At 37.3% G+C, this 144179-nt stretch overlaps 1 protein-coding gene across 7 annotated transcripts; it reads right to left on the reverse strand.

Annotated features, from left to right (window-relative positions):
• Positions 1-18337: 18337 nt before the first annotated feature.
• Positions 18338-117502, reverse strand: STXBP6 (syntaxin binding protein 6). 7 transcript variants are annotated; one of them, XM_005520321.3, is made up of 6 exons: positions 117385-117502; positions 78127-78312; positions 44180-44310; positions 42199-42364; positions 22774-22931; positions 18338-21627 (listed from the first exon to the last, which is right to left on the reverse strand). In XM_005520321.3, the coding sequence occupies exons 2-6, from the start codon at positions 78278-78280 to the stop codon at positions 21604-21606; spliced, it is 633 nt and encodes a 210-aa protein (XP_005520378.1). In that variant the 5' UTR covers positions 78281-78312; positions 117385-117502; the 3' UTR covers positions 18338-21603. The 7 variants fall into 7 exon arrangements, with proteins under 7 accessions (XP_005520378.1, XP_087914447.1, XP_087914444.1 ...); XM_088058321.1 differs by lacking the exon at positions 117385-117502 and adding an exon at positions 110662-110682; XM_088058318.1 differs by lacking the exon at positions 117385-117502 and adding an exon at positions 97768-97832.
• Positions 117503-144179: the final 26677 nt, after the last annotated feature.

Genomic DNA, 144179 nt, shown 5'->3' on the forward strand with positions numbered 1-144179 from the left:
GAATTGACAAACAGAAAATGCCTCAACCACAGACAGTTCACAAACAGGCCTTAATGAAAAGGCTTTCTCACTGTGGAACCTCAACAATCATTTCCTTGATAACCAGCAGTCCATGAAAGTGGAAAAATCCATGGATTTCTCAGGAATGTTGCCACAGAGCAATGGAAATCTCTCTGCTCCAGACACCATTCTTCTGTAAAAGACTGTATGGGGGGATTTTTGCAACTTCTTCTCATACAATGTCAGTGATGCAAAATTTGCACTCTTAGAAGTGTGTGCGCAAATTTTCCCTTTGAAACAGGTGGAGTTGGTAGAGATGTCTCTTTTGACATTCTCTCTTTTTTTTTTTTTTAAATGATTTCTATTTTTAAGGTGGTTTTTATAATTTTCTCATGTTTCCCCACCAAAGATATTTCAAAATCCTGCCCCACTGCTCATTTTCTTTCTGTTTGATATTTTGTGGCTATACTTATTTAATACAGGGTTACAGAGAACTAAGCAACTCCTACAGCTTCTCTCACAACTCCTTGTGTTTATTCAGTTCACAGCTCTCTAGGTGAAACTGAGAAACAAGTTTAGTGTGAGACTAAAGACAGTCAACTGTGACAATGAAAAGGAAAAATCAGATGTTTTATTGAAGCTCATTTTGTTATAACCACTATATAAAAGATTAGTGCAGTTTATAAGCATCAGCACTCATTTCCACAGGTTACTGTTATTGTGTTTTACAAAAACCATTGGGTCACCAAGAAAGATTTTGCAATGTGTCAATTTGTAAAGAATTCCATCCAGCTCCTAGTGTATATTCTGTTAGCCACATTGTCCAGCATCGGGGAGAGGAATAACTGCCTTCTGACTTTGTCTCCTAATCATGTGAGCAGCATAGGATATGCTTAGGTTACAAAGCATTTTGGTGATGGCCATGGAATGCCCATGTAAACCCGAGGTCTCTAACCTAGTTAGAAAGGTCCAATAAATTACCTGGTGATTACTGCTGTCCACACACCCTTCTCCTGAGACCAGGAAAATTCTCCCCTGTGGAAACCTGATGGGATTTATTGGGTGAGATGCCCAAACACTGGAATGAGACTGAATAAAAACACACACCTTTATTCATGATCATATATTTGTAATCAGGTACTGTTCCTGTGCTAATGTATGAGCACAGACAAATGCATTGTCATTGGAACATATTACAGAGCACAATAATTTGTTCTTTAAAAAAAAAAAAAAAAAAAAATAAAAAATCAAGTGAATGAAAGAGATAAAATGGATGGAAATTGAATATGTCCTATGATTTCATCTGGAAATGCATTGAATGAAGGAAAAAAGTGTGGCTAATGAAGAATACCAAAATTCATGTATGTTTGGTTTACCTTTTTATTATATACATATTTCAATTTTATTGCATTATTTTTTTGTTTTAAAAGCTGCAGTAATGTGCTTTCAGAAAAAAAAATAAAAGCTTCTGGATGTCCTATTGTAGGAAACAAAAGGAAAAACTGGGCAGAGGATGGCTCATGAATTTCAAAAATAGCTCATGAATTTGCAAATGTGCCTGCTTGGTGCAGATAGCAGGAACACCTCCTCAGAGGTGTTCATCATGCTCTATAATGCACTTCGACATGGTTACTTGAGAGGTAGCAAATGAACTGCAGTCCTTGTCCCCTATGTTTAATCAAAAGCAAACAGTCAAAATTGTGTCAGGCTTAATTCACAAAAAAAAAAAAAAGCATGGAGGAAATTAAAGCAAGGGCATCAAGTCTCTAAAAGGATGCCATGAACCTTTCCAGGACAGCAGCCTTTGCATAGCAAATCATCCAGAGGCTGGAAACCAATTTAAGAAAATAGAAAGCATGTATCGTTTGCAGCAGCTGGGCTGCGGTGTGGTGACACAAGAAAATTTTCAATCTGAACAGCTATTAGCAGGATGTCAAAACAGACTTTATTTCAGAATCTTCAGGGCTTGTGACTGTATTTTATAATAAAAAGTACAGTTAGAAGTTGACTCGTTCTCCACACAGAAAAAAGATTAATAGCCTTATTCAGCTAGCCTTTTGCTTTACTCGTTATATTTGGACTAGGTATTAAAATACAGAGCTTCTGAACTATAGCTCCAAAACAGAATAGAGAAATCTCGGATGTGTCTCCACCAGCTTCAGTGAGAGGCAGTATCTGCTTATCTTTTTATAATACCAGAATTTTAAGGTCACCACTTTCTTTTCTTTATTTTTTTTTTCCCTGAGATCTAATTTTTTTAAAAAAACACATTCCCTTTTTTTTTAAATAGGATAGTACAACTGCAAACTAAGAAATTCAATGTTTTCAGAGTAGAAAAACTAAAACAAAAGAAGGTAAATTAAAAAATAATTAGAACATTTTTTGATTGTTCTTTATTTAACTGGCCACTGTGAGAACTTCTAAAAGCAAAATGAAAATTATAAATAACATTTTTAATACTTATTGTCACAGAGCTTATTGTCACAGACCCAGCCTTAGTTGGTCTCCTGATGGATAACACAATAACATTACAGAATAATGTAGATATTAGTCTGTATACAAGGATGTTCTGTTAGTTCCTGCAAGCTGATCCACGTGAATGTCATGAGAGCTGCACATGTATACAAGTATTTTTCAGAATTCAGCTGTGTTGTGCAGGTCTGACAACACCAGTTGAATCTAATAGAAGTGTACTATTTTGGAAAAATAATTGCCATTAATTAATGAAATAATGTTACTGTTTTCAAAATATTTGATACACCTCTAGAAATTCCAGTTGCTAGAGACCTGTGATGAGGAAATGCTTTTGTCCTTCCTTGAGAAACATGTCTTTCACAATGTGCACGGTTGAAGGAAAGCTTGTACACATGACTTCATTGTATACTGGAAGTTCAACAGTAGTCTGAAGAAAATAAAGTGGTTACTCAGAGTGCCATCCAGCCTGGTCTTGAGCATTTCCAGGGATGGGGAGTCAGCAATCCCTCTGGGAAACGTGTGCCCACTTCACTACCCTTTTAAAAAATAATTCCTTCCTAATCCCCAATCTAAACCTACCCTTCCTCATCTTAAGCCCAACTCCCCTAGTCCTGTCACTATATGCCCTTGTGAAAAGTCCCTCTCCAACTTTCCTGTAGCCCCCTGTAGGTGCTGGAAGGCTGCTCTGAGGTCTCTCCAGGACCTCCTCTTCTCCAGGTTGTACAACCCCAGCTAGCTAAGCCTGTCTTCATAGGAAGAGGTTCTCCAGCCCTGTGACCACCTTGGTGGCCCTTATCTGGACTTATTCCCACAGGTCAATGTCTTTCTTGTGTTGGAGGCTCCAGAGCTGGATGCAGCACTCCAGGTAGGATGTCACAGGAGTGGAGGGTCAGAATCCCCTCCCCCACACTGCTGGCCACGCTGTTGGAATGCAGCCCAGGATGCTGTTGGCTTTCTGGGCCGTGAGCACACATTGCCAAATCTTCTTGAGATTTTCATCCAAAATCAGCCCCAAAGAAAAAAGAATCAACTAAATGACCTTTTTTTGCTACTAAACTTTCCAGAAATGACATATTCCTGCAAGAAGCATTTCCTTGCAGATCTGTGGTATTTTTAATAATGCACATTTACTATTTGGCATTTATTTGCATGTAAGGAAGCAACAAAGCAGCAATTTTTGGTTTTGTTTTTAACGTAATGTTTAGGCTGTCAGTCTCTATTTCATATGTGATCAATCATCCAAACACTACTCTGAGCAGTGAATGATGAGTTTGGCTACACTTTCGCTGTGGTGTTTATCCCTGAACATAGTCCAAAGCCTTCTCAAATACTATTGATTTTCAGAGTCCTTACTAGGGTGTGAAACATTATTTCCCACTTTATTGGTAGACTAAAAAACACCCTGCATTATTACTTTTAGGTTCATGAAATGGAAAATTTATGGGACCTCAGTTTTCGAGCAGCATAACATTTTGTAATAGCCACTGTGGCTGAAGCACAGCTGTATCCACGTGTGGTGGGAAAAGCACACCTTGAGGCATTAGAAAGAAATTCATTGGATGAAATAGGGACAGAGTCGCACTCGCATCAGATGAAGTAATAGGGACAGAAACCCATTCCCCAAGGAAATCATTACCTACCTGAGCCCTGCAGTCATCTTTTCTCATTCTTCAGCCACTATTTCTAAAAGGGCAAAAAGATGGATGAAAATTCCAGAGTTACATCTGCGATACCATCATGCCTGGAACTAAGCCGGAGATCTGCGGAGAAAAGTTGGTGACGTGACTGCAAATACAGAATCACAAACCTAAGAAAGTTAGTTATAAGTTGATAGTATATAAACAGCCTGGCTCTTTCTAACTCTCAAAAGCCTGGTCTTTCAAATTTAGTGCCTATGTACACATACAGATATGCACATGTACATATTGTCTGCATATTTATATCAAACTTGCATGCTCACAAAAGCATCTCAAAAATACAGACTTAAAGGCATTAACAAAATTACTGTTTCTTAACTGGTATAAGGATCTTTCATCTCTTTCAACACTGGTGATAAAGAATATCACATCCAATTAAAATTGCAATAAGAATTTGATCAGACAATGTGACTATACATTATGATCAAGTCTGTTGAAGATGAGCGTCTTGGTTTTACAAAATGAATAATGGGATCCTGTTGTGACTTGCCTCGGGGAGGCAAAGAGTTACTTTGCAGATAAGCATTGTCCCACCCCAAACCCCTTGTGAAGGACGGCCCAGGAGTTCTGATTGGGTTTGAGTCCCTGGGGGGTTTCTCCCTTGCTGTGTTTCTAATGGTCCCCGACCCTGAACTCCACCCTCAAAGGTGGAGACTGTCAAGAGTTCTGTCCCTCAAAAACCCCTGCTGCGCCTCTGTTCGGAGCTCTCTGTTCTGGGTCTGAGTTCCCATGCTGGATAAATGGTTTCATAAACCGGAAGCCTGTCTTGTTGGTGTTTCATACTGGTCCCCAGAACCCTGTGGCTTCTCTGGATGTGATCCTGAGACTGTGGACTACAACAGGATCCCAAAAAACAAAATGTGGTCAGAATCTATCTTGAATCTCCTGCTTAAGTGATACCTACATATCTCACCATTAATATCCAAGACTACAATGAAATTATTTAAGTAATTGAATGGGAAAAGCCCAAAGGAAATTGAGAGAGCAAGCAAGAAAACCTGACATATTTTTATGCCTAACGTTTGACTTGTACCTTAAAGGGATGTATTATTTCATTTCTGTCAGAATTTGCTTCTTGGTCTATACTACATCAGTTACAATTTTTTATAAGAAAGTGTAGAGTTCTCTTCTGCTTCTGCATAGTGAGCTAGGAGAACAAAGTTGTTGATCAGAATATCTTAAGCCAAATTCTCCCCTCATGTACATTAGTGCAAACACATCATTCACCAAAGATAACATGGAAGTGGTTTTAATGATGAGCAAAGTTAATTAAAATGTGTGGGCTTAGTCCTATAAATCCAAAGGTGATTTATGCTTTTGGATTTGAATTACCATCTTCTCCAAAAAGCAGGATCTGCTTTATGAAAACAGCAGGTTACCAATGACAAGTAAAAATCCAGAATCCCTGAACTCAGTGAATCACCCACCATCAGCCACAGAGCTTTATCAGGTAGAAACGTAACCCCTTAAGCATATTTCTGAAAATAGCTTTAAAGTGTTAGCCTGTTAAATTCAAACACCATTGGTAGAAAGGACAAGTTTTTTATTCTTGATTCTTTGATCAGAACAGAAACTAACAGAATCTAACAGAAAGAGGAAAAATAGATTTCAGCAAAAGCACCCACTGTTCCAATCACTTACAAAACAGTAGGAGTCATTTTAATGGATGTGATTTAAAGTAGACCTTTACCAAACATGACCTTCTATTTAAAACTTTAAAATATAATTAAATAATTCTTATGTTAAAATATAGCTTAAAAAATGCACAAAATAAGAGCATAGAGTTCAAATATTTAAACTTAAGAATAATTCTTTAATGCACTATCTTATCAGACAATTAATCTTGTTTCACTCAGAAAGTGAAAAGAAACCAATCACAGCCACTAATTTCTGAACACTTCTGTTTTTGTAAAATAAAGCTAATAGCAATTGAAGTTAATCTTTTGGCATTGACTAACTCCCCTTACTTCCATTCACAGAAGTTAAAATACAGTGCATTGAATAACAGGTCAGAACCACATGTTCCATTGCAGGGTTAATTTGCTTTAAACAGATCTATAACTAGACCTATATATTTAACCATCACCTAGTTCTAAAATTTTATATTAAACAATGTAGGAAATAAATGCACATGATGTAGAGTGATAGCTGTAGGACTTGGTGAAAATAATCAACACACTATTACTCATTAAAAATTCTATTTGTGATTTAAGCCATCTGAAGCATACTTAAAAACTGAAGAAGTAAGGCTAGTATCATTTGGAATTTTATTTCTTTTCTTTAATTTTGAATTAACAAAATTTAAATTTTTGTCTATTTAAAAATTGACTAAGGGTCATCATGCAGTATCAGATGTTCAGAAGGAAGTCAGTTTCTTTGTCTAAAGAGCAGAGACATACATAAGAAGCTGCAGCAAGGGAAGTTTTTCCTACCTGCCATGTACCTTAGCTCCTGAAGGCCTGTCAGTGCTACCAGGATCTTCACCTGATCTGTTGGCTGAGATAACACTCCATATTTAAAGGATAAAACATGGCTGGGAGTGGGACATCCTGAGATGTTCCTTATTATCAGTGGTTTCTGAAACAATTAATGTCAGAAAAGCTGGGAGATCTAAATCACTAGCTCACGGCTTTTGCCCACTAGGCAACATCAGACACTGACATGCACAAATTGCATGTGAAACATCCAATTCAAACCTGAGTTCTAAACCTGTGTAATGTATTCAACTGCATATAGGGTAAGGTAGAGGTATTTAATATAAATGTATAAGCTTCACTATTATATCTTTCTTTGCTCTTGATGTTTGGAGAAACAATCCAAAATACTAAATGTTCTCTATGTAGCGAACAAAAAAGCAGTCTAGCAATTAGTTTCTGAGATTTTTTTACATTCAGAGAAAGCTTTACAGAAGTTTTTACACTTTTGCTCACTATTATGTGTGAACAAGATAAAGAAAGTAGAGAAAAATAACATACTAATTCTGCTAGGCATGGGGTCACATCCACATTTTGTACTGTTACAACTTAGCTGTTCAGTTGCACTCACAAAGATCTTAAGTCAGTTCGGATCAAAGGCAACTGTGGACTTCAGACCCTGCTTACAGTGTTCAATGACATAGTCCAAGACTGTTCAGAAGTGTGACAAGCCAATCAATTTTACTTTTTTTCCCTCGCCCTTGATCTTCATACTTTTCATTCCTCCTAATTTCCAAGGAACCTTAGAGAGAGAGATGTATTTCAGAGTAACTTCAATAGATTTTTCTACTGTTGCATGTACTGAACTGACACTTTATAGCAGTCCTCAAGGAAAGGTCACTTACAATCTAATTTAATTCATGATGTAATGAGTACATTTGGGGAGCCAGTACAAGGATAATGATGATGTGAAATCCAGTTTGATTGAGTCTATTTAAGTGAACAGTTAATAGAAAAGAGATCAGAAGTCATGGAACCATTAATGATATGGATGAAAAGGATATTGAGGTTATCTGCCCCGAGAGAAAATAAATCAGCTCCACCATTTCTGGTTTTCAGAAATGTAATGTAGTAATGCCCATTCAACTGTATTTGCACCATTAAGAAATATTTTCTATTCTCTCACTTAAATCTGCTTTCCTCAATTGTAATACCATTGCTTCTAAAGCTATCTATTATGAAACACTTTATTGCTTTTGTTCTTCATGTTGTCTTTTCATATATTTGAAAGTCATCATGCATTCTCTGATTTTCTTTGCTATAATAAATGACTTGAATACATTCAGACTTTCCCCACTGCTTACATTTTACCGATCATTTTTGTTGCCTTGCAGTTCCAGGCTACTCTTTGCTCATGTCAGACCTCTCTTTGTGGAGGAGAGAATGAGTGCACAAGTAATATTGAAACTTCTTATTTTTACATAACAAAAGTAGCAAAAAGGTTTTGTGACTTTGTGAACAGTAAGTTGTTTGGAGTTTTTTTTACCTGGAAAACTAAAGAATTGAAAAAAATCCCCAAACCATAGGAATTTTACAGTCTGTTTTGTCATGAAAGAGAAATGATGAAGAGGAGCGTGCTGGGGATTGAATGATACCATTCCATTTTCAATTGAATTCAATACATTTTGCTTGTGTTTAGCAAAGGAGATGGATAAGGATAATAGCAGCACACTTCAGCACTGATAGTTTGAAGTTTGCATACACTTGGAGGAACTGTCCCAGAAAAACTAAATTATTGCTCATGTAATATATCAGAAAAAATAACAAGCTAAACAGGTTAAAAAATTGCCAACAGAACTACTTTGAGAGAAAATTGCATCTATTTTAACAAATTTGTTACTTTCTGCAGGAAAAAAAAATGTTCAATGTAAGTAGTACCTCAGATGCTCAGATTTTATTTCATAATTATTGTCATGGTAAGGATTTAGCTATGGTGTTTTCTAGGCATACATTCTTCTGCTGGTCAAATACATGAAGCAGCTTTTTGAAGCACAAATCTCTCCTGTGCTTTGTTAAAAAACAAACATGTATGGCAAGCTCCTTAAAAAATATTTGATGCAGACAACATGGCTGTTTGGATGAGTGTTCGAAAAATGTCATTTTGAAGAACTGATGTGCTTACCAGATCTTGAGCAAAATTCCCTGTACAGTGTCCCAGGTCCTTCAATGTGACAACAATAAAACTGCAAAAGCTGAACAGTTTCACCAGACTTTTGTTTTTTTGGCTAACCAGACAACCTGAGTGCACATGAAAGTTTATTTGGATAAAGACAACAGTTATTGCAGCAATATTCCTGCCTCCTCTTGTATGTTTACCAAGTTGCTGTAGTTCCAATTTGCTGGAATAATCTTTCCCAACCACACAGCACCAGCCAGTAATTGGCATCTAATAATAGACCAAGCCACAGAGGTTTCCTGCTGCTCAGCCTTGCATTCTCCTCCTCGTCCCACCAAGTGTGTCAGGGAAGGGGAAGTGAGCAAGTGGCTGCATGATATTTAGCTGCCAGCTGGGGTTAAACAGTAACAGCACTATATTTCTATGTTATTTCTATGAACTGAATCATTAAAAAGAATCTAAAATTCAAAGTTCCAAAATTAAGGCTAGTTTTTTGGGAGGGAATGGGGCTTGTTTTGGGTTTTTTTTGTTGTTTTTTTTGTTTGTTTGTGGTTTTTTGTTTGGTTGTTTTTTGTTGTTGTTTGGAGTTGCCTTTGCTTTGTTTTTCTTTTTGTCCAGGCATAATTACCCTTTTGTGTACCTTTGTTTAGTGTGTTTCTATAGAACAATCATAAATACCATAAATATGTATTTCTAAAGTCAGAGAAAATATCAATGCAAAGACTTGGGTAATTAAAGAACACACTTCACACAGCAGCTTGGATTGGCTTCTTGGTTGAAGGTCAGAGCTATCATCTCCTTAAACTTCATTCTGCATGTCCTGATCAATCTGTCAGAACTCCTCCTTGTGCCCTTCAGTGCTGAACAGAAGCTGAATTTAACAGAGAGCAGGTAATCAATAGCAGTTATGTACTGTAGCAAGGTGAGAAGGCACATTATTTGTGAAGGATGTTTAAGAAAAAAGAGCGAATTATCTCCAACATAGCCTGACCACCTATCTCAGTTTAAAGACCAAATAATAAAACATTGTAGTTCAGAAACACATCTGAAATACAAAATTAAATTCTGATGGGAAAATTCCTTTATTCTTTTCCTATTTTATTTTTTGATTGGTAATGCATTAATTGTATTAATGCATTACCAATAAAATTAAATGTATACTGATACTTCCTATATTATATGTAAAGACTAAGATAATTTATCCTAAAACATTTAAGAATTTTAGTTTTTAAAATAAAAATTAATAAGCAAATAAAAATGACTCAATAGGTGAGTGCATTAATAACATGGGTGACTGATAAATACTTGTTGTCACATAGACAAATACCTACTGTTTCAGAAATAATTTTCTTAGACAATCTTTAAATTTTGGAGTTTCCTGGTTCAAGTGACCTCATCATTTATCTTCCTGAGATACAAATGAAAAACTGGGATACAAGTTAAAAAACTCTGCTGGAAAATAGAAGATTTTTCTGAGTGAAAAATGAGTCACATTGTAGCCATGTTACAAATTAGACAAATTAGAGATATAATGTATTGGAGTATGGTTTTCCTTTCCATAAAAAGCCACGAAGAAGTACTAGCTGGGTGTGAATGAGACTTGTACAAGTTTGCAGTCAATTCCAAATTCCAGGGACAGTACTTGAGAGACAAATATTTACATAAAAAACTGACGTAATTTTGATTGAAAAAAGTGAATAGACAACCAGGGAGATGGAGATAAAAACCCATACAAACAAAAAAAACACTCAACATCCAAAGGGAGGTTCCCTCATGCCAGCGTTGATGCATTGCTCTGTTTGGAAATCAATAAAGCTGTAATTTATTGGAAATTGACACCAACTGCTGTGCCTGTAGAGACTGATGATCATGACAAGCTGATCCCCATGCAGGCATTGCCATGTCTAACTAACTCTATTGTGACCCAAAGCTATGTTGACCAAGACATTTAGTTTTTAATTCCTCTAATTTTAAGCTGACATTGGAATTCTCTAACAACCATAGCATCTAAGGAAGTAGATTTCTTTTTGTCTCTTGCTCAGATGCTCCAGAAAGCCTGGCAAGCCCCTTTTTATCTCTTATAATAATTTCAATTTGGAAACCCCTCCCTTTTCAAATCTTAATCCTAGACCAGAAAGACCTATTCTTTTTTTATTTTTATTTTTTTTTTACTTTTCTTTCTTTTTATTCTTTCTTGCATTCCTTGCCTATGCTTCACAAACCATCCTGTGGTGATCTCAGAAGTAATCTATTTCTCAGGTTCTACTGTTCTACTTCCTGTAACTCATACTTTTGATACATAAACAATATTAACTTTTCAACCTTTTCAAGGAAGTTCTAAATAACACAATTTATCATACTGGGCAGTGGAGTCTCAATCTCTCTGCTTTGCCAACACTGAAGAAAAATGTGCTGTGCCACTTACCCTATTTGCTCTTTTCCTTGGACATCTAAGAAGGGCTTAAAAATACGTGGCTCAGTGCCATCCTGTGTGGCCAAATTCTGTTCTTTCAAAGAGACAAAAAGGAAAAGCAAAAGAGGAGAAGGACTGTTTATTACCTAACTCAAGGATTATATCCAAGCTAAAGTTCCACTCCAAAAGTTGAAATCTCAAATCCAGAGTTGTCCAGGGACATCACTGACCACAGGTCAATTTTAACTATCAGGCTAAGAACACCTACAGCAGTAACATATTTTACCATGCAATCTGTACTGTATTTGTAGTCTGCAACATTTAAGAGGCCAAATTAATAAATTGAAAGTTATTTTCTATATAATTGAATGAACTTGCAACATTAAGTAAAAGACTATCACAAAATTCCACGTACTTCAGCAAAATAGTCCTTCAAGGCAGGCATAGTGTTAAATGGACCATATTTATGTCTTAATTACTAAGACATAGAAGATTGACAAAATATGCTTAATATACAGAGAAGAGCAGCAGCAAAACCAACCAATTAAGCACAAGCTGCAATAAATAAAAAAATTTCTGAGGATTTCTCCCTAAATGAGTGAGACTGCATAAAAAGACACTGTATTTGCACGTCTTCTTTGTTTTAGGCATATCATACAAAATCTTTGGAAGTTTTCCTGGACAGCATGCTGCTTTCTGTACATCCTATTCAGAAGTGCCTTAATGTATTGTTCTGCAACTCATAAAAATCTCTGAAGCTGGGGCATAGAAATTCAGAAATTGCATAGGGAGTTTATGACCATACAAGCCACCCTTACCTATCATCTCTCCTAGAAAGCCCCCACCCTGTGCTCTTTAGGGATTCTAGCCAACCCTTCTCTTCAATTTAAATAAATAAAAGACCTTATTACTACCATTCCCAAAGCATTTCCATCATTGCTTTACATTGATTTAGCAAGAAAAATGCTGAAGCTATTTCATTTGGAGAGATTTTTAGGTTCCCCTGACAAAAGTAGCTGCATTTGCAGTCTGACTCGGGGAATCACTGACTGTCTGGCAAAACGTTACTCTGTTGATTTACAACCCTTGAAATGTCAACAGTGTGACAGATTTTAATACAAGTTCTAGAAAGAGAGGAAATAATATTTACCAATATAAAGAATTTGATTAGAACTTGATAGTATTACATTGGTTTGACAAGACATTGCAGTTCATAGCATAAGCTGTCAGTCACTAAATCCATGATGATGTATTTCACATAGAAACTATGCTGTATACTAACAAAACTGAGACACAGACTTTGTGTAATTTTAGTAATAAGATTAAGAAAAAAAATCTCAGAACTGAAAAATTCCAGGTATAAAGACAATAGATACTAGAAGCTTTCATCTAACCCCACTACAGGACAAAGAATCTTAGCAGAGCAGGTGAAATATTAAATTGTCAACAGTGCAAAGATCTTTGATATCGAAGGGATGACCAAGTAACAGCTATTTGCATTTTCTGACCATTTAGAAGGGAAATGCAAAATGACATCTGTTTGCTTTTCAGCTGGGTTAAACTAAGCTCTATTACATGAGCATTTGATTAGGAATGGAAAAATTGCTTACTCTTTTGGGCATTCCACTTGGACAGTGTTGAGTTAAAGCCATTATTAGCATGCCTTAAAATGGAGTTACCTATGCTGATAATTAGAGACAGCTGAACTGGTGTTAAAAAACAAAATCTCCCTAATTTTCTGCTCAGAACTTCTCTTAAATTCTGTAATATCATGCATTCTACATGAATGCCTTGATCATTCCCTTCATGACAGCAAGTGACATACTTTTCATGTGCTGAAATGCTGAGTTCTGTTGCCCATTTAGGTTCAAGGTGGCCCAGACTATCCTCGTTTCCTTCGCGTGACTGGTGTTCTCCTGCCTCCAGCGTTCACCACACGACTTCCCTATGGCTCACACCCATGGGTAGCAGTAAGTCTTGTTTTTATGAGTACTCTCACCCTATTTATACCATGTTGTTCTTTTATAATATACCCTTCAACTGAGAACCACAATGCTCGATTTCTAAATTCCAAATGAAGGGACAGAAAATACTGTGAAGCATGTTTTAATTTCATTCTGTTGAGATGAGAACACTGCTCAAGTTTGGCTACCTAAAATACTTTTTGCAGTATGAATTCCTATTGCAAATACCACTGTAGAATATGAGTGTTTCTGATGCTTTATTAGGATGTATCTTCTTTTCCTTAAATTACTTTTCCCATTTAGGAGGGAGGGTTTATGTGTTTTGAAAGGGCAGTTTAATGGAAGCTGACACTGACTAAGCACTGTGTGTCTCTGACACAGAGACTCTTTTGTCCTTAGACCAAATCAAAGAATGTCAGAGAACTGTTTGAGCACAAGGCAACAGACATTTTTTCCTCACAGTTGCTGTGACAAGAGGCATGCATACACAGCATTCCCCAAAATACCTTAAACTGGGTTCTTTCATTGATACAAAGGCATTCAGCCTGAAAGCTGACTTCTCTTGAAGTGGAAAATCCAAGTAGAGCAGCAATGAGATTTTATTGCTGCTTTTCCTCAGCTTTCCTTTGGTGCCTCTCTCCAGATATGTTTTACAACACCAGATCGATCTTTGCAAACAGCAAATACTGCATGCCATAAAAGATACTCTATTGCTACAGCAGGAAGAAAAATGTCTGTGAGTGTGTTGGTTTTGCCTAGGGTAGAGTTGATTTCCTTGACAATGGTTAGTACATGGCGGTGTGTTTGGATTTGTGCTAAACACAGGGTTGATAATTTAGAGCTGGCTTTATTTTTTTTATTGCTGAGCAGGGCTTAGACAGAGCCAAGGCCTTTTCTGCTTCTCGTACTCCCAGGCTGGTGAGGAGACTGGGGGTGGGTGGGAGGTTGGGAGGAGACACAGCTGGGACAGGTGACCCCAAGTGACCACAGGGACATTCCAGACCATGTGGTATCAGACTCAGCATATAAATCCAGGGGAAGGAGGAGGAGGTGGGGACATTTGGAGCAATGGTGTATTAATTCCTTGTCTTGCTTTGCTTGTGTGTGTGGTTTTTGCTTATCTATTAAACTGTCTCTATCTCAACCCACTCTTTTCTAACTTTTACTCTTCAGATTCTCTCCCAATCTCACTGGAGGAGGATTGAGTGGCTGCATAGTGCTTGGTTGCTAAGAGGGGTTAAAGCAAGACAGTGAAGCATACTTTGTATGATTTTTTTAACAAATCAAGAAACTAGAAGTATTTCCATTATAATCCTGACATTTTTTTATTAGGACTGGAGAGACTGGGGCTTATATTCTCAGATTTCAATTCTACCCTGGTCCATTAATTTACTATAAATGATTTACTTCCAGGACTAATTTTATATCTATATGAAAGAAATTTGATACTTCTTTGAATTCTTGTAGGGTGAAACCCCCTATGTTTAAGATAATACCTTGTATTATTTACTACAGCTTCATCACAGACTTTGGAGAAAAACCCTCTAGCAAGAATAAGGAGGAAACACTTCAGTTGGTGATCTAGCACTCTGCATTTCTGACTCTGAAATCTTACCCTAAATATTTTCAGACATGCTGAAGCACCTTCACTACAAATTTGCCCTTGTGAAGTGAAATACCCTCATTTCGTGTGCAGTACATGCCTACATCTTCATCTACAAACAGCAACAATTTGCAGTTAATAAATAATGCAAGAGGAGCTATTCAAACCCCAAAGAGCAAACACTAAAGATTGTACTTCGTGTTGGCCTTAAAAAATCCTGATAGTTCAGCTGTGGAACCACCCCTTACACTGAGATGCTTTCAAGTGAGCAATATGACAAAAACAAAACACTGAAGACTACACAAAAGCAGGAACTAGGAAGGGCAGTTGAGATATTAAAGGAAACCATAGATAACCTTGTACATGTACTGTGATAGAAAGAGGAACAGATTCTATGAAGCCTACCCAGTCAATGAATATAAGTACATAAGCTTTCTTCCCAACTCCCTTTCCTCTTTCAGTGCCATGCCAGAGATTGCCACCTAGAATAGACCTGGGGAAAAAAAAAGGGATTTTAATCTAACATCTTCTAAGTTGAGGTGATTAGCAAACAGCTAACCATTAATGATGCTTTTGACAAGAATGGATGCCAAAAGTTATTAAACCTTGCCTGGTAGATAAATGATACCTTTCTCAGCCATCTGTCTTACAAATGATCCTATATATACAGCTATTATTTCACTCAGACACTGGCAGCTCTGCAATTGTTCATGGCCTCAGTGAAGAATAATACCTGTCAAGCAGTTTCATTGCTCTGACTTTTAACAGACCTATTTTCAGCTTGTCTCAAATGCTACACAACTGCACATAGGGAAGCACCAGAAAAGGTATGATAAAGACCAAGGGCACTCACATTCCTCTCTGTGTAGGTTTAAAACACCCCACCACGGTCCTGATGAAATTCTGATAGAACATGCTGCTAAAATTGTGAATGTTTCTCTATCCATTTATGAGAAAACACCAAACAGTCTGCAGCTTTTTGGCTGGTGTAATTTTCTTCATAGTAGCAAGTAAGGAGCTGTATTTTAAATCTGTGCTGGAAACAGTGCTGTTTCAGTTATTGCTGAGCAGGCCTTGCACACCATCAAGGCCTTTTCTGCTTCTTGTACCACTCTCAAAGGGGTTGAGGTCAAACAATGAACTGGGAGGGGGACACAAGCAGCACACCTGATCCCAGCTGACCAGAGGGATAATCCTGTACTGTACAACTTTGGCTCAGAATATAAAGCTGGGGGGGCAAGAAGGTAGTGGGGGGAAGACACACACTGGGAGTGATGGCAGTGTCTTCCCAAGTAATAGGTACATTTCTCCTCTTCCCTGGGACTCTCTCAGAAGGTACCCCATCACCTCCCTCTGACTTGCTTACCTGGTGATGCAGACGTCTCCAATCTGTCCCTCATCCTGCACACCCTCTCCCTGTTTCAGCCACTGTTGATCAGCAGCATGAACAGTGCTTACACTTCCTTATTCCTAAAAAGTAATAGTGTAATGCTTTTGACTAGTCTCTTACAATCCTCAAATGGATGCAGTAATCTACTGTTAAATCTAACAGCCTTCTCTTTTATATTTTTTTTATATATTTTCCTTATCCTATGTTTTCTCAGAGAAACAAATAAATGTCTCCAAATGGTGTTTTTCATAAAACCTGTGAAAATTTTGGGAAGACTCACATTAAAATCTTAATACTTCTGACAAGTAAAGGCATTCTCTGCAGAAGTCCTAGTTCCAGGATCATGCCAAAGCAAAGAAAGCTTTCCTATGTCTATTCTATCTGAAATAGGGGAAAAACCCAACTGGTTTGGCTGCAAACCAGCATGATGATTATTGTTAGTTGCACATATTGAAGAATTCCTTTTCAATATAGTATGAACCACCATCATCATTTTCTCATTTACTTTTTACTCCATTTTCTTTCTCTCCAGGAAAAAAACTACTTAACACAGATGAAAACCATTTCCCCCTTTAGCAGCAACAGGATTTCAACACAATATAGGCTTCAAGTCCTCTGTAAATTATCACCCTTTTAGCTACCAGAAACCTCTGAAACAGTTTAAAATGTCAATTAGTATTTAGTTAGATATCTATTTTCTACACTTCTAAAGTCACCTGACTTGCCTAGTTAACAAGGTTACTTTTCAACCCTGGATTCTTGGCATGAACACTGAAGATCTAACATAACACTATGCCTCCATGTAACAGACCTTCACACCCAGTTAGTTTACTTTTGTTTAGTCATTGGAAAGATAAATAGTGAAATACTTTTTGGGCCTGTAACCCCTGCCAAAGCTAGCCATCATCAATAAAAAAATGTTGCCACAATTCAGATTGCATGAGGTGACAGCAGACAAAAAGACAGTAACAGCTCAAATAGGAAAAGTATAAATGAAACAGACATTAAGTACCACCCAGCACTTCCAAATGATGCACAAAACAGGTTGTAATGACGTGCTACAAAGCAGAAGTCGGTGCTTTGGAATTACTGTGCAAGTTACTGTTTATATAAATTCATGTCATTACCCCAGTGGCAGCTGACCACTTTCATGAGGGACTAACTTTGAAATAAGAGAAAGCCATTTTTAATGTGAGACACTGCAATTCTTTGGGAGTACTGCTCACTACCTGAAGTAGTGTGTATCTGTATCTTCACAGATGCCATGACCTGCAGCTGAAGAACAGTATTTTCAGTCAAAAATTATCTTTCACTTAGCACACCTAACATACTGAATCAGCAAACATCCATGCTTGAGCTTCTTCCATGACTCAAAGGTGACAAACAAAACCCTATCATCTTTTCCTTAATTTATACACAACAACAAATAAGGTCAATGATTTATGAAAGTCATAACATCAATAAAAAGATGACATGATTAAATTGATCTAAAAGAATGTTCATTAGAAATGAACTAAACATTCTGTCCTTCTATCTTCTAGAATAAACACACATTAACAACAGAAAAGAACTGACAAATAATTATGTTCAATCTACAACAAAACACTGTCCAGATCAAATTATCGTCTGATCCACCAGAGATCTATTTCTTTTACTAAGAGGTTCATACAGGTTGAGCACTGGAGATGTATGGCATTCAGCATCCACGGATAACATGAATTCTAGCAAAACTTACCTAGTAACTACAGTAATTGAGCAGTTAATAGTATTTGCCAACATGACATTTCTGAGATTACAATCAAAGGGATCACATTCAAGCCTGAAGAGAGATGGCAGCAAAGTCAGTTCCTGTTGGATATGGTTCTTGCAACAGCACACCTCATTTGAATCTGAGGGATTGCTTCTCTCTGTGTAGAAGAATTCTACCTTTATAATTTTATTCTTACAGGATAACTAAAATTGCATGTGTTTTGATAAAAAATTATCAATAAAATTAGATAGCCAAAAAGAAGATATTAACAACTTGAGAATAAGCATTTCATAGGAATGGAAAGTAAATGATCAGAATTCTTTTTAACCTACATAGCCTTTAGGCAGGGTGCTAACTTCAACCTATGGTAATTATTTTCTGCAATCTGCTTAGACAGGAAATGGTTTAACCTAGTTTCCACTACTTCTCTTTTAATTACAGTACTCTAGAGAAAATTTTTATCACTATAGCAGAAAATATTTTTTATTCAGTTTTACTAGAATTCAATACAATTTTGCTAGAGTGAAACACAAAAACCTAACTCAAAAATAACTGATATTTTTAATAGAGAACTCAAATAATCCAAAGACAATTTTCATCACAGTAAAGTATTTAATGACAAAAATCAGGGATTCCAGTAGTGAGTCAAGAGAGCAGGTCCCACTCTTTTTTTTTTTCTCCCCAGAATGGCACAAAATAATTTCTACATCTTTGAGAACTTCCAAGGAATTGGTTACAATAGATATCGGCATGTATTACAATTCTGGCAAATCATAGCAAAACCTACCTACCTTTAAGATCAGTTTTAACAGCGCACATTTTTGTTAATATTTCACATAATACACAACTTTTGCTAGACACAAAAGTAGCCTTTTAAGACAGAGTTTGCAGTAAAGCAGTCAAGTCTAACAATACATTATTTTTATTCTGTTCAGAACTTTAAAAAGATAAAGAAACTATTAATATTGTTACAATTTACAAATACATTCTTTCATATGAAACATTAACCTGAATCATAGTATATGTTATGTACATGACTATCTAATAATACTAGGTTGTATACACTACAAGCTGTTCCAGAAGGAAAACTGCAATGCTCTAAGATTTACCTTTGGATAAACATTTATACACCTTGATTTTATTTTTTTTTTTCTAAAAACTACCCAACCTTGTAGTTTAATGAACAACAAGAACAAAGTAAACAGACAAACCACTCTTCCTTCATTCAGAAGACTTAGGTTACTTAAGAGTTCCCATAGTAAATGGCTTTTGATGGTTGGATTAAAGTCCTGAGTTATGACAAAAAACAATACACTTAACTTTGAAGATACAAAACAATCCAAAATGCTGAAAAACTCAGGTGGGATTTAAAGCAATGTAGTAGAACTCAACTCACAAGAGGTCTGGAACTTAGCAGTGCAACTGTGATCTTGTCCTGTCCAGCTGACATTTATGTAAACACTTGAAAATATAAGCCTTTTTATCTAAATTTAGACAACCAGTTCTTTTCGTGTTTATCTGACCTGGGTTTTAGACATTTCTTCTAATTATCAGCAAACTTAGAGGACTGGCTAGATGGCAGCAGTTCAGAATCTACTTCTTTCTCTTGACAGAAAGACTTGTGAGGTTAGCAGCAGAATATAGTTTTAAAAGAGTAGAAAATATGAAAAGATAGCTATGTGGTCAAAAATATACTCCTTGACTGATTTATAATCCATCTTTAAAAAAAAAAAAATAGCCTAACATTTTGTATCTAGCAGAAGTTTAATTTCTTTTTTAAAAATGGACACTGTTTTCCTGTTTAACTGCAGAAATACCCAGTCATTACAGTAGCATTCAAACATTTCCAGGGCAAGCATTAATTACACATAGCTCAACGGAGTGCTCAGAACTTGTGTTGCTAATGAACCTGTTCTGATTTATAACCGAAGTGGCCAAATTCCATTTCAGTAGGTGCTAGATTTGGTAGATTTGGAGCTGGCACTAAATAGAGCTAAATGATCATATGGTACTACACAAATGACCCATTCTCCCAATTCCCAGTGTGAAATTAAATAAAAATATTCATACAAAACTATTTAAATTAAAGGAAAAAAAACAAACCAAACCAAAAAAACCCAAAACAAAACATGTACATTTTGAATGCAATCAGCTAACTAGACAAGGTCCTTAGTTCAAATGAGAATACTTTCCCCTAAAGACAAGCATCTTTTTACGAAATGGGCATTTTCATGAGGTTTTCAGTTATTTCAGCTTGCAGTAAGTAAAATATTCTCAATTACTACAGTAGCTTTTATCTCTCTTACAAGCACTGCTCTGAGGATTTTAGACTGCTGTGTCATTAATAATGCAAACATCATATTCTACAATGAATACAGTACATTCACATAATGCCAGCTTTTCTCTGGTAAGATGAGGGCAAAAATGAAGAGCAGGCATTTTCAGAAGATGAAGGCTGTATCTCCTGCAAGGATTTCTTTTCTAGCTGACTGGTTAAAAAAAAAAAAAAAAAAAAAAAAAAAAGCAACATCTTTTTATTTTTTGGGTTTTTTTTCATTCTTGAAGCATGAGACCATCTTAAAAATGTTAACAGCTGTGAAGGAAGAAGGTAACCTACTTATTTTTGTAATAGAAATACTGTGCATAAATTGCATATAGTGAATACAAATGAAGTAGAGTCACCCTTCCAGTGATAACATATTGAAAGCTGAGACACAAGCAAGAAGTTGATTCTAGTGTACCAAGACATGCTTTTCTGAAAGCCTCTGTATTAAAAATCAGACAATTTGCAAATCAGACAACTTGCTAACACAAAAGTCATTAAAATCAGACAAATTTCTGAAGTGTTCAAAAAAACTCATACTGTCGAATTTATGAAAAGCAGATGTCTTGAAAACAGTGCACTCTCATCTCCCCAGGCCTTTGCATTCTCGTTTTCATGGGCTTTTAGCCACACAATCACAGGTAAGAAGAAATGTTATTTTATTATCAAGATTGCTAAATTGTAGATTGTGCTTGAGGGACAGCTATGTGCGTATAGATGTAAAAATGACTTTTTTCCTCATTTTGAAACCTCAAGCATACATTCTTTCTAGGTTTCAGCGTACTATTCCAATAATCAGTCTGAAAGTGAAAATAGGAACGTATAAAATGCTGATATGAATGAAATTCAGATATGCACTTCTGAATGCTGGTGCACATGCAGTGTGTCCTACATTAGTTACAAGAAACAATTTTTTCTGTTTCCCAGGACAAAGCAGTTTGTCCTTCACTATAGCCAGATGTTTAATTCTAACATTCATTCACATTCTGCTGATGCTACATTAAATGAAGAAAATTATACCCCTTTCTTTGGATCTTATTTCCACACATGTCCATAATTAGTTCAATCTTTTTTTTTTTTGTACAACCATGGAAGAATATTACTATTTTAATCCTGATCAGCTTGTCATTTGGTCCTTTTTCAATGTTTGCTTTCACTCCTGTAACAACTGAAATACAGGTAGAAAGTACCGCAGGACTGTGTAGCAATATTAAAAAAGAGAAACAAAATTAAGTCAGAAAAGTAGAAATGCAACACTTTTTCCTGCACAGAAACTGAAATAATGCATCTCCACTGAACGGGAAGGAAAAAGCACACAGAAGACTGAATCTCCTGTAAAAGTTGCTGATTGTAGCCTTTTCAGCTTCTCTTGAGAAGATTTCAACTTTGGGCAGTATCTCAGCATTTGTGCTTCATGGCAAGCTGAAAAAGAAAGAAAAAAATTAGAGATATCACTGAGAAAAACAACAGCTGTATGAACCTAATGTGGCTAGTCTGGATAAGCAGAGTTTTTAAGACAGATTGTTCAAAAGATGCCTGAAATCCATGAACTTCTTTGCATACAGATATATAGCCATTCCTTTTCCTGGGATACACAGGAAAAGCCTCTCTTTGCCATCCCAAAGAGGTGGGATTTATCTGCTTTCCCAGCTCTGTTTCCAATATTTTGCTATCTGTGAGGAAGGCTAGAGCAAGATACCAAAAACAAAGATATGCTTAGGAGAACAGTAATTTTGACCCAATGATTTTGATTGTTAACTACAATCAGAAATTCTAGACAAGTAATTTGAAACACCTGTTCAGGAGCTCTGCCACTACATAATGATGAAAAATAAAAGCCTGATTGCCTTTCCACCTCTGTGATTACCAATTATTTTCATTTCAAATAATTCAAAAATGGACTTAACTGGGAATGAGAGGGAGAAGAAGGAGATGAAGCGAGTTAAAACCTGTATAAAATGTATAGACAAACTGACTTTGCAAACCAAGCAAAGAGCTTAGGGTGAGGTTCGATATAATGAAAAATTGCTATCTGTAGGTAATAGCATGCTAACAAAGCTGAGATGAGTGAACCCTCTGGGAAATTTCCTAGAAAACGGAACTGGTACGGGCAATTAAAATTCACTCATTTGCTAGCAGTGAAATGATGACCAATAAATGACTCAAACTAAACTGACATAAACCTTTGATACTCAAGAATATGGTTACAAATATGCTTATTAATATCTGTAGTGATATACTTGAAATGCATTTCAGCAGGAAAGAACTTAAACCAACACATTTCTTTCCTCAAACAAACAATTTTTTTAAAATGTGTCTTTGGCAGGCAACTCTGAGAAGTTTTTATTATACAGAATTTATGACTTTGAAAACCTGTGCAGTCACCAACAAATGGAAGGGATTTTTTAGGGGCAAAGAAGGTGAAGGTGTCACAAGAATTTGATACATACCCTGAGCTAAGTTCAAGCCTTTATACAGCTAATTATAGATACATACTTTCATTCCACAAACTGTGACAGCCAAATGTCTGACTTTAACCTACTGAGTCTTATCCTGCTGAAATCTTACCTTATGTGCAGTTTCTGCAAACTGCTGAGCACTGTTTTTCAGCTCCTCTGTCTTTTCTTCTGCACGACCTAGCCTTTCACCACGCTCATTCAAGGCCTGGCTTGCCTTCTGTACTGCACTTGTCACACTGTCTGCTGCTGAATGGAGTATGCTGTTTCCTGCAACACCAAAAGAAGCCATTAGAGCACTCAAGCATATATATGCATTGTATTAAATACAATTAATTTATAATGCTCTAGAGCTGTTGTGCTGTCTGGACGGGCCTCACTTCACAACAACCTCTCCTGAGGTGGTTGTAGAGAGTGATGAGATCCCACCTGATCCCCCTCAAGACTACACAAACCCAACTCCCTCAGCTATTCCTCAAAAGACAAGTTCTCTAGACCTCTCATGGGCCTTGTTGCCCTCCACAGGACACACCACAGTATTTCAATGCCCTCTTTAAAGTGAGGGGCCCAAAACTGAACGTGGTTCTCGAGGTGTGGCCTCACCAGTGCTGAGAACAGAGGACTGGTCACCTCCCCAGTCCTGCTGGCCACACCACTGCTGATACAGGCCAAGATGCCACTGGCCTTCTTGGCTACCCAGGCCCAGCTCTGGCTCTCCCTGAGCCCGCTGCTGACCAGCACCCCCAGCCCCTTTCTGCTGGACAGCCACTCCTGCCCAGCCTGTAGCACTGCCTGGGATTGCTGTGACCCAAGGACCCAGCTCTTTGCCTTAGTGAACCTCATGCTGCTGTCCTTGGCCCACTGATTTGTCCAGATCCCTCTGTAGAGCCCTCCTTCCCTTGAGAGATCAACACTCCCACCCATCTTAGTGTCATCTGCAAATCTGCTGAGGGTGCCCTCAATCCTCACATCCATAAAGATGTTAAACAGGACTGACCCCAAAACTGAGTCCTGGAGAACACTGCTAGCAACAGGTTGCCAACTGGATTTAGCTCCATCCACAACCTCTCTCTGGGCCTGGACATCCAGACAGATTTTTATCCATCAAAGAGTCCACCCATCCAAGCTGCAAGCAACCAGCTGATCTAGGAGGGTGCTGTGGGAGATGGTGTCAAGCACTTTACTGAAGTCTAGATAAACGTCCACAGCCTTCCCCTCATCTACTGAACAGATCACTTTGTCATACAAGGACATCAGGGGAGTCAAGCAGCACCTTCCTCTCATAAATCCGTGCTGGCTGGGCTTGATCCCCTGGTTGTCCTGGCTGTCCTCATTTTTTGCCATAGCATTAAAACCAGATATATAATACTCTTATAAGAATTATTCTGGTAAAGGTATGAAACAAATTCAACACAGCTGAAGCAAATCTGCTGTTAAAGTCTGTTGTTCTTACTGACATACAAAGAAAGTGAAAATAGACACAAACACACTGCTTTTATCATTAACCTGAGAAGCATACCTACTTCAAAAATATTCTTGGGTTAAGTAAAATCAAACACAAACATTAATTAAAAGGGCTATTTTGCTACTAGCTTGTTGTAGTTTAGCCCCAGCCAGTTACCAAGCAGCCCCTTGCTCACTCTCCCACCAGTAGGAATGGGGAGAGAACTAGAAAGGTAAAAGTTAGAAAACCAATGGGGTGAGATACAGACAGTTTAACAGGAAAAGCAAAAGCTATGCACAAAAGTAAAGTAGAGCAAGGCATTAATTCACAGCTTCCTGTGGGCAGGCAGGGGTTCAGCCATCTCCAGGAGAGCAGGCACCCATCACACAGTAACAGCACCTCATGAAAACAAATGTCATTACACAGAATTTCCTCCCCTTCCTCCTTCTTCCTCTCACTTTATGTACTGAGCATGATGTCATATGGTCTGGAATATCCCTTTGGTCCATTGTCCAAGCTGTGTCTCCTCCTACCAACCTCCCATGCAGGCACAACTTCCTTGCCAGCATGGCCAGTATGAAAAGCAGAAAAGGCCTTGGTTCTGTGCAAGCCCAGTTCAGCAATAACAAAAAGATAAACAAATATTATCAACTCCACGTTCAGCACAGATCTATCACATTGCCCTGTACCAGCCACTGTGAAAAAAACTAACACAGCTGAAACTAGCACACAGTTTCATTAGAAAAAAAGAACAAACAACTCTTTCAGACGCAGTTTTCAAATACTAATCCTTTCCTTCGGCCAAACAATGAATAGTGAAACTAAAGGCTGCCCTGATTAGCCTGTGGAGCACAATACAAGCTGCATATGCAGGAATTCCTGAGATAAAGAAAACTGCCTCCCAATTTTATTAAACTAAAACTCAATTAGTACTAAACCATGGAAGTGAGGGAGAGACTTAAGAACCTACACACAGTGACTCACAGATAATGAGTCAATATGAGAAACAGCAGTAAAAGAACACTCTGGCATCCTATATACCAATATTGTTACATTTTGCACATCAGGAGTTAAAAAAAAGTAGATGTAGAACTGCTCTTTTTCTATTGTTGCATTTAGAAAAGGAATACAACAGCTAACATTCTTGTTGAAGAGGTTAGTATCTAACAATATCGTGAGCTGGAACTTTGCAGAGATAGAAATTAATTTTTTGAAGTGGTCCCCCTTCAGACACTGAGGGGTTCAACTGTAAAAGCAAACAATTCTACATACTGCGTACTTCCTTACTTTAAAATTTTTCAGTCAATTGCTATTTTAGTCATATTTTTTTAAAGGAGATTATTATTTTGGCTTCTGTTCAGGCAGCTTTTCCAATAAACACATGTACTGAGCAACCCTGCACTGGAAATAGTTTTCCTTTTTTGGTGGTGTCATCTAATGGCTTGGGCCTCCTGTATAGTGTTAGTTTTCTAGGATAAGTTTTAAAAGCTCCCAACACTGAATTAAATCTGTTTTTTACAAGATCACAAAGCCTCTGCTGAATTCAAGGAAAGCAGGCTACATGGATAATGTAATAAAACTAAGAATCTTCTGAAGTCTTAAAATATGTTGGGGGTCAAAATTTAATATATTGCTGACCTTCTGCCTGTCAATAGGAAACTACAGAACAAAAATATTTTTCATTTTTTATACTCCTAAAACTATTTGTAGATCTGTGGCCAAAGATAGGTATCTCTTTCTCCACATCATTTTCAGCAAAGAAGAATGAACTTGAAAGTTTGGCACAATGATTGTAACTGTTTTTCCCTCTAGCTAACAAAATATTGTGTTCTCTCCAGGTAAGATCTGCTGTATTTTCTCATGGGCAGTGACTTGCAGAGAAGCTGCTATTCTGACGACTGTTCTGAAGAACTACTTTTGGAGTATCTTTACCAATGGAATGTCAGTAAAACAATAAAAACCTGCTCCCATCTATGAGCAACTCAGAAACCCACATGTCAGTAGTCTATGGAATTTCATCAGTATATTTCTAGAGCATGTGTAGGTGGCTGCTGGTATGACTGACTATGCCTCATCCCTGTATTAGTATCACTGCAGAAACAGCAACACTTGCACTGGACATACTGGAAAATGATTCCTATGAATAAATCATCTACAACCTACAAAACTTATAAGCTGCTCTTCAGGAGGTAACTACTCTGATTCAAAATATCCTGAGAAATGTTTTCCATGTTGATGGAATCCTTAAGGACTTCAGTACAGCTTCTCATATTGTCTTCCACAGGACCCTTCTGGACAAAATGTCCAGCACAGAGTAGGATAAACACATCATGGCATGGGTGAACAACTGGCTTATGGCTCAGGGAAAAAAGGGTGACAGTGAATGGGGTGACATCAGACTGGGGACCTGTCTCTAATGGGGGTTTTGCAAGACTCAATTTTCAACACCTTCAAAAAGGACTTGGATGCAGGACTCAAATGTATACTGTGTAAATTTTCAGACAATACTAAATTGGGAGGAGCTGTTGAGTCCCTGAAAGACAGAGAGGCTCTGAAGAAAGGCCTTGACAAATTAGAGGGTCACACAATCACCTACCATATGAAGTTCAGCAAAGGAAAGTGCTGCATTCTGCACCTGGGATGGGGCAACCCTGGATTTATGTATAGACTGAGGAACAAGATGCTGGAGAGCAGTGCCATGGAAAGATCCAGGTCAATGTCAAAATGAACATGAGTCTGCAGTGCCCTGGCAGCCAGAAAGGCCAGCCCTGTCCTGGGGGGCACTGGGCATAGCATTGCCAGGCGGGCGAGGGAGGGGATTGTCCTACTCTGCTCACCTTGAGTCCTGTGTGCAGTTTTGGGCACCACAACACTCAAAGAATATAAGGCTATTTGAGTGTCCAAAGAAGGACTACAAAGATGGTAAAGGATCTAGAGGAGAAGCCATACGAGGAGTGGTTGAGAGAGATCACCTGGCTTGTTCAGCCTGAAGGAGACTGAGGGCAGACCTCACAGGAGTCTACAACTTTCTCATGAGGGGAAGAGGAGGGGCAGGCACTGATCTCTTCAGTTTATTTTGGATATTAGAAAAAGGTTTTTTAAGCAGAGGGTGGTTGGGCACTGGAATGGGCTCCCCAGGGCAGTGGTCACAGCACCAGCCTGACAGAGTACAATCAGCATTTAGAAAATGCCCTCAGGCACATGGTGTGACTCTTGGGCTGATCTGTGCAGAGCCAGGAGCTGAACTTAGATGGTCCTTGCAGGTCCCTTCCAACTCAGAATATTCTACAATTCAAGCTGTATTAGAGGCTCTTACTCCCTGTGAAGCCAACTTTAGGATTTTTATCAGGCACAATGGGAAATACATCCTTTAGCCACCATATCCAATATCTGAAAGATACAGAAACATTGCCATAATCAAGGATGTGAAGAAACTAATTGGTCTCTAGAGATACCATTATTTAGATTGCATCACTTGTTTTATCACACATTCATAGAAGGTTCATCGCATTCTCTATTAGCCATATCAAATAGATTTCTGCTCAATGCAGATTAATCTTTACATTAGTGATAACTCTACAGTGACTGATTTGCAAACACAGGCATTCAATTTCAATTGTACATGTATTAATAAAACATTTAGCAACTACCTACTTCTGAGAAGGAAATAAATGCATTTAGCTTTGATTATTTGTTATTAGTATTCTTACTGTTAATTTTCTTATGTTATTGTTGTTTTCAATAGGTTTTTCTTATCTCAACCCATAATCTTTGCCTTTTGTGCTTGCTGCTGGAGGAGGATGGGAAGCGAATGCTGATGCAGTTTTGGTTGGAGCACCAGAGAAGGGAATACCATACCTAAAACCACAACGTTGCTATAAAAGACAAAATACAACACTACATACATTTTGCACTGATCTGATTTGAATGTTCATTATGTTTCAAGAAAACGTCTGAAGACGTTAACAAAAATCAATGGACAATTATGAAAATTACAAAAATGCAAGAATCAGCAGACATTTTCAATAAAGTTTTAGAGCAAAATAAATATATCATGATACTTATCCAGTATATTTCCCAAGTCTACGCCTATTTGTGGCTCTGGGGTTTTCTTGAGCCAGAGAATATCCCTGTATGCATCCTGACTAAATTATTTACATAAACTTCTCTAAAAATTGAACTACCCCTACTTTTAGCTCAAACAGTATTCTCTCCAACACATCAAATACATCTGGACGATTTCTACTGTTTTAACTCCCGTATTTCAATATATGCAAACCAGAAACACAGAAATGAAGGAAAAATCAACATAGCCTGAAACACAGCAGACAATTAGCTGACAAAAAGCTGAAAGCAGCACATGAACAGAATGATTTCTGCAGACCAGAGGAAATAAATTTTAATTAAGTTGTGAAGATGCGGTCTTAAAGAAAACAAAAGAAAAAAAAACAACCCAAAAACATGAAAAAATAAATTACCTTAATAACCTTAAGGGTTCAACAGTTCAGTATTTTTATTCTTTAGCAAACACAGTGTATTCACATTTCTCAGTGTGGCTTGCAAAATCTTAGATCTAGGAACAGCTGTGTTACAAAAAGACCAACCCTTGTTAAGTATTGCGAGGCACTATAAAAATCTCTTCTATGGGCAGTTTAGTAGGACAAGTTTTCTTGGTACAGTCATAAGAAAAAAGTTTTATTTCTGATGCTAGTGTCCTTTTATTTTAAATAGTGATATTAAATAATATAGGGGCCATTAGAGTAAAATAAGAAAGATTATTTTCATTGATGAGGTATCTTGATAACGAAAATACTTCCTGCTCCACTGAGATTTTCTTTTATTCAGTACTGCACAGCAATGACACCATGTAAATTATTCATACTTTTGAATAGCTTAACTAATTACAGAGTCAAATTTCAAGCAGTGGAATCAGAAAAATTGCTTTAGCATATTTTTGTGTCATTCTATTATAGGAATTTGTCTCTGATCATTACTCTGGTCAAAATGTTGTTAATCTTTGGGTGGGGGTGAGGGCTGTGGATTATGCTGTTACTTTTACTGCATTTTCAGCAAATTTGTTCTTTTTAAGCAAATATCTTCTTATAGATAAATCATAACAAATTAAAATCAGAATTAAATTACATTGAGTCATGATGGTTAATATTAAATGGGGGGATTGGGCTAGATGATCTCCAAAGGTCCCTTCCAACCCTAACAATTCTGTGATTAGTGCTTATATTAATGACAAACCATTACAGTCAAGATTATTAAATTCACATAAATTTGGACCTTTGGGAAAAACTTCATCTCTGAAAATCCAAATGGGGAAAAAAAAAACTTTGTAGGCAGTAACTTCGAAAACCCTGCAGGAAGAAATCATGATTTTTTCTCTAGAAAGGGTAATTTACTTGGGGAGGATAAAACTAATAATGTCCAAAAAATCTTACTGTGCAGTGACATTTACCAATTATGACAACTTTGAGTTAAAAAGGCTTACTCTGGGAAAGTTCTGGAATTCAGCAGGATCTCAAGCAATACCACTATTACAGCCAACCTGACAAGAAGCAGAACATATAATTAAAACAAAGAACAGCAGCTATGCACCATGGCAAGCTTCTGTTTGAGAATGAGCTGACAAATTTAAATATTAATCTTAAATGCTGCTCCCCTGGGGTGACAAGTGAGAGCTGTGACACATGTGAACACTGAAAACCTTGTAAGCTTTCCTGAGTTTGACTGGCTCACAGGTAAAAAAACTGGAAATGGGATAACTCCCACATCAATTTTTATTGATATTGATGCCATCCTATAAAGAAAAAGTATGAGGTGTTTTTTGGTTAAATCCCTTCAGCCATTTCTGCCAGTAGCAAAATGCTGTCCTTATTACATTTCTTCATGACCATAAGCTGAAACATTCAAACAAAATCAGAATATTTTACCCTAGGGAATATTAAGAATAATGAAATCGATTTCATGTAGGATAAGATCTCCCAACCAGTGACTGCTATGCAGAGCTATACTTAATATTTAAATGAAAAATAATCTATTTGTAATGAAGGCCTGTGGTACAAATGATGCAAAAAGAATCAGTCACCACCCAACACTCACCACTGGCCTAATGCTTAGCTAGTCCCTGAACAACGTCTACCTTTGGAAAAGGCTGTTTTCCCTCCAGTTTTATTGCTGAGAATGCTGTTACATGGCATGGAGCATGTCCTTGGTCAGCTTTGGTCGGTTTCTCTGTGTCCCCTCAGAGGCCATTTGCTGGGGGCAGGCAGACAGAGGAGACCATGAAGGTCTTGACACTGTAAGCACACCTCACCTGGTGTGTTACCAACACAGTTTTGGTCACAAATCTAAAATACAACACTGTACTGGCTGTTATGAAGAAAAATAAGCTCCATCCCAGCCAAAACCAATACAAAGCCTAATACACTTTTGCCTGTCAAGGCATTCCAAAGTGTAAACACGTCTCCTGATGCAATTTTGTTGCTTTGTTTCAAATTAAATTCACCAAAGTACTGACATTTCTTTTATGGTGGGTGGGAGATTTAGACAGCAACATGCCCCAAAGAGGAACCACAGAAGTTTTTGAAACAAAGGTATTTCTTGCAGACATTGTGTCAATACTATTGATTGAGCTTCAGCTTAAGTAGTGTTAATTATTACTGAGAAACATAATGCATTAACCTGCTACAATGGAGGCATGGAACAAAGTGTATTTGTCAACAGATTCCTATTTCTTCACCAGGTAAATTACTTTGAAAACTCCGTGTTTGCTATTTAAGCAGCATATTCAAAATCACCAACTTCTATTACCACATAAACTGAAAATAAATTTATGGCTCACAGCTAAGAATGAACACTGAATAAGAACTGGTCAAGGTCAGGATGAAATCAGTAAAGACCAATGATTGGAAAGCATCAGATGAAAAATGCAGCATCTGACCCGAGAATGACTGGCTGTGCCAGCCCTGTCCTCAGGGTAATCCAGGAGCTATACATTTAAGGACAATATTTTAGCACCATCTCAATCACCAAAGATTGGTATGTCTGACATATGTTTATGCCTGAATAGTTTTTTCTGCTAATTATGCACCTTACTCTCATCTGCTTCAATCAGCCACTGTCAATAAGAAACTTAAATGTTGCTCTTATAGACAGCATTCTACAAAAACCCCATCCCTTCTTCCACCCTCCAAACTGTACTGAATCACTGAAAACAACATTTTAGAATGAAACAAGTGACCACAGAGAGCTCATGAAGTAGTTACAAGTTTTGCTAATCTGAAAGTTTCTCCTAGTCTGTCAAGGTTCAGGTGACTCCCACATATTAGTTATATTCACCAATCAAAATCATACATTTTGTTGGAAGAAAGAATTATGCCACAAAAAAATAAGTTAAGAGCTGCTCATTACTGCAACATGGCACTGAAGACATGACAGCAAATCTCTTTCACTGCTAAGACTGTCATGAAACTGCTCACAATAAGGAACAACTTAGTCTGGAAAGATACTTAAAGAACACCTCAAAAATTATAAAGGATTAAGTGAACTCTAGGCATCTAACTCAGGAAGCTACAGTATTGCAAAATCAACATATTTAGACTGATGAAGTTTCAGCCGATGGTGGCACTTCACACATCCATTAGCTGCCTCTCCTTGCACATTCCTTTTGTTGAAATCATCACCACCAGAGAGTTACATTTCCTAGACTAATGTTAACCCAAGGCCTTCCATCACATCTGTAACACAACAGCTCATTATAGAGGTTCACAAACATGTTCCCTCCTTCTTCATCCCTGTCATCTCCTTTCCAACTGCTACACATCCTTTCATGTATATTGGTGCTGTGCTGACAGCCTGGGTTAAGAGCTCTCTTGAAAAAGAAGAGGGAACAGCTACTAAAAATACCCAAACAAAAAAAAACACCTTGAGATAATACACAGAAGATTACAGAAACAGTACTTCTGTGATTGTAATCTTGTAAGATAACATGCTTACAACTTAATGAATTCCTGTATCACACAAATGAAATGTTCTCTAGATAATTTCAATATTTTAATTATCATCCAGAAAGGACAACTAGATGATCTGAAAGACAAAACATACATAAAAAGTTGAACCTTTACTAGATTTCCAGCTTTGAAAACATGAATCTGAACTTATATCTGAACATCAACTTCTGAATTTATCTTTCAAAGATAACTTACTTCCCAACTTACATTTGATCCATAATATCTAGAAGTCTCACAGCCTGGACAGGAGGATTGCCATGGACTTTCACCTTCTTTTTACCAATCATGCAACATTAAGTGTCATTGTATTACCAAGGGACACAATTAATGGTTCCACCTTTATAGAAGTCTTATTCTGCCCTGAAAAGTAATACAGGTTTCCGAGTAAGAAGCAATCTCAAATTTAAACTGGTTACAGTACTTTCCCCTGTTCTCAGGTGGGCTAGGCAATTTCTTCTGACACATCTGGATCTTTTAATATCCATCAATACAAAAAATGGCCAGGAACAGATGTAAATACAAAAAGGCAGGCCAATATTGCATATTATGTTGATGCAAAAAGACTTCTACTTTAAAAATTCATCTAATCTGGCATTTTGTCCAAAGCATGTAAGACAGAAAAAGGAAAATACCCCAGTATATTATAACCGCTCTCCAAACCTCAATAAAACTATTCAGATTTGACCCCATACTTTTCAGTCTTCCTAATTTGCAACACATAAGCCCATAATATCAGTCATAGTAACATAGAATATTTTATATTGTAGCATGTTCTAATATAACCCTACTTTGTCACTTCATTGCTGCTGAACATTATTTACATCTGCACACAATTTTTGTGTGACTGAAATCTTGTACTTTTAAGGCCAAAAGAGGGAAAATTTATCTCAACTCTCATATGAAGAAAAAGCGTATTTTGTTTCTTCTAGTAGTTAAATAATACCTATAAGCCTGGGAGTTAAACAGATACTTGCAAGTTATTTCAACAATAATAAAGAACACCTTGTGCATCATAACATTATACTTTAAAAAAGATCCTACCAATTACAGACGATGTAGGAGGTAAAATGATCATCCTGACTGTTCAGCATCTTCATTAGCAAGGAACAAAACAAAATAAGCAACAGAGATAAATGTCTTCCTCTGCTCTCATCAGCCATGTCAGCTCCTTAGATTTGCTAGGTACGTTGTAGGACGGGAAAAAAATAAAAATCAACCTAGTAGGTAAAACCTCAGTTCTTGTTTTAGCCTTGAGTTTAACCTATTTTCCACCAAAAAAGCTAAAAAAGAAAGGTACACTGGATTGACTGACTGAAGAATGTGAGTGTATTTCAGATCCCTGCAATGATTACAGCCTGTGTAGCCATTCCAGAGGTGCACTGCTGGTTATCCAGGGTCTTGCAAACAAGACTGTCACCGCTGCACCCCTAAGAGGCTGTGAAGTCTACCTGCAGACCTGAGTAAATTCCCTGATTTCCAGACTGTTATAACTACGTGAAGGATAGTACTCTACTCACTAGCTGATTATGCTTGACATGTTTGCATGAGCTTTACTAACCACAATTTGTGAAAATCTTCTGAGAAACTGATGGAATAGAATTTCTTCACTTTTGCATCACTATCAAATATGAACTTTGTAGAGCAATCACAGTATCCAGGTACTCAACTGCCGACTAACTGTGAGCTGAAGTTCACAGTGAATGAAGTCCTATGGTCCTGGAAGGGGGATAAGGGAATCTGAAAGACCTTAATTTGTCTAAAGTGAAGCTAATAAAAACCTGTCCAGGCCAGCAATGATTCTCCAAACTGGCAGCCCTAAGTCAACACTGTAGAGAACTTTACACTTGGTACCTTCCTGCCCAAATCTATAACCAGTTTTAAAGCTTCATATTAGCAGGAGCCTTTAGAGGAGAAGGAAGGAGGGGAGAAAGCAACAGAAAGGATAGTGTTTATATATGTGTGCAAACTGAGGGTATGTACTGATAAGCAAAAACAGCACCCGACCAAGGTAGCAATTTTGTATCTTTGCCAAATGTAAATAAAAGCAAACATAGAAAAAAACCATTTGGTATTAGTGATGTGGAAGTAGAGAGGAACAGAAAATGTTATACAGATCCATCAACTATGTATCATTTTAATGAAGAAAAATATGCAATGCAATAAAGTCTACCATGAGTGAAGCTGATGTACATTCAATCTGTTTTGCATTTTATGAGTGAGTTTAAATACTGTGAAGAGAGAGACAGAAAATCAATAAATTACCTACTTAGAAAATTGCTGTTGTGCCACAGTGGGCATTCTGAAACAATCCTTTAGTGAGTAATTCTGAAAAATCCAACACTTTGACCTAAGACATCACCAAGACTACACACCAAGACTACACAAGACTACACGTGTTCTATTTCTTAATATTTTATATTAAACAATAATGCTAACCCATGAATATCAAAATATCAAGTAATTGCAACTAAATTCTGTGAGTTATTTTTCAAATGGCTTAAGTAGCCTGGAAGACATTTTTATCTTTATCTGCTATCTAGACAGATGATCTACAGTTCTGTATTTTAAATTTACCTCTTCAATATAAGAAAACTAAAGAGCTTAGAAACCTGGGTTAGGAGCAAGCTTTCATACATGTGTTCACTTGGAGACCAAATGAAAGATCCTAGATGCCTAAAAACTAGCTTTTTGTTTGAAGTCAAAGAAGAGTAGGGACTAACATTCTATTCCAGTGTGGATGCTGAATATATGTAATTAAGCTAGGATAGAATGACTTAAAATTGAGGAATGGAAAACCAAATTAGACAGAACTGAAATGGGCTATTTTATGCATCAGCATTGCCAGCAGACTTTAAAAAAAATCATTACGTACACAGAATTGAAATGGAGGAAAGAGATTAAAATAGAGTATTTTATTGTTTAGCAATAAAATACTTAATAGTATTTCTTTGTTGTAGATTTAGTTTTGCTGGATACAAAATTAAGTTTGTGTTAACAACCAGAAAAACTAAAATTAAATCTTTATTTCTTTATTCCTTTAACCAGGCTTCTGAATCTGGAAGTTCTACTCCAGGTGACCTGGAAAGGATTACATTTTATTACAATGTGGAACAAATGGATCACCTCCCAACATCCCAGCTGTGGAGCAACACTTTTTATCCTCTTTCCCTACTATTCCCAGAAAGTCTGGAGATGAAGAATGCAGCTTAACTCATGCTATTTGCCTTGTCCTTACACAGGTTTACAGTGGACTTTTTCAAACATTTAAATATGATTTCTCTATTTAGTTTTTAGAAGCCCTGGACTTCCAAAAAAATAGTCATATCCAAAGGTAATCTGAATTGTGAGAACATGGCAGGAGGAAAACACAGCTGATTTGTTCCACTGTAGCAGTGAATTCTGAGTTGCATGTTTTGAAAGGTTTACAATAATGCAATAAACCACTCAAAAACAAATGAAAACCAACAAAAAACTACAGCCTTTATACCATACTTACTACAAATTAAAACACAGCAATCAAATATTGCATTTGAACAATCAAGAAATATGTTAGTAAATAAGACTGTCCATACAAGGTCTTCTACTTTGTTATGCCAATATGGGAACTGTGAAAGAAAGAAAATGTTAAAATGCTTCAGAAGAAAAATGACCTATGCTATCAAAGTAGAAGAGGGCCATTATAGATGCTGAACTGATCCCATCTGTGTCAACATAAGAAGTTCAGAAGACTGAAAATGTCCACACTAACGAATTCCTGCTAGTCATGGAACATACTAAGTTTAGAATGATTTTTGGAATGGAGACAGTGCTGGACAACAAGTACTATGGAGTTTGTTTTAATATATAGTAATGCCATTGCCTTATGACTTTCATGGGGACTGGTAATGAAAAACATAACATACAGGATTTTCATACAGAAGATCAAGAAGTGATTATTTAGACAGATCCTTTCTGACAGACATTGTAAAGAATTAAAATTCAAAAAGGTAACAAAAGGATATATCTGCAGCAACTATACAGCAATTTATTAAGCACCATATAGCTCTGCTTATTTCAAATGAGCTAGTGGCTGTGTGATTCACAAATAAGATGAGGTCAACTATTCAGAGCAGTGTCATTAAGAAAAAGCTATTATTTAATACTTTATTTAAGTTTTCTGGTCTCAAGTAACCTGACAATTTATGCAAAATTCTCAAGTGTCTAAGAAGTTCAGAAATATTGAGGAATGGACCTGGGTTCATTCAGTTAAGTACGATCCATAGTGGTATTTTGAATAGTTATTACTATTGATGCACCACTTGCATTCACTTTCCAGACTTGGAAAAATGCTGCATTAAATGATGTAACAGTAAAACTAACATGGAAACATAAGAAACAGCAGGTTGCAGGAACACAAAAGAAAGATTTTAATTTTTGAAGCAGCTGGGAATTCAGGTGGTGGGTTTTTCCCTTTTACCAATGTGTCTATTAAACAAGGCTGCTTTTTTTCCTTCTTTAAAAAGAAGGAAAAGCAATTCTATTTTACATTTCTAACAGTTCTGAAGTCATTATGAACATGGACAATCACCTTTCCACAAAAGAGGTCAGCTACATTACAGGAAGTTTTACATAGGATGAAGAAATGTGCCTGTGCCTGATCTCGCTTGGTTACAACACAAAGGTGACCAGAAGACAGCTTTCTCCAATCAAGTAATACTCAGCAGTGCAAAACAGAACTGGTATCCATATCATTTTAAGCAAAAAACTGATGAATTCCAAAATGCAGTAAAATATGTAGTCAAACCAAAGCCTATGTTTTAACCATACACAAATTTATCTATGTAAGTATAAATACACTGAGTATGTGTAAATCAAGACTTGTACCTTTAGAAATCTATCAAAAATACTAAACTAAAGAAGCTAGACAAAACAGTGAAAGATATCTTAGTAAAAGAAATCAGGGTAAAACTGGCAGTGAATATGCTCTGCCACTATGATCATAAATTACATTCAAGATGAATTCCACCTCTGGGTAAGAAGCACCTGAAGAAGTACTTGAGGTGGGCTGACAGGACTGACAAACTCAGTGTGTCATAACCCAGGTGTACTAAGATCAGTTTGATGAGTAAAGAAGAAAAACAATCTTCAGCTTATTTATCATCAACTTTCTATAGGAAAGCACAGCAAATACCAGCTACCTGCAGAGACCATTGGAAACATGTTGCAAACTTTTTATCAATGTCATTATTTCATGAGTCCAAGCAGTTGTATTTTATCTTAACTGCACAGCTGGAGGATGTGATCCCTAGCGTTCATTCTCTGTAATGCAACATGGGAGCCAGCCTAGTTTTCCTTGTCGTAGGTAGGATTTTCATAGGTAAGGGGTTTTTTATTTTCTTTATACTTTATTTTTTTTTTTGTCATGATCTGATCTTAGTGCCAATAAATGTTAAAATTAAAAAAAAAAAAAAGTAAAAGCATGCTGTTATTTATAGTTTTCCAAGCCAACTACATTCACACACTTTGGGATTCTTCTAGGGTTCAATATCACCATAGAATTTGATGTCTCCACCTTCCTCCATCAACACAATTCATAAGTTTAGTCAAATTACCGAAATTAGGAATTACTTTTCCCTTTTACAGATTTCATTTGCCTGTCACCTAGGGCTGCTTTTTTTTCCTTCTTTAAAAGAAAGAAAAAAGCAGTTCTGTTTTACATTTCTAACAGTTCTGGAAAATATACAGAACAAGGATTAAGAGCTGAATGGACAGGTCACAAATGCCTTACAGAAAATCTTATCTTCTCCCATTAATGTTCTTAATTACTGGCATTGATGCCAGGACAGGTTGTTACTGTATAATGTGTATTAGTTATAGATTAAGAAAATACCTAACTAGGATCAATTTCATATTAACACAACCTTTACCTGCTTTCCAAACTGAAAAATGTATTTAAACATGTAAAATTTTAAATTCTAATCTAATATATTTATAAAATTAATGCTAACTTAAGTAAGCAATATTTTCAATAAGAATAAAGATTTAATGACAGTCTAACCAACCAGAAACTTTCAGAATCAATAACTATAACAAAGCACAGAACTATAGTCTGGCTCTGTAAAAATCAAAACCTAACAATTCAGTACAAAAAAAAAAAAGAAAAGAATCCCATTTCTATGGCAAACAGCAATGTTCTGCATCTTGAAGATAACACCTCACTTAGACCTTCAATCTTCAGAAAGTCAAGCAAATACATTGCTTAATGCTTTCTACATTGCCCTGTCTCAGAGTTATACAGATCAGAAAAAGGAACCAACCTTTATAATGATAAATGTCCCTTCTCAAGCTATGTATCTCTACAGATTTTGCAAGAACATAATGTACCTTTTTTTTTTTTTTTATAAGGTTCCCCTTTTAGAAGTTAATTTAGAGCTCTGATTATATGCCAAATTTCTATGGAAAAAGATCTCAACTATTCTTATCCATTCTAATCTCACTAATCTCAATACATGGCATTTATGTTTAAGATTACTAAAATACATATAGTTAAGTGAAACTGCAAAGCAGAATTAATCTTGACATGAATAGCAGGGCATAAAAGAAAGCACCTGAAATGGTGTCTGGCAGAAGAAAATTAGTTTCTAATATTTTAATCTCTAGAATGACAATAACAGCATTTGGTATACTCTGGCAAGAAATACCTAAATAAACTGCAAAACCAAATTGTTTCTGTATGGGAACACGGCTAAATTTGGTTGGTCATTTCAAATCAGCAAAACACCACCAAAATAACAGATATTGCAGATAATTCATATTTGTTGTTGAAATTTTTGGGGATCAAATTCATTTCCATCAGAGTTAATTTACAAGCAAATGTCTGCAAGAGTAGTATATTCAAATACACACTTTTTTTCAATGTCTATCAGGTAAGAACTGAAACGAACAACCAGCTACCAGGTTTTTGACAGGAGAGAGGGCAACAATTGCTTTTTTTCCCATCCTAATTGACAGAATCATAAAATGGCCTGGGTTAGAAGGGACATAAACATGATTTATTTCCAAACCCCCACCAGGGACAGGGATGCCACCCACTAGATCAGGATGCTTGGGGCAATTCCTAACACAAATTTTTGTTCATCTCCTTTAGTCAGTCATTAATCTTGCCCAGTACGGTAAACACCGCTATGTGCTTAGCAGGTCTCAAATGTGGTAAGCCAAGATGAGTAATAGGGTATGGGAAAAGTACTCATTACTATTCTTGCACTGGCATTTTCTTCTTGGAGGAAAAAAAGTGATTTATTAATAACTCCTGCAGGGTGTCCTACAGAAAAGGTTACAAAGGTAAAGATGTCATCATTTTGCATTTCCAAGAATATTTTGATTAATTCAGCAGAACAATTGTTAAATACCAATGAATATAGGTAGGACAAAGCTTAAAACCAAATGCATTTCTAATATGCATCTAAAGGTGGCAGCAAATGTTTGTTCTTTATTGTAAGCCCAGAGTTAATCTTTGAAGAGCTTCAAATGCTATATCTCAAAGTTCTATCCAGAAATGAGGTAAATGCATCCTCAATATCAGTTTAATGGTATATCAAGAATTTAGCTGTTCTAATGAACACAACCACTAAGTGATGTAATTTCTGCACACCAGCCACTCCCAACTTTGCTTTTTATATTAACTGATGTAAAAGCAATACATCCTGACTTACATGGCCACCAAATAACAACATAACACAAAGCTACTCCAAATTAGACTCATTCCAGAATCAGAACCTGTATGTTATACAGGTACATAAGGGGAAAATATTTCCTACCTCAGTCAAAAAAAGCCCTCTAGCCCCAAAGTCTGCCTTTCTTCTCCACCATAACATCCAGAATGCATGTAAGTTATGGAGAGGGCTCACCTAAATTCTGAACACAAGACTAACTTGAAACATTTAGTATTAGACACCAGAAGGAGGAATCTTGCTACAGTCTGCCTAAACTTGAATTTGTTCTCTGAATTAGCACCCACACCTTCACAGTCAGTTCTCAGTACTGCTGCATGTACTGATGTCATTGATCAAGTTATAGAAAACAGTCAAGCCTATTTAACTCTGCAGACTATACTTTCACAAAACATAAATAAAAATAAGGCAAAAAATGATTCTGAAGAAGGAGACTCAGTGGCAGGGCTGTGGTCTTTAGGGGGAAGTGTGTGTGTCTGTGTGTGTGTGTGAGAAAGAAAGGAGGTAAAAGGAGGAAGGCCATGAAGAAGGTCTGGAGTTCCACAGGAACACCCATATTTATTTGAAGCTAAGCTCCTAAGCACTTCCTGCAGAAACACAAGCAGCATGAATTTCACTTTCTTCACTCTTATCCTTTAGGAAGGAATAAGGTTCAGTAAGATAAGTAGGCTTCTAAACAAGCCCTTCAAGTTCTTTCATCTTCAGTTTCACTTAGGATAAAGTGCTCTTTGGTGGCAATTTTTTTTACTTTTGAAAATATGAATGAGCTACAGGATATACATTACACATATGAAGGGCATATCTGTATAATGACTTAAAAAAAAATATGGACCATAGTTTGCTTTTAAAAATTTTTGTAGAGTATTGGAAGTTAAACTGGCTAACCATCCAAAAGAACAAGTATTACCTTTCACATCCCCAGAAAGCTCACAAGAACATCACTTAAAATATTATGCTACCTTGGTTGAGGGGATGAAGTAAACAAGCCCCATTCTTGAAATGTGACCACACTAAGATTTAAGTATGATTTGAATATACTGCTTTGACTAGTTAGCAAAATACTCCAACCTAACAGTAACAACAAAAAAATCCAAGTTGCAAATTATCAATTGGATATAATAAATTTCAAGCTATATTCTCAGGTGTATGTTTTTTGATTTGCTTAGTCACATCTTACTTTCTGTAGTCAGAATGAATTTGAGCTTGACAACACATTTCAACATATTTTCCAGAAAATACCTCTTGGTATTTCAGGTTTTGGACTAAATGGGTTTTGATACAAACAGCTGGCTCAGGGATGCTGACACAGCAAGTCACTTCAATTTAGGGTCAACTATTACTTGGCTTACAGTTCTTGCAGTTCCTGTCAAATCTAAACCTACCCACAGGGAGTGTATCACACAGTGTGAGGAAAAGGTTGATAGTGTGAAGAACAGCAGAAGCACTGTGTATCCATGAGGAGATTTATTAGTTCCTATACAATGTCTCTATGCAGCACTGCATGTGTACGCACAGACACAGACTGGACCTGCGCCCACTCAGAATGACATGCAAGGAATATGGAAATGGTCACCAGCTGCTATCAGAGGAGTACAGAATATTCCCACTTTATCTAGAAAGTTGTCACAAGGAGAATGTGGGTGTGCTTCATGGGACATGGTAGGGTCTAGTGCTTGTTGAAAAAGTAGAAGTTAAGCATATATTTATGAATCTCAGTGGCAATTTTATTTCCACTGTGACAACACTTATTTAGGATAAAGTAAATAACTGGGACAATTGAATCAGGAGCTCAATTTTGGACAGGTCAAGCTTAGGAGAACAATACAAGTTCAAAGGCAAAATGTATTGTGGTTTATTAATAACAACTTACTTGCAGGAAGGATTGAAGTCAGAAACATTAGCAAATAGATAACCAACACGAGACTTCACATATGAAATAGAAAAACTGTAGAGTGTATCTTTGCACATTAATGCAGCTCCCTCCTCACCAACACACCGAAAAGAAAACTAAGGAAATCTTATAAATGTGGAAAAGGAAAGAATGACAGAAGACAAGGAATTCTGCGCATTTTTTTCTTAGTTCGTGAAGACACTAAGAGAAAATGATTGATTGGCAAAGCTATCAGTTTCAGTATCTGTTATAGGTTTCAGTAGCTAAAATGAAAGGAATGAAAAGGTAACAGAAGACTGAGAAGCGGTGCTTGTTGGAGAAATGCTGAAAAGCCTAGAAGTTTACTGCTAAGTTAGCATGTTCAGACCCATGATTTCAAGATGTCGTTAGGCTGCAAGCCTATCTGACCACTGAATAAATCACATGCAAATCATTTCATGTCCAACTGCAAAGTATTAAGCTTTGATTCACTTACCTCCCATAATTTTAGATTGGCAGTTAATAAATTCTGGCTTCTTGTCTGTAAGGTATCGCTGACAAGTGTGATGTAGAACCTGAAAAAATGTGCATTTTTCTGAAGCTGTGTTTGCTACCCATTGGTCAAATGCATTTTCAAACAGTAAATCAAATTCTGGGGAATCCTAGAAGAAAAAAAAACAAAAACCAGACTGTTATTCAAGTTCTAAAAATGATTTGGAGAAAGGTATTTTTTAAAATGCATTGTGTTGCAAAAAGCAGAAAGTTTATGCAACTATTAACCATCCTGGTATTACTGCATATTTTTGAATGAAAAAGACCAAACAGGCAGGAAGGTTTTTTCCCTACTGTTATTTTTAATGAGGAATAGTCAGCTATAACAAAAATATCTGAAAACAAAAATTTATATCAAAACATTAAAAGTCAAATTCTCATAAGAAACCTTTGCTATCTTCAGATATATATTTGTCTCTTCCATATTATGCAAGCATTCATACCTCTCAACACAAAATCTATGGACACATTATGTTATAGAAGATGTGGCTCTGCTCTCCATGCTCAACCAAACAAATAAGTAAAGTCCTAAGTAAATAACAAATCCTAGTTATTGCATTTAAGGCATTTTCACAAAGTGTTGCAAAAGACGCAGGATAATGTGAACAAAAGGCCACTCCCAGAACAAATCACAGTGCAGCTTTATAACAGATTTGTCTGTCAAATTAAAAGGATTTTATGCAAGAAGTTGTGCTATATATTTAATATTTTTGAAACACTGTTTTGCACTCTAATCTGGTAAATGTTCTTTTCTAACTGATGACACTGGGAATTCACAGGGAGATGAGTTTAAAAGAAACATTTCTAAGCTTAAGAGCTTGATAGGACTTTCAATCTGTTAGGTATACATAGCTGCATAGCAGATGCTGTAAAAGGGTCTAAAACTCTTATGCCTTACCTGTTTGTCATTTTGCTTGTTTTCATAGCTCCTTTACCCACAGAAAATATAATTCCACTCCCTGCATTTCACAGGACAGTGGCCAAGGGCGTCTTTAGGTAGTAACTAGACTTGGTACTTGGCACTTGGGTACTAACCAAGACTTGGGTAGTGACAGAATTTGGTGCACCATAGTAAAGACGCTTAGGTCAGAGCACAACTTTGAAGGAACCAAAGAAGTTATTCACAAAAAATATTTTGCTATATTTATTTATATTTATATAATTTTATATATTTATTTATATTTATATTTAGCTAAATATTTTGCTAAAAAGAACAGTAAATCACTTTGTGAGCACATAGTATGAGCCACATTTTTAACTTCTAATAATGCTGTTTTAGTTCTGGAGAATTGTATTCATAAGCCTAACACATTTTAGTACAACTTAATCTTGAGATAGCACAAGGTGGGCTGTATAGTCCAAATTAAAGGAATAATTCCACTAGTATTTAATATAGGGTTGATCTGTTTTATTTTAGGTAGTTTTTTGTTTAAATCAATGTTCACTCGCGATTTGAAGATAAAGGACTATATTTTCTAGCATAAGATGAGAAATCCTGAAATATCTGAGGAGAGGACTGTCCTAGAAAAAATGCAGGATTCACAAGATTTCACAAACTTGAATCTCAGCAACCTCTTCTGTACTTGCTTCTACCTATTGCTCTATCTCACAGCACACCTGCATGCCAAAGTAGACCCCAAGAGGCTTAAAGCTGAAGCAAACAAGGCTCATACTTTGCTCTTTACAAAGAAAAGAGAAAGAAGAAAAGTATGTAAAGACAAGAAGAAAAAATCCATATGAATGAGTTTTAGCCTCCTCCCATTAAAACTTACTTCACATATTCCACTTAAGTTATTTTTTGAGAATTTGAACTTAAACCTGTATCTTAGATTTTCAGATGCCTTTTGAATAGAAGAAACGCTTGGTTCACAAATCAGTGACCTAAGAGCTCAATTTTCACCTTCTAGAAAACTGTTCAAACTCACCCGATTAGGGTCTATACCATTGACCTGGCGAAGCTGCTCGAGCATCCACTGTGTTCTCCTGACAAATGACGTGGAGCCTTCAAATTGCTTCACCTTCGTAATAGATGCTTGAGCTGGTTTCTTGTTCGTCACTGAACATACAGAGAAACATATAACTGAAATGGGCTTTGTGATTCAGGAACATGCTGTTTACTTCACTTAGCAGTAGCTGTTTTGTTGGTGTATTTTCTACAGTGTCCCACGAAGCAAATACATGTCACCGATTCTGACAGTAGAATGTATTCTCTTTCCAGGACAACCTACACTGAAAAGCATATTCCTTATTGTCAGAATGGTGGTAAGATGCCAAACAAGCTGTCCAAGTTGGATATACTTCAGCCATTATCAACTTAAGTTACCAACATCCTGTAAAAAACCCCAGAATGACAACAAACGTCTTTCCATTCCATTCTTACAATCACAGAATCACAGAACAGCCTGGGTTGGAAGGGACCTTAAAGATCATCCAAGTTCCTATCTCCCTGACATGGTCAGGGACACCTGTCACTAGACCAGGTTGCTCCATCCAGTCTGTCCTAAACACCTCCAGTGACAGGGCATCAGCCACCTCTCCAGGCAATCTGTTCCAGTGCCCCACCACCCCCCCAGTAAAGATTTTTTTTTTTCTAATATCTAATCTAAATCTACTTTCTTCCACTGTGAAGCCATTTCCCTTTGTCCTATCACTACATGCTCTTGTAAAAAGTCCCCCTCCAGATCTCTTGTAGGCTCTCAGGTACTGGAAGGTTGCAATTAGGTCATTCCAAAACATTCTCTTCTTCAGGCTGAACAAATCCAATTCTCTCAGACTTTCCTCACAGGAGAAGTGCACCATCAATTCCCTTACTGTTCTTTTTTCCCCATTTTCCCCCTAAGCAAATTTCACTAATTTGCTTATGTTTCTCATATTCAGCACTGAGTATTAATAATTTCTTTCTCATCTTCTCAATTTAGGAAACAGAAGGGAAAAAAAAACCCAAACGTATGACCATGTAAGTATATTCACCTTATTAAAAAAAACCTGTTACTTTAGACTGAATTTCATCTTGCTTATCAAAAAAAATAAAATGTTTTTCCAGTCTTTTCACAACATGGCACATCTAGGTCATGCTTGTGTAACACGACCAACATTTGCAACGTTTGGTTGCCAGTCAAGAGACACAAGTCTCATATACAGGTAGTATATGCACCTACTCCACTGTAAATCCATCAATCCATCCATCCATCCAGACAATTGTCTGTGAAAAACACAGGTATAAGAATTAAGGGAAAGAGTTTGCTTGGCACCTCCCCTTCCAAATATTAAGGTATCACAAACAACAACCATGAATAAGAATGATATTACTTATTATAAACAAAAGGTATGTTAAAAACCACAAAGAAGATGACTTCTCTGATTTTGGAAAAAATTAAAAAAGGCAATATAATGCTCAAATTAGTGTATCATTAAGTCCAAATTGGGTTTTCAAAGAGTATTTAATAAGGGTAACTTTTCAACAGCAGGAAAACTGACTTTGTGCATTAGATGTTTCCTCTAAACAAATATTCTTTTAATCAGTATAACTCCATGGAAGTTCTATAAGCATCTTTTACACTTCCTGTAGTCAAATGTGTATTTTATTTACGTTACTTATCTGTTGCTGCACGTTAAGTCACTCCCAAACACATTTCCACTTTCTGTGAAGAAATAATTTGTATAATCATTGTATTGCATAATCTACTAAAGCTGATGTGTCATCTTTTTTTTTTTCCTACTTAAACTCTTTCCAAAAATAATTTTACCCATATGGTTTGCCAAATAAGAGTATTATTGGAAAAGTCGCTTTTCTCTGCTTTTACATGCAGGCAGTTAAAGAAAGCTTCTAAAATAATCAAGACTTAAACAGCAAGCTTGCTTATTTTTGTGCACTTCATTTGCCCAAATAACTAGGAAAAGTAAGAGGCTTCCCACTCTGAAAATGCATGCTGTGTGCACTTCTGTGCCCAGGGACTCAGTTAAACTGGAAGTCAATACTGATGTAATACCTTATCATTCCATGAAGTTATAAAGTTAATATTGGTTCTCTGAATGAAAATTTAAAAATGCACAGATCAGTGTCCTGATGTTAAAGGTACTTTAGAATAGATTAACAAAAGCAGATTAACATGAAAAGCTCTTTTGAATATCTCAGATTTAGATGTTTTCAGTTCTGTGAAAGTCCAAATACCCTTATGAGAACTAAACTTAATAAACAGAAAATTAATTCCAAGGAAATTTTAGTAGGGAAAAAAAAGAAAAAAAGAGATACTAGCATTCCACAAGGCAGATAATTGTTTTCAAGAAGCTGTCTTGGAATGGAAAGCACAGATGGACTCAGTATATTGATCAGCCTATTGACAAGAATGTAGGAAACAGTTTGCCAGAAATCTCATTGACCGTGGAAGCACTGAGAGCCAAACTGGTGCAGGTGAAGTAATAATTTAGAATCTTACATCAAATGGTACAGAACACAGAAGATCAATGTAGTATCAGAAAGGTAGCAGCAAAACTAGACCTAAATGACTACTGAAATGCAAAGGCTGCTATTACTAAGAAGTGAGATTAGTATTAAAGATTTATTGCTTACTCCATGGCCTAGGCATGCAAACGTAACACTCCCAATAAGCAGGGGTGTCACAAACCCCAGCTATACCTAAAGGGTATACACAGGTTCTGTTTCTACTTCAAATCCACACAGTACTGAGTGGGAAACAAACTCAAAAGCTGTACAAGTTTATGTGCCTATCTTCTCTAAATTTAATCTTTGTATGTATTCATGTCTTTTTTGTCAACTCCAGTGATTGCTTTGAAACTCTTTACAGCATTCTACTAGACCAAGTTTCAGATCGTCTACAAAGCAGTACTAATCAAAAGCTGTTCAACAGTGGCTCAGCTTTTGTGGCCTGTGGATTATTCTCTTTCCATGCAAAATGGGCAATGATCTACTGCTAAATGAGTTATGCATTAAAAAGAAAAAAAATTGTGCACACTATATGTTAGTCACACATAAAAATAACACTAGCAGCTCTGCAAAACAAAGGGTTTGACACTAGGAAGCACTAGACAGATTATGTGATCAAACACTTGTTTTCCCCCTCAGAGTCTCATGGATAACCAATCATGAAATTTCTAGTCTTAAACTTTAAGCAAGCTTCTTATTGTTCCACACGACATACATTCAAGTGCTCCTGAAAACAGTGGACATTACATCTTTCAAGGTGAGAACACCAATTTTACAGATGATACTTACACACTAAATGTCTAATGTCAGCATCTCCATAAACTGGGTCATTTGACATAACCAAAACCTACTTCTCCAAACTTCTCCATACAGCACTTTTAATAATCAATGAACAGCAGCTTTGTCTTCATTTGGAACCATTCGTGCTCTGTACTACAGTGAAAGATTCACATTACATTTCCAAACTTCATCAACTCCTGAAAATACCTATTAGTGATGAACTATAAAAGGCATCTTGATTAGATGATTGTTCCTGTATCATCAACCACGTAATTCTGGGAGAGGCCAAGAGGGCTACTCTTCTATGAAGGAACCTACAAGGATCTTGGGTATGTCATCACCTTAGGCAGAAACTCAGTCTTAAGCTAAATGATACAATCCTCTTGGGAAAACAGCAGTTCCTCCTTTACATCACACACTCATGATTACTGTGCACAGCCAAAGAGATCTTGGTTGCATTTCACCTTTTGTGTCTTAGTATTTTAGGGAACAGCTAGCATTTCTATAGCATTCAAAAACCCAGCCACTCATGAACCCACCAAACACGCTTTAAAGCCATCACTTATCCATGACAGCTCGACAGTGATATGGCAGCCACCGCAACTCTGAGAAATCCTTTGGCAGCCCAGAAAACCATCCTCACTAGCTGCTCATTATGTTGCTTAAAAAGCTAAAGCACTTCCCCAGCCACTGAGTGGGAGTTATCTTGCAAACATGTAAAAACTATTTTCTAAAAAAATGTGGAAGTAATTGCATACATCTAGAGACACTTGCTCATTGACAAATCATTTATGTATTTTTGCTAAGATCTTACATAATCATTATCTATCTTAATAAAAACCAATGTAAGTTATACTTCAATTTTAAGTGGGTTTTTTGCTTGCTTTGCCTTTTTTTAAAACTGTAACACCATGCCTTCAAAATAAGAAGCTGTAGCAGTGTGGACAAAATACGTGAGATAAATGATGACAAAATGATTTTTAATTTAAAATGATACACGAGATAAAAGATGATCTACTTCAATTCCTCCAACATAAGAAGCTTTTCACATTTCAAAATCTTACCCTCCCTGTTTTCTTCCCAAAGCAAAAAAATGAAGACTAGGCAGGGGAAAGGACACTAAATAACACATCCCCATAACCCTTATGATAGTAGAAGTTTGTATTACTCTGTTCTACAAGGTTGAAAGGTAGTTCAAGCTACTACTGTTCAGGTGACATGGTCCAACAAGCAACTTCCAGATTTTCCTAGAGTAACTTTCCTACAACCAGAAAAATTGTAGAAGCTGAGAACTAAGATGGAACAAACAGGTGCATTCTGACTTAGTGAGGAATAAGATCCAGATACATGAAACTTAGCATATCATATGAATTTTAGGAAAACTACTTCCAGTCTGCTTTCCATGATGGTTGTGAGCTTTGCTACCTATCAATACCAGCTTTGAGTTTGGGCACCAAAACTTGTAGTGTTTCACGTTCTCAGAACAGTTTCAACTAATACTGATTTAATGTGAAGCCTGAATTAATTCTAGAACTTTGAGCCTTCCCACTGCGATTGTCCAACTATTACCTACTGCACACCTGCCACACTTCTTAGACCTCTATTTTCTATATTACAAAGGGATGCTCTGAGAAGACGGTGGTAAAACGAACTCAAGACCTATGTTGCCACTTCCAGGATTAATTTTTTTTTAGGTACAGGGAGAAGAAAGGATACGTTTGCAGAAAAAGACAGCTAGCCTCACTGAAAATAAACAAGACCAGCTAAAACTGGGGCAGGTTTAAATTCCCGCTTGCTGGTCAAGTCTTGCCAGGTGTCAAAATGCTCATAAGTCGAGGCCTGACTTCTCAGAATGACATCTCCTATTTTTTGCCCATATTTCCTCTTTCCTTCATTTGATAGTGCTGCTTTCTCACCATCTGGAATGTAAGGAGCTGAAAGCAGGGAAAAGCAGCACAGTCCCACCTTCTTCACTTGCCAAATAGGACACGAGGATGTAAGTGGCCCTAAATACACAGCAGTGTAACCAAACATTAATTCTTTCTGTTTCTTTAGGCACAGCATAATGTTTTGACATCAACTTGGAAAAAAGAGAAGCTTTCAGATACAAAAGAGGCAAACTACTCCTAAGTCTAAACACATAGTGGTTTTCCCACAGCCCTTTCCAACAGTTCAAATAACAGTATGCATCATCTGTCTGCTTAAATCAGCTGCACTCCATCACTGCCCATAACAAATTGCCAGCCTCATGCTTCAGGACAAAAATGTATAGAAATGCTGCTCTCTTAATTAACATATATTCATACAATGTTCAAAATGTAGTTTTATATAAGTAATAAATTTTCTTTCAACATGCAAGTTATCTTTATCTGTTGAATAGTAAAAGTAAAATCAAGTATTAAAAGAATTGGTTAACCTGGAAATTCAGGTTAATATATGTATTGTATCTTCCCAAGATAAAGGACTAGACAAAAAAGTGTTCTGGTGACTTTAAATGTAACAAAACAAAACAACCAAACAGAAAAACAAAAAAATTTTAGTAGTGCTTTGAGTTGCAATGAAAAAGTACTTTTTTTTTATTCATGTGTATGACACCATGAAGTGTTATGTGCCTGAAGTGAGCACCTATTTGCCTTCCAACATAACTGTATTAACAAAAAAATGCTGCTTAGAAGCAGAATATCTTGCCTTTTGTTTTTTCCCCAGAGATATTTCTTTTTCACAGAACCATGTAAATATTTATCCTCAAAACCAGATTTTGGCTATTCAAGCACCTGAAGCCCCCATCATCCACATCCGTTACAGAAGACTCATCTTTCTTTTCTATCAAAATTTTAAAGATAGAAATATATAAAATTTTCAGTTTTAAATTGACATCTTGTTTAAATTATTCTTCAAATACAACAGCCATATAGTTTAAGTTACTGATATCAAGCCAACTGCTTTTCCTAGTGGCAGTTATATAGACAAATGTAGGCAACAGTGGCAAGAATGGCAGACTTCATTTTGTCACCAGAGAGAGAGCTTCTGCTTAACTGCAAATATCTGGAAAGGAATCTTATTAAACACATTTTCACTTCCAGAATGATGACTGAACTTCCAGGTTTTGTTTGAATTGCCTTTTACTACTTTATATTGCAACGCAGCCAACTTTCAAAACTTTTCCCACCTCCTTTTTCCTGCACACAGTCACATTTGAGGACACAAGATTTTTCTACTCAAAACCAGCAGATCTATTGTGTGTATGTTTTTAGTTAAAACCTAGTTGAGAGGACAGGATGGTGCTCAGGCAGATCTACTGAGGCAGGGTTACTGTAAGGAAAGGTAACACATATTCCAGCCAGGTCCCAGGGAAGAATGACAAATTTCTCACAACCCAGACACCAAAATCTTCATTAGGGACCTCTCAATTAGAATAGAGCTCGTGCTGATCCCGACCTAGAGCATTTTATATTAGTAGTTCACCTTGTCCTGGCACAATAGAGGTTTGTCTCTTAATTGGAGAATATTTGGTGATTGAGAATTTCGGTTCACTCTATTTGTCTGGATCATTCATACCTTCAATCTTTTTTGCTCTCTTTTCCTTAAAAGGAAGGCAGCATCCTACAGAGACTTTGCTGAACACAATACTTTAAAATCACCTTGTAAGCATTTATGCTCACTGCAGAAAATCTCACTTCAATTTAGCTTAAAAATCAAGGTTCAAGATACAGACCATAGTGAATATGTGCGTGGGTTGTCCTTTTATCACATTCTGGTCATTTCAGCACCTGAAACTGTGAGGAACCAATTAAAATCAGTTCCACAAAAGTACTTGTGAAGTTAAGTGGAATTTGGCATAATTCCCATACAAGTTAACAGATGTGCATCTGCAGCAGAGAGTACACTAGGAATTACCTCACCAGCCTGAAAACAATGTTTGAACTTCACAGCAAGTGTCCTGAGAGGCAGGAAGCGGCTCTGGAAAATTAAAGCCTGAATTTGTTACTCAGTAACTCATACAAAGAACATGGTATTTAACCAATAGTGCTCCATTTCTAAGCTTGCTGAGATAACTTGAGAGGCTTCAGGTTCTGAAACAAACTGGTCAACGACTTTTAACATCCTATATTGTAAAAGAATCCTGTTGTGACAGGGTAGAGGGTTTACTGGAGCTTTTAAAGTTGCTTAGCGAACTGTGTTTTTCTTGATTTTGCACTGAATCAATGACCTAAAATACAGCAGATGAGACTGCTACTAAAAATTAGTATTTTCTATGGGCAGATGCAAGAAAGAACTATTACAGCTATTGAAGACAAAATCTCCAGAATTTACTATACACTGGCCTAAGTCTGAACAGCAGTGGGCAAATTATTCCATACACATACAACTCAGACTGCTGGAATGAGTTCTAGAGAACCCTTCATATACACATGTGGTATGAAAACATTTAAATCTCAATATAAACAACTAAAAAAGTCTGTCAAGACTCCGACCACTTAAGGCTATGTAGAAATTGAAATGCACACAAACACACAGCCCCAAGACAATAAACACCCCAGAAATATATCAGTGGGGAGGTACCTAAAGGTACAGGTGAAATGTGATATGAAGCCAAAAGAGAAAATAAATTTCAGTTTGGAACAATTTTAAGGTTTTAGTTTGGGTTCCAGGTCAATACTGAAGTGTTATTTAAAAAGTCTGTGCAGACTAAACTAATTTTGTCCATTATCTGTAAATGCCAGCAATACAGGCTACTACTACAGATGTACATTCCAATTTCACTTTACCAAGTACCAATTACCAAAAAAAAAACCAATCTGAAACAAAAAACTGCCAGAAAGCCAGAAATAAATCCATGTCTGTTTTTTTGTTTTAAAGTACACACACAATAGGATTTTATCTGCACATATTTGAAATCACAAATTATTTGAAAGTGTGTATTTTGCCTGACTGTATTGGACCAATTTCCTACCAGAAAACAGCCAGTGAAAGTATAAATGAGTTGACAGTACACAAAGGATAATGTAAAGGAAACTTACACTGAGGGAAGAATACTTTTTTTAAAGCAATATCCATAGTGTTCCTAGACATACTAGTACACTAATAACAGCCCTTCAGAGGCAAAAAACCAATTATTTTCTTTTGCAGATTTTGTGTATTAGTAATACATTTATATTTATAGCCAATTTAAAAACAGGTGGAAGGGAAAAAAAAAAGAGCTGTTCCTCAGATCCGGATTTCTCCTACATTCGAAAGGTTAAGACTAAAGATATTCTGAAGCAGATAAATGCAACGGTCTGAAAGACTGTGAAAGGAGAAAAAACCCACCCAGAGAGCAGGCATAAAATATATAGCAAGTCTGGATCAGAGAGATGTATAATCTCAAATACTTAAAGCAGTTTCACTGTCTAGGACACCCAGCAGTTTGAACCTGAAACACCAGACATGCCCCTTAGCTCCCAGCCATGATGTGAATGCTGGTACAAGATCTATAGTGGATGGAGCTGCCTGCTGTCTTGGTGGGCGGTTCGACAGGGAACATTAGTACTACTGCAGTCAAATTTAAAAAAAGCTCTTCCATATATCTGGAGAGGAAAAATACAACGTTGCAATAGTGAAAAAAAAAAAAAAAAAATCCCTAAACCATATTAGCATCTGGAGAACAGATAATCCTCCAAACTGGGAGAAATACAGCAGAATCACTTTCAAGGGGGGAGGGGTCAAATAAATAAAAAAAGGCCCTAAGAAGAGTCTGGGTACGAAGAAATGCTGAAAAATTGCCAACAATCTGAGCATAGAGAGAACTGATACTACAAGCAGCACTGTAACACCTTGAAGGTTTGTTCCTACTACTGTCACTATGTATTCATTTAAAAATGCAATCAGAGGGGTGTATTTTACACTGGATGAACTGCTTATTACATCTCCCTGTACTTAACCCTTCTAACTAATTTTCAGCTTTCTTCTAGTAGAAACTGAGGTGCAGACCAGCATACAATAAGGCAAATTCACTATCTGGCAAGACTGTTAAAATGTGAAAAAACCCACCAAAAATATCAACAGGATTTCTAAAACTATATATTTAAATTAATGAACTCTAAACACAAGCAGATCTAAAGGCATGCACAACCTGAAAAATTAAATCTGACATTGCAGCTTTTTTGTCTCATGACATTGTACTGTCTCGTGACTGACTTTTTTCAGTCCTTTGCAGTGCACTGGAGGTCACAGGGTGGATAACATATACCATGCTACATGTTTTACAAGAAATTCTGGAAACACACTTGATATGGAAAATGCATTTGATTTCTTCCAGCCAGACACTAGAAGGTTTAAACAAGACCAGATGAAAATAATTATTCTGATTTGTTTAAAATGGAAGACCTTAAACTGCTTCTTGTATCTACCTAAGGCTGCTTCTTGTATCTACCACAATCTCTTGAGAAGGCTCAGCATACTTGCTGCCTAAATCATGAGAAAAAAGAGGCAATCTGTGTTCACTTTCATAAATCTGTTGCCACTCTTAACCTAAAGCAGAACACATCAGGTCCACCCATTCTACACCAGGATACAGAAACAAGCCAAATAAAACCATGTCCATCCAACTGTTCCAGAACTAACATGTGACATCCACCACTGAAAAGCGAAGTAATATTCAAATACCAAGTTTAATAATTAAGACTTGACTGTGAGATTTCCTCTTGGAAATTACTCTGGAAAGTTAAAATCAAATGCAATTTCTCTCACAGTATAATAATGTTCCAATCTTGCTAAATTTTGGACTGCTAGATTTTGGAAAAGATAACCAACTAATTTATGATTGAGCAGAGATACTTTTGGCAATACTTATCTGGAGCAAGTATAAAACCAAGTTAGTTTTTTTGTTTGTATGTTTTTTCTGATAGAACCTTTCATCTCTCACGAGATGTCTTGCATTTTTCAGCATCCTAGCTCTTATGTATTGTACTTGTCATTCAGAGCAAAGCCAATTCAGGACTAAGAGAGATATCCAAACTCAATCTTCAGGAAAAAAATGTCCACTAGTATTTGTGACAGTCTTTGAAAGCACCCAGCTTGTTGACAGAGATTTAATCTGAATCTAATATTCTGCTCTTTCTCTAGGAAAGGTTTTGCTGCTTGTACCAATTCCATCATGAAGCTTTAAAGAAGCCTGTGCACAATACTCAGATAACCAAAACATTCCTGATTTCATGACAGACTGGAATTACTTTGTCAAAACATGCCAGAGTTCTTCCATAGCTGCCTGCTCATTTATACAATTCAGAATCACAGAAGTGAATCTGACCTCTAGAGGTCACCTAGTCAAACCCCTGCTCAAAGTGGGGCAAACATTATCATTCAGTCAGGTTGCTTAATTGCAAAAGATAGTAAACCAAATTAAGAACTTTCACTTTTCTGTGGTGATTTTTTCCCTGTCCTCTCCAGACTTGACAGGCAGCCCTCCACCCCAAGCAGTGGATTAGTCCAGCCCAGGTGCAAGATTTCGCACAGGTTGTATTGGCCAAACAACACAAAGGCCCTTCCTGTTGCCCCATTCCCACATCTAGAGCCATCTTATTAAAATCCTACATCCCTCCCCACCAATTTGGTCACCAATCACCTGCAAACCCGAGGGACACAGCACATTCTGCTATCCTAGTAATGGTAAGGGACATGAACTGGACTGGCTCCAGGATCAGCAGCCATCCCATTAAGACAATGAGCAGACACAGAATCACACCTTTGAGCCCTGTGGTCCTCTCAGCTCTTCCCCTCACCTCGTAGTCCACCTGTCCTATACAAATTACCCCATCTGCCTACAAGGACAGTGAAAGCTGTGCTACATGACTCTCTTCCCATGCAAGTGAGTGATACTAGATCTACTCAGGTATTCATAAATTCTTTTACAAACCAATTTACTGCAGTAATGCAGAATAGTGAGCTACAGACATTGTCTTTCAGTGTTTTACATAATTTTTACCCTTGCCAATATTTTACTTCAGCATTACTTAATTACTGAAAGCTCATGGTCTAACACTTAAAATCAGACCAATTATGTAATGCCAAACATAATGTTTAAGGGCCTAGCACTGAACAGATTTTCAAATTAAATTTGATTTACAATTTTCAATTTAAGTAATTTTTTTCCATAAGCTTATAGTGAGAGCTTGAATGGACTCTAAAAATACATAGAAATTACATACTACTCAGAAATAATTCTGTTACTCAACTTAACTGCACTTTTACTTGGTGTCAGCATTTACTTCTGATCAAATTCTATTTCCTTAACATTTATGTCAGTCATTTTTACTGTGCTGACCACTCTGTAAAAACTGCAAGCGCATTAAGGTATGTGAATAAAGTAAAAAAAAACCCACAGTATTTCTACCAGAATACGTGTTTTTTCTCTTCCCCCAATTCAATATTGGGGGAAACAGAAGAATCTCCAAACACTAGGACTAACACCTGGATTTTCAACATATACAAAACAATTGCTATTTTTCTTGTATGAAATTTATTACTATGCAACTTACATGCATTTTTGTATTTGCAGTTGCCTTTGTAAACAGTGGGTTTTCGTCAGCTGGTTATGACTTCTTGGGAGTATTTTTCTTATTCTCTGCTTTATATAACTCTAATACAGAAAATCCCCATTCTGAAAGAAAAGTTCCTCTGTCTCTTTTGATGTTTTATGTATAGTAGAGAATTTGCTTGATTTTTGTGTCCTTTAATACACAGTATTAATAAAATCTATTACTCTAAGCCTCCTAGCTTGTAAATTTGCTGCAAATAGCTTTCTCCCACTGCACAGTTACAGCCAAGAAAAAGACATTATTGGCATTATTGGTACCACAGCAACAAATCCATACAGCTCTGCTTAAAAAGTTCAAGCTTAGAAGCAAAACCAGAAATACTAAACCAAATAAATTAATCAAAAGGTTTGTGAAGATTGTGCTATCATCAATTTTAAAAGGAATCACTGACCATTTCAACAGAATATATTATGCAATGCTAAAAAAGAAAGAAACCTGAAACTGAGAGAAGATTAAATAATCATCATTTGACAAAGATTGACTCAACGTGGCTAAAGGAAAATGCTGAGCAGTGAAAAGAGCACTGTACAAGTCTAAAGCACAACTGGTAAGAGCAAGTGAAGTCTCATTTCAAATCAAAGGTTATTTACTTTACTGAGCTAAGCTCTATGAGGTTTCAGGAAGTGGGGCTGGGAGATCCAGGGCTGCAGCCCATCTATCACCGTTTCTCCATGCTTAGAGCCGCACATTTGTATTACACACCATGCACCGCTACTGTCCGCACCGCTCTGATGTGTAACATTTCCCTTTCCTATCACAGCACTGAGACAACGGTATGACAATCTTCTTAAGTCAAGATAAAACAAGAACAGACAAGGAGCTTTGTCACAATCTATTTTCTCCTAATAGTTCTCTTCCGCACCATTTCCCAGTCGGCCAGGCCCAGACATCCAGAGATAACTGGATCAGAGCTTCATGTCTCTGCCCAATGTTTCAGCAGAAAACAGCTGCAGGCCACTGTCTTATCCACATGGCCTAAGGCTAATATTTTTTGTTTGTATAAATTGAGGACAATTTCATCCATGCAGTATCAAGCTGTGTCCTGCTTCAGTAATAAATAGCTGCTTTGATTTGTTCAGACTGGCAGAGCTAACCATGTTGCATCAAGACCTATTTTATTATTAAGTTTTATATTTTGTGGTTGGCTCTCTCAATGCTAGGAATCAATTTTTCGTACAAATAAGCTAAAAACAACGAATCATTTAATGTTATCTTTCAGATAAGCATACATCTTAAGGAGACACAGGTAATTCAAAGCAAGCCAAATGTGGTGCTTTTATAGCTGGTTTCTCTGTTCTCTACCCACCAAGAAAATACAGTGCACTTCCAGACCTTTTCCTTCTAGAAAACACATACTATTTACTGAATTCCTTAGAAACAAAAAAATTTAAACAGAACGGTTGCTGAAGAATTTCTGTTAGAGAGGGGGAAAAGCATTTTTTCTTTTTCCATAGGAGAAAAAAAAAAAATAAAAAAAATCATAAATTAGTCCCCGCAAAGACAAACCTATTCAACAACCCTTTATTTTGCTTCCTTTTGCATCCTAGAACCTTACTGAATAAACAAATTTCAGATTAGTTATAAGCTGCGAACACAATTGAAATTTTTAATTGCTTGAAACAAAAATGCTAAAAACTGTGTGCTTAAAAAAACACACAGGGTTTGCTTCACACTCTGAAGACTTGCTTTCACAGCTTTGAAGAATTTACAATAAGAGCATATTGTCGACAGCTATAATAACTTCTGCAGGTCTAACCCTGTCTCCCAATGAAGGTCAGAAAATCAGTTGGATATTTCCAAATCCCAAGACTGTTGCAATAAAGCTATCACATCACACAAGTTGGTCTTACATGAGTGAAATTTAAGAGAAATTTCCTAGAAACACACATTTTAAAAAATTATCAATATTCATGAGCTTACTTATTTAAGTATACATTAATAACAGCAGTTAGACCTTAAAAAGGGGGGGTGGGGGAAGGGAGAAAAAAAACCCACTGCCAACCCTACAGGCTAATTCTCCTAATGAGAAACTTTCACTGTTTCAAAAATACTGATTTCCACTACCTTCTCCATCTGGTAGCTATTCCCAGTTAGTGACCCATGGCAAGTACAGCCGTTTCAGCTTACACTCACTCAGACCAGCATTCTGCTGCTAGGTAAGATGCCCTACTAAAACCAAAGTTGTTGTGCTTCACCCTGAAATACACAAATAAAAGATGAAGGATAGGACCCCTTGCTTTAAGAGGTTTAATTCTTCATTCCATCTTTTCACACAATCATTTGAGAACTCAAAAAAATTAATTAAAATTACATACTGAAATCATTACACCACCCTTCTTGAGTTCTTCCTTACTTGGCATTTTTTCTGTCACTTGTTTTTCAAGAAGCAACAACTTATCTTTCAAAACTTAAGTCCCTGTTAGGGAAACAGCAAATGGGACAAGAGAATACCTGAGAACCACTGGGACACAGTAATAAGTACCTACCATTTGATTTGTCTAACTATTGCAAGAGCTGTTCATAATGCTTCCTGCAAAATCTCCTGTGGCATCAGCAAGAGATGCTCACTGAACACTTCTGTCCACCCAAGCTTGAGAAAATTGAAATGGTTTTCTCTTACATGAACTAAAATCTTAAATCCACAAGATTACCTATGAATCTAAAAAAGGTTTCGTCTGTTAGAGACAGCTATGTACAAGCAGTACATTGCAGCATCAGCTGGTTTAACAGTTCTTAAGCAAACCCATCTGCATCCCAGTTCTTGTTTTCCACAAACTGACTCTATCACAGTTATATAGATTATGCTATTTGATACTAAAAGAAATGAGCACTACTCTAGAAAATTTAGATGCTATAGGGACAGGTATTCAAGTACTTAATAATTTGGCAGTGCTAGAAGTGAAGGGGTGTGTCCCTATTAGCATGTCAGGACAAAAAATAATGGTAATGAGGCCTTCAAAAGGCTCTTTAGAAGTCAATTTAGCCTTTTCAGAGATTTACTGAATGTGGTATAATTGCAAAGACACAAGAAGTTGAATGTGATCCAGAATATAGCTATAGAAACTACATCATGGAAAGAAAGCAAAGGCATTTGGACTAAAAGGATACAAGGAGTAAAATTACAGGGGAAGGGAGCAGAGCAGCCTTATCCATTTGAAGGTTTTCGTCTTAATGTCTTGCTCTCCCTAGTCAAACTCAGCAGCATGATGCACAAGAAATACAGTAATGATGAACACACTTTTAAAAGAACCATCTCAGTAGTTTACAAATGCTCTAAGATTACTGGACAATACCATAGGAATAGTAAGGTCTCCAGGTTTTAATTATATTTTAAAGGGATGTCTGCTTCAGATGTATTTTACGTGCCAAGTTAGGCTGGAACATTCTCTGATTAACAGGTATTGAATATGACTAGCAAATATATAATAATACAACCACATCAGATTACTTTAAAGCAAATGATTAAACCACATCCATTTATCTTAAGGAGAGCTGAAATGCATCATCAGTCTAGTGATGTTTCACAGCTACAACACTCCTACATACCAGGCATTTAAGAAAGGATCATAAAAAGAGGCAGAAACATTTCCACACATCTGTGCTGGTCAAATTATCCAGATATAAGAGTTATTAATTTCATTTTAAAAAGACCTTGCAGGAAGGTCACCCGTGCATCTTCCCACCCATGGGAACACACATATTAGTATCATACTTCATTGAAAAAGGATGCTACCTGATGCAGTACTTCTGCTTTAGGAAGAAGCAGTCCTTTACCAATATCCCACCATAAGATACTCACAAGGATTAGAATATGACAAGAAAATGATTCCGTATGTTCTCCCCAACTCACCTGATGCTGCCAATCAGAAACGACATTTCCCCTTAGAAAGACAAGCATATATTATACATCTATTTTTGCAATACGTGACATATGTTAATTGCAACGCATATAAAAATGAAGATTTGGGACTATCAACAATGTTGATACTTAGTAAGTCTTTGTTCATTGGTAAATAAAGTACAATAGTTTGAGGAAACAAATCACACATTTCACATAAATCTGGTAGAAATAAATGCCTTAAGTCAGATATCCTCTTTACAATGGGCTAGCCATCTCTGAGGCTTGGGTGACTGAACTAGAACACTTATTTGGTTTGCAAGCTGTTAATTATGCTGCTGAGAGCACTGTGCTGCTTGTGAACATATCCTTCATGTAAAGGGCTGTGATGGCACTCAGCATCCTCTGAGAGTATATCCTAGTATATGTAACTGATTCATCAAGGGGAGCCTTTGGAAATTACTATTTTGGTATAAGGGGGGAAGCACATTAGAAGCAGTAAGTTAACACCACTAGTTGCTGCTCAGGAAAGCGCTTGCACAGTACATCAGCCTCGCGAATTTCACTTGGTTCCTGTTTTGATTATTAACACACAGTATTTTCTTTTACTTTTAATAAATGCATAGTATCTTTTTTATAAAGACACCATTTGGTGTCAATAAATTTAAATACAGCTTTGCATGGAATCAATCTGTACAGGATTTGTACAAGCAGCAAACAAGAATGACAGTGCAGAGGCAGCAGAGGTCACGGTCAGAAGTTTGGTACCTCCATGGCATAAATCAGATACTGCTGTCAGGTGCCTCTTCCCATTGCCTTGGCTTTCACTCCGTCCCATGCCATGGCTTTCACAAGCAGAACCAGACTTCAGAGTGAGCAGGATGAAAATGAACACAGGAAAAGAAAAATATTTTTCAGCTGAATCAGTTCCTGACCTGGGTCAGTAATATGACTGCACAAACTGTAGTGCCATTGGAGAGGGAGAGAACGTCAATTCCCTAAAGAGCCACCGAAGAAATAAAAGTAGACTTATGCTGAAGGACTTGCTTTGCAGATTCCTTCCAAACCTGTATTTCTTGTTTTTACTTTGTGTTGCTTTTGTTTCTGCTTTGTTCTGTTTATTTTTTCATTCTGACACATTCCTCAGTACATTATTGAGCTAATTCCTTGTGTTTCATGACTTGGACTATGTCAGTCCCCACTATTCCAGGTAAGAGCTGACTAAATATCAGTTGAACATGCATTTGGTGGACAGACTTTCTTCTAATGCTTTGTAAATTCTGGTTCAATCTGTGGTCTACCTGTTGATTTAACACTTGCTTAGAACTATTCCAAGAAAGAAAAAGCTTTAAAAACAACTTTTTTCTTTTACAACCAAAGTTTTTGGTTGTAAAAACAACCAATACTTAGCAACTTGAGTGAAAAGCTAGGAACTTGTCAAAAGTTGTACCACAGTAATAAAGAAAACAGACCATACTACTTTAAAACAGTTTCTTGGCCTGTGCTTCTTGTAATACTTTTCAACATACTATATATGACTTAAACTCTATCTTCTGACATTTAATTAATTTAACTATTTTACCAAATGTCTTTTTCTGAAATTATGACAGGTTAATATATGAGATTAAAAGAAGGGGTCTGTAACTTTCAGCAAACAGTTAAATATGAAGCTATCATCAAGCAACTCAATTCCTTAATTTTCATAAATGCAATTGCAGAACAACTCTCCTTGCCTCAGGACCCTATCCACTTTCCAATTCACTAAAAAATGTAGCACAATGTGATACCATTAAAATAAACAGCATGTGAATGTTCATGTTTTACATCTAACCTATCTTTTACTGCTGGATTAGCCAGACACCTCTCCTTAACAAAACCACTGACAGTAGAGCACTAAGTATACTTTCCCATAGCAGCACTGCCAATTAGAACTTGGCTGTAACAGTTACCAAAAAAGTGCACAAAATAGATAATTGAAACCTTACAACTACTAGTACAGTAAGCACCACTGGATATATTACTAAATTCACCCAATGTACCTATATTAATGCTGAGGCAAGTTGTCTGGGTTATTGTTAGAGATACTGCTGTTCAGATAGGAATGTGAACACATGGCTTTATAAGACTAGTTAAGATACTGTATTTCACATATGCCTAAAGGGGATCCAGCAGATGCATTTAATTACAAATCAGGGTAAGAAGATAAAGCACTCTAATCTGGAAAATCATATTAAAACACAAATCCATTCACACTTAGTTAACAGAATTTTAGAATGGCTTGGATTGTAAGAGACCATAAAGATCATCTAGTTCCATCCCCCTCTGCGATGGGCAGGCTAGATCAGATTGCCCTAAGTCCCATCCAGCCTGATCTAGGAACACTTCCAGGGATGGGGCATCCACAACTTCTCGGGATACCCAAATCCTAACACACAATATATGAGTATACTTTAAAAAAATTCAACTTAAGTATCTGTGATCCATTGCAGATTAATTATTTTAACATTATCAAATAAGGCTATGATTTCAGGATTTTCTTCATAAACCAAATCAATTGCCAGAAAGATGAAAATAAAACAAATCTAAGCAACAGACCTGCCCTGTGTTCAGGTTTCCTCAGATACATCCTTCCCTTTTTCCCACCTGGATGTCTTTCCTACTCATAAGATCAAGACTTTTAACACTTGCAGGTCCCCCCACAGCATTTGTTGCACTGGTGAGACTAGGAATTTGAGCTACATAGCAGGATCCTGAGAAACACCAATGTGTGCTCTTTCATACGTATCGGTCTAGAAATTTCCATGTATAAACACACAAATTCTGTTTAAGAATGCCTGGAGTCCTCCTCAATACTACAAAAATCTCACTCAAGTACTACTTCACTGAGAAAGATAAAGAGCTATCAGAGTTGCACGTACTTCTCTCAATGAAGCAAGTAAACATGGATTCAAAAGCCCATGGCCTGGAATAAGAGCATTAGCTAGTTCAAGCACCCGAAGTAGCAACATACTGACACTTGGCTGAGTTACTCTCCATCCCTGCTTGTAGCTGTTTGAGAAAAGTCAGCCATCTCAACATCTACTTCAAGTTCCTGTAATTCCTTAACCCTCCACATACACAGTTCAGATCAACTTCTGCGTTGAACAAGTCTCAGAAGGGGTTGTATCTTGAGAAATTATAAAATGTACAGTATTTTAGGCAGTGTTTTGCAGGACGGGTAGATCTTGTATTTTTAACATCTTCCATGAACAGAAGCAAGAAATCCTTAAACCCTAAGTATTAAAGATAATTAGATTTTTTAACATATTATTTTCAAACCAGAATCGTAGACTGTATATACTACCACTCCTCTCAGATTAGTATCTCAGGGCTTTCCTTTACCAACACAGTATACTAATCAGTTAAGAATCCCAGACTTCACTCATTCTTTCATCCTATGAAGGCAGGCCATAAATTTCATTTAATAAACTATACAGCAATTTCATAGCAGATTCTTGGTGTATTAAAGATTATGAGCTTTAGAACTGAACACAAAATGAAGCACAAAACTATACAAATTGCATCTGTAATATCCCAGACTGCAGTAGATTTCTCTTACCATTGTCATTAAACCTATTTTTATTTATCATTCTGTAATGAATATATAATAAAAAGGATTCAATAACATAAGCATCTTGAAAGGTTACACAAATGCTACCCCACAGAGATCCTATAGAATATATAATATAAACAAGACACAGCCAAGACTGATTACCATATGAATGACCCTGTAGAGTTAAAAAACCACCAACAATGCATAAGCAGAAAACCATTAAACTTTATTACTGCATTATGACAATGCCAATCCATAGACTGAGGTTTTGCAAATTACACAAGTATAATAAATTGTACATCCAGCTTTTACTGGTACAACCCAAAATATGGGGAAGACAAAGTAATTTTGAAACATTCTCTGCACTTCAGAGCAACAAAACAATCCCAAAGCTGCACACATGAAAAGGGCTAACATGACATCACTCTGCATTTCCTTTCAAAGTACACACAATTCTTTAGAGATGTCCATAAGAAAAACCTTTTCCCACTCAAATATTATGACCCCTTCCACATTCTATGCCTTACCAACACATGGTTTGCATCTATTGATAAACATCAGTTTAGTAGATCAACCTCCTTTTTCACATGCCTCAGTTTGCTTGTTCAATTCATTAGTGTCAACACTGAAAGGAACGCAAGCTCATTTATTACTGCCACTATTTCTACTGTTCATTCTTTTCATACTGTATTATGCTGGTGAAGAAACTCCTGCAGATCCTCATGGCATTTGAAATATCCAGAAATAGTATCTTGACACCTTGCTTAATCACATTTTGGATGTCTGCAGTCATCATCATTTCCAGTGAATGATTTTCTTTGTGGCACATATTAATTTACGCTGGTTAGTCCCTTAATCCAGATTTCATTTCAATACAGTGACTACCAAAAGCTAAAATACCTAATCTATGAACATGTGCCCCAGAGGTTCTGAGCCTCACTCACCTGTGGCTGATGATTCTATGCTTAAAAATATGTGGCCAGAGAGGAGGTGTGAGCAGAGAGAATTACACAGCTGCCCCCTTATGATGCAGGCTGCACACTGTACTGAGCACACCTGCACAGTATGGCATCAGCTGTCCCTGACATTTCCAGACATCTGCACCTCATAAAGATCCTGCTTCTGCTTGCTTTAAAAAATAAAACTAGGCACTAGCCTACATTTAGGGTAATAAGGAAGTACCACACCTTGTGGAAGGGCAACCCCACAATCAACTACATTATGATTTGAGGCTTTTTGTAACCTATCTTTTGGTACTCACAATTCAGTAAGATAAAACTAAATTCTGTATAAATCACAGCCGCATTGGTGTCAAAGAATGAACCTGAGAAGTTAGACAAGAATTCTTAGATTTATACTGGAAACATCACAAGTGGGCAGCCTACCACCCCCCTTTTCTTTATAATACTAATTATGCCTTATGCAAGCGTATAGACACTTAGCAACTTGGTGGTAACTGCCTTTGTTTCTAGAATATTGATAACTAGATTATGAAACTACTGGTTCAGTAAAAATAACACCTTAAAATAAAGGACATGTCAGTCAAGTTATTCCTATTCTAGGAAATTCTATGTGTACTCTGAGTCAGATTGCTTTGACAGATAAAGCACATAGTCACGAAATAGCTTGATAAAGTTGCATGTGCCTATATTAAGTTCTCAGAATTTTCTGAATATCCATTCCATCCAATTCTTGAGATGTTTGTAATGTGCTCAAAATGAAACAAACCCCATGCTTTAAAAAAACATTTCTATAGTTAGGAAAACAATTTTAATATCAACCCACAAACTGATGCATTCCTATTATGATTTAAATTATATTGTCTGCTTAGGCAGCATTTTACAGCTCAAAGGATTTTCATTTCTTGTATCTATTTTCTGTATACATGAAGATGTTTGACAAACTGTGTTATTAACATGTCACACTACTCGAGCTAAAGCATCTTATGAAAAAAAAATTAAGTCACCATATTACTGAATTTTTAACTATTCTTTGGCAAGAAATGCTGTGAGAAAACTTATAGCAAATAGAGGAACTAGATCCAAAGCTAATTTCAAAACATATGAAGGTATATGTGTTGAAATCAATTGTATTCCTCCCCCTCATGTTTACTTAAGTCTCAACACATGGACAATGTAATAGACTATATGTTTTATGTGACAGTATTTGTGGAGGACAAAAAAAGCTGAAGAGGCGGCTGTAAATTCTCTTTTCATTGGGATTAATAGGCAAAAAAGAATGAAGCATGAACAGTAAAGCCAAAAAACTTTCCTAGAGGGAAGGAGTAATACACTTGAGCAGGTGGAAAGGAAGCAGAGCACAATTAGCTATCACAGGAGTTTACCAATGAACACCAAACATTTTAAAGAAGGCAACATAGTTGCTTCCAGTGTTCCATCCCTACAAATGTGTCCTAATGAACATTCATTAACAGACAAAAATACAGCTCTACAAGGCTGCTCTAGTAATCATTATTTCTTCACTATTCTGTGAGCTTCTTACTTTTTTCAAACAGTTCTAAAACCTAGTTCTGTGGCCAAAAAAAATCTAACAATTTTTTAGGAACAGTTCCTCTGCCCTTCTGTTAGATGTGGAAGCTTCCTGCACAGAGATACAAGCAACCCCTAGGACTGCTTTAATCAATTATTACACAAATCAACTGAATACCTCTTGATCTCCTATTAGACAACGACTAACAAAGCATGGAGTTCACAAAACCTGCCAGAAACATCAAACATCCAACTTATGTGCAGACAAAGTGTTCAGGGAAAAGAAGAAATAGGAATTATGTACTCCAAGTGATTCCTCCTAAACCTGGAATGAAGCCAAGTGATAGCATATCAAATTTTCACGGAAATGGCATAGCGGAAGCCTGGGTTTACAGCTGCAGCAGGATTCTAGAAACAAAAGGAAAAACAAAGAAAAACAAAAATATGGTCCGAAAGAGCAGATGAGGTATTGAAAATTAAGAGCTTGACTGCAAGATGGAAAAGCCAGAAAGTGGATTCTTTAAAAAGAGCAGGAAGATATAAGGGGATGAAATAATCATATGTGGTTAACAATCAGCAACATTACTAGTGTGTATTAGGAACAGAAGAAGTTGGCATAAGCAAAGGAGGATTAGTGTTATGTTTTGCTTCAATAAAGGATAGATTCTTGCACAGAGCTGGACAGCTGGAGATTGAGTTAAGCAGAAATAGTGCCAAGTGGACAATGGCTTGTTACTAGCGAATATTCACATTCAGGAAGGAAGTGCGCAAAATTAAAACAAGAATTAACTTGAAGTGAAGCAACTATGTTTAGTGACTGAAACTTCTCCAAGAAGCAATAGCCATGGCTAAATATTACAATTAATTAATCATAAAGAAAAGGGAATATTAGAAGTAGAAGTAACAAACAGAAACCTTGCCAAAGTAAAACTACTACAAATCAGAAGACTAAAAGAAGTTGTCCACAATTGATTTGTTTTATAATAGGAGCTACTCACAGAAAAAGGGTATTTCAAACGTCTTTCCCACTTATATAGACATTACAGATATGCAAAAAGGGGAAATACATCATAAAACCAAGCTGATTGCCCTAAATTATGCAGGTGTTTTTTAAAGAGAGAAAAAAAGCAAAAGGATAAAAAGAAATACTGTTTGATCAGGTCCATATTAAGCAGGACCTGACAACCATATGAAATCCTTTAAAGAAGTGACTGAGCTGAAACAGTGAGAAACCATGGGTTATGGATAAACTAAATAGAAAAAGCAGAGCAGTAGATTGTCACAGATATATGTAATTTTTACAAGATCTTCTACACATCATTAAATTCTGAATCCAAAGCAGTAGTACACCTCTGGTCATTCACTCCGAGACTGTGCTACCTAACAAAATGAATGGTTAAAACTATTATACTATAACTATACTTGACACCATTTCTACTTGTTTAGGCTGCTGCTCTGGATAATTCCAGCAGACTGCCTAAACAACACCAGTGCCTCATTACAGACTGGGTTTTTTTTAGTTTATTATTTAACATATAAGGCTGCACCAGATAATTATTTTAAGGCTCCTTTCAACTTGGGCTGTTCTGCCATTCTCTGATTAGTGTAACGTAAGGACTGAAAAACAATTGAACAAGGAAATATTTTTATTATATTTAAAAGGCAATTAGAGCCTTTAATGAAACGTTGTTTCTCATCACAAGGATCACAAATGCTCACAACCATTACGTATTTTAGTCCTCACAGTATCTCAGTACAGACTGAAAGCCCTAACTTGCAAAATGGCAACATCATGCTCCAATATGTCATTAGAGGCAAGAGGAGTGTATGGTTCAACCAGCTTGTGTAGTTGCACATGCTGATTCTTTGTGTTCTGCTCTTCCCGTCCTAACCCTTCTCCCTGGCCAGAACAAAAGCTATTTGACCTATGAACAAAATTATTTTAGGCTACATCAGGTTCTAGCTAGAACACAAACCTCACTTTTGGTTAAAAATGATATGAACACAGATGACAGAACATATCCCTGGAGGTGTGAAAAAATGACAGGACATGGTACTTAGTGCTACAGTTTAGCTACGAGGTGATGACTGGTCAAAGTTGGACTCAATGATCTTAGAGATCTTTTCCAGCCTAAATGATTATGTGATTCAATACTTCCAAGTACAACACAGGGGTCAGGGGAAAACAGGAGACGACAGGAAAACATATTTTTTAATTTAAATTAAAAAAAAAATTGATTTAGGAGTCAAAATGAATAAAACATTAATGGTTTTATCAGTCAATACATACAGTGGTTTATCAGTTTAGACTCTTCCTAATGCCACTGTAAAAACCCTCCCTTTTCCCAGTTCCTAAAAAATTTCAAAGCATCTCCTCAACCCATTTTATGTTCCCCACAGTAAAAGACAATTTTTGTTCTTTTGTTCCCCAACTACCTTTTATTACAGATTGAACACCAGGCAAAAAAACAGCATTCCCTCAAATGGTACAGCTGAAGGATTATGTATTTGTATGGCAAACTTATGTGTGCTAAACCTAACAAAACTATTCTTAAAAGAAATCATGATATGTCAGTACAAAAATAAAGCAGAAGAGAAATTATTCCAGAACTTAGAAGAGTTCTCTACCTGGATGTTTTCTTTTGAAGCAAATACAAGAAAATTTCAGGTGCCTAAAATCTTCCCAGATAGTATTTTAGACAACTTTAGATATTCCCAGATACTTCAACAGCCAGGTTTTCTTTAGCAATCATAGCAATTGTCATTAATGCAATTGAATAAATATAATGATTGGAGGTTGAAAGCTTTTATTTCAGCTTCCAATTTTTTGCCTCACTCAGAAAAAGCATACTTTGTGTCAATGCTTTAAATACATGTTGTAAACACTTCTCTTGCTAGAAGTCAGAGAATGTTCTTTTAACAGTTCTGTTTTCTTCCAAGTCATTGATCCACTCACAGAAAACTGTTCTTGCCATTACTACTGTGTTTCACAGTGACATGAGGCACAGATTTAAGAAAACTAACACAGCAGGGGCTGATATATTATCCACGAAAAGCATTTACTAGTTATTTCATCCAGCAAGACATTTATGTTGCAGCTTCCCTTCCAGCTGAGCCTGTCCTCTGAAGACAGGTCTAAGTAGACAATATGAAAGGAGAAGGAAATACTTAAAGTAATTTTCCAACAACTATTTAGAATTAGGGGCTAAAGATGCTTCGCTGCCTGACAAGTATGTTCCACAATGTTATAGTTTTCTCAGACTCAGCCCCTCAAAGTTTCACCCAAATGAAGTTTTCTTTAAAACAGTAACATTAGAGAATTTGTAGGGTTTTAACTTTGTCATTCCCTGAGACTACTGAGAGTTACTGTGTGCTGCTGAGCTCTAATGAACAGAAAAGCAGCTGACTGGGCGTGCCAGACTTTCTCTATGAAGTTGTTCCAGCTAAACAGTTACTAGAGATTGTTTTAACTTGGGCTAAATGGGTAGGCTCCTCCCTGATACAAGGCCAACAAAACTTTGCAGAGTTTATATTCTCTCAGCCTCCCCACCCTTCGTATGTTGTTTTTTCCTTCTTGTTAGGATATGCATAATCAGAGTACAAAAGCAAGTTACTAAAAATCTAAATGTAAGTAGGCTGGAGGAAAAACAATGCCTGCTGTAAATGCAGAGCACCTGTTCATAGTAGCACACATACATGTATACATGAGAATATGAGCTTGTTTTTATTGCAATAGCCTGAATCGTTCAGATACTGTAACGGTGATGGAAGACCAGACTGACTTAATTTATTAATTAATTCCCTCCCTGATGTGTTTTTCAGGTGTCTTGCTACTTGATTGGCATATGAGCTCCTGTGGCAGCAGTTTGCATAAACTGGGGGAAATACAGGCAAAACACACCAGAAAATCAAGCATCAGTTCTGATATGTCATTTTTCAATTTAACCTGCTTTAAAAGGATTATTTACAGATTAAAGCCCCAAACAGAAAACATTTAGAAATCAGAACTACATTATTCATCTTTTTCTTTGTCAAGGCAACAATAAAATCTACGTAATGATAGAGAAGCTTGATGTAGTATTCTAATCAGCTTAGCAGTTCCTTTGCTAAGTACTTCTTATGTGCTGCTCTGCAGTGAAAATTATTTGATAGTACAGTATTTAAAGGCCAGATATATGGTGAAAACTTACAGGATTTGACTCATACAGCTTGGAGTACTATAAAAGGATAAGATTTTAATCTGATGTTTATCTACTAAAGGAGTTTGTAATACAGTAAGCACTGGTCAGGGAGAAAGAGAACCTCTGGTTTTGTTCACAAGATGATATTACTTCTAAGAGCAGAACTATACAGCAATCAACAGAAATGCTTTCTGAAATGCAATGTCAAGGGAACATTCCAGATGTTTTCTGCCCAGTATGATTCAAGTTCAACAATGCATAATGCAGTGAGTCAGGGTATTATACATACTATGCTCCAGCACTAGAAAAACTGAGAAAACTGTTCAGAATGAATCCTGTTGCAAAGCAAGGCACAGCAGTTTTATCTGTTATGGTACCACAATAATAGCTTCTGCCAGAGCTAGAAATTAGGGGATATTCACATACATCTTATGTGTATGGTACTCCAACCTAAAGGGAGAGCTACCATGGAATTTTGTTAAGTAGAGCCTTACTTCACAGTTCTGCATTTTTATCACATACAAGACAGCAACAAACCCTGCCAAAAGCCTCACTTGGACAAAGAATGAACAAACTGTTTCCAAAGACATCATGACATTCAAACATTTTAACCTGGCACTAAACTTGATGCAAGCATCTGCCATGTTCTGGGCAAAACACGGCACTGAAATACATCATTGCCGCTGAAGTAAGGTACTGCCAGCTCTTGAGGAATACAAATCTATCCAGCACAAGTACTTACAATAAATGGATAAAGCTCTACAGAGCCCCTATTCTCTTCTGAACATGGAGGGGAGTGAGGGGGTCTGCAACATAACTACTTTGTGTAGTAATTTTTGCATACCTCCATGAAAAAGGCCACAAAGTCCAACTACTAATCTCCTTGAGCTGCCTTTATGATGAATCGGGCAACAAGCAGCTCCCAGTGTACAACTTCCAGTCTACAGTTTTACAACCAATTTGCTTCATGCATAGAAACTTGCTGCATCAAACCTGGCTTTGTATTTATGAATACTGAATTTATTCCTTTAATTACTGCAAATTTACATATGACTGAATAAACAGATCTTATGCCTCACATCTCCCCTAAGTTTTCAATGTCTTTGTTTTGCTCATGTTTTTTCCTTTCTTATTTTTCCATGATATCTCATTTGAGATTTTGGAAATCTTTCCAAGCAGTTTGTGTCTGGTTGAGGTGGAAGGAAAAGCAATTTCAAGAGATCAAGTCTGAATAGAATTGAAAGCAACATTAGTAACAGAAACTCTGTGTACTGACGCATCATTTTAAAAAGCTGGAAGTGCTCACAGAGTCACAGAATCATTTAGACTGGAGAGCACTCCAGATCATTAAGTCCAACCTTTGACTGAACATCACCATGTCAGCTATGTCATGGCACTAAGCACCACATCCAGTCATTTCTCTTGAACACCTCCAGGGATGGTAACTCCACCACCACCCTGAGCAGTCCATTCCAGTGTTTAAGAACCCACTCTGTGAAGATGTTCCTCCTGATGTCCAGCCTGAACCTCCCTGGCACAGCTTGAGGCCATTTTCTTGTCTTACCACTGGTTGTCTGGGAGAAGAGGCTGACTTCCCCCTTGTTACAACCTCCTTTCAGTTGGTTGCAGAGAGCAGTAACAACTGCCCTCAGTATCCTTTTCTCCCAGTTAAAAACCCCAATTCCCTCAGCTGCTTCTTGTAGGAATTACCCTCTAGAGCTTTCACTAGCTTTGCTACCCTCCTCTGGACATGCTCCAGCACCTCAGTGTCTTACTGGCAGTGACAGGCCCAGAACTGAACACAGGACTTGAGGTGCGACCTCACCAATGTGGAGGACAGGGGACAGTCACTGCCCTGGTCCTGCTGCCCACACTATTGCTGATACAGACTTGGATGCCACTGGCCCTCTTGGCCACCTGGGGACACACCGGAACATGCTCGTCCAGATGTTGGCCAGCACTCCTAGATCCTTCTCCACTCAACACCTTCCCAGCGCTCTGTCTCCAGCCTCTAGTGCTGTCTGGGGTTCCTGTGCTCCAAGTACAGGACCTAGCACTTTGTTGAATCTCGTACCACTGGCCTTGGCCCATCGATCCAGTCTGCCCAGATCCCTCTGCAGAGCCTTCCTGCCCTCTAGATGATCAACATTCCCACCCAATCTGGTGCTGCTGTAATCTGTCTGAGGATGCACCTGATCCCATCATCCAGATCTTAAATAAAGATATTAATCAGGACTGGGTGCAATGCTGAGCTCTGGGGAACACCACTGATGCACAGTAAACTGTTATGCTTTATCAATCTGCTACAATTCTATTCTGAAGGATTTGAAAAAAAAAGAGAAAGAAAAAAGCGCTGAACAGCAGACATAACTGCACATCTTCAGCTTGCAATTTAGAAAATACTTCCTGCACGTGAATAAGATCAAGTAGGGTACTGGGAGGATGCACAGAAGCACACATATTCCTCCTCCACCCGCAGAAGAGGAAAAAAACCCAAAACCAAAAACAAAACAACAAAAAAAAACCAAACCAAAACACACCCATCTTAAGACTAAATGCTTTCAAATACATAATTCTGTAGCTTTGCTGTAACAAGATGCTCTCCTACACAAAATTCTTGTGGAAAAGGACTGGTTACATTATGTTGGACAACTCAAAATCAGGAGGGATCAGAGCACCAAGATATATTAAGAATACAACCAATAAATGCATCCTACTCTCCAAAGCAGCTCATCATTTTCCCTCTTCTATTTCAATAAATACAGAAAGATCAATAATGAAGAAGAAAAGGTTAATCTCACTTCCACTCAAAATGCACCAGCTTTGTTTTTCAAAGACCCTTAACATAAGATTTTAAAATTTCTTCTATAAAATGGAATTTGAAATTTATTATCATTATGAGCAACTGATATTTGACCTTGTAAAACTCCATATGGGAACCCTGGAGTTAAAATACCAGAAGTATGTTCTTACAAAGAAATGGGAAAGAGTCTTGGTTAAGAACTACATTCAGTATCACAATAATTTATTATAAGTAGATGAAGGCAATTATATTTTGACAGCTTAACATTAGCACTAGAAGCTATACGCAGTATGTGTACATTTAATAAATATGTATTTAGACACACATAATACAGTACATGAATGCAATCATGCTGTGTGTCAATTTGAAAAACATCAGTGCTTTCCATTATCCAACTTATGGCCAGTTTAAAGCAGTAAATATAGGTCATTGAGCACACAGCAAGACAAGCAAGACATTATTTGCCCTACAGATACATGAATGATTAAACCTTCACCTTAAGGATGCCATTACCAAGATAAGATAGTGAAGAAAGAAAAGCAGCATGAAATATAGGTCATTCCTGGGCAACATTCTATTCCATAAGCAGCCACTATAGAAGGAACAACAAATTTGTATTTGGAAAAACAATTTCATGACACCATGGCCTTACAGCTGATATATCCAAGTACAAAAGCTCATGCTGCAAGTGTAACTAAGTGGTGTGGTTAGGTATTAGCTGCAAGGGTACAAATGAGAATATCCAGAGAACTATTTAATCACATAAATCAAGTCTCTGTCTGTGCACTTAGAAACAGAAGTTAAAAAAAAACAAACCAAAAGCCAAGAGTTTATTGCGGTAAATGCAAAAAGCTTTGCATGTTATTGACTCCCTATCTTTTGATATGGTCAATAAGGTTAACTTTTAAAGAAGGGAAAAAGCACAACATGCTCTCCCTCTGCATGTGCACCTCATTTTTGTATATTATTTCTTATGATTTCTTTGCATTTCCTTTTGGCTTTTCTAGCACCATTCTTGATAAATTGTACTTCCGCATCAAAGCTGTTCAAAAAGAGCCCTGAACTGACAGCGTTAACTTCATTTGGAGATGGCAAAGAAAGAACACTATTAAAAGTCACAACCACAGCGGGAAAATGATTCACTCTTGGTTTTAAAGAACTTTAGCTTTACACTCTCATCTCAAGGTTTTCAGCAGGACTAGAAACACTGGTGCAACTGACCTGAGTGCTATGACACACAAGAATTCAGGTTCAAAAGGAACTACCTGCTTCATTCAGTTCACCACAACTGCAATAGATATTTAATCCTGAAAGGTCAACACAACATCCATCCATACAAACTAGAATATTTCCAATGCATTATGACATTAAAAGTCTTTTAAAATAACATAAGTTATTTTAAAAATGTCATGATAGTGTCAAAGAAATAACACACAAAGAATTCTGCACAAGCAAGCAGGCCAGTGACCTATATTTCTGAAGTGACAGTTTAAGTATTTTACACTTAATTCAGAATTCTAAATAAGGCTAAGAACTATTTAAAACCTTTATGTTTCAATTACATAAGACAATGGTGACGAAATTAAAACTTAGACCTGATCCAATAACTCTCACTAGGTCTGCTAGTGTGGAGGAGGTGACAAATATCCACTTTCAGCTTTGAATTTCTTGTCTTTTCTCTGTGTTAAATCCTCTTATACATTACAAAAAATCCCTGTGTTCATTTTCTCTGCTCTGCCTACAGCCACCCCACCTCTGTGTTTCCCATCTGTCTACTCCTTCCTAGCTGTTCTTCAACTAAATAACTCCTTGAAGATCTGTCTTGGCTCTGTTTGCCAGTTTAACTTGGCTAGCTCCAACACTAGGCTAGAAAGCTGCAGGTAACCCAGATGCTTGGTTTCCACTAGGCTGTCATGCAGTCTTGCTACTGCTTTCTTAATTTAATCTGTCTCTAGGTTCAGATTAAAGGCTTTAAGTATACCTCTTTCAAGCATTAATGTTTATTTCTAACCAACTCAGTATTCAATGTTGTAAAATAAAAAAACCCAGTACATACTTCAAATACCAGTATTAAGGAAGAATCTGCCTTACTCTCCCATCTCGCTCTGCTCAATATTTGATTCTTTCAATGGTTCACTGTCCCATCTCTGAGGCATAAGGGCATTCTCCCTGCTCAGCATCTCTATCCATGCTTTCAGAAACTCAAACAGATGAGAACTACGATGGGATTCATTTTCAACACCAAACTTCAGTTCATGCTGAAAGGAACATATTTAACTCTCATATAACAATTTGTGTAATTTCTCAGTTACAGTGTAAGCAGTAAGCAGAAGTAGCCATCACAGCGACTGATGTTTCATTTTCTGTACTGTAACTTTGATGAAACTGATATTTGGGAATGTAAAGCATCCCAAATGCTTTACATTCCCAAATATTTGTATTCCTTGAGGATATGAGGAGTCAGTTTCTATTCTTTCAACTGACAAATTCTGTTCTAAAGAGTAAATTATCAAATTCCTTTTAGCAAAGGTCAAGCTGATTTAGTCCAAGAAAACTATGAACGCAGAGACAGATAGTCCAGTCACTTTACCTGATACATAACAAACCTGGCAAAAATGGGACAAGAGTCAAAGGCTGGTAAAGGCATTTCCAGGGAAGAGGTTGCAACACAGCACTAAAGCATGTGTTGCGTGAAATATAAATACAAATCCAGAGCTAGCCACCATTGTGTCTGCTTCACTGTACACATTACATCAAAAAAGGAAGGTAATTAAGTATATTCTGTTGTCCCAAGATACAGTCCATCTTGGACAGTTGGGGGCACAGCTAAATTGCTACACTCACATTAACTCAGCTTTACTAAACAGAAACTTCTTCTATAACTACTTCTTGCTGCAACTAAAACCATTATTGCTTCACAGCCATCAAGAATAAGCGAAAATTACAGTTTAACCTCGTCACAATTTCTTTTAAACAGAGTGGCAGAAACACTTGCTCTCCAATGCCTAGTTTTGTGGCTTTGATGATTCCAAATTAAATAACTAATTGCACTTGACCCTACTGAATTGCATAATCTTTCTGATCAGACTGGAATGTGACAAACACAGCCAGGCAGTACCCTCCCTACTTGTTGCCTACTGATATTACCAATCAATCATACTGTATTCTCATAATATAAACTATCAATGTATGTGATTAAAACCTGGTTTCAGACCTGTGCAAAACCACATCAATAGTGAGCCACATGTGAGAGTTCTTGCAATATCAATATGCAGCTTTTCAGTGTGTGCCTCAAAGTAATTTTATTTAGATCCTGAATGCCTCTCCTTATCATAAGTGACAAACTCTGCTTAAGTCAGGACATCCACTATTTCTTCCTTACTCATAATATGCTGTGACAGCAAAACAATAAACACATTCAAGACCATTCACTGTCTTAAAATCCATGTTGACTGATACATATGAATATAGGATGGGGGAGTTGAAGGAAGGCTAAGTTATACAGAACGGCAATTTAAAAAAAAACAACCCAAAAAAACCCCTACGTACTGAATAGTTAGGCTGCAGAAAAATGTAAGCATAGATGACATCTCTAACCTTTAATCATGAACATGGGTATCAAACACCTGTGTATCCCAAAACTTATGGCACAGACCTAGAACATGGTTGTTCTTTACAAGACTTAGAAAAAAATCTGGACTGACATTTGAAAAATATGACTGCCAATAGAAGAATTTAGTTTTGCTTAAAAGCATCAGTGATTTGAACATTTCTTTAAGAACTGAGAGGCCTAGATTAGTTTTCTCTGCACCTTGAAAAGACTGAGGCATGCAATTATTACATCCAAATATGGTATCCCAACCACAAGTCTACGGAACAGCCGAAGGGAATTGATTTTTAAATCCTTCCTTGAAGCTCTGTATGTGGGGAGAATGGCTGAGGTCACTTGGCTTGTTCAGCCTAGAAAATGGGAGACTGAGGAAAGACCCCACTGTGGTCTACAGCTTCCTCAGGAGGGGAAGCAGAGCATCACACATTGATCTTTTCACTCTCATGACCACTGACAGGGCCTGAGGAAACAGCATGAAACTCTAAGAGAAGGATTAGGCTGGATATCAGAAAATGGTTCTTTATTCAGAGGGTGCTCAAACCCTTGAACAGGCCCCACCAGGGAACTTGTCACAGCACCTAGCCTGGCAGAGTTCACAAAGCATTTGGAAATGCTTTCAGACATATGGTGCCATTTTTGGGTTTACCAAAATGCAGGGCCAGGAGCTGGCCATGATGATCCTTGTGGGTCACCTCCAACTCGGGATATTCTATGATCCTATAATGACAAGCAAAATATTCAGCTGTAAATGAAAAGTCTTCTGTTTTGTCTCACTGACCTCAGTATGCATGTGCATTTCCTCTGCAGCTTCTATTTTAACCTAAGTATTTGTACATATGTATCTAAATAACATCTCATCCAATAACATTCAGTAAATGTACATTTTTTGGGCAGATGCATGATGTGCTAGAACAGGAGCAGAGTCACTGAGTTTTACCTCCTATGCTTTGAAAGTTTTAGCATTATTTAAAAAAAAACACCAGAATTTGAGAGTGTCCACAAAACTCTTCCATTTAGTCCAAAAATAACTGTACTTTTCTGAGAGTCATAGAACATTACTTCTGGCCACTACTTGTGCTTCCAGCAAGATGCAAAGGGAACAACTGATATGCCTAAAAATGTACGTGACTAAATCACCCTAAAATACCAAAGATATTCACACACACTCAGTTGGCAGACATTGAAACATTACATAGAAAAACTATATTGTTCATCACTTTAATGTCTTGAAAAGTTCATCCTTCTAAGAAGTATCTCAATCTAAGGAAAGACCATTACCATCTATTCTGTTTGCTCATACTCTGCAGCTGTGCTGTGAGAGAACAAACACCTAGAGGTTTTTAAAAAATGAAACCACCTGTTCAATTTATTATAGGATATAAATATAAATAGCCTAGAGCACATGGTTCCTCAAGACAAAAGGTGTAAGTGCTATAATTCTCTCATTGCATTATGAAGACTGGAATCACCCAGCTCCTTATAGCTACAGGCAACAGCTAATCAGTTAATCAATGATAAACCTAAACAAATAACTGGATGTCAAAAGTCATTAAACTTACCTGACAGGCAGATGTATGTTAAATATTCACCCTGACCCCCAGTAGCTAGAAAAGGAATCTTTTTTTTTGTTCTTCTTTTCACTTGAACAGCTCCCAGCATCCTTTCATCATGTGGGGCAAAAATCTCTTTGCTTATTGCAGATTTGGCATTCATTGTAGATCACAGGTATAGCAGACTGATGCTCTCTAAAAATAAAATCATAAATACAAAACACTATTAGAAATGCTTAAGTTGTATCCAAGTCCACTTAACTTACTTGGGCATTAAAAACTCTGACCTTCAAAGAGAGTTTTTAATGCCTCAAAGAATTTAGAAAATAAGTCCATATTCTTAAAGGCAGAACTGTCAAAGCATTTAAGTGTCTTCACTGAAGTTGCTCTCCACACTTCTTAAATTTACTTATACTAGCTTAGCTTATTTTGGGCAGAAGCACTAGCACTTCAGTATGTTGCAACATCTCAGAAAACACTAGCTTCATGCAGCACAAAAGCTTCATTAATTCCCCCTCTGATAACTGAGGGAAACTCAGATCTGCGTCCCACATACACAGGGAAAGCACTGCAAGGGCACAGGGAAGGAGCACTGTGGTTGTGCGGGCATGCAGGAAGTCACGTTCACAGAAGACAGAAAGCTTCGGACTTGGTGAGACTGTTCCTTCAGGAGCACTGCTCCTGGTTGACAGCACTTGACTGCACAGCTCTTGCACCTCTTGCAGCTTTAGCACCTCATCCCCTCAACTCTGGAATTACTGACTGGGCAACTGCACAGGAAACTGTGTCAGAGACACCATTGGGGTCAACACCGACAAAACCACACCTCTGCTTTTGCGCTATGCAATTTTGACCCAGGTCAGTTCCTCAACGTGTTTTGTAACCAAACAGCACAGTTGACTTAGGAGAGACATTTGTCTCAGGAGAGACATTCGCAGAGGAAAAAATTATTGTAGAGAACAGGGAGGGAGGAGGGAAGCTGCTTAGTCATGCATATCCCAAAAAACAAACCTCACCACAGCTTACAGAAAAGCCTAAAGGAGGGAGAACTCAGAGGGGACATTAACAGGTTCTTTGTGTAAGCTGTAACTCCAATTAGTTCTGCACTGACATCCTGTAATAAATACACAGGCCCCATTCATGGAAACTGCTGAATGACACCTTTAATTGCTCCAATATAATGACACTCCAATGCACATAAATTTACACATTTCTGTATTACTAAGACTTTCAAGCTGACAGATCTTTTTGACATCCTTAGCTTTCTTAGTATGAAGATGATTGTACTCTCAGGCCTGAACTACCTGATAATTCTGCCTGAGGGATCATTTGATATTTGTCATAGTTTAAAATAAATGAAAACAAACTACAGTAAAATTAGATTATGAAACTAAGAGAGTCATGGATCCCTTATTTTTTGTGTGCATACTACCAGCAAACTAATTGTCTTAACACTCAGTCTCAGCGTTTGTTGTCACTATTTATGACATTCCCTTATCTTAAAAAGATGGGAAAATTTAAAAAGAAGTGCATGTGAGACAGCGTAACTTAGTCCAAACTGAATTCGCCATCTGCTAAGTTTGGGATGCAAACAGAATTCTGTGCCAAAATAACCTGTAACAGTATACCTCAGTTAACCAACAGAGAGGTATTCAAATCCTGATTTGTTTTAGCATCAGGTCATTTTACATGAACCTTTACAGAAGCAAATTGCATTTAGAAATTGTCTCCATCAAAAGAAAAATCCAGACCAGTTTCAAAGGGACAAAGAATGTATAGCTCTTGACAAGGTGCGATCTCATAACTCTCAACATTTTAGTTACCTATCTTTAAGAATGAACTTACATGGTAGCTACTTAAAAAAAAGTTGTGAAAGAACATGTGTTGTTTTCGCATTCATTACATACTTCTCTCTTCTCCTGCATTACAGAAATATTTGCAGAGTACATCATACCAGAGTTTAAACTGTTGGGACATTGCAACTAGCTTTTGGGTTAAATTTATTTTTTTTTCTTTTTTTTTAATTCAAGGCCATTGTTAACGACTATGGATTTAAACACACAGACCTCCTCCTGACTGAGACAGATCTCTTCATGTGCCTAGAGAATTTTCAATGAATAGCTTTCTGGGAAAACACACAGAAACACTGTCAGGTTAAAATACACTCAAGTGACATTCAACTGAAAAAGTGCTTTCCAGATTGCAGCGATCTGATGCAGTTAATTCTGCAACTGAGCTGCTGAACAGATGTTTTCAGACATTTTCTTAATGGTCACAGACTGTAAAACAGAATATGACTTCAAAGATCACTCAGGGATGCAAAGGCTTCCTGGATTAAGAAAAGATGCATGTTTTTCTTACCTACAGTATCATAAAATGTTAGTAGTTTATTGCTGCATGCTGCTACTGGCTTTGGCATTAAGCTGGTTTTGTGTACATCTGCCAGAAGCTGTACACAGACACAGTAGATACCTGGACTGTGACTGAACCTCCCAGTACAGTGTGGACTCCTGGCTTCAGTGATTTGGATCCTTCTGTTCCCAGAACTTGGGCTGATAACAGCTTCAGAGGCCATATTCAAACAATTAATCTAACACAGTGTGTACTTGACACAGCTGCCAAATCTGATGCGAAAACTGACACTAACTCAAACCACAGAAGCCTATTTATTTAAAGAAGAAAGTAACTAACTGTGCCTTTATACAAATAGACTTCTGAGATTGAGATGTCAATATAGTTTAGATGAAGTTGTTTTTCACATGTCAAAAAATCAGCAGCTGAATTCAAATAAGCAGCCTTGTCCCTATGTACTAGTAAATGTATGCAAAAGACCTTTAAGTAAGTAAAGCCTTCCAATGCTCCTTGTTTTCACAAGTGGAGATAATGCAATCTCTAGCAGATTTACTTAAAAAAAGAAAAAAAAAAAGACTCAAAGGAACATTTTTCATTAAAAATAAAAAACCCAAACCACTGCCTGTACATGCCCAACTTCATGTTGTATATGCACATTTCTTTGCAAAACAATGTTTTCTCTTGGTATACATTCCAGGACAAATTCAAATCATCAGCAGTTTCCACTCAAGGCCCATATGAACTCATGCACTGGAACACAAACTTCTTCCTCCCATTTGTACTGAAATACAAAATAAAATGCCTTTAAGAAACTATCGGAGGATCTGTGAGCACTCTGAGACAGTGCATTACTGCTTGTAACATTAACCCCTCTGAGGTAAGGGAAGTGTAAATATTCCAGTAAATCTCAGAGTCCAGAAAGAGACCACATTTCCTACCTCACGTGCTTTGTTCCACATATTTACTTCAATTCAAATTATAATAATGATGCTTTTGGTTAAACAAAGACGCCATTTTTCTTCTGCAATTTTTCACTCCATCTATTATAGCATTATGGAACAGGATGTCAGCATTTACACTGTGCCCCCAGCACACAAAACAAACAGAGGGAAGATTCCTGTGTGGATTTGAAAAAGTGCCTGCAATGCGCTGCTCATTTGCATCTCACATCTTTCTCTACTACAGTTCTTCTCCCTTGTATTTCTGTCACTAAAAACTCCCCCTATCAACAGCTGACTATTCCTCTACAAGTAGGTGAGGGGACAGCAATTAAAGGCAATTTCTTAAAAAGAAGATTAAATAAAATCAAGATAATTAAGATTAATCCTTAATGGACCCCACATGTTCAATAACAAAAAAGAACTGGACAGTTTTCTAGTCATCCAGAACCTCAGACTGTTTTCAGCCACATAGCCAGAAAATGGCTGATTTATCTTTACACCCACATGATTCATAGGACTCTATGCAGATAAGTGGGGAAAAAGAAATATACAGTATTTGTTAAGGGTATAGGTATGCAGAAAGAACTGGGAAACTAATCCTCTGCATGCAAAATTCAAAAAGAAGTAAGTTACAATACAAAGCAAGAGATGGAAAAGGACATAACAGTTTCCAAGAAAAGGAAAAAATGTTCAGTATGCTAAACCTTGCTGTTTTGAAGGTTCTTTAGTTTAATCATGAACAGGGATGGGCTCACAGGACAGGCTAACCACTGAAATGCTGCCTGCAGTGTGAAATCATCTGAGCAACCAACTATTCTTGGAACAGTAACTCTAGCAAGCACACAAATCTGCTTTTAATAAAGCCACTATCCTCAAAGATGACATCTACTTTAGGAAATCATTGCAAGCCACTGTTGCCAAAAGAAGAGCTTTTGCTATTGTGATAGTTGCCTGGTATTTACTTGCTGGAAGAGTTTAAACTACTTTGAATATTACAGGTCATCAAAATCCTGTATTTGCTGTCATCTCAAAAAAATAGCTAGTACAAGTCTGGAAAAAGCAAAAAATAATTTAAAACACAAGGCAACCAATTTATAAATGTTTAAAGAACAAGTATTAGAACATACAAGTACTAAAAGTTGGTTTGCCATACATTTATTAAGCGTAACTATATCCTAGAGGAATAAAACCAAGTTTAATTAGCTCTGCAAACAAGGATCAAATCAGTAGATTAACCTTATTCTGAAACAGTTGAAGTAAAATCTTTAAAATGCTTGAACATAAAAATAAATCAGATAATCTTCTGTCAACCTAATTTTGCTTGAAAGATATTTATTTAAATTAGGACAATAGCAGCAGCCACTACAGCAGCCTGAAAAATTCTGTTACTTCCTACTAATATGGGTTTAGGACTTCTAGAAGTATTTACTGGGAAAAAACTCAATCATTTTCCAGAGTTATTTGTAGGCTGTCGCATTTCCAATTTATTTTTCCAAATAACCTCCCAGCTAAGACTGGTTCATTTGAATAATGTATTACTTCCAAAATATGAAAATTATAAAATTTGAACTCTATTTGTAGTAGTTCAAACTAGAATCAAGAAATGTGTTTTCACTTCCATATGTAATTACAAAATAAACTGCCCACTTGAGCTGAACAGAACATAAGCAGACTTCAGAGAGAAGCAGGTCCTAATTACAAAACTTGAATCTTACATGCTAAGAAGTAATTTCTTTCTGTCTTTTAAGTGAAGCTTTATATTGTAGCCAACCTAATCCAAGACCAACATGTGGCAGAATTTACTGTACGTGTGAAATGCAAGTCTTAACTTTGTTTTTAACCAAGACATTGTTTGATTATGGGAATTTAGCAGCATTGTTTACTGAAACTTTGAAGAAGCCTTGTTTGAATCACTGAATCTCTCAAAAGCTCCTAGAATAAGCAAAAGAAACAGGAAAGACTATACTGGCTACCATACTGTGTGGACTGAGAACATGTGACCTTTTTTGGTCAAAGAAAAGAAAAATAGGAGAGAAGTGCACAGTTATAGGATCTTACAGTCAGACAGAAGCAGTGAATACTTTAATGCTTGACACTTCTCTTGACCTGAGGCCCTGAGCAATTCCTATAACCCTTCATTACAAGGGAATGTGATTTGAATTTAGTGCAAATTGCATGGACCTACAGATTTAAAGAGAAAAAGAGCTCTGAACGGAACATGTATTTATAAACAAGCAGTAAAAAGGGATGCAAAAAAGGGAAGGTACATTTATTTCATCTGTAACACAATTCCTTAGAAAAAAGTTTTGTACACCTTCCTCCATCACCCTGCAAAATACCCAAATGTCTCCTTACAAAGACAGATTATTAGGGACATCACAGAAATCCCACAAATGGGCAAGTGAGAACCAGTCCCACTTTCATCTGGAAGACAGAGCAGCTGATTTCCTTCCCACACTCTGCTGAGTGAAATACATACATACAGCAACATGGTAAATAATACCTGTACTTCCTCAAGGCAGATGCAGCAAAAGCAGAAGATGGAGTCTCACTCGGCTCTTTTGAGACTGTGCCCCTAAACTGTCTCCAAACTGTACAGAAAATTAAGTAGGAGACGGCATAAGAAAGCACTAGAGACATATTAAGGAGATGGGTTACTATCTATTCCAGGTCATAAAGCTTTTTCTTGTTCTGAAAACAGCAATTCCAGATCTAGAAGGCAATATCCTAGTAAACAGTATCATTGATCCCAGCTCACAATAAGGATGTAATACTGAAGTGAACCGAGAATACTGCAATCTGGGAAAATCCAACTCAAATATAAGACATAACATTTTTGTACTGCGATTCTGTGTGTGAATATCTGCAGACTGTTAGTACATTATTTTAGATAGGTGTGCAAGAAAACTTGCACATTCAAGAACTGCAGCAAATTAGAATTAATTTCTTCTTATGTTTTCATAGCATTCTGGATCAAGACTATATTAATAAGAAATTCATAAAATAATAATGCAAGAATCAGCGGACACTGTTTCTTCCAGCATTTTCTTAACTGCCAAAAGCAGCAGTGTTCCCTAAATGTTCCCTCCCCTGGAACTGGTATGAAAAGCTGGAAATGTTTCTGGGAGTTGCCCTAGGGAGGCAAAGGCATCTTTGTAGAGGTGGCACAGCCCTCTTCAGGTCTTCCTGGGTGAAGAGCAACAGCTGGAGACCCACTCAGGTTCTCCTTGTAAGGAAATCTGAAAGTCATTATTATTTTCAGAATGCAAGAATTTGAAAATAAAGATGGATAACACCACATTAAACAGCACCACCCAATCTACAAAACTGTTTACTTAAAGTCAGTCAAGAACTTCTTGGGAAGACTGTCCTGGAGTCACCCTTTCCAATCCGGAACATTTTGAATCACTCAGATTTCACCAAGAAATTTAGAAACTGCTAGATACTTTAACAAAGCCACAGAGAGACCAGATTTGCATTTGCAGAAATTTGCCCTCAGGACATTGTCCCAATCACAGCAGTAAGAACTACTACTTTTGCATAACAACATTGCAAATCATAGTCTTAAGAGGTAAGCTTAATTCTTATGACCTTTCGGAAATGTTTAGGTCTTCTGACCAGTTATTTCACTCCACCTTAGACTTTCTTTTGCAGGAGGGACTGTCACAGTTTCTTCTGCCATTCCTCACAGATTTCTTTCTCCTAACACCTCACCTCTCTAGACTTTTCCCCATTAGCCTACATCTTTCCTGAAATGCAATCCCCAAGTCTGGACTCACATCTCCATTGATGGCACCAGAGTCAACTGAAAGGACTATTTGTCTGGTCTTTGAAACAGGCTCCCCAAGTAAGTGGTCACCTCACCAAGCCTGTCAGACTTCGAGGAGCATCTGGACAATGCCCTCATCATATGGTTTAGTTTCAGGTAGTCCTGTGAGGAGCAAGGAGTTGACCTTAGTGACCCTTATGGGCTCCCACCAACTAAGACCTAGAGATTCCTTTAAGGAGTGAATACTACTTACACAGCTACAGAGTCAGCAAAACACAAGAGCTTCAGTTCAACATCTACCACGCCCTTCAATCTTTCTGAGGGAAAAAAAAAACCCTACATTTGACATATGAATAACTAATTATTCCAACTTGACAGAGGATTTTTGTACTTGCTGCTTTAAGTACACTCCTACTGTTTTACTGTTTAATAGTTTTACAGTCCAATTCTGTCTTTTAACACTTGCAGTTCTCTAGATTGACACCCACCAGAAGTCAGGAGGTACATTCTATGTGCCATCACTTTGGACAGTTAAAATTGCTTGAGACCTAACACAGCCTCTGTCAGAATACCAGAATACACTTCTAAATAATTTCTGTGTTCCTATATCTTATGCTTCAAGTGAATCTAATTTCCTTAGTTAACCCAATGTGACTATCACATGAGACCGCATCAGAGGCATCATTAAAGCAGTTCCAACCTTATTCATGAGGCCTAATACTTTAACACAAACCCAAACAACTGGTTTAAAGTTGCATTTGAGCTATTGCTGCTTGTTCAATCATTTGTCCATATTTTGGCAAAGAAAAATCCCTAAAAATATGAAATCAAAGGATACTGGTGAGAATGAGCAGCCATGTTCCTCAAGGAAAGGGAAACTAATTGGAAGGGCTGTAGCTTAGAGCATGTACAATTTCTTTCAGCAGTTTGTGTTGTTTCTCTTTTAACTTATGACCACCCCGAGCACTTGTACTGGGAGAAATTGATTTCTTTTTGTGCTTCTCTTCCTTATGACAGCATAAACACTTCTGTGGTAGTGCAGAGAACTAGATGAGAATTAATCCAGTTTTAGGCTATCTTTAAAAAAATAGTGATTAGTTTCGGTTTTACTCAGATCAGGCTCCCTGATACACTGTACTCCACAGCTGTGTGTCAGCACATGGGAATGAAGTGCAGGTGATAAGATTAGGACTCCCCTGGGCTCCCAGCAGTGTTACTTTACAAGGATCATGAAATTGCACTTTAAAGAGAAAACCCAAAATGTTATGTACTTTCATCAAATATTGAAATTACTGACTGGACACATGGCATGGAGCCAAGCTAGAGAGAATTTTTCAAAATCAAAACTTGCTGCAAAGAACCAAACTTACTAAAAAGTGCAAAAACAGGAGTTCAGATGGGGATTCTCCTTGATAAGAACAAATGGGGCTCAAGACAGTATAAAATTTCTTGATACTGACTCCATTATTGGTTGGATTAAACAGAGGGGTAGCAAAATGTCAGGTTAAGTCAGGCTCTGTTACACTGCTATCAGAACTGTTGCCTATAGGAATATACAAAACATGATACAATGCTATTACTCCAGTATTGCACCCATAACTTCAACACGCTAACTCGCATCACCTGCTCTGTCAAGACGTCTCACAGGAACCTGATTCTGACTTATTAAGTACTGTAAATTGAAAAAGCACATTAATTTGAGTCATAATTTAGTGTACAGGTTGCCAGAGAGACAGGTTTTTCCTACAGTATCAGCTGAAGGTGTTTTAAAGAAAGAAAAAATAAAAACCCACAAAACTGTTTGAGCTAGCAGCTGGCACGTAGTACTCTTGACACTTGCATTCTCCAACTAGTATAATTCAGTATGCTCTAAAATCAGGTTTTACAAATCCTCCCAGTTCCATTTCCATTCCTCGTCACATAACTGATGTTGGTACAAATGGCAAATTTCTGCACCGTACAGTCATCCATTAAATTAAATACCCCAAAAGAGAAGGAGGGAACAAAGACAGGTCCCTCAGGCTAAGTATTTTCAATTTTCTAAACTGTAACCTGCAACACCCACATCAGAAAAAAAAAAAAGTTCCTTTATATTACTTTAATGCTGGGGAAAAGTACAGAAGCATAGTAATACAATGGGAGAAGACAATAAAATGTAACATCAAGGTATTAAAGCATTGTATTTCATCCACCCATGGTGAATCAACATTCCCCGGTATATAGTGGGGATTTTTTCAATTACTCCAAATGCCTAAGAAGAATAACTTACTAGCAGAATGCATAATGCTTTTAAGAATGAAATATATGCAGTTCTGGGGATATTAAATCTCTGTAAGAGCAGACACACCTCTATGAACTACTACATGAATGTTTTTCTTGATGGAAAACAAGCACTATGCAAAAGTAGTAAACCATCTGTTGGCAGTGTCCTGATACTCTGCAGCAGATAAATAAATACAGTTTTCTTTTTTGGCAAATAACACAACCTGAACACATTTCTGACATGCTGCATACTTATTTCCAAGAATCTTCCAGTAGTTACAAGCATCACTCACTTCAAAATGGGCAAGTTCAACAAAGCTTCCAAAATTGCAGAGTGTTCTGCAAACTTAAGAAATTACAAACAAAAATAAAATGGTCTGATCCAGTGTTTTGTTCAAGGGATGTTACCACCTCAGAAATTATTAAAAATGTCATCCACAGCTACTAGCCCCAACTATGTTGAATAGCTTAGCTCTGCTCTCTGGACAGAATCCAGTTAAGAAAACCATGACTGCAAATACACCCCGTACGTTAGAAATTTATGGGGTTTTGTGGGCGTGTTTTGTTTTTTGAGGGGGTTTTTGGTTTTGGTTGGTTGGTTGGCTATTTTTTTAATGACTGACCTGTTCAGTCTCAGAGAAAGCTGAGAAAAACCTAGAAAGGAAACTATTGGCTTCTCTCAAGTAAGTTCTCATTTATCTTCATAGTAATTTGCAATCAGTGATCTGTGGGGCAGAATTGTTCTATTTCAATAGCTAGAAAGTTTCCATCAAACATGGAGATGGTAATGCAGAAATTTTGCCAAGCGATAGCCTGTTTGGAACAAGACAGTCTTCTTTCAAAATAAAAATAAAAAAATAAATAAAATACCACTTTCCCCTCTGCACTCCTTTCAGGGAACAAGTAGTAACTTCTTGAGGATGGGGGAAGATTGCATAAGGTTTATGGATCCGGACAAACCATTAGGTTTTAGATTAGTGTCTCCTACAGATCAGTGTGGTATAAAACAATGTATGGGATACCTGTAAAACAGTGACATTTTGCACTTCTACATTAAATTCTGAGAACAAGAGTGTAACTAAGCACAGTGAAGGATGAAAGAATTATGGTAACCTAGATAGCCCAAGCAAACAAAAAACATCCTTCTCTATTTCACAGAATCACTAGGTTGGAAGAGCCCTTCAAGACTGAGTCCAACTGATGCCCTAATACCTCAACTAAACCATGGCACTGAGTGTCTTTTTTTAAACACATCCAGGGATGGTGACTCCACCACCTCCCCAGGCAGACCGTTCCAGTGTATTTCTATTTTGTGTTTTTATATTTTGCCAAGAAAGAGAGAGGCTGGAATACCTTTATTTGAAGTGAAAACATTTGGAGAATCACGTCTGTTTTGCATTCCTGAAACTGTGACAATACAGTAGGAGAGCACAAGAAGATGGACCAAGGAGTAACACCCACATTTGTGTAAGAAGCAACCTGTCTAGGGAACAGGGACATGGCAGGACAATACAACACAAACCCCCTATATCATTCTCTTCATATATTTGAGTGATTCCTTGCTTACTGCACACAGAACTTAGATTTATAGCCCATTTCACGTGCCAAAGTAAGAGGGCTGTTTAAAATCCCAAAACAAACAACAAACAAAAAACATGACAAAATATACAATGTATGTCTTCCTTTAGACAAATCCCAGAAGACCCCAGCTCAGTATATCAGACACCCTTCCAACTTTTAATGTCAACCACAACTTCTACAACGAATAATTTATGCTGTCTCTGAAGAGGAGGCACCACTATGGACCCTGAAATAAGATCATCTCTCAATATATCTTCACAGGCATATGAACAGGTCATTTTAGCACCAAATGCACGCTTGATTGATAAATATGCATTTTTATATTGAGTGGCATTTTTAATTTTCCCCTATCAAATTCGTATGTATAGTAACTGACAACAAGAACAGCAACAAATCCTCTGCAACAATTCTGTGCCAAAATCAACTTCACACAACCCACATATTTTACATGGCCACACCCCTAGATAAAATGGCATCCAACCAAAAGAACAAGCACATATTCCATACAGAATTATGATCTTTATTCCACAAATACATTCTGCACCAACAACAGGAAGAAATATATTCCATCTTTAACTAAGTCATCTGAATACAACAGAGGGGAAAACAACTGACAGCCACACAGCCCTGGTTGTGGCGTGCAGCTTAGAAAACAAATTCATGTAGATACAGATGTGTTTATCTCAAATCATTCTTTTTGTAGCATAAACAGCCTTATGAAAATCCTCCACTTGTGCAAAACCTAACCACCACTACACAATAGTAGCAATTCGTACATTTGTTCAAGGACAGAAATTTCCAGTTACAGACAGGAATACTGCTTCACAGAGAAATAAATCTAGTCCTGTCTTCAACCAAAGGAAGCTTTTCAGTAGCGGCTTATGCCAGATAAATTGTGGGATGTTACCAAGTGAAGGTATCAACATCCTTCATCTCCCAGTATTTTCCTGATTCATTAGAACACTCAGCCTATCCTAAAATTTGCAGCTGCACATTAGTATCAACACAGTGAGACTGTGGGAGGAATACGCACTACTCTTGGCAGTAATCTACAGTTCACTGGGTTAATTCATTCTTCAAACCTTACCCTCATCTCTGCTCATTCCTTTAGAACCAAGCCCTAAAATTACATTCTTAAACATTATTATTTCTGAATCCTAAACTCATCTCAGAGACAATGATATGCCCTGTTACAATGAACTTATAGACACCTCTGCAGTTTTTATCTTCTAATTTTCTTTACTCAACAGGACCCAAAACCTCTACTAATCCTAACACCATACTTCATTAAAAACTATTAAACTACTTTGCCTTTGCAATCCAACTATCAACGTAAGTAGTTAAAAGCGATTCCATAATTCAGTAATTAACTGCTTACATACAGCACCCAGAAAATTTTATAAGCACATCTTACGTTAAATCAAATGGTCTTTTTGCTATAGGTTTCTCCTTTCGTTTATTTTGCAGACACGGTAACATCAAAAAGTGTAAAATTCATAAAAGGTATCAGTAGCATTATCTCCAGACTTGTAACTCCTCAAAATCACCAATCTAGAAATCATCTACATTAAAGGAGAACAGTAAATCTAATAACATGAATGATTCAATCAAGCTTCACTTTAACCTTTACTTTTCATTTCACACTGTCAGTAGGTAAATAAGTATGACTTTATAACCTGATACTTGGCCATTCATTAGGCTTAATCACTCTAACAATTTACTTCAAACATATTCATTTCATAACAGCTAATAGGACAGGCAAAGAAGCTTAAAAACTTACATAGGTGGCTTTAAATTCACAATACACATTTACAACTTCCAACATCTAAAATATGTTTGCATGTTTAAGGTATATAAGAAGTTATTAAGACAAACAACGTACTTTGAGAAACTGACAATTAAGGCTCATTTCTGTGGCTTGTTGATCCACAGCACTTGTTGTGGCTTGTTGAAAACAGCACTTTGCCAACATGAAGTCCATAATAAACAAAAAGCTCACTACATCTGCCTTAAAGGACTAGCTATCCAGATAGGCAGCATGAGCACAGGTACAAGAAAGGTAAGATGCAGGTGAAACAAATACATGTTTGTCAAAACAGTATGGGTACACTCATGAAACTTAAGAGCAATCCCAGCTTCCAGTGAAGAAGGGATGGGACACAGAGAAGACCTACTGAAATACCAGTAAAAATAAAGTACAACTCCAAGCACATGAGGCCCTTGATTTAGAAGCATTTGGCAAGTGACACAGTAATGAACTATTTCTACCACAAGCAATGAACAAAGATGTCTCTGCATTCCAGACAAAACACAGCCATCTCCTATCAGAGCATAAAGAACCCAAACTCTTCCAGAAGAAACAGAGTATAAATGATGGTAAAAAGTGGAGGAACAAAGCCCCACTTCTCAAAATGCTATGATGGCATCAGAAGAGAAATACATTGCACTGGGAGTATATATCTTGTCATTTTGGTCAGCCTCCACAAGTCTCCCCTCTTGAACTGAGGAAGATGTTTCATCAGGGAAGGTAGATTTGTCAAGCATTATTTACCACCTTGGCTCATACTACTCATCTTCTTGTCCTTCATGTGCCTAGAAATGGCTTCCACTGACAAAATGCAAGAGCTTGCTATGACATCTTGCAACCAAAATGGGACAGGGGGAAATACAGGGTGTGTAGGCTGTCTCTCATTACTTATCCTGTTGACTTCACACCGTATCTCAATTGTGATGCCCTGCATGCCCTACCAGCACCTCACTGGTGACTTTAGTTTTCTACACTCTTTGGCAGAGAGACTCAGCCCAACAATGAAAAAGACAACGGTAGAAAATAGCAGTAAAGAAGGCTGAATCTTTAGACTACCCAGGGGAGATGAGGAAGATTAGAATTACTTGATGCAGCATTACAGACATGGTCAAGGATATGTAGGGGTATGCATTATATGCTTCGGTCTGATGCTTTTTAACTGCACTTTAAAATGAGAAGACTTTCTACAGAACACTTGAGCAACTCTACTTCTATCACACACTGACACAATATGTTGCAATTCCTGTAACTGGCATTTATTGTCAGAGTTTATTCTGTGAACAAGAAGTGAAACAGTGGTAGTGGACAGTTCAGTGACTAAGTCTGTGCACAGTTATTATAATATTTTGTTTAATAAATAACTTGCCCTTTCCAAGAAAAGGAATTGCAAAGTGGAGAATTCACTGAACGTTATCCTCACTTAGTGATATCCAAGTAGAAAAAGTAAACTCATTGTTCAAAGCTATTGACTTAAAATGAATTCTACTCCAAAACATCTCTTTTGGGCAGGTGAAAAGGATACATATCCCCACTTCCATGTTTTTCATACAGGTATAAGAATATGAAAATAATTCTTAGTTCTCCTTCAAACTGACCTCTAGGTTGAGACTGTGTGAAAAGGTACAGTTCTCCCATCTGAGTGCACTCATAGATGTTTGCAGCCAGGAAAATTAGGTTTCTCCTAAGGACATGAGCAAAACACACCAGCCACAAAAGATCCAAACCCAGACAGGAGAGACACTTCATTCTTCTCTAGCAATGGACATGAAATTGAGTAGTGGAAGAAGGCAGCAGAATCCCTGACTAGTTTTCAGAGATTCATGAGAATACCTGCATAAAAGCTGCTCCCTCTGTTCTCTCTCCAACATTGAACTTAATTTACAGAATGCCAAACCTTGACTTTCACCTAAGATTTTTTTTTACTGATTTTTTTTAGACATGCAGTGTCGAAACAAAACAAAGCTGTTGCTTCAGAACCCAAATTGCTTGTTTCTTTTACTGCAGAAACTCATGTGCTAGTGGAAGCCAAGCCCCTCCACTCAGAAGCACTGAAGGTGGTCCCCCCAGGTCCTACTATGGAGGGTGAGTGTGTGTGTGGTGAAATTCAGGACTGGGCTTTACCACACTGGACTACAGCTATGCCAGGGGCTGGCTAGATAAGGGAATGACAGAAAGACATGGGAAGCAGTTCATTCTTGTGCCCCAACAGCATTGCCAAGGACAAGCATAATTGTTCATGCTCCAAAAGTCTTAGGATAAGTCTTCTTCCTCAATATCTATGCATCTAAGACACCTTAATGTATATACAAGAAACTTTGAAAAATTAGAACTCCCATAGAAATCACACCCTAAAGTGGAAATAAAACTATGCAAGGGCCTCTTACTAGTAAATGGAGCACAGGAGCCCACTGCTTAATGAGATTGTCAGATAGAGAATCTCAGAGTGAGAATGTATGCCAGAGACATGGAGACAGCACCACCATGGAAACAAAAAATTCAGAAATGTGGGATCCAGCAGCTAAGGTACAAATATTACATTCTTTTAAGGGACTGCAACTGGATCAATTTCCATACAAATCAAATTTAGCGAATTTTATGAAGTGTCAGGAAGAAAAGCTCAAGTGCAAAGTGACTGTGCTAACACGACTGCATGCATTTCTGCCAACAAAATTACTGACTGTTCTCACTTTAAGAACTACAGCAACAAATCTAGAGAATACAGATACAATAGCCTTGCTAGACGGTATTAAAAAACCTGCTACAACTCCTACAAAAGTTCAAAGGAATTAACTGAGTCAATTCAATTTGACTGAGAAGCAGTCAAAGCACTGAGTCACTTCAATTTCTTCTTGTAAATAAATCATAACTGAGCTAGATAAATAAACTAACATTTCATAAATAAAACCTCAGAAAAGGCAAGTACAGAAAACACAGCTTCGTTTTCAATGCCTATTTTTCCAACTCCTAGTGCCATAATACTGCTTTTCAAGTAATTTACAATTAAAATCTGATTTTCTTTGAAACATTTCTGGACAACTTTTAGTCAGACAACTCAGTGTTTTTCCCTCAGTGATGTTGCTTAGCCATATAAAAATTTAGGCCAAAACTGAATTGGCAACAACATACTACTCCTCACCACTCCCGACATTCTTCATCCTCCCGCATCACATTCTGATTGTTAACTTTTATTAGTATAGAAAGTTCTGTCCAAGTCCCCTCAATCTTTTTATTGGAGAATAAAAGGAAACTGCTGTCGTGGAATAGAGTCCCTAGTATCATAAAGGCATAAAAATAGGTGGCCATGTCCAAGCGTAAAAGGACAGTAAGTTTTACTAATTTCACAATGTATTTTTTTTTCTTTCTGGAAAGTACAGTGAAAACCCTTAAGTCTTCTGCTGATCTCATTGCGCTGAGACCAGCACAGTTTCCAAACCCATGACTCATTCCAATCCCAGCAAAAAAAATGCTGGAGAGACAGATGTTTTGTTTATGAATTAATTCCTCCAGTACGTCCTGCTCATAATAAAAAATAATCAGGCTTTACTTTGTATGCAAAAGATAAAGCATGACAGTCATCTTCCTGCATTACTCTTTTCTAAATACTGTTTTGTGAAAACTGAAATGGCATTGGATGTTTGTGACACTTGAATACCTTATGTAGGAAAAACAACTCTGTCTTGCCAATAAAGATTTAATTTCCTGGTTGTGAACAGTAAAAATGTGTAACTTCTAAATATTCAGGTTTCTGGCTTTGAAGTTTGCACACGGCTCACTGTTTTCTAACATTCTTCTTATCCAGTTGCTTCTGTAACACTGCTCTAAAGTGTATCTAATTTGCATTCCAGTGAAGAAAATCTGGCACTTCAAACATTTATGGAAGCTAAGTATCCATACCTTAGTGAAATCCATGGAAATGGAAGCCAACTCCAAATTCACTGTCAAACTCCTCACATCAACTTATTTATGCTCAAATATGTTACATTTCACTTGCATTTGAGGGGATATCTGCTCTTTATTCAATAACCTACATGTTATTCAATACTACAGAAGACTGACCTTTTTCACAACTTTTATAACCAAATGCAAGATAAGACATTAGCTTAAGATAAGCTGCAAGGACATCCATGCAGCTGAAATTTTAACGGTCTGGAAAAATCCTACTGACCAACAAATGTTGGTCATTTACTCATTTGAGTAAAGGTGTAGCCAAACTGAAGTTAATAACCCTGAGAAACAGATGAAAACTGAGACTGAGTTCCTTAGTTAATGGTATGCTTATTTTGATATGAAAAATACTTCTTACTTAGAGAATAAATACTAACAAATACTTACAAAGCTATATTCACCACCTCCCTACAATCCTTGATTTTCTACATTTGCGTCAAAGCAATCAATGCACAATTCCTTAATTCAGGCCTATTAAGGGCATTGTCAGCTATCTGACAAGGATACAAAAGTACAGAATATAACAGCTAGAGTCCACTTCTATCAAACCAAGCTCAATACATCAACAGTCATCAGCTGGTAACTGCTGGGTTCAGAGAAGTGATTCTGTCCCAGTCTCACTGCATTCTCCACAAGCAGTTTGAGATCAATCTAGTTTCAAAGCTATGAGAATATATTAGGATGACCTGACTTGGTGTCTACCTTCTACCTTAAATTACGTAAATCAGCAAACAAACCTCTCCCAAATGGAGCAAGTGGTTGATAATGGTATATCAGAGCAAGTATTTTAACAAAACTATTTGCTTTATATAATGCTCATAATAAGATTAATATATAGCACTAACTTTATTCCTTTATCTATAGCCAAGAAGAAAAACCAGGTCTCATTATGCCACGTAAAGTCAAAACAACGTGGAAAAAGTCTCAGACTTTTTGTTGTTGCTGTAAGCCATATATGATCTTTGGCACATGAACTAAATGAACAAAGTTCTTCATTTAGTAATTCCTATTAAGCATAAAGGAGAAAGAGAAGACAGATGGAGAAGGGAATAGTGGAAGTAATACATTTTTCTCAGCCAAGTTTCAAATGTAGGCTACAATTCAGCAAGAAGACATCTGCAAACAAGTGATGACAAGCCATTATTTCCATAACACTCAATCTGACCAAAAAGGAAAATTATATGTTAGAAGTATCAGCAGGGATACACAACAAGAAATATTAAAATTGCACACCATATCATTGTTATAGCAGAGAAAGTTTACAATAAGCATGTCCAAGAAACAGCTAGTCATATTTTTTGAAAGTTACATTTTATGGCGCCAAAAAAGGTTGCCAATACCTACATGATCTTTCTGTACTATAAAATATCCTCAGCCACGTCTTCTCTACACCTGACAGCCACTTGATATAGGCGTTTTAAAATCTTCTACGAGGCACTTTAATTTTACAGCTCAAATCTTGTGTAGGTTTTGTCATGACCCTGGCAGCCTCTCTGGCCCTTTACAGTCTCCCTGGGGCTCCCCCACCCTGCCCAGGACCCCATGTCACCCCTGCAGGTGTCAGCCCAGCAGGGCCAGTTCCCCCCAGGTGGCCACGGGCCCACCAAGCAGTCCGACATGTGGGCCAACATCCCAGCCTGGCCTCAGGCCATCCCTCCAGCCCTGTCTGAGCACAGTTTCCCTGGCAGACCCGATCCAGCCCCCATCGGCTGATGTGCTGATACCCCAGCCTGGGCTTGTCCTCATCCCCAGGGAGGTAGGTGTCCCATGCCCCAGGCTGAGGCCACCCAGTGCCCCACACGCTAGGGAGCCCTCACCATTCCTGGTGCCACAGGGAGCCTCCAGCTCACAGGGCACCCAGGCAGGTTTAACAAGCGTGAGAAACAAAAGATCAGCTTAAAACCACCAGCAGCTGTTTGCACAGGGAACGCCAACAACACCTTGAGCAAATGCACTAAGAGGCTAACAGGATCCAACACCTGTGCTGACTCAAGCCTTTTGCTATCACACAGTTATTCCAAGTCTCATAAAGACAGGCAAATGGAAAACAGGAATCAGGCAAACAAAACTGATTTTTACTTGCTTCTAGAAGGTTTTAAGTAACGGGTGGCAAATCATGAGAGAGACTACTGCAGAAAGTACCAGCAAAGGACAGACGAAGTGGTGAGAGTAGACAAACACAGGGAAGGAAAGTCAGAACACCTAATCACTGCTTGTGCACAGTAATTCAGCAGCAGTAGCCAGCTGGAGCTGTTTCTTCTTAAAATAAAAGGTAATTATGCAAGAGACTGCCCAGCTCAGCAATGGGAAAGAAGACAACATGCATCTGAAAAGCTACAGCACTGAATCAAAAACTTTCTGCTTATATGTGGTTAGCAAGGGCAGCAAGGACTTCAAAACTGCAGATGGAGATCTTCAGAGGGAGGGCTGCAAAACTTCTGCAGAATGACAGCTGCAGCCTGATTTGACGATGACCTAGAAAGGCTGTAGCAACTCCCTCAGTCACCACACCTCCAGTAGGCAAGCCTCAATGCACAGAGACAAAGTGACTAAGGACATTCTTCGAAACACCAGCAATGCAAGAATATACTTAGTCCTGCTGACAAACTCTGGGCTGAGACTTAGAAGAAAAGAAAAATGATACAAGCAATTCTAGTCTAATATGAACACATTAAAAATTGCTTTACTGACACTGGCAGGAAACCTAAATTTGATAGGAGGCAAAGAAGCTGTCAAGCCTTGCCAGTTTTTCCATTCTAAGTCAAGATAACTACTTCAACCAACAGTATGATAATGAGAGAGCAAAACATATCATATGTGTCAATAAAAAGTCCTGATTATTCAAATACAACAGTTCACGCATAATACAAGTAAGTGATCAGAATGCAACTCGTCAACATTTATCAACATGCTGGGAGCATAATCACATTCTAGTAAGATGATAAGCAGAGCAGGCCAAAAAGGAGAATCATGCACAAAACGGTCTCACTCACAGTTAAGAATGGTTCTTTTTTCCCTGTGGGCCACCAGTAGGCAGTCACCTGAATTTCAGCGAGATACTAGTCTGCAAACTTGAAATTAAAACAGAAAATAAATCCTTGACTCTCCAAGCACATTTGAACAGAAAGAAAAAAACAAGTTCAAATAGTTAGCATTGCTATTGTGTATGCAAAGCAGTGGAATTAACACTTAAAATCAGATTTTTGAGCAATTTGTGCAGTGGTTCAGAAAAAGTTAAAGCAGTTTCACAGATGCTAGAACATGAAGCTATCAATAAGACACTAGGCTACAAGCCTCAGTAGTTTAATTCCACCTTTCAAAATGTTAGGTATGTAAAAAATAAGACTGCAACTTCTCCTCGAACAGTTTTGAGAAAGTTTGAGGTAATATTTCAAAATATACCTTATGAATTTCAAAGGTTTCATTATTTTCCACATTTGGTCAGTGAATATATAAAATTACAAGCACAACTACCCACTGTAAACAAGCACTCTTATACCCACTTATAGATGAAAGAGATTCTTTTCAGCTTTCTCTGTTGCAAAAGGAGGCAACATTTTGAAATTCAAAGCAGAAAATATCAATAAAACCTAAATAAACTGGTATCAACGACAGGCAAAATTTCAGTTAAGACTTCCAGTAGAACACCAAAACAATGGATCAACTTATTTCTGATGACAGGAGAATGAGGAAGTTTTTGTTCAGGAAGAAGTTCAACTTTACTGAAACTCAGAAAAATAGATTTTGAAAGCATTTCAGAGGATCCAGGCCCTACTGGGGGTAGCTCAAACATACATTATTTACAACTGGTATTTCACTAAGCAGTTAACACCAACTCAAAAGTTACCACTTTCTAAAGGTATTATTTTGGCCCAGTACATGAAATCAGGAAATGTCATTGCTACTACATCTGTCTAGACCAAAGGAAACTCACTTTAGGCACACAAGATATGAATGAATAGATAAATAAAGGGAACAAGCAATTGCTTGGCTTGTTTTAATATCCTTTAGTCTAACTTACTACTAATGTCATTTATATGATTTATACCTCAGCTGCATCTGCATAATACTTCAAACTCACAAACTACTGCCAAAGTGCATAAATGCATTAAACAATAGTAATGAAACTAGTAATCTGACATTTTAACATCAGAAACTAATGTCCCTGTCTTGATGTATAAAATTCATTTGAACAGCATTAGAAGAAACAGAGATCTAAATCTTCAAAATTCAAATTTAAAATTGAAAAAAGTAAGAGCTTTCTATTTAGCACATGATAATCCTGTCATTTAACATTTGACAGATCAAAAATGCTAAATATCTGTCCATCCAAAGGATGGGCACTCACTTGTACATGTTGGTTGCAGAATATACAGCTCATGCTTGACAGACGGACATGTCCTGTTTTGTGCCATGCTTAATTACATTGCTCCGCCAAGCATTCCTCTCTTCCTTGAGCATTCCTGATTACACACCAGGTTCATACCTGTGCTTGTGACACATAAGCATGAGGTTAACTGCAGGGCTCATGCACAGGGTAAAGGTATGCAACAGACTCCTAAGTCACACGTATCCATGCTGGGATAGCTCAGCACTTTTGCACCAAGCCACAGACAGTACAATGGGCAAAGGAAACGGTGATCCTGACAAGTGCTTTAAGACAGACTTCTTGCCAGCTGAAGAGATCCCACAGACCCATTAAAAGCACTGCAAGGGGACTGATATCATCTACAAGGAATTTGGAAAATTCGTATCTATTTAAAAGTGGATTTGAAAATTCACTTATACTCAAGTTGCCATTTTCACTCAAAAATCCACAGTGACAGGCATCAAGCATTCCCAAAGGAGAAGGAAATCAGAAACACTGAGCACAGTCATAAAAGGAGGTTAGGTGAAGCTATAAATGAAACCTGTCAAGTCTTCAGTGACAGTTGAAATCAAATGAAAAACCTAAGATGCCAATTCCTACTGATTTTTCCCTTACAGTTATTAATTCTTTCAAACACAAACTACAAGTCTTTAGGCAGAAAGTTTAATTGCTTGCTTTGTATCAAGCAAGTTCCAGACAGAGACACAGTTTTCCTTCTATTCCAAAATTAGGCTTTGACTGAATAGAATTTCTGGGATCATAAAACATGCTTACTAAGTACTGCCAAATAGAAATTCCATGTGACTTCAGTTTTCTTTGAATTACTGCATGTGTGAATTAGTTACCTTGAAGAACAGCAAATGGTATTAATTACAAGGCATCCTTAAATAGTACTAAAAAGCAAGGTTCCAGTTACCACCTTCTAGCACAATCATGCCAAACAAAGAGGTTATCAATAAGCTGAGAGCACAGCTCCTCCTTCAAGACAAAACAGCAAAGAATATTATCAACTTCACTGGCAAACAGTTACATTTTAGGTGGTCTAATACAAAATGCTCCAAAATACAAAATAATAGTAATAAAAAACCGATTGAATGGTCATTCCTAAAGTAATGAGTGATAATTCTGTCCCACTAGATTTGAAAACTCACATTCATAAATTGTATCCAGCCGTCCCACATAAGGTTCCTTCTTCCCATTTTAGTTCTGAGACACCACTCCACATACCACAACAGAGGGGTTAACACGGGTTTATCTCTAGTATACCCACTCTATTAAACAAACAAGAAAAAGGAAAAAACAAAGAAGCAAACCCACAGGCAAAGGTCAGATTTCCATTCTCACCTGAGTACAGGGACAGTAGCCACAGGGGAAGATTCCCTTTTTCTTCCTGCTCTATTTCAAAATGACCTTTCTTTGATTGCCTTCATAAACTTGTTCTGCTAAATTGGAAGTATCTATAAACATTGCTGTGCCCACTTGTGGAAAATGATAGGAAAAAGGACCTTCCTCAGTCATTCTGAATCTTGAACATGAAAAATAATGTAGAAAAGAGAAAATATATGCAAATAATGCAGAAGAGCATCCATTTCTGTTTCCAGAAAATTATGTACAGTATCTGCACTACCAGTGAAGTCTAGAATTTAGAACAGCTCATAGAAATAGTAGGTATTAGGCAGCCACCACTGACTTATGCAAGCTTCAGTGTGGCATCAATGTCCTTCTTATAAAACTCAACTCAACAGGATTCATGCCTACTGACTTGTGGATTAAAAAAAGCCGCTTGCAATGAAGCATTTGGTTGACTGAAGAGATTGCATTTTTAGAGAACCATTTTCTGGCAGTCTCACTGTTGCACACATTAACAGAATATCTCAGAAATCATATTCTAAGAGAGGAATTGCCACCTCCACCTTACAGAGGGAACAAAAAAAATCATCCCAACTAACTTTATCAGTATAGCTATAATTCTAGTGTCTGGCAGGAACCGTCTGTCTCTCACTGCAATGTTTCCTCTCATTATGCAGTTTAAGAAAAAAAGGTTTGTCTCTATGCTAAATCAGCCCAAACATCCTTTAAAATTAGTATGATAATCCAGGCACAAAATTATTTTTTCACCAAAGTACTACATTCTGTTCAACACTTCTATTTCAACTCCATCAAGCTGTAACTCCTGTCCTGTGCTTACTGTTTTGATATACTTTTGAGGAATGACTTGAGCAATTCAAATCTGCAAATTTCATACCACAACCTGAATACACAGAAGTGATAATGAACTTAGTTGGTTACAGGAGATAAAATCCTTTCCAAGTTTATGGATCTCCATTATCTATTTTTTGGGGGAGAAGGAGTGGGCAGTACTATGCAGTTGATACAGAAAAAAAGGAATCAGGAGCAAAGTGTTGGATATGAATACCGTAACTGTGGAATACTAGCAGTTCTGATCCACACAAGTCTGCTTTTATTGGCCTTTTGGGTGTGTTCCCCAGAGAAGATGCAAAAAGAAATTACCTACTACCACTTTTTACATATTAGTAAGTGCTCACACTACTTTGTGCCTGATCTTTGAGCCTACATCCTCTAGATCACATATATTGGTAGACTACGTTTTGGAGTATTTTTTTGTTTGAAGAACAAAATTTTAGTGAGACAGAGATCTAGTACAGCTTTACAGTTTTAATAAAATGCCTGAATTGTTATTACTCAACAATACATTTTCAATGAGAATAGGAATTATCTCATTTTTCTTACCCTTATTTAAGGAGAGGCAGAAACCTACAACACTGAAATCAAACATGATTGAAATTGGTGGTATGATCCCAACATAATTTCAAAATGTGAACAGAGGGGCACAGGTAAAAGGGAGAACAACATTCACAACTTGCTTCAACTAACCCAAGTTTTATGAACAAATGTGGTTCTACATATTTAGGGCTTTTAAATCTACACTGAACAGTTTACTTGAAATTTTGTTATTCTGGCTATTTCTACTGTAATTGAAAATGAAAGAAGATTAATTTCATCTTCCCTTCAAGCCCATGTAATCTTTTTTCATTTGCAATTTGTCAACCCCTAAAAGATATTAAGCGTAGTCTTCAGTCCTATTCCCAGGCTGTACTATTGATGGGACAGAAAACTACAGGACTTTTTCATCCAATGCTTTCAAAGCCAGTCAGCGTGGCCTCTGAAGCTCTCAAGACGCCTCATTCTCTCTTCCTTTGTGCTGCAAAGGCGATGCTAACTACAGTTCACACACAGAAAGAACTAGGTCCTTCAAACATCACCAGGTTTTCTCTGCCTTCTGTCAGAAGAACTCACCCTGCCCAAGATCTTACCTCCCAGCAGTCAGGAGGCTAGGACAGCTGTATTCACACTGAGATGTGTTCTCAATGTACCAGCACATTTGGTGACTTTTAAGTTCGCTCTAAGACCTGTGAGGTTTCCTAAAATAATGTACAAATGTTTGCTGAGCATTCAAATGTGCACAGTATTCCTTCTAACTTTTGCAGGTATGTTAACTGCTCCAAGGTGTATGACACCCAGTAAGCCCAAGGTGCAAACACCAGAGGAAGGCATAAATGGAAACTCAAATTGCTATTCACCTTATTACCAGAAGTTCTTGCTCTTCTACAATCAAAGCAGACAGCCTTGTTAAATAAACTATGTAAATTAGATTCAAGATCAAATGCAAATGTTTACTGTCCTTTATTTGCCTTTCCTTCTATACAACAGAACTATTTACCGCTCTGATACCTTTTAACAACTGTAATAAGAACAATTCAGATCTAGTATTTCCTTGTACACAGCTCTGTCTTCACCAGAAACACAATTCCCTCCTCTATTCCTTTCTGAAAGGAATCAAAAATGACTTTACTCAGGGGGTGTACACCCTGTTACAATACAGTGGCAAGGCTAGAGAAGTGTGAGAATGTACACTGAAGTTGGAAGGAAAATATTTTTAAGCAAATTTGCATCAACTATGATCTTGCTCTAGATTTATTAAAATCTTATCCAGATTATTGTTATTAATACACTTCTGTGATCAATACTCTTTACTGCAATATGCATGGCATTCTACAGCTTGTTAAATATCAAGGTTTTGTACATTTTTGCTGGTAGCTTAACACTTTTCTTTGAAATCTTCTTGTTTCAATATTAAGCTTTCATAGTAATCATGCTGTAACCTGAGTAGGGAACCTGCTGCAACTATAGTCTTTTTAACCACTCATACTTGTCTGAAATTTGGTGAAGGGATGGAACAGAAGGTAAAAGAAAGGCAATCCAAGAATATAACAGCAGAACAGTGAGAAAGAAACTAGAAAACAAGAAAAGGAAGGGAATCCCAACTAATTTTTATATGAAGACGAACATTCAACAGTGACAGGACAGACTCCAAAGAAAGTAGAAATGTCTTCCTCCAAGAGGAAGAAAATCTGTAAGTGTCACATTCAAGAGAGTCAGAATCCTGTGAGGTACACAAATGCCTTTAACGTTAATGATGGTCTGTGTTCATTATGTTCAGCAACTGGAGAAATCCCTGAGAGATCTCTTCAGGACAGGTAGGTAAAGCCTCACAGATAATTACTTATATTTCAACAGCTCTTTCAGTAGCTCTTCCATTATGCAAGGATTCAGCCATGCACATTATCATAGATTTTATCACTAATAAAATACATTAAACACAGTATAAACAAAAGACAAAAGCAAAAAAAAATCCAAATGAACAAAAAATTTCCCATACCCCACAGAAATAAGGCAGACCTGTTTGATTTTGCACACATTTACTTTGAAAATAACATTTTCATCCGTAAGTAAGTATCAGCTATCATCCAGTAAGTATCAGCTATCATGTTACCATCACAACAGTTTTTCAGGGTTGAATATGGTAAGTTCCAGTCTTTAAACAAAACAAAACAACCCACCCAGAAACTCAAAGGTCTGAATCCAAACCCTGGTAGACATAAAAAATAGAAAAAAGTTGGTTGGGGTTTTTTAATAGTGAGTTTACATGCAATGCAGAAGTACAGTATGCATTTCAGGGGTGATGCCGAGTCAGATTATAAACTAACAGCATTTATTCAGCCTGACAAGTACAGCGAGGCCACCAAAGAAACACAGTGCATACTGATAGGCAGGGAAGTTTCAGAAAAAGAGATCCACTAAACAATATCCTTATTAGGGTCATAGTGCACCCTAAATGGGATATACATATGCTTTCTTCTGGTCATTCATCACTCAGGTAGCTGAACTTAGTCTTCCACAAATTCATATGCTTTCAAGAGTCCAACAGAATGAACCACTTTTTAAAAAGTGGGATACTATCAGGATTGCAGTAATCAATAATTTTTACTATTCCTGTCTACATGTTAGAAATCTTTCAAATATGAAAAGATGAGTCAACTACATTTTTAAAGTCAATATCCCAATATACTTGGGGCAAGGGGAAAAGGAAGGAAGGGGAAGCTTAGGGTTTTGGTTTTTTCTTCAAAAAAGTTTTCACATTACTCCATTTGCTGAAAAAAGAAAGAAGCATTTCATTTGCACTGCACATACGTGTTATAGACTACAAGATCTATTAGTATTTGAGAATCTTCTGTCTCTCCAAGAAAATTTCATACAGAAAGGTTTGCAAAGACAGGCAACTCCATAAAAACCGGCATCTATAATAAAGCAGCCATGAGTCTAGGCACATGGCACATGGTACAAATATTGTTCTTACAACTTCTTAAAAGGCTTTCATCTAGCTTTTACAAGGATACTAATTTCTCAAAAGCTACATCATTAGAAGAGCTGCTGCTAAATCCTCATGAGAAAGATTCTGAAATTAAGAAAGAGTTAAGTGCATTCTGTGCTTTTAGCTACTATGCCGACTGATGTTTCATTCTTTCTTCAAAGAGCAATCTTTTGTATGGCCATCTGCACAGCAAGTAAAGAAAGCAAGAGATGTTTTCCCAATCACAAAACTGTGGGTATAGCCCTAATAGCCAGATGCATACTTGGAATTCTTAGCAACTCGTTAGTTTTAGTTGCTCGCTCAGCGTGACAATTCAACATCATTTATACTTGAGAGACTATTTTATTACTGTAGAAGGAAACAATTTCATAAGACCCCCATGAAAACTTAAAGATTTCCATCTGGAATCAAGCAAGAATCTACTGCTAACAAACCTTCCAAAAATCTTTTTGCCTCACGTGTCCATTCAGGCCAAAGACCAAAACAAAGAAAACCAAAACATTGTGGTTATGCAGAGATGCAAATTCACCTCTTAAAAAGCAGAGATCTCACATATACATAAATATGTAATTAATTTACAAATTATATATACTAAAGATAACTTTTAATCAATAATTTTAAAGAAATACCATAGAAAATGGTACATACTGAAAGTACAATAGAGATATTACCCAGACTTAAAGTGCTCAGACATTTTAGAATAATGAAAAATGCTAACCAGAAGCGGAAGCAGCTCTTCAGTGTCCTGTACCTTGTAATACAGATAATCCTACACAGAAATCAATTGCTCCATTCAATAAAAGATTAAAAGTTAACGGATGCATTTCTCTTGCCTTTGAATGTACATTACTCAAATTTTAAGCTTAATGAAATACAGAATACTCTGTACATAATAAAATATGTTAGACTTGCCAGCACCATACTGAGGCAAACGACCACACATCACTTCAAGTTTTTTCTTTTCTGTGACCCTTTAGCACTGGCAAAGCATTGGCTTCTTTTGTTCCACTACAGAATAAGAAGCAACCATTCAATGAGCTATCTGATATAATTCCAGGTCCTTCCTTATTCTATCAATATTTCTTCCAGCTTTTCATTTTAAGATGTTCAGAAACAAGTTATCCAGCTCTGCTAATTTAAAAGCATTTATTCATAACAGCTATTATTTACTCATTGTATATAATGAGTATATACAATGTGTGTCAAATATTTCACATCCTGTCACAGAGAGCAGTAACGTATCTGGAAAGATCCAGAACATACTACTGTGGCATTTATAGAACACTTACCTTTCATCCCTTGTCATCAATAACTTTATTGTTTCATTTAAAGTATGCAACACGCAAGAAACCTCATGAAAGGGGAGGAGAATTGAATGTGGAGGAAAATGGAAACACAAAGCAAGTCACAGAACTGCAGAACTATTGAATGGCTTGGGTTGGAAGTGACCTTAAAGATTATCCAGTTCCAGCACACACTGCAGCCTCTCACCCCAAGTCCTTCTGGGCAGGGCTGCTCTCCATCTCTCCATCCCCAGCCTGTGCTGATATGATACCAGGGGTTATCCCAACCAGGTGCAGCACCAGCACTTGGTCTTGTTAAAATTCCTAAGATTCCCATGGGCACACTTCTTGAGCTTGTCCAGGTCCCTCTGGATGGCATCCCATCCTTCAGGTATGTGAACCACACCACTCAGTTTGGTGTCATCTGCAGAGCTGCTGAGGGTGCACTCAATCCCTCTGTGTATGTCAATGATGAAGATACTAAATAACACAGTTTACAGATCCCTAAGGGACACCACCTGTCACTGACCTCCATGAAGACTCTGAGCTACTGCCCACTACCCTCAGGATGTGACTATCTAACCAATTTATTTTTCATTTAAGAGTCCACCCAGCAAATCCTTTTCTCTCCAATTTAAAGAGAAGGATGCTGGGGAGGACCATGTCAAAGGTGATGACATCTAAATGTCATCTAAACTAAATGACATTGGTAGCTTCCCTTGTCCACTGATGGAGTCACTCCAACATAGAAGGCCACTTGATCAGGCAGGACCTGCCCTGGGTGAAGCCATGCTGGCTGTCTCAGGTCACCTTCCTGTCCTCCATGTGTCCTAGCACAGCTTCTAGGAGGATCTCTTCCATGACCTTCCCAGCCACAGAGCTGAGGTTGTCAAGTTGGAAGCTTCCAGGATCCTCCTTTCTATCCTTTTACAAGATGGGCACAATGCTTCCCCTTTTCCAGTCATCTGGGTCACATCTTTCTCTTCCAAAAAGTTACCTTGTTTCTAAGATAAGCTAGAAAAGCATAATATTTAAATGAGGAAATAAGAACATGAAGAAAGGTGAGAACTCACCTATCAATAGAGGAAATCAATCTCTAGTCAACATTTTTGACCAAAGATGCCAAAATTAATAACTGACACATGACAGGGAAATACACACCTATTAAGTCCCTTAAGAAGTCCCTGAGGACTGCTAAATGATGTTTGAAAGAGAACAGCCTCATGATTAAAATCACATACAAGGGTTGCTAAGATAAGAAACAGTGAGAAATGAGGAAGAAACAGACAAAATTATAAAGGCAGCAAGCAAAACAGACAAAATTATAAAGGCAGCAAGCAAAGAGTGAGATTAGAAGGAAATTAGACACAGCTGAGACCATGTTACCGGAATACTCCTTGTCCAAGGAAGACAGCTGAACCAGAGCTACTGGTTCATTAATCAGATAAATACCTCCCATAGCTCCCACACCTCAGCAAACAACTCATTGCACCTCTCCATGTTTCAGTGGTACTGAACCCTCATTTCCTCCCATCTCAGGCATGTTTCTAGGGCAAGTGCTGCATTTCCTGGGAGTCCTATAATATCTCTTTCCTATTTTCAAAAAATTTTATTCAGCATAACATACTACAATACATTATATCACAGTCTGGATTCTACTTTTCTGATCCCTATTATCCCCTCCACAGCGTAACTCACTGAGTGAAAAAGCATTTTCCTCTTACTGCAAGCTAAAATATGTATTTACCCCTCTATCAGAAAAGCAAGGTTCCCTTTCAGTCATAACAGACATCAATTGCCAACCCCACCTCTTAACACCCTTTTGAAAAGGGAGGAAGGAGAAATGTTTGAATGAAAAGGCAAAAGTAAATATGAGCACTCACGTCAAAGCTGGGAACATCCTGAACTTTAGGATAAGCCTGTGCTGTAAGAACATGAAATAAATCCACATATTGGGGGGAATATACAGAAAAATAACCTGGGATTTACTGCTTTGTCACCAGCAGGAAGTGAGAAAATGCTCATGGTCACCAAACCAGCTCCCTACAAAAGACCCAGACTGCACCTTCAGAAGGGTGGCTTTTATTGCTCCACCTGTGAAAATTCATTTCCTTCTGTACAGAGACATTCACAGACTATGCGCAGAGAGCACGTGCACAAACTATGTCAGACACAACAGATGCACAATGAAAGACAGAAAATCAGTCCATATACATCACTGCCTGTTTTACTGTAGAAACCTAAGTAACAGGTTTGTTATCAACTGGAAAGGGAAGATTTTTGTATTATACATTGGGCAAGATGTCTCCATGGGATAAATTCAGAAATTTTAATACCAAGAAGACTTCAAATGCACACTGAAACTTGATTACAAGTTTCTTCTTGAATTGCTTAAAAGATAAAAAATAAAGTCTGATACACTGATAATCTATAAAAACAGAACTAGAAAAATGTATTATCACAGTTTTACCACAGATACCACCTTGAACAACTCATTTAAGATCATTTCCTTCTGCTGCAAATGAGGGGTAACTACACCCAGCTCAAGAATGTATGGGAGAGTTCAGCATCTGCTAAGTACTGGTGGGACCACCAGGTCAGTGTTTCAGGGCAGCACAAATGCATTCTTCAGTTTGATTACTGCTCAGAGAGAGTTGTAAGAAAGCCTCACTTAGCACCCAAAGTGGTACATGGGTTACTGTCAAAGACAACCCATTCCTGCACTTTCCACTGTAACCAAACAGAATACCAAAAACCAAAACAATATCACAAATTTAGCTTTTGAATGAATAACAAGCCTACCTTCACACACAAAACCAGTCAGTATTCGAAAGTTAAGATTTGAAGACATTAGCTATTACTGTTTGAAACAGGCAACAGGCAATAAGCAGTCATTTCTACAAGAAAGAGAAGATTTATACAGAAGTAACTAGGAGTAGAATTGGACCCACAGGCATCTGGAACCATCATAAGCCCTCATACTCCCACTCCAAAACACTGCCATCTCTTTCACAATAAGAAAAAAAAAGAAATGCAGTTTAATGCAGTGTTGTTTTAAATGACGGGACTAAATCCAGTCTATTTCTTAGCTGACAGAGCTTATCTTTGAAGTTGTAGGAGGTTAAAATGCATAATGTTTACAAAAAAAAAAAAACAAAGTTACTGAAGTCTAGTATTTTTTAACTGCATACTTCTTGTCCCCTAAAATGAAACAGCAACCAAAAAGAACCTGAAAGTAGTCTTTTATGTAATTCTTATGAGGATCTGAAGGTGCCCTATACATGGCTCCTATCTACTGAATTCCGTAATCGAGGTACAGGCACACTGGTTTCTTAATCCCTTAAAGGCTGTCACATTAGCCTTTGCTCAGATAAGGGCTCTGAGTTAAAATATCATATTGGACACAAAGAATTTACTCTTATGATACTAAATGTCATATTGCAGATTCCATCAAATCATTGAAGTAAGTTAGAGGTCCTAGCTTCCTCCTGAAAAATTTCACAGATAATCAATTAGCTTACCTTCCCAAAGCTTTCTCAAGAGACACTCCCATGAAACTGATTTCCTGGGCTGGGGACAGGAGCCATCCACAATTCAGTATGACCTTGGCAAACCGGGGCATGCAGGGACAGTGGCGTGTCAAGATGTGTAAGTGAGGTGGAACCCAACAGACACAGCTACCTTCAGCCAACACAGTAGTCACAAAACCATACTGCCTTACTCCCAACTCACATAAAAGCTATTTCTGCTCATGCTTTTTAATACTGCTTACTGAATTACTACTGCTTACTGCATTACTATTTTGTGAAACACTACAATGCTGTGATTCATGCCCCCAAGGCTTTCAACTCCTTCCACTGACTAGACAGGAAATGTGGACACCTCAGGTCAGAAGATAATCAGGTGCCTAAGCAGACAGCATGAACTCACAAGTCAATGCAGAACTGACATAGAAGACTATAGTTTTTAGCCCAGACTGATTCACAGATGCAATCTAAGTGCAGGTTAATTAACAACTCTGCAACATACAACTGATCACCTATGGCAAATCCTTAGTTTTGTACTTGGATATTTAAACAATAGATTATATGCTGTAACTGTGTCTCAGCATCTTAGAAACACGTTACCCAGTCCTATAGTTACATACTAAAGGAATATCTGAAGCCTTTCTAAATACATAGAAGACAGAAACCTAAAGCAACACTATGGGAAAAAACATGCCTACCTGCTCTGTTCAAGTCCCAGTGAAGTCAGCTACAGCCTTTAGTTTCCTCAAGAGTTAAATTAAATCAGAATCTCCAAAACAAACACTTCCATCATGAATTTCTGTATGTGTATTTCAGGCCCTGGTAAACTAAAAGTGATCCAAATACCCTAACTTAGAGCAAACTCAGTCTGATATTATAGTCAAACTATAGTCAGTCATCCAGGAAAAAAAAAAAATTTAAACATGTAAATATTCAGTCTTGGTTATATTTTTCAAATACAGATCATATGTTACCAATGACGTGGGATGCATCCAGCACTTCATATGCTGTTGAATCATTTTTTGCTCCTCTGACAGTCACTTCTGAACACCTGCAAATGCACACAGGCTACTGTAAAACTAATGTTTTAAATAAACAATTGACATGTTAACTTTCTTAAGTGGTGAGCTGCACTAAAATCAGTAAAGAATAATGCTTCTGCAAGGAACATGTTTAAAGTGTGTTTATACTGAAACTGAAATTCTGTACTGATCAAGACAAAAATTAATAGCTTGGGCACAATGCAAGATGATTCTGAAAAGGTCCCCATTTAAGCCTCAAAAAAATGTGAGTTCGGAAAATTTCAGTTTCAGTAACCAAGAACTCCCTTCCATCTGTGAATGTGCCTCTGACTTCATTCAGCTGTCTCCTTACAAAACAAAGTCTTCTTTGTTTGATATCCCCTCATATCAGTGAACCTCTGTATTTACAAGCTGCAACTTTCTTTCTACATCTCCCAAAACAAATCATAGAACATCCTGAGTTGGAAGGGACCCTCAAAGATCATGAAGTCAAACTCCTGGCCTTGCACAGACAAGCCCAAGAATCACACCATGGGCCTGAGAGCACTGTCCAAAAAAAGCTAAGCTCAACACAGCTTTTCTCCTAAAGAGAATGGTACAATAAAACTGTAAAAAGGAACTTCCAGAGGTCCCATCCAAACTCAGCTGTTCTTCAGTTCTGTGATCTTCTGGGGGTTTTTGTATTTTTAAGTCAGACTGCTTCCTTCAGGCAATCCCTTCAGCAAAGATCTAGACTTTAAAATGACAAAACTAAGTTGTGAATTTGGAGTTTTAACGCCTACCTTTAAATCTGTCCTTGAGACTCTAAGGGCAGCTGAATACAAGTTTTTTGTTGGCCCTTTCCTGTGGAAAGACACCTGACACTTTTTTGTCCCTGAATCTTGTAACTTTCAATGAAAAACACGGCAAAGGCCCAGGCACAGAGCCCACCTGCAATGGATGCCTACCAGCAAGAACTAATGGCCACCAAGAAGCCAGAAAGAAGCCCCTTTGCATTGTTACACCTGAGCAGAGAGATCTCTCAGCACCCATTCTTTCTCCAAGCTGCCTGAAAGTGTAAGGCCCCAGCCCAGAGTCCTACAGACTGACAAGCGTTTGCTGCTAGAGGGTAGAGTTGATTGTTGACCTACACTGAACAAATTGCCACTTCAAAAAATTATTTGCCATGTCTATATTAAAGTCACAGAGGTGCTAACAGACTAGTCACTAACCTCTGGGCATACCAGAGCACTTGAACACTTTACTACACTGTCAGGTTACGAAGTCTCATACTTCTTGTTTTCTCTCTTCACTCCACTGCTGTTTATGCTTTTGGTCCTGAAACTTGCAACAACTGTCCTTGGTATCAAGCAATTGCTTTGTCTACCTCCTCTCTGAAGCGAGCTCACTAACACTTAATATGAAGCTCAAAACTACACACCTAGGCAGCACTGAAAATAAAAAATATGAAAGCTAAAACTTAAGGCATCACAGGAACCTGGCATACAAGCTCAAGGAAATAAAAGAACTAACAGGAACTCACTCTTAGCTGCCTAATTCCAATATGTCAATAACAAACCATATTCTTTCCTTCCATATACGATTAACAATGTTGAACTGAGCACTGTGTCCCTTTACATGAATACAGAAAGTTAATATGCTCAGATAATGGCCCATTAAAGGCAAACAGTCCAAGAGGAAGCTCATGAACATCCTAGAATTTCTATTAATTACCAAGAGGGAGTTTTCCAAGTGTATACTGCATATGGCCAGTTGTTTGCTCTTCCCCTCCCCCTAAATACACTAGCAAGTGGAAAGGTAGAAACAAAATTAGATTATGTTTCAAATTTGCACCTCAACAATCCTGAAAACACCTGTAAGTAAAGTTAAGGAATTACTGTTTTGGTTCTCCAAGCAAGTATTTGCAAGATACAAAGAGTGTTTTCTAAAATAGCCTGCAAGTATAGGACAGAACAGGTTGTGAAAAGGAGACCCAAAATCAAAATGTATAAATATTAGCAAGAAGAAATTACAAGTATTTATTTTTTTGCAGATGAATTGCAAGCAAGCACCAAATTTTACAGAAGTTACATTTCCAGTTTTATCTTATGGTGATGCACCAAGGAAAAGGAATTGTTTCCACAGCAGCAGAATCTTAATAATTTAACCATGGCTCAGTTTAAACTCAAGTAGGAGTATGTTAATTTCTCATATTGAAATCTAATACAAAACAAGTTTATTATTTATTACTGTTATGCATTCAATTGTACTGTTTTATGCACAGACAAGAAAAACTCAACCTAGCCAGAAACCTGTTTTCCAAAGTCTCTCCATCCCAAGTGTTTCATACAGATATACATAACCATGGGATTTCCCCTACTATTAATGCATCTGTCTGTAATTATACAAGGTGCTTTACACTACTTAAAAACTTCACATATATAAAGAACATGTGCAATCTCTAGGAAGAGATAATGAAGTGAAATGTCTGAAGTTTAAAACCACAAAAGATAGCAAAGGCAGAAGAAAAAAAAACCAAAAAGATTCCTGGAGCTGGCACTATTCTATGTCTATAGCAAGATTAGAACCAAGTTTAAAGGACAAAAAAAAAAAAACAAGTTCAGCTTTTAGTGCTGGACTTTAATCCGCAGTTCATGACAGTAAAACTTTTAATAACTTCTATTCATAGCCACTGGTAAGAATTCTGCACCACTGAGCAACACTGAACTCCCACAATGCTCCTGCTTTATTAAGGAAATCAAAATGCTACAGAACAGAAATGTCTGGTTTTTTTCCCTTAGGCTGGTGACAGTAGATTACCACTGTTATCTACATATGAAAGTCTCAAACTGACAACACACACATATAGAAACCTGTGTCTTCCAAGCATCAGAAATTCAATACAAGTGCTGTCTTGTAAAGAGCACAGCCCATCCTTCCAAGAACATTTCAGTCCAAACTGCTCCCAGACCTGCAGCACTTTGGCACAGCAGGAATCCTTTCCCAAAACTTTCTGCAAAGAAAAATTATGAAAGGGAAAGCAGGACTATGCAATATACGAAGCTAACTCACAGTCATGCAATCCCATTTACAAAGGAATCTTTTATACTTATGACAAAGAAGCTCCACAGCAGAGAAAACTCAGGTGAAGAGGATGCCTGCCTAAGCTTAAGATGGATAAAAGGCAGCTTAATGTTCAACTATGAGCTCCAGTGCATCACAATGAACAACACATGCCAAAAGTCAACTGGGCCTCTGAAAAATGTACACTGGAAAAAGAAAATGGACTACTGAAAAAAAGGATTTCAGGATGGAAGAGGATACTGCCAGTTTTGGAAGAGTTTGAATACAATGACTTTGTTAAATAGTCTGATCTCTTTTGGACCCTCAGTTACCCAGTGAATACATTTTATGTGATTATTTCTGCTATATAGCTTCAGAAATGTATTTGATTTTGAGAAATCATCATTCATTTCTACGATAGGTTACCCAGAGGAGGAAAAAAAAGAACAAGTAGTAAGAGGCAGTGTCCTTCCTCCCACTCCTCCAAAATCCTTGCACACCACAGCGTAAATGTTCTATGACATCACTTAGGCAGGAAAAGCAATAGTCCCTTCTCTTAACTTAGTTCTTGTTTGAAATTATTATTATTTTCCTCTCTTCTCCACGATTAAGAAATTTGTTGGGGATAAAATTAAAGATCTGCATAACCAAGGAATGCTACACAACAAGAAACTGTATACAATCAGACAATGTTTATTAGCACTGCTAAAATATAAGATAGATACTAGTTTGCATGTCCTGACTCAGAACAAGAAGAAACAGGCAAACCAAAAGCCTAAATTTAAACAAGCTTCTATACAGTTAAACCAGCACTAACTGCTGCAGTCATATGCAAAAGTGTATTACTGAATGTCTGGATACAAAACAAATTAATGTCAAGGCTTTTTAGCTCACCCATTTTTCAAATCCCCAACATCACTAGAGACTACCAATCCAAGACTAGAAAAATTAAGTGTTCCCTTAAAGGACTTCATTTTCCTCTGCACACATTAGCTACAGAATTCCTCCATGGTTAAAAACAGGAGACGAGTTTGCCTTACCATCATATTATTCAAACACTTGTGATTAAAACACTTCTGCACAACCTTGGCAATGTTGGACCAGCTGGACACTGGAAATAGACATGAACTTACAAGGAAAGAAGAAAGAAAGAACAAATGCACTATTACTTAGACAGTTTGCTTCTCCTCAAAGGAAACTAATGGCTACTATTTTACAGAGCTGGCATTTCATAGAATTTTACTCATAATAAAACAGAAGACATCTTAACTGTATAGTCCTATAAGCTGCCTATTTTAAAAAAGGTATTTGTAAGTTTTCTAAAATGCATGTTTTAATCTAATAACACTACAAACACAAGAATTACCTATTGATGAGTTAGTCTCACTTAAGAAGTGAACTTCTGGTATAAGTAGCCTTAAGTAGAACAAAGAAAAAATATTCAACTTGGATGAAAAAAAAACCTTTCATACTGAGGACTTAATAAACAGCTTTTATTATCTTCACTGTCTAAACATCCCACATGCACACAGGACTGAGATGATCTGAACATAAATCTGGAAGAAAAAGAAATCCATAAAGTACTTCTCTTTGACCCTTCTATAGCTCACAACACTATGTTATCATCACACTTCCCTGACTTCATGTGTTCCTATCCAGACCATCTCTAGGAGGCATTCAGAAACTTCAAGATAAATTAAATAGAGAGGAGAAATCAACATGTACAAGTTAACAGAAATCTCAGTCACCACAGCCAACACTCGTTCTCAAGGGTAAAATGCTCCTTACTTTCCATTGCACAATTCTTCACAAGCATTTTTTTCCACTTGGAAATTCCTTCACCTGAGGAAGCTATAACAAAATGGTGATTGGGCTAACTTCCAAAACGGAGCTTTTACTCTACTCTCAAACTGTTACAGTACTTTTTATTTTCATTGTTTTACCTTAGTGCATTTTTAAATATGCCATGCAACTTTTAAGGCATAGTCCTGAATAAAATCAGTAGTAATAGAAGGGAAATTAGGGAGGCATGACTACCATCTAACGTCATTCCCTCAAGCATAAAGGCCTTAAACATTTTCCTGAGAGTGACTTTTTCAAGTATTTGACAAGTAGACAAACATCAGCCTCATGGGGAACATTCTTCCTAGGGGCAAGAAGCTGTAAATTCCTATTTACAGAGCATGGGGAGAAAAAAATGCCCAACTCCCCATTATGATTACCTGCACCCAAACTACCACAAGCATTCTGTGTTCATTATGTTTTGAGTTCTTAGGGCCTCATTAAAATAACTTATTAGAATTACAGAAAAAATCAGAGGTAAAGTGTGCTTGGAAACTACAGATGTGAAAAAGAAACCCCTGAGTTGCTAATGCATCACCAAAAAGATACAACTTCCCTGCCCTCTGCTTACTTCTCCCCCACAAGACAGGGCAGGCCACAGACCTCCCCTACAGTTAGTCACTGCAGCATTGATTAGATGCCATTATCAAAAGGGAATCAAGATACCTTATTGTCATCTTCCAGTATTTCAAGCTGGAAGAGGTCCTGTCTGCCTCAGTAACGTTAAGCAGAGTTGCCAGATGATCCCCATCACATGAGCAACAACTCTTAAAACTCTTAAGAGAGGTGTCATGGGCCTGTGGAGCCTGTTCAAGCAATGCAAAGCAGTAACACTAGCTCTGACTCACAAAAGGAAAACAGCCAAGTCGAAGACATCCTAAAAGACAATTTATATTTAGAGAAAGATAGAGGGATTTGCAAAGCGATGTAATTCCTTAAACATAGGCTCCTCTGTTTGACAGGAGGCAAAATATGATGAAAAAAGAGTAACACATTTCTCTAAATAATGGTAAATATTTCCTTGAACTTCAGATTCCATCAGCATCAGCACAAGACAAGTAGATACTGACGAGAACTATTGAAGATTTTACTTTTCCATTAGCAAAGCTGGCTCAAACAGAAAGCAGGGAAGGTGGTGGTGGTCGTTTCACTGGACTGTCAAGGTTACTCCCGAAACACCGTGTTGGAAGGGGACCAGTACATCTGCTTAACGTTTACTGACCGCTATGCTGCTCTTCACACCCGCAGGACCACCCGGGATGGTCGGCCGGCACCGACCACCGCCGGGCTGCACCAGCGGCTCCCGGCAGCGCAGACTTCGGGGCCGCTGTCAGAGCAAAGCCCCCTGTGCCGGGGGTTGGCTGCAGGGCCGCCCCCCCCCCCCACAGCCTCCGACGGCGAGGGCTGAAGGGCTGCGCTGCCGGACGCACCGCCCGCCTCGCCCCAGCCGCGCCGCAGACGGCGCTCGGCGGAGCTCCGCGGCTCCGGCCGCCCCCGCCCGCGGGAACGGCCGCCTCCCCCCGGGGTGCAGACCCGCCTGCCTCGGCCCGGCACTCCCGCGGCGCCCAGGAGCTCCCGGCGCCGTGCCGGGGCGGAGGACGCCGCCGCGGAGTTGATCGCTAACTCCCTGTCCCGCTCCCTCCGAGAGCTCCGCCCGCGGGCGCCGTGCCGCCGGCAGCCCCAACGGGGCGGGCGCGGCGCGCCACCAAGGGAGCCGATGGGGCACATCGCCTCCGCCCGCCCCACGGCCACTTCAACCCCCGGCACGGCGCCTGCCGCCCCCACGCCCACCTTTCCGCAGGCTCGCTCGACTCCGCTCTCTCGCGTCCTCGCCGCAGCGCCGCGTGCGATGCGCGGACAGAGCCGCGCGGAGCGGAGCACGCTGCGCTCCCCTGCCGTGCCCCGCGGCGGCGGCCGCGCTGCCAGCGCCGAGGCGTGAGGGCGGCCCCACGTGCCCCGGCGGCCCCACCCGGGCCCGCCCGCGCGCCGCCCCCCGCCCCCGCCGCCCCCGTCCGGGGCCGCCCGCGAACCGGCGGCGCGGCGGGCGGGATGCCGCGGAGCAGCGGCGGCAGCGCGGGCAGGAAGCTGGCTTGGGAGGCAGGAGGAAATAAGCGCGTTGGAACGGAGTTTGGGATGGCTGAAGGGAGGGAACCCCAAGCGCCGCTGCTCGGGAGCTGCGCGCCCGCGGGCCGCCGTGGAGCCGGGCTGGCGGCAGCGCCGCTCGGCCAGAGCGCTCCGCAGGAGAGGAGCGCCCCCGCCGCGGCCGGGGAGCCTCCCGCGGGCCGGGTGCCGCCGCGGCCGGAGTCCCGCCCGAACCGGCGCCGGGATTGAGAGTTTAGACGGGCAAACCTCCAAAATTAACGTACAAAGCGCCCTTTTAGCTCTCTGACGAGTTTTTCAGCGCTAAAAGTGCTGGGAACACGTTCTCACCTGGTCACAGAAAGCCCGCGGGGCGGCAGTGGGGTTTGGCTGTTCCCAGCGGCCCGCGGGTCACGGCAAAGCGCGGAGAGCCTGGCATGGGTCAGGTGTGCCGCGGCTGCTCAGGCCCCCAGCCAGGTTCCTGAAAGGCATTGTCTCCTGCTAAAGCGTCACACAAATAACAGAGGGCTGCTGCTCCGCACTCAGAGGATAAGGCTGGAAACAAATTCTGCTATTGTGTTTTCTACACACTGGGTGTCAGTGACGTGTCCAGATCCTGGGCCACGTTGCTGTGTCCGCTGTGGCAATGCTGGGAATAATTGCTTGGAAATAATTAAGCTGGTTGGTTAGAAAATAAACATTTGCAACATAGGAAAATATTTTTGTACTTTACAGTGTTTAATTTATAACACCGAGATTTTGTATGATGGTCAACGTGAATTGTAGTTCATAGAACTTCCAATAGTTAATAGGAATATAAATTGATTGTTTGCTCAGGGTGTGTGTATTTTGATCCTGTCGTTTAATCTAATGATTGTTGATATTACATAGTGGCAGTTTGCTACTACAGTTTCAGTTTTTAGACCATTACACTCAATTGTATTGCTGTTCATTTAGATCTCTCTTAGAAATACCGTGAAATCCATTCAGTGACTCATGTTAATTCCAATAGATTTTGCATGGATATCATGGAAATAGGCCAATCTACTTTTGTTGTGGGCAGCAGCCTCCTACAAATGCCTTCCCATCTTATATATATATTCAACCCCCAGTGGCCTTCAGCTGTCCCTCTATATTAAAACCAGTTTTACAAAAGATAGATCCTTTCTTTTCTGTGAGTATGATTGCCAGTAGAGTTCAGTGTCTCCAGCATCCCTTGACTTCAGGCCAGATGCACAGCCATGAACAGAAAACAGGGAGAACAGGCCTCAGTTAGGAAAGGGAAAGTTGGAAACAAGGTTATTTTTTTTCTTTTTTTTGATGAATTTGAGCAATGAGACCTTCAAAGAGTTCATTATGACCTTTTTTACAAAGATAAACTTGAGAATATCCAGATAAATGACCCATTTTTATCTACTACCTAAATACCAAATCATTTAAAATGTTATTTTCTAATTTTTCTGCAGCCATACAGACTAGTAGTGCTGATGTTGTGATGTTATTTAATTGCCTTACATTACAGATTACAGAAACCAAGAAGAGAAAAGCTGAATATGCATTCACAAACACTAATAATGACACTTTTCACCCCTTCAACCTTTCACCCCTTTTTCCTTCTCTTCTTAGTATATTTTTGTGAGCTTTGGGTTTTGAAAATTATTTCTGTTTAGTTGTTTTTTGTTTGTTTTTTTGTTTGTTTTGTGGGTTTTTTTCTCTTCTTTTGTTTTCTGAGTTTTTTGTTTTTTCGTTTCTGTTTTCCTCTGGTAGGTTCTTGCAGACAATGTGTTTTAGGTAAGAGTAGAAATCAAAGTCCAGCTTTTATTTTTGCAGCTACTCAGACTTTTCAAATTTGTCTCATTTTTCTTCCATTGTCTTTTGAACTGATAGTATTTAATCTGGACTACTGGATTGGTCCTGGTAGCTTCTATTGATGGTCTTGAGTTTATATTTAAGCATATAGCCTGTCATTTCCAATGACATGTGCTGTTGTAAAACGTCTTTGTCAGTGTCCTTGGGCTTCTCAGGCTGAGTGGGGTGCTTGGGCTCAGCCATTGTTCTTCTCCTACAGCTGGATAAATTTATTAGTTAGACAGATTTAACATGCAAAAACCATCCAGCAGATTTCAGCCTTCATGCCAAACCCACAAAGTGGGTTTACACATGGAAGTAGCTGTAAACAACACAAAAAAAATGTGTCAGTCAACCGTGTAAAATCATTTGAGTACCTAAGGGGTCCAGTTAGATGAATAAATTTGAAAGGTTAATGCCCTCTGCAGTATGCCAGACTTCTTCACAGAGCTTACCATCTTCCGAGTGGAACAGGACATTTGTTTCTCTCCTACCCCAATGCATAGTCTATTATCTCTGTGGAAACAAACCTCTCCTCTAACCTAAACAGTCCTTGCAGCAATCTCTGGCCAGGAGGTAGAGCTTAAACCAAGGAAGTGATAGTGGTTTAAATAATTTTAAATTATTGTACCAAAGCACGTGTCTGAGAACCATAGTGTTTGCAGGAGTGAGATCTGAGAAACAAGCTTGGAGCTTGCCTGTATGTCCTGTAATCTGTGGGATCAGGAGAGAGGTCCAGATTTAGAAAGTTCCACCCAAATAGAGATGAAATAGGGATATTGGTGGTTATCTGGGTGTAAGACTCATCTGAGTATTCAAACGCAAACCTTACCCTTTGCTCGAGGAACACATGAGGCTATTGAAATGTTTGTGTGCAAGATATTTAAAATTACATTTAGATAATAAACTGTTTCTGAGAAACATGATCTCAGAATTAAGACTAAAGGAACGTTTTGCAGGCCTGGAGAGCAGAAGTCTGACTGTTACAGTTATGCAGTTGGACCACCAGAATGCCACTGATAAGCAGCTTGATAAAGGGCTAACAAGCAAGATAACTACAATTCCTCACAGTACTAACAGTGCTGGACACCTGAAGTACTTATTATGAGGACATTTTCTTATATAAAAACTACATAGGAGATAATTTTTAAACATAGTATTTAAAGCAAGGCTGCTAATGACAAGTGCTGGACCTTAGTGCATAGCTAAAGTCATTAAGCAATTTAAGTGTTTTACAGTTGCAAGACAGAGAAAATGAATCATAAGAAAGTGTGTGATACAATTTACTGATGAGCTATATAGAGAGGGCAGCTGTGTCCTGGACTTCTGGATTTCTCAAGCTCCAGTGCTGTAGAGCCAGCACTGGGTTCTGAGTCACCTGCATAGACCCCCCCTCTTAGCTCATTGTTCTAGTCCTCAGATCATAGAACCCCTCATGGGACATCCACCAAGTCTGTGGCTAAAATTAAAGAGACTCAGGGACCGGGTGGTGGCAAGGGCAGTCTCTAGAGCAGCCACTGTTCCTGTTGTCTAGTGGGAAAGCAGCCAGAAGAGTCAAGAGGTGGGCTCTTTGAAGAGCTGATGGCAGGAGGGGTAAAGCCTTGTGCAGTGTTGGTAAAGTAGAAACTACGCATCTGTGACAAATGCATAGGGACTGCAGAGCTACAGCACATCCCCAGTGTGTCATCTGAAGGACCACCACTGTTTTTCTTTTTGCTTCACATCATCTTCAAATTATGAAAGAATGCATCCATATGTACAAAAGTAATGGACAGATTTGCTTCTGTATTTTTGTAAATGGTACAAATAAAATTTTAATGTAAAAGGATACTTCCCATGATCCTTGCTGAGTCATATTTTCTTGTGGAATTCCTCAATATTAGCAAGTGTTGCTTTAAAAAAAGAAATTCAGTACAATCCAATCCATAGAATTAATTTGATTTACTACTGTTTGCTAAAAGAGCATTATGTATCTATGCACTGCAAAATCAATGTCTATATTAATAGATACAGACTTTTTGGTGATAGTAAGGTCATTTGACAAATTGCTACTAGCCCTTTCTTACCTGTGGAGGGAGCATTCAGGAATTCTGGGCTTCTTTTAGCAGCAGAATGCATTGGCAAGTAGCAGAAGAGGCATTCCTTCTCTCTTATCTTCAGGGCTGCTCCTTTTGCATATAATAAAAACATATCTCCCCTCAAATGCCTTCCTGAAAATATTCCTTCTATGCAGCTGAAAGAACAGCCACAAGGATTGAGCATAGGAAACAAGATAGGCTGAGCAAAAAAACATGTCAGGATATTGGACTTGTAAACCACCCCAGGGTCTATGAGACACGTAAAGCAAAGGAGGTTCATTGTAGATCTCTCATCTTATGGCACCATAAAACAAGAGCAGGAAGTTTCACTACCCCAGTATGTCAGTAAAAGAACAGTATGTGGATAATGCTGTTCTACATTCAAAAGATGGTTTTATCTTTCTTTAACACAGACAAAATAAGGCAAGAAAAAAACCCAATATTTCCCCATTTTTCTGTTCACTCTTCATTCACTGATATTTTCTGATGTGTATTCATTTCCTGCTTACATTAAAAGCAGTATCTCTAACTGCAAACTCAGATCTCCTCTAAGCCTGCCAATTGAAAAGTAAAATGTTAATTAAGTATGAGCACTGTCCAAAATAAATAGCCCTTAATTCAAATCTAATTAAGGTAACATCAAGGTATGCAGAGACATAGATATATATGTGTGTATCTATATGTGTAAAATCCAAATCCCTAATCACTGGGATACATTAAAATTGTTCTAGTTCCTGCAATGAAGGTACTGGATCTTGTTGTCAGAACATGCACAGACCAGTTTAAAAATAACTGTGTGAAAATGAGATGAGTAATTGCTTTCATTGACCAGTGATATCTCAGAAAACTTGCAGGCACAGCAAGGCACAGGAGGGTGAAGGGGCACAAGTGAGCCTCAGACATCTTGGAAACATTTGTGATATTTTCCTAAAATTTTTTTAGAACATACACTTTTCTGAAAAGACAGTGTGTTAGGCAGCAGTGGGAGCTTGTAAGGGATTTGATTGGTCCATGCTTATAGGACTGGAATGACCCTGTCACTTTATTAGAGCTGGTTGGCTTAGTCACTAATTACAGGTTTCTTTTGACCAGTAGATAAAATCTGTGCATAATGCTTATGATTATCAGGGGAGTGACATCATGTGCTGCCTGGCCTAGCACAGTATATGACCTGACCACAGAAATTCTAGTGTGATTTGTAATAGGGTATGGGGAATGAAACATAAAATTATATATCATTTGCATGCCTTACTCTTTATCATCACTTAATAGTTAGTATCATAGCCCTGTGAGCAGTGGTGTTAAATATCATGGGTTCGAGTATGACATCCAAGGGCTTCCGAAAGGTTAGAAATATGCTTTCATGACAGTTAATTTGAAGACTTTTACATTTTACTATTTGCTTTGGAGTCAAGAGTTCTTAGAAACTTTACTGCAATTATTTGAAAAAGTGTCCTTCATGGTAAAGGGGAGAAAAAGCAAGCAGCACTGCATAATTTACTGTGATGCCTGTACAAAGTGCTTGGGTAATGTTTTATCGGCTCCATAGTAGTCTTTCCTAAATTATGTCCCAGACTAGATAATACAAATGGAATAAACAAGTTTATTTTTTCTATTCAACTTGCAGCTGTAATAATAAAAATAGAAAAATCTGAATGCTTTGAGAAAGTTTTGTTCTTCCAGAAAACCATTATTTTTTGTTATTTCAGTGATTATGAACCCTAATATTGTTTAATGTGTAAACCATTATATGGTTTTATATTTGAAGTATAAAATGGACATGAAATATATTTTCCTCAAATAGGTAAAATATTTTCCTCAATAGGTATTGTTTTTGAAATACTATATTTGAAATAGCGTGATGATAATGAGAGGTAGCTTTAAAGACCATACACAAAAATAACTGAAGATATGTGCTACTATGTGCTAGAGAAGGCATTGAAAATAGATTTCTGGAAACTGTAGTAATTTTTTTTTTTTTGTTGGTTTCCCAATTGTTTATGAAGATGCAAAGTTTTCAAAGCCTCCTCAATCTGACTTTTATTTTTGCATATGAAAGTAACAAAATTAAGGTCAAATCACCTTGCCTGAAAGCTATCTGAATGATTTTGTTTGTGTGTGCAACTGCCTGTATTCACAGCTAATATGTACATATATATATATATTTATATATATACATATATATATACAAACACTCTGAATTCCAATGAAAAGAAAAATGTTAGGCAGAATCTTACATTCCATTTAAAGTGTAATTCTATGAGACAGTCAAAGCTATAAACACAAATATTTACAGAAAATGGGCAATACAAAAGAATCCATATTTAATAATATATTGTACCTAAAAAACAAACATCTTCTATTTCATGCCTGATTACAACTCAGAATTAGAAGAGTACCCTGTACTTCCTAGTTGTGTGATTAACAGACTTTCTGATGAAAGTGGAGCCATGGAAGAGAGCTGTGGATAACATGTACTCCAGAGTAGCTGTAGATATTTTGAAGATGAAAAGAGTGCTTTTAGTGAAAATCCACAGGTAATGACAGGTTAAATTCACCATTCTAAACAAAAAAAATAAAAAACAGAGTTACTCCAATTTTTGACAAACTGAATGCATGATAGTTTATAAAGTATATTTTACCTTTTCAAGTAAAGAAGTAAAGGCGAGATATGCAAAAAACCTCATCTTAGACTTGAACCATTTTAAATGCATAAAGGAAATACAAGAACAAGAAATGTAAAGTTAGAAGTGTATTTTAAAAGTGTGGCCATGATTTCAAGGCAGCTGGTAGGTTTGAAACAGGATACATTTTGTTCTGTAACTTTAGGGTTGAGGGGCTTGTTTTCTTAATGAGATTCACTGATGTAACTCTAATAATTTTGCCTCAGCTACAGTATTGTACATAGACACGTCTGTAACTAAATTCTTGGGCGTGAGAGTGATGATAAACTCTCATAAGAAAGGGAGAGGTTACTCAGGGGAGCAGTGGAACAGCCATCACTAGAATGGGCAAATCTGTCTTTCAAGTAAGCTCTGCTTTGAGTTTGGACAAAATTACCTCTGAAGGTCTCAACCTAATAATATTTTCCTTTCATTCCATGACTGAGTTAGTTTCAAGCGTCCACCTGACGAGCTGGGAGTAGGATCTGTCTGAGACATTCAAAACCTGCCTGAGAAGGTTTTATCCTGACACAGGACTGGAGGGGACACGAGGAGATGAACCTGGACTGCAGTAAATTCTGCAAAGCTGTGCTCTGTCATCATGGTGGTCAGATGTCTGGTGAGACTGAGAAAGTTTCTTATATTTCTTGTAACATCCCATGTAAAATCCTTCAAGGAACTTTCTAAACTCTGTATTTCTGAATCTTCAAAGCAGGAGTAAGGCATAAGAAAAATTTCAAGGACTCAATTGTAAAAAAAAAGTGAAACCTCTGCTTATAAATACTCATCATAAGCAGAACACAATGATAGGTATGCTTTTGAATTACACACTGAACTATAAAAATTTTCACTCACCAATATTGCCTTTATATTTTATTTTCTTTTAAGAATCATCAAATAAAACCATAAAAAATCAGAAAATCCATATCTGCAGAGCAGTTGATTCAGTATTGGTCAAAAAGTGGAAGAACATAAGTCTTTCAGAAGCTTCAAGATCTTGCCAGGCTTTATTCTCTGGAACTCAGATTTGTGGTTCTAATGAGTTTGTTTACTGCCACCAGTCTGAATAAGACACAAGAAGTCAGATACAAAAACTTGTTCCAGAAATAATTGTGCATCGTTGCACACGTTGAATTGTGTTGACAAGTTTTTTTCTAATACACATTTATAACATTGAAATAGATTTCCTCTGGGGTTTTATCTTTGTTTTTCTACAACTGACCTGCTGTCTGCCTTTTGTGAGGAGATACAAAATTGAAAATAGTTTCAAAATTGTTATAGATTTAATGTATGAAATAATGTTAAATTCAGGGCTAGATTTGAGTCTGATTGTGGTAAAATCTGCCACAGGCTCTGTTAAGGCATTTAACACTAAAAGACATTCACTGTTTGCCAATTCCAGAGGTTATACTGAATTTACATTATAAATTAATTTGTATGGACGTGTTGCTTGGATAAGGATTTATGAAAGTAGGAGAATGTCGGAGTATGTTTTTTAGAATTGGAAGGATTATTATGTAGAAACCCACTTACAACCTGAAAGCTGTAAGATACATTACTAAATTATTGATAGTAAATTAAATCTTCTCTTCAGAGGCAGAGTTAAATCAGAGGTCTTAAGAAAGAAATTAATAAGTTATTTAGTAAACTTTTTTAATATTTAAATGTATATCTCTATCCTACATATGCATATGTTTCTGTGGGGATACTGTTTAGGATTGTCACCTTCCTGGAATAATCACAGTTCTCAAAGATGAAGTACAAGTGCCCTGAGACTTTCTGTAACAGGGGTGAAAAAGCCATTTGCAGTGCAAAGCAAGTGCCTACTCCCTGTGTCCCACCAACACTGGGAGGAGCAATAGGGATCACAATCCTTACTTCAGAGAGAAGAGCCTTGGAATTCAGTCAGCTCCATCTCCAACTTTTAAAAGGTTTCACTGCATAGAAAAAAAAGTAAAGCAGCAAGTGTGCATACTTAATAACTTTTGAGCTTCCTTTTGTGTTTAAGATAATCAGTTTTCAGCCCATACTTAGGATAGTGCTTATCTTCTAACCATTAAAAAAATTAGTTAGGTAAAATGGCTTTGTGTACTCTGACAATTAATTAAATGCCCAATGAAAACTTTTGCACTCATAATTAGCAGATTAATAGTACTGTTTCCTCTGGGGACAAATAAAACCATGTTTGTCAAAATAAACGGCTATGTATGTATGCAGACACACAAATTTACGTGTGCAGAAGGGTAAAGCAGTAGGTGTTCAATTTGTTTATTTCTTTCAAAGATGGAGCCTGATCAATACTGTGGTTTTAACCCTAAATCACTTACCAAATAATACAATTGATAATACCATCACTTTTCTTTAAATACTAGAAATGTCAATTCAATATCTGTAACAAACACACAGAGACAATCTGTTTGGGGGGGGGAGAAGTTACTGTATTGACAATACTGCATTTGAAGAATTTAGGCACATGTAACGGATAGGTACTTTAAAAATTTGTAGTCTTGAGGATCTAAAAAAGAATGCTTTTCCTTAATATTAGAAAATTAGTTTCATTGCACACCAATATATGGCCAGTAATGTTAACTTCCCAGGAGGGATCATTAAATCTCCAATTACTTGAAATTTGGCTTTCTAGGTATTCAGATAATTTCAAAGTGTGGTTTATTCTGAAAAGTTTTCATTCTCTGTATAGTAGTAGCAATAGTCTACTATTGTAGACTAATTTCCTTTCAATTAATTTAATTAATTGAATTTAATTAATAATAATTTAATTATTGATGTTCATTGTAAACATTTATTAGCATAAGTTAGGAAGAACCTCTTTGCACTTTAAACTTTGTCTTGATTAGGCTTTATGTTTAATGTTTCTAATAATGACGTAATTTTTTAAAAAATGGATTCTAAATTGTATCTTTTCCCTAACTTTTACATTCTGCAAACTAAGAGAAGAAAAAATAGTAACTCTTCTATAAAAGAAAAAGGTAACTTAATATGAAAAACACCCAAACTCTTGAATAAATTCAGTTCTCAGAGCACACTGAATATTGTTATCAGAAATATTTCCTGTGAGGTATTTACACTAATGATATACAAAATATTAGAATTGTCTTTTGTTTGATAATTTGTTAACAATTTCTGTTGTTTTATTAACAAATACTATTATTTAACAGAAATAATGATGAAGACAGTTAATGAATAAAATCTAGAGTTTGCTTCCTATGAAACAATCCCTCCCACCTCCCCAAACACCAAGATGTAGTAGCATATTTCTAACTTGTAGTTAGCACTTCATTTTGTTACCTATTCTGCTTTTGAGTCATGCTATAGCACAGGGTAACTGAGAAAAGAAAATCTGCTTAGAAAATAAGAGCACTTGAGAAAAACTTACTGTATATAGAATTAATTTCTTTTCCATTGCTAGGCCATTTTGTTGTCATCTGGCACAGTGTCATCATGTGTTTTACTTCACTTCCATGCTATTTTTAACCTGTGTATCTCTTGCAAACAGTTAGGATAAATTCTCTTTTCTTAAGGGCACTTTAGTGTCTAAAAAGCAGCTCTAAAATAAGCTTTCATTGTCACCATCTTATCTAAGTGAAAAAAGTGTTGGATATTTGTTGTATTTTTCTGCTTTTGTATCTAAAGGTAAACTTTCGGTTTTTAAGGTGAAAGAAAAATAAATGAAATATCCATGTTGTGCAACTTCTGCCTCCTGAGGCTTGATTCCTTTTAAAGGGAAGAAAATAGTCAGGCCAAAAATTTCTAAAATTAAAAGGATAGTTGAGGAAGAGAAAACCATGGAATGATGCACTCTTGTTAACATCCAAATGCTGTTTTTCAGTGTTCTGTAAATGAGAATGTTGCTGCAGCAAACTTGTGTTTTTCCATTGCATATCAATGTTGATAATCAGGATGTGCTGGCCCTACTTTGAAATCTGCACTTTGACTTTGCTCTGTTCTTGTAGCTGCCTAATTTCAATGGAGTTACTTCTTGTTTCATTTTGTAATCTTTTCAAATATTTTTTATCCATTTTCCTTTCATGAAATCAAATGCTTTGTTTGTGTACCCGTAAAGAATCTATGAGTGAAAAAAACATTTTTTCAGCTGTAGTTTTTCATATATATATGTGTGTGTGTGACTAAAACCCCTAACACTCTTCTACTGCTTACAGTCCGTAAACCAAGTACAAAAGACATTTTTTTCTTTTCAGCTGTAATCTTTTATTCACATGTGTTTAGTATTCCTCTGTGTAACAGTGCAGATACAAGTACTTAAAATGGCAAAGCCTTCTCCCCAAGATAACAGAGTACACTGCAGTAATACACAGAATGATATATAGATAATTACACTGTGTCCTTTAAGAGGTTAATGCAGTTTAAACTAAATCAATTGAAAACGTCATGGATCTCTTGACAGTTTTCAGAACACATTTGGTTTCAAAATACTGATCTGTGATTTTGTTCTCAGGTGTTAATACTGAGAACTCTGAGTCAGGGAACTTTAGCTAGATGGAGTGTTTAACACAACAAAATAAACCCTAAATGAAGCTAGGGAAAAACTTTTAGGAGAGAAAGGATTCTCTTAGTACCTAGGGCTATGCATTCATGTTCATTTAAAAGGGATCCCTATGCCCTCAGATCATTAAGTAGTGCAGATTTGAATAGGGGTAGGTATGAGTGTAGAAATGCCATACAATGCCATTTACAACTGCATGCTCTGTGGGCATGTGGGAGCCATTCCAGATTGCCTGGTGTTTTCCTTCTGCTTATCTGCATGGCACATTGAGGAGGCTTTTGGCAGCTGGTTCCTAGGCTCTCCTGTTTCTTAGCTCAGCCCTGCAAAAATAGCTCCTGATAGTGATGTGTTCATCACTATCAGGACCCCACTATCAGGACACCATTACCTTTTAGCCTGGTAGTTTTGAGTGTACTCTAGAAGCCTTCCTGGTCTGCAACCTGAGAGCAGCTGGGCTTTGGGAATGAAGCTGTGCAGCCGTGGAACAGCTTCCAGCTCTCCAAAAACTGCAGAGTGGTAGGCAGGGAATGGAGCTGGCAGAGCAGCTGATGCATCTGACTGCCAGATGTCTCCCTCGTAAACATCCAGACACCAGCACCAAGTATTGTCTGGAGCCTGGGGACAGTACTGACTGAGCACTGTAGTGTGGCCATCAGTGAAGGGACAGCTTCCAGATGAGGGAGTTGATGCCCATGCACAGAAATCTCTGCTGAGTTCCCCCTTTGGTTGATGGGGTAGACAGCTGACATTTCTGGCAATCAGAAGCCTACTGTTGACTATCATCTGACAAAGTAACTCAGGAGATGGCATTCACCAGCTCAAAAGCTCTTGCCCATCATCTTTGTGAGTGACAGATATAGAAGGGATCATCTTTGTGCTTTCTCACCCCAGCTGTGGCTGGGTTACGTACATTATTGCTGCCTCTTGTGTCTGTTCTTTTTAATTCTCAGTGCTTCACCAAGCAGCACCCAGAAGAAGAGGAATCACTTACTCAAAGTCTAACAATTAACTCAGACTATAACTGGTCTGACACAGATGTTCTGGTATTTCTTTATAGATCTCTAAAGCTCTTGTGAAGAAATTCTTTTAAAGAGCTAGTCATCCTGACAGTCCAAAGCAAAGCAACATTAAAATCAATCAGTACTTATTGCACTTTCTATTTTCAAGATATTAGTTTAGGTGATCCAGTAAATCTTTCTATCGCTCTGTAAATAAAATAAAAGTTTTTATTTAATATTTATTCAGATTTCAGGATGTGTAAAGAGATTGTCAGTACATAAGGATTGGTTAAAAAATTCCAATATGTCCTACAGCTCTGAGACTGTAATTAGATTTTTCAAAAACCACAACTGATTAACTTATTGTTGAAAATTCAAAGCAAGTTGAACATAGAGTCTGTGTTGAATTGACCTTTTAGCTATTAAATATTAGAATGAGCTTGTTCCCTTAAGTTAAAATTATTGAAATACTTTACATAAATGATACAGATATTAATGTCAATGCTTTTGGCTAATTGCTAGAAGAAATAAGAAGAAAACCCAAATCACCTTATTGAGTTTTATGTAATTTTTATTTACAGATCTTTGCAAACAGGATATAGCAACAAAGAACCATAGGTGTATTTCCTTAAAAATATACTGTCACTTTGTAGTATACACAAAATATTTAAAATAGACAAAGTGAAGAGTGTGAAGCTATCAAAGTATGTAGATATTTTTAGGTGAAAGCCCTGCAGAAGAAACACGTAATATTGAAAAACACTGAAAACTACTCCTGAAAATATATTTTTAGCAATGTCATTTCAAGGGGAAACAAAATACAAACAAAGAATTCATATTTTTAACTGTTTGGAATTGGCATTATGCGTTGCAACAACTTGTCTAGGAATAAAAATTGTATGTAGACAATAAATATTATTATGTAATGTGATTTTTAATTTAAAAAACATATCAAAATCGTATTTAAAATTATGCTTCTGCTTCTTAAGATGCCACATTTCCAGCACTTGCTTCTCATGTGAGGGATAATTAATAGGGATAATTAATTCCATTAGAACTTAATTTTGCTGACTGGGCTGAAAAAAACCACTTCTTGACATTACATCATGTGTGAAAACTCTTTCTCAGATATTTAAAATATAGTTTGCTTAATGTGCATACAAGATTACTAAGCCCATGCTTTTATTTTTTTTCCAGAAATGTAGAAATCTGCAAATAAGATGCAATTGCCTTAAAAACACACTGTGTCTGTGATAGAGAATGTACTCTCTTGATCAAGTGGAGGATGGGACACGGACTCAGTTTCCAGTGTGAAATAAGTCTGAAAATCTAATCTTTTACATGATACTAAAATCACAAAACAAAAAGTTCAAATTCCATACTCAGGTAATGAAGAGCACTCTGAACCAGAAGTATTTTTAAAACAACTTCATAGGCTATTGTGTCTGACACAAAAGTAATTTCAGTATGTGGTCATACTTTGAAAATGTTTCTTATGTTGTCTTAGATGACGATAGGGGACTGTGGGGGTTTATTTTTATTTCCAGAAGGAAGTTTAGATGCTGGTCTTTCAGGTAGCTGAACTCCATACTAGAGATTAATTTTTGAGAAGGAGAGAGCATTGTTATGATCGATATTCCATTATTAGGAATAATTAGGAATTATGAAGAATAAATTAGGAATAATTAGGAATTATTAGGAATAAATATTATATATTTCCATTAGGTAGGAAAGGCTGAAAAATGTAAATATCGGGAAAGAGGAAAGGAAGTGCCTTCATTTTCTATTCTTGGTCTAAGAAGGTGTGCTAATTTGTTGTGTTTGTCCTAGTGAGAATGGGTAGTGAGCTCCTCACGAGCTCCTTGCTCTCTTGCCATCATGGAAACTAGCACGGACATCTGGCATCGGTGTCCCATGTCCTTACCTGAAACAGGTGCTTTGAGTGCTTCAGTTCCTTAGGCCAGCTGACCCATCACATGTATGACCTACTACTCGAGAATTTCTCAGTTGTTATGCATTTTCTCATGCTGCCTCTCATGTGAAATCCCTCACCATATTCTTTCAGAATATCCCCACACACTGTGCTGCATTTGGAGAAAAATATGGATGGATTCTTTCCTTAGGGGATTGCTGCCAAATTCAGAGTTGTGTTTTGGCCAATCTGAAAGTGGGAAAGAGAGAAGAGAGATCTTGGGAGAAACATGTAAAAGCTTGTGGGACTGACAAGGGGACAGAGAAGCAACAGCAAGCTCTCTAGAATGTGTTCTGGCAGCAGCCTAGGCACATCTTTGTCAAACATTAGAGTCCCTGGATGCCTTTCTATCCACAGTCTATGCAGAACAGGTTGCTATTGTGTACAGTTCCAGGTTGGGGAAAAAATATGGTGGTGATCAAGACATCTGTGGGGACTGCCTAAAAACTTATTACATGCCAAATATTCCCATGTAGATATATGATGGAGGCATTCATATCCTGAGGGAGAAAACGGCCTGTGCATGCCAGTCAGTCACTAGATACCAGAAACACCTTCAAAAGGGAGAGGATTGTTTTTCGTTCAGCTCCTGTGGGGCTTTCTTGGTGCTTGTAAGAACATCTGGGACTGAAATGGAAAGAGAAAGGAGGGTCATGAGGAGGTCATGAGCCTTTGGGGATGCTTCTGCAGAAAGCAGGTACTGTTGTCAGGTGGATGCTACTGACATTGGGGAGATGGACTGATAAGCACATATGAACCTCAGATAGTTTATTAGAATAAGATATAGCTGTGGAAGAAAAAAAACTAGCACTGATTTCACTGAAACAAATTTCCTTTTAATGCTTCAGGCTATGAACTCGTGGACATGCTTTTGCAGAAATAATCTAAGCAATCTCTTCACCAGTCTCTCCCAAACCGAGTGTTTATAGAATGGCACGGGTGGAGAGTCTGTTCACAGCAATTATCTCTGCTTCAGCAACGAGAACCACAATTCCTCACACTCACTCTAAGTGCTATAATTATCTCTCAATACTTGGTGACTAATTCAAAGGCAAGCACTGTTAGAGGCTGCCCAAGTAATATTTTAAGTATATTTTTAGAATAAGTGTTTTTTTGGTTGGAAACAAAATTAATGAAACTCTGGTAGTTCTTACTACCTAACTCTAATGCACATCTTGGATTCAAATGCAGCAGAATTTGATTTCATCTTAAGGCAATGAAAAAAGCTGTATTCTGGCAATATAAGCTGTATTTTCTGTAATCAGTAAGGGCACTTTGCATTTCAGTCATATATTAATCTGAAGAATTCAGATGTATGTTGCTAATAAATCTCTGCCTAGAGCCTCTGTGAGAATAGATAATATATCTGTTTCCTAAAGAGCTTAGATTAAGGCATAGAGATAAAAAATGAGAAAAAATGAGAAATTAGAATTCTTTGAATCTATGAGTAAATAATCCTTTTTTTCTGCATACTTTGCAGACGGTAGAGGTGTGAAATACTAGCCTAAAAGGTAGTTTTTCTTTCTAAATCCAACTAAAGCAAAAATAACATCTTGTAAGAAAAACCTGAAGAATTTATGGTGTACAAGATGGCATAGCAGGTCACAAATATCCTTCTATAGTTTATAAAAGCATCAGTGTAATTCTTTCCTGTGGCAGATACGAGACTTTCATTTTCCCAGCATATATATATATTCCCCAGAGGATATCTAGGAGTCTGATATCCCTCGGTGAATGCAAAGGAGCCGGAGTTCTTTCTGAATGCAGACTGCAGGCATGCAGCCTTTAGCAGTTTGCACTCCACTGAGAGCAAAATCATGAATCTCATATTCCTTGAGAGCACTTGCTCTCCTCTGACCCAGATGTGGGCCTTCCGTGGTCAGAAGTTGGTATCCAGATTTTGAAGCCCTGACAATAACCTTGACAATAAATTTCAGACTACAGAAATAGCTTTTCAGGTATCAGTTTTTTCTAGGTGCTTTGACATCTTTTGATGGATTCACAGATTTTGGGGCTGTTCTTTTAGGGGAAAGTAGTGTCATCTTGATTCAGGCTCTACTATAAAGGCTGGAGGGTAAAGCACTGTAAGTGAAAAATAAATACAATTTTTTTCTTGTATTAAAGGACAATAGGGGAAGATAACTGTTGGAAGATGGTTCCACTTATAGATGTTAAACATAAACTTTTTCATTTAAACCTCTAATTTTACTGATCTTCCAGAATCCAAAAGACAAAGGATCATATAAATACCCTGGTTCTTGTACTCTTCTGTATGTACTCTCAGCCACTGCAAGGATTAGATAGACATTTGTACTGACTCTATGGAGTATTCCTTTTTATTTCAATTTTCAGCTCTTGCATGAGAGGTCAAGTGGAACACAAAATAAGAACACTCACAGTAATAAAAACAAATACATTATTTCAAGAATAATGGTATACAAAACCTGGAAAAAGAATAAAAATTTTTAAAAGGAAACCAGATTTATTTTTTAAATTTAATATTAATAGTGTAATACAAAAGTGAGAGGCTAAGAGAAAGTAAGTTTTCTTTCTTAATATCTTGAAGTAATTCTGCAAAAGCATATGTTATTGTGTAGAATAAAGTTGCTTAATTCTTATAATCATATTCTGAACATATTTATTTTTTTTAAATGAAATTATCATTCATATCTGGATCATAATTGATATGAAAGACTTTCTGTGAGTTACTTGTAGTGTTAGTCTTTAAACACTCTAAAGTTCTGGAGTGCTCACCACAGTGACATACAGCTATTTATTTTACCTAGCGTTTATTTTACCTCCCTGTGCTCTGGAGGGGCTTACAAGCCAGCTAAAGGCTCTTTCATGACACAGTAATCTGGAAGTATGTATATTTATATTTATATTTATATTTATATTTATATTTATATTTATATTTATATTTATATTTATATTTATATTTATATTTAATAGTTTATATCTTATCTTGACCTGCTACTGCCAATAGTTTTGCATAGCTGCTTAGCTTGGATTTGCAGAGACCAATCAGATATCCACATATTTATTCACACTGATAAAGAAAATTTGTGTTTCAGTCTTATATATTTCATTATCACATGTTAATTAGTTTTCCCCATGCTCTTTCCTTACGTTTTATTTTTCAAATATATTGGGGAAATATAGAAATTTAGTGGCTTGTAGTTTAAACCTTCACTTTTAAGCTTTCAAACTGACTTCCATTGCCTGCAATATCTGCAAATGTGCAAAATGGCAAGTATGATTCCATATAAACTAACTGCTCTATTTATCTAAGTCTGGTTCATTTCAAATAAGCAGCACAGTCAGATATGAAGCAAGCCAGCAAATAAGTAGTGACCTGAAGCTAGAGAAGTGCCTGGTTAGCCACCTGTGCAGTGCAGTTTAATACACATATCTGGAAAATTACAGCCTCATGCATACAAGGTCACAAAGGAACCCAGCATATTAACTTGTGTAAAATTTTAAGAAACACCTAATAGCACAAGTCTTTATGCAAAGTAATCTGTTCATGGACAAGGATCTCAGTAATCATCTGGCATATTTCCAATTGCAGATTATCTGGGTGTCACTTTCAAGCATTTTTGAATTATTAACCCCTCAGATGCTTCTATACTTGGGAAGAGTACAATTTACAACCCTGTTTTATCTAATATTCATTTTCTCAATAATTTCTAGACAGATTTTTGTAATTTCCCAAGTACGAAAATTTTTCTTACCAACTCATTTCTCTTCTTCACCTGTCAGATTTACAAACTCCATCTGGAATCTGAAAAAAGCAATCTGTTCATTCCTTCCACTCCCCTTTCTAATGAGGAGTCTGCAGACAGAGCTAAGCTGACATTGTGGGTGATGTAGAAGAAAAGCTCCAGGCCAGCTCAGATCATTCTTCCATAACTGTATTGATACTATAACACAGAAGTGAAAATAAAGTCTTTGTCATTAATGGAAATACATGTGACTCCACAGCAACCAAGGGTATAGATACAGAGTAGTTGGACAGTAATATTACAATGTTGGTTTTCCTGACCATAAGCTCTGCAGATTGGTTTATTATTGTATCTCATTTTATCACATTCTCAAGATGCCAACAAGTAATCAACCCTGAATGAATTTATTTCTTTATCTGCATCAAGAAGAAAATGTCTCTGTACAGCTTCAATAATAATACAAGAAACACCACTGTAGGAGACTAGAATGTCTTTCTTCCTGGAGAAGGATACCGTTTTCCATTGCCTGTAGAGTATTGTTAGACCTGACTGCCCACAAAGCATCATTAGACTCAATCTGATTATTGAGTTCTACTGTGAGTAGAAATATGCATTCAGTATCTAACTGTGATAAAAAACCAAAAAACAACAACAAAAAAATCTGATTTATGAAATTGCAAAATAAATAAGAAAGAAAAGATGTCTGTCATCCTAAATGACAAGCTCATACAGCTAGCCTTTTTTGGTAAAGTGCCAGTTACCTCCCACATACGTGACTGCTGTTCTCACATTAAAAAAACCAGACATTAAAATCATGTAAATATAACCAACTTCCTGAGATACAACAAGTATTAAACAGTTTCATATTCATTCATTTGAAAGCATATTGGAAAAATAAATCCAATCTGCACTGACATCTGTTATTTTACAGTTTTCCAGTTAACGCATTCCAGCTAGAAAGTGGATTTTTTTTCTTTTCTGAAAACTGTGAATATTCTTTTCTTTATTAAAGAAAAAAAATATAATTTACATGGATGACTTAAGAGGTAATCAGGGCCTACTGTTTTTACAGTGTTTGGTGCATACTTGTGGGTAGAATGAATGTAATAGACCATATAAAAATGTCTGATGATGAAAAAACCAATTAACAAAAGATATTCATAATGGAATTCTGTAGTCTGTAATTCTGCCGTGTGAACAGGAATTATTTACATACTTTAAGCACAGAGAGGCAGGTAAGAGACGTAATTGGAATTGTAACAGGCTATTACTTGACTCGTATCAGTGAGTAATAAGAAAAGTGTTAGCATACATTTTATTTTCCCATTTTCTTGACATATGCGCTAATGGACGGGGAAGGAATTCATATAACTTCATTAAATGACAGCTGTTCCCTGTTCCAATATGCCACACAAGCATTTAAACTCAACAGGGAGAACAGTGCCACCTTCTGAGCCACTGCGGGGTGAACCACACATACTGGGTGGTTTTGTAAAAAAAAGAAAAAAGAAAAAGGAATGTAATTTTTTCTCATGATCTGGCAATATTTGTCTATAAAATGGAAGCTTTTTCCACTCCAAGATGAGAAATATTCCTATTAAAATGACATCATATAGGAAAAAAGCTCTTTTTCCCTAGGAAAATGGATACATTAAAAAAAAAAAAAAAACTAAAACTAAACCAAACGAAACCAAACCAAACCAAACCAACAAAACCCTCCAGATAAAACAGAAAAAAAAAAAAAAAATCAACGTTTTGTTTTTCCAGCACCAGAAGATTTTTTTCATTATGTATTTTTTTTTTATTTTCCTCTTTTTTCCTGGGGAAAAAGTACATTTGTGTATTTAGCTATTTATTTTTTTTAACACCCCCACACCCTCAAAAAGTTGCCTGTAGAATTTCATTTTTAAACCTATTTTCTCAGTCTACTTTGTATACAGAACAGATGAGGCTTCAAACGGAAATTTTGGAAAATCTGGCTACTGTCTAAAAATGCTGCTTTGTATTTTTAGCTTTGTCAGTAATATATAATGTATGGATCACAGGTATGTGAACTAGACAGACTCTGAAACCAATTGCATTTTGTCCTCTAATATCATTATCAACTCCCTGTATCAGTGCATATAAACAGCTTTCAGTTACATGTGATTCAGCATCTTCTATGAACAGGGATTAATGCAGTATTAGCTAACTTCTAATAGCCATTAAGTTGTAATTTAGTAATGAAGCAATTGTAAATTTCTGGTGCTTGGTAATAGTTCTCTGCAGATTTCTTCCATAGCATTTCGCCTATTATACAGACAAAAATAGTTCATAAAAAGAACATTTTAGGAAATTATTTGCCATTAGTTTCAGTATGAGAGATTAAAAGACATTCAAGTTCTAAAGATATTTCCTTTGGTTTGATTTAATGTCTAGAAAGTCAGCCCTCTTGGGGGGATTAAACTTGATTTGTTCAGATAAAAAATGATTCTAATATTCCATGTAATTTAAGGGCTTAATTCACCAGCTGAACAGCTTTGTCATACTGCAAATGACCTTTTTCAGCTCACAGCTTATTATGATAGGTATTAAGAGAGGATAAAAACCAAGGGAAACAACTATTTGCTAGCTCTCATGTTAGATATTTATTATAAATGAACATTTTTATTTAATCATTTGGATTCCATTATCCAAGGAAATAGTTTTACTTCAGAAATATTCAAATAAAATCTGACTTGTTACAGAAATTAATAATATAATTCATAAATATTTATACTTTAATTCCAAGAGGCATTATAAATTTAAATGTAGTCAGCACAATTTTAAAAATAGTTTTCTAACTAATCTACCTTCCTCATATACACAAAAATTCCCTTCATCCAGTGTAATATAAAGCTCATTCAAAAATCTTTATCTTGAAATATTTTTCTTATAACTCATATTTTTACTGATTAAAAAGTCAAGCCATATTTTCTCAAGTTATGGCTCATCTATCACTGTAAGATCAGCCCAAAGCTACCTGTTTTTAGCAAAAGCCTTTGACAAATGGCTAGAATTCTGCAAATATGCGCAATTCTTCCATTCTGAGCCCACCTTTTTGTTTTTTAAAAAACACCAGAAGTTTAGTCAGTTCAAGGAATACTGTAATTTCACTTACTGTTGTCTAACTGCCAAGGGAACAAGTTTTCGTTATTCTCACCAAAAGTAGCTGAAAGCCTTGATATAAAATTTCAAGGCTCTTATTTTTTTTTTTTTTTTTTTGATGAGAGAAGGCTGGTCTAGCAAAGGGCCATACATCCAATTTCCTCTTCTCTCTATGCATTCAACCACCTTTTTATCTGATCCTCGCAGGCAGCATGGGTGCAGCTGGTGCTGGCAGGGCTGCCTCCCGCAGGGTGGCCGTGTGGCTGAAGAGTGGGAGCAACAGAAAGATCTGGGTTTACCCAGCCTGGAGGAGAGAAAGCCTCTGGGGAGACCTTACTGCTGCCTACAAACCCCTGATGGGATGACAGCGAGAAGAAGCAGTCAGACTCTCCTTGGCAGCGCACAGCGGTGGGATGAGAGGCAATGAGCGCTGGCTGGAACATGAAAAACGCCATTTAGATATAAATGGATATAAAATATATTTAGATATAAAAAGGTAAAACCTTTTTAGCAAGGGGATCAGGTTGGCCCCAGGTGTTGAGGACTCCCCTGCCTGCAAAGTGTTCAGGACTGCACCTGGCCTGGAGAAGCCTGGTAAAATTAGACCTGCTCTGAGAAGGGGGTTGGGATAAGTGCTAATGGAAGTGCCTTTCAACAGAAGGCTGATGTGGTGTGAGAAATGGCCAAGTGACAGTATTCTGAAGAATTAGGTGGATGGTTTCTGCCCTCCTGGAAGGCAAACATCTGTGTGAATGGGTTAGTTGTTCTGGTATCAGTGTCAGTACCCATTCTAGCAGCTACCCATTGCTCGTAAAAAATATAAGCATTTTTCAGCCCTGGAAGAACTAAAATATACATGAACCTGACACAGTTTCATGAAGCTATCATTATTTCTTTCTATTAAAATGTGACTAATGAAAAATTATTAGGGCTTTAATTTTCCACAACATGAAATGAAATTCCTGTGATAGACTGGAAATTTAGTTTGCACACCCTATATACGCTTTCTGTTACTTGCTTTTTTTTTCTAATTGCAAGCACCAAATTTTCTGTTTAGCACCTTGAAAACTACTCCTTCTCTGCTTTAAAACATCTATGCCCCAGCACTTTTATTTTCTATATATTTAAGCTTCAAACCAGTAAAATTTATATTGCAGCTGATATAGCTGTCTCTAAGACCAACGGATAGTTAATCTCCAGAGCTCCTGGGGGGCCAAGCTGCAGCTGTCCTTGTGTCGACGTTACAGCAAAGGACACAAAACCACTCCTCACCTACTCACTTGCAGGCTTACATGCTATGCATACTCAGTTGGAGGCATGATAGACTTGAAATATGACAGTAGTAAAATATGGTGCTTTACTGCCAAAAGGAACAGATATAACTCTCTCTCCCAGCTTCATATATTATCAGAGAGCAAACTGTACAGGGAGAAGTTCACCACTCTTCTTAAAGGGCTACGATGCATCTTTAAATATATGCATGGACATTTTTTTATATGAGGAGGCCTTGTGCTTCAGATAAAAGGTAATTCTGCTTTTAGCCTAAGCCTGAAAGATTGAAGGGAGGCTCCAACAGTATGGAAGTGTTGTATATTTTCAAGTATTTTGAAAATGGCTTTATGTCTCTTAAAACACAGCCTCTATAAAAGGTAGAATAATATGTCCTCTATGACTTCTTCAGAATGGGAAAGTGAAACCAAGTTTTTATTTGTAATCCTCTTTTAAATTCTCCTTAAAAGTCTCAGCCATTCTACCAGTAGCAAAAATAGACTTTAAGACCTACTTCAGCTCTGGGAAGCCCCACAGCAAAGATCATTCCTCGTATAGCAGAATGAAATTATGAGTCTGAACTAACCCACACCTCAGTATAAATGGCCTAAGATAACATCTTCTTTCTCTGTATGACCAAGTGTAGATCCTAAGATGGGAGTATCATTGAATAGATGAAAATCATTGAATTCAGGCTAAAGTATAAGAAGGAAACCTGTAGCATAGCAGAAAAGAAATCTAACTGTAAGAAAAAAAGTAAGATTATTGGAGCTTATTCATTCTGATCTTTACTGCATATTTGTCTGATTTACTTGCCAATATAATCCTGGAACAAATAAATGCCGTAATAAAATTTCAATCTGTCATTATAGAAAATATTTGAACCAGCACAGTAAGCTTATACCACAATCTGATTCTGTCTCACATGGGAATTTCTCAGCAGCCCTTTCAGCAGATCCAGGTCACTGCTTCCACCAGAGAAGTCCTTCTCACTCCTTACCCGTATGCCCCCTGCTCTCAAGGCTCAGTTGTGTCCAGTAATTGTTCATGTATCAAAGTAAGAAACTGAATGCAGGATCTGATCTGACAGGAGAGGATTCCTTTGCCTCTTCTCCTTCTTTCCATTTTTATCTGTGCAGCTCTCTTGCTGTACACTGTATAAGCACACCCAATTATTTATGCTGGAATAAGGAGGAACGGGAATAGGAGCATGTTTTCAGTGGTGGTAAGGATTTTTCCAATGTCTGTGCCAGCTTATGTTTGCTGAAAGTGCTTACTGAACAACCTAGCTGAATCTTCAGTAAATTTGATCTAAAATTTAACTAGTGCTTTGACTCTATTCTTAGATACATTTTCAGCAATATTTTGGTCAAAAAACTTATGAATTATAGAAGTCACCAAACTAATGAAATGTTACTGATATATTGCAAATACATATATAGAGTGTGTTTTAATATAGAGTAAGATTCAGAGAAAATAGATGATGCATAATTTGCACTATTTTGCAGTAACTACCAATTTCTTTGGAATTCTAGGGGTTTAATTGTCTTCTTTGGAAAAAAAAATATGCTTATTTTCTGTCTGACATTACCTGCTGAACCTCCTCAAGGAATAACTGTTCCAGAGATAAATCTCTTACTCCTGTTTTCAAGCCTTCAACTTTCTCAATTTCTGCTCTGTCAACATCATTATTTCAGAGAGTTATTATTTTAGAGTTTTGAACAGTTATTCAAGTTTCAGAAGTGCTCTTTTCTATGTAATATATCTTAAATCAGAAGAAATAACATGTTCTTCCCCAAACAAAAAAAAAAGAAACAAACAGAAAAAAAAATTTAAAAACCAAAACAGCTGTACTGTGGAAGCTTACATCTAGCATTGCCAGTCCCCAAAGCTTTCTAAAGCTGCTAAATTATCTTACAAATCAGTTTAGGCTCCAGATGGGGTTCTCTTTGTCTAGTTTTTTAATTTACCTTTCATCGATTTTACTCCGAAGTTTTTCCCTGAATTAATGAGGACAAGATCCGTACTTTTTATGCTATGAAACATGAGGCTCCAAGATAACACAGATGTTAAGTGCTAGAGAGTTAAAAAATCCAAAACCTGCTAGGTAATGTAGATAAATCAAATCACAAAACTGCCATTTTATTACATATAGCTGTTATTATATCCAGAAAAAAACCTTTAAAATTGCTGGTAACCAGCACAATGAATACAGAATTTCAGATATCATCTGTCTGTGACTCGATAGTTCTGCTTTCTATTTACAGTGCTACAAATGGTGTCCATTTACTGCAGTTTCAGTTACGCACTTATGTTTCAAAGTTCACTTTAAATTAAGAAACTCTTTGAAGTTTGATCAAATCTAGGAAAACATCACCCTGGAATGGGGAAAAAAATAGATTTATTCCTTAGATTACTGATTATCTTATAGCATAAGTTGTCACAGAGAGAAATGAGGTTCAAGAAGTGTTTGGACAATGCTTTCAGTCACATTCTTTAGGTTCTTCTGTGCAGGGCCAAGAGCTGGACTTGATGCTCCTTGTAGGTCCCTTCCACATCAGCTTATCCTATGAATTTGTGATTCTATCAAGGCCATATGATAGAGACTAGATTTCTAGAAGGTGTGTAAGAAACAAGGTAAGTTATTAGCATTCTTTCATTGAACTGAGTTGCTTTAATTTTTCCAGAACTCATATGCAGAGTGAAGGTGTGAAGTTGAACATAAAAGAGTGGGAAGAAACAGTATATTTTAATATTTGTCTTTGTTTCTTGCTATTTGAATCTATTCTAAAGGGCAATACATTAAATTAATTTTCCCCAAGTCAGTCATTGGTAGGTGATGTCCCTGTCTTTATCTTGTTACAGTCTTACCCTATTTTTTCCTCATCCTGCTGCGTAGGAGGAGGGAATGAGCAGCCAACTGGGAGTTTGGCCTTTAGCCAAAGTTAACTCACCATGTTAAAACCAGTTGAACATAGTTTTCAACTTTTCTAACAGTTCTGCTTGTGGAGACCATCTGACTCATCACAGCTCCTTACAAAACCTTTGAATAAATGCATCACAGCAGTAGAAATAAATCTCCAGGTTGTTGCACAACTACATTAAAATTTTCCCTAGAGTATTTATTGACACACTAAATATGTTGATTAATAAACTCCAGTTAGAACCAAAAATAACGATTCAAAGACTGTTATCCTGAAATTTGCATCACTGTATATTTCCACGGAGAATTTCTTTTGTAGACATGTACAATGGAAAGCTAGATTTATGCATATGTATGTTATGGTGATAATTCACAGTGTTATTGCACATACTTTTGATGCATTTGTCCTCCATGCTCAAATAAATGTTTTAGTTCAGAGAACTAAGTTCAGTGCTGTGAAGAAACTGCTTGAAGAGGAAGCTGAGTCAAAGAAAATTAGATTCTGTTTTGGTTTCTGAGCACAGACAATTCTTGAGAAAGAATTTTTCTGTAGGCATGGAATACTAAAACTGCTCTGAGATATTAGAAGAAAATGTTTATTTTCTGCTTGATCAGATAGCTTGGAACTGTGGTTGGTGCATGCAAACAAATTTGCATGAGATTATATTTGAAATGAATTATTAAAATCTGGGTACTTAGTTTCTAAAAAGCATTTTATTAGCTGCAGATATGGCCAATAAGGGAAGCATTGATTTGCTTTTCAGAATAAGAAGTGAAGAAAAAAATGATATTTACATTTCTAGAGAAAATGCTTTTGTCTATAAATTAAAGTAGGCGGATTTCTCTTTCTTTTGTACTTAGCATAGGAAAGCATGTTGCAAAAGATAGGACTGGACATAGCTGTTGTATGACACTGGCCAAGTCACTTTATGTCACCTCTGTGCTCCACTGCACAGTGGGATAAAAAATGTTTTGACATTTATTTCCAAAAAGATATATATTAATTCATTGATGTTATTAAACTTCTTTTGTGTGAAAATTGAAGTAAAGACAGACTACAAATCTGCAAGCAGATAATGAAATTATGATCTACCTTGTTCATGAACAGAATTGCTGTTTATTTGCATAATTTAAATACAGCAAGGAGCATACCTACAGAAAGCAATCAAGGAAACCTTTTCTTCAGCATGTTGGAAATGTGCTGCATGATCAGTTCTGCTCCAAGCCTCATAGTTAGCAATGAGACATTGAATTGTCTGAAGTAGTGATGAACCAATAAACACCTTGTGAGTAAAAGATCAAAGGGAAACCACATTGCTTAGAAATCTGAAGAGCAGCTCCAGGCACTGGGCTGGGTTATGCAGGTGTGACAGTGGGGTCCTG

The sequence above is a fragment of the Pseudopodoces humilis genome, chromosome 7 (assembly GCF_049639895.1).
Source record: "Pseudopodoces humilis isolate 2021_Gansu_Grassland_sample_001 chromosome 7, ASM4963989v1, whole genome shotgun sequence".
Classification (NCBI taxonomy): domain Eukaryota; kingdom Metazoa; phylum Chordata; class Aves; order Passeriformes; family Paridae; genus Pseudopodoces; species Pseudopodoces humilis.

Coding starts and splice junctions, on each gene's coding strand:
- STXBP6 (XM_005520321.3), bottom strand. CDS start 78,280: ATGAATGCCAAATCTGCAATAAGCAAAGAGATTTTTGCCCCACATGAT. Junction 42,365..44,179: donor ATGGTATAGACCCTAATCGG/GTGAGTTTGAAC, acceptor TTTTTCTTCTAG/GATTCCCCAGAATTTGATTT. Junction 21,628..22,773: donor TTGCAGAAACTGCACATAAG/GTAAGATTTCAG, acceptor TTTCTTTTTCAG/CTTGCCATGAAGCACAAATG.